The sequence below is a fragment of the Cnephaeus nilssonii genome (assembly GCF_951640355.1).
Source record: "Cnephaeus nilssonii genome assembly, chromosome: 12".
Taxonomy (NCBI): domain Eukaryota; kingdom Metazoa; phylum Chordata; class Mammalia; order Chiroptera; family Vespertilionidae; genus Cnephaeus; species Cnephaeus nilssonii.
Genome location: NC_137083.1, coordinates 86,315,615 through 86,459,793, shown reverse-complemented (window position 1 = coordinate 86,459,793; position 144,179 = coordinate 86,315,615).

Genomic DNA, 144,179 nt, shown 5'->3' with positions numbered 1-144,179 from the left:
GTGTCTTGTCTAGAAAGGATGTTGTACACTGCACAAATCCTTGAAATAGAGTTAGTTCACATGAAACCAGTGTTTGAAACGACCAGAATTCACTGAAAAGTAGTATTCAACTGTAAAACAGTTGAAAGACAAGTGTATATAGCTTCTCAAGTTCAGAAAAGAGTGTATAAAGTTGTTTCTACATGTGGTGATGTCCCACAAGTAGTAAAGAAGGCCCATTATGGGAAACGGCTAGAAATCCGTAGTCATTCAGAGCAAATACTAATGAATATCACAGAATAGTGAGAGAACAAGTGTAAAAGACATCAAAATGTAAGTCTCTAGTCTAGAAAGGATGTTGTACACTGCACAAATCCTTGAAATAGAGTTAGTTCACATAAAACCAGTGTTTGAAACCACCAGAATTCACTGAGGAGTAGTATTCAACTGTAAAACAGTTGAAAGACAAGTGTATATAGCTTCTCAAGTTCAGAGAAGAGTGTATAAAGTTGTTTCTACATGTGGTGAAGTCCCACAAGTAGAAAAGAAGGCCCATTATAGGAAACAGCTAGAAATTAGTAGTCATTCAGGGCAAATACTAATGAATATCACAGAATAGTGAGAGAACAAGTGTAAAAGACATCAAAATGTAAGTCTCTAGTCTAGAACGGTTGTTGTACACTGCAGAAATCCTTGAAATAGAGTTACTTCACAAGAAAACAGTGTTTCAACCCACTAGAATTCACTGAAAAGTAGTATTTAACTGTAATACTGTTGAAAGACAAGTGTATATAGCTTCTCAAGTTCAGAGAAGAGTGTATAAAGTTGTTTCTACATGTGGTGAAGTCCCACAAGTAGAAAAGAAGACCCATTATAGGAAACGGCTAGAAATCAGTAGTCATTCAGAGCAAATACTAATGAATATCACAGAATAGTGAGAGAACAAGTGTAAAAGACATTAAAATGAATGTGTCTTCTCTAGAAAGGATGTTGTACACTGCAGAAATCCTTGAAATAGAGTTAGTTCACAAGAAACCAGTGTTTGAAACTACCAGAATTCACTGAAAAGTAGTACTCAACTGTAAAACAGTTGAAAGACAAGTGTATATAGCTTCTCAAGTTCAGAGAAGAGTGTATAAAGTTGTTTCTACATGTGGTGAAGTCCCACAAGTAGAAAAGAAGGCCCATTATGGGAAAAAGCTAGAAAGCATTAGTAATTCAGAGCAAATACTAATGAATATCAGAGAATAATGAGAGAACAAGTGTAAAAGACATCAAAATGTAAGTCTCTAGTCTAGAAAGGTTGTTGTACACTGCTGAAATCATTGAAATAGAGTTACTTCACAAGAAAACAGTGTTTCAACCCACTAGAATTCACTGAAAAGTAGTACTCAACTGTAAAACAGTTGAAAGACAAGTGTATATAGCTTCTCAAGTTCAGAGAAGAGTGTATCAAGTTGTTTCTACATGTGGTGAAGTCCCACAAGTAGAAAAGAAGGCCCATTATAGGAAACAGCTAGAAATCAGTAGTCATTCATAGCAAATACTAATGACTATCACAGAATAGTGAGAGAATAAGTGTGAAAGACATAAAAATGAAAGTGTCTTGTCTAGAAAGGATGATGTACACTGCAGAAATCCTTGAAAAAGAGTTAGTTCACATGAAACCAGTGTTTCAAACTACCAGAATTCACTGAAAAGTAGTACTCAACTGTAAAACAGTTGAAAGACAAGTTTATATAGCTTCGCAATTCCAGAGAAGAGAGTATAAAGTTGTTTCTACATGTGGTGAAGTCCCACAAGTAGAAAAGAAGGCCCATTATGGGAAACAGCTAGAAATCAGTAGTCATTCAGAGCAAATACTAATGAATATCACAGAATAGTGAGAGAACAAGTGTAAAAGACATAAAAATGTAAGTTTCTAGTCTAGAAAGGATGCTATACACTACAGAAATCCTTGAAATAGAGTTACTTCACAAGAAAACAGTGTTTCAACCCACTAGAATTCACTGAAAAGTAGTATTCAACTGTAAAACAGTTGAAAGACAAGTGTATATAGCTTCTCAAGTTCAGAGAAGGGTGTATAAAGTTGTTTCTACATGTGGTGAAGTCCCACAAGTAGAAAAGAAGGCCCATTATGGGAAACGGCTAGAAATCAGTAGTCATTCAGAGCAAATACTAATGAATATCACAGAATAGTGAGAGAACAAGTGTAAAAGACATCAAAATGTAAGTCTCTAGTCTAGAAAGGATGTTGTACACTGCACAAATCCTTGAAATAGAGTTAGTTCACATGAAACCAGTGTTTGAAACGACCAGAATTCACTGAAAAGTAGTATTCAACTGTAAAACAGTTGAAAGACAAGTGTATATAGCTTCTCAAGTTCAGAAAAGAGTGTATAAAGTTGTTTCTACATGTGGTGATGTCCCACAAGTAGTAAAGAAGGCCCATTATGGGAAACGGCTATAAATCCGTAGTCATTCAGAGCAAATTCTAATGAATATCACAGAATAGTGAGAGAACAAGTGTAAAAGACATCAAAATGTAAGGTTCTAGTCTAGAAAGGATGCTATACACTACAGAAATCCTTGAAATAGAGTTACTTCACAAGAAAACAGTGTTTCAACCCACTAGAATTCACTGAAAAGTAGTATTCAACTGTAAAACAGTTGAAAGACAAGTGTATATAGCTTCTCAAGTTCAGAGAAGAGTGTATAAAGTTGTTTCTACATGTGGTGAACTCCCACAAGTAGAAAAGAAGGCCCATTATAGGAAACAGCTAGAAATCAGTAGTCATTCAAGGCAAATACTAATGAATATCACAGAATAGTGAGAGAACAAGTGTAAAAGACATCAAAATGAAAGTGTCTTGTCTAGAAAGGATGTTGTACACTGCACAAATCCTTGAAATAGAGTTAGTTCACATGAAACCAGTGTTTGAAACGACCAGAATTCACTGAAAAGTAGTATTCAACTGTAAAACAGTTGAAAGACAAGTGTATATAGCTACTCAAGTTCAGAAAAGAGTGTATAAAGTTGTTTCTACATGTGGTGATGTCCCACAAGTAGTAAAGAAGGCCCATTATGGGAAACGGCTAGAAATCCGTAGTCATTCAGAGCAAATACTAATGAATATCACAGAATAGTGAGAGAACAAGTGTAAAAGACATCAAAATGTAAGTCTCTAGTCTAGAAAGGATGTTGTACACTGCACAAATCCTTGAAATAGAGTTAGTTCACATGAAACCAGTGTTTGAAACCACCAGAATTCACTGAGGAGTATTATTCAACTGTAAATCAGTTGAAAGACAAGTGTATATAGCTTCTCAAGTTCAGAGAAGAGTGTATAAAGTTGTTTCTACATGTGGTGAAGTCCCACAAGTAGAAAAGAAGGCCCATTATAGGAAACGGCTAGAAATCAGTAGTCATTCAGAGCAAATACTAATGAATATCACAGAATAGTGAGAGAACAAGTGTAAAAGACATTAAAATGAATGTGTCTTCTCTAGAAAGGATGTTGTACACTGCAGAAATCCTTGAAATAGAGTTAGTTCACAAGAAACCAGTGTTTGAAACTACCAGAATTCACTGAAAAGTAGTACTCAACTGTAAAACAGTTGAAAGACAAGTGTATATAGCTTCTCAAGTTCAGAGAAGAGTGTATAAAGTTGTTTCTACATGTGGTGAAGTCCCACAAGTAGAAAAGAAGGCCAATTATGGGAAAAAGCTAGAAAGCATTACTAATTCAGAGCAAATACTAATGAATATCAGAGAATAATGAGAGAACAAGTGTAAAAGACATCAAAATGTAAGTCTCTAGTCTAGAAAGGTTGTTGTACACTGCTGAAATCATTGAAATAGAGTTACTTCACAAGAAAACAGTGTTTCAACCCACTAGAATTCACTGAAAAGTAGTACTCAACTGTAAAACAGTTGAAAGACAAGTGTATATAGCTTCTCAAGTTCAGAGAAGAGTGTATAAAGTTGTTTCTACATGTGGTGAAGTCCCACAAGTAGAAAAGAAGGCCCATTATAGGAAACAGCTAGAAATCAGTAGTCATTCATAGCAAATACTAATGACTATCACAGAATAGTGAGAGAACAAGTGTGAAAGACATAAAAATGAAAGTGTCTTGTCTAGAAAGGATGATGTACACTGCAGAAATCCTTGAAAAAGAGTTACTTCACAAGAAAACAGTGTTTCAACCCACTAGAATTCACTGAAAAGTAGTATTCAACTGTAAAACAGTTGAAAGACAAGTGTATATAGCTTCTCAAGTTCAGAGAGGGTGTATAAAGTTGTTTCTACATGTGGTGAAGTCCCACAAGTAGAAAAGAAGGCCCATTATGGGAAACGGCTAGAAATCAGTAGTCATTCAGAGCAAATACTAATGAATATCACAGAATAGTGAGAGAACAAGTGTAAAAGACATAAAAATGTAAGTCTCTAGTCTAGAAAGGATGTTGTACACTGCACAAATCCTTGAAATAGAGTTAGTTCACATGAAACCAGTGTTTGAAACGACCAGAATTCACTGAAAAGTAGTATTCAACTGTAAAACAGTTGAAAGACAAGTGTATATAGCTTCTCAAGTTCAGAAAAGAGTGTATAAAGTTGTTTCTACATGTGGTGATGTCCCACAAGTAGTAAAGAAGGCCCATTATGGGAAACGGCTATAAATCCGTAGTCATTCAGAGCAAATTCTAATGAATATCACAGAATAGTGAGAGAACAAGTGTAAAAGACATCAAAATGTAAGGTTCTAGTCTAGAAAGGATGTTGTACACTGCAGAAATCCTTGAAATAGAGTTAGTTCACATGAAACCAGTGTTTGAAACCACCAGAATTCATTGAGGAGTAGTATTCAACTGTAAAACAGTTGAAAGACAAGTGTATATAGCTTCTCAAGTTCAGAGAAGAGTGTATAAAGTTGTTTCTACATGTGGTGAAGTCCCACAAGTAGAAAAGAAGGCCCATTATAGGAAACAGCTAGAAATCAGTAGTCATTCATAGCAAATACTAATGACTATCACAGAATAGTGAGAGAACAAGTGTAAAAGACATGAAAATGAAAGTGTCTTGTCTAGAAAGGATGATGTACACTGCAGAAATCCTTGAAAAAGAGTTAGTTCACATGAAACCAGTGTTTCAAACCACCAGAATTCACTGAAAAGTAGTACGCAACTGTAAAACAGTTGAAAGACAAGTTTATATAGCTTCGCAATTCCAGAGAAGAGAGTATAAAGTTGTTTCTACATGTGGTGAAGTCCCACAAGTAGAAAAGAAGGCCCATTATAGGAAACAGCTAGAAATTAGTAGTCATTCAGGGCAAATACTAATGAATATCACAGAATAGTGAGAGAACAAGTGTAAAAGACATCAAAATGTAAGTCTCTAGTCTAGAACGGTTGTTGTACACTGCAGAAATCCTTGAAATAGAGTTACTTCACAAGAAAACAGTGTTTCAACCCACTAGAATTCACTGAAAAGTAGTATTCAACTGTAAAACAGTTGAAAGACAAATGTATATAGCTTCTCAAGTTCAGAGAAGGGTGTATAAAGTTGTTTCTACATGTGGTGAAGTCCCACAAGTAGAAAAGAAGGCCCATTATGGGAAACAGCTAGAAATCAGTAGTCATTCAGAGCAAATACTAATGAATATCACAGAATAGTGAGAGAACAAGTGTAAAAGACATCAAAATGTACGTTTCTAGTCTAGAAAGGATGCTATACACTACAGAAATCCTTGAAATAGAGTTACTTCACAAGAAAACAGTGTTTCAACCCACTAGAATTCACTGAAAAGTAGTATTCAACTGTAAAACAGTTGAAAGACAAGTGTATATAGCTTCTCAACTTCAGAGAAGAGTGTATAAAGTTGTTTCTACATGTGGTGAACTCCCACAAGTAGAAAAGAAGGCCCATTATAGGAAACAGCTAGAAATCAGTAGTCATTCAAGGCAAATACTAATGAATATCACAGAATAGTGAGAGAACAAGTGTAAAAGACATCAAAATGAAAGTGTCTTGTCTAGAAAGGATGTTGTACACTGCACAAATCCTTGAAATAGAGTTAGTTCACATGAAACCAGTGTTTGAAACGACCAGAATTCACTGAAAAGTAGTATTCAACTGTAAAACAGTTGAAAGACAAGTGTATATAGCTACTCAAGTTCAGAAAAGAGTGTATAAAGTTGTTTCTACATGTGGTGATGTCCCACAAGTAGTAAAGAAGGCCCATTATGGGAAACGGCTAGAAATCCGTAGTCATTCAGAGCAAATACTAATGAATATCACAGAATAGTGAGAGAACAAGTGTAAAAGACATCAAAATGTAAGTCTCTAGTCTAGAAAGGATGTTGTACACTGCACAAATCCTTGAAATAGAGTTAGTTCACATGAAACCAGTGTTTGAAACTACCAGAATTCACTGAAAAGTAGTACTCAACTGTAAAACAGTTGAAAGACAAGTGTATATAGCTTCTCAAGTTCAGAGAAGAGTGTATAAAGTTGTTTCTACATGTGGTGAAGTCCCACAAGTAGAAAAGAAGGCCCATTATGGGAAAAAGCTAGAAAGCATTAGTAATTCAGAGCAAATACTAATGAATATCAGAGAATAATGAGAGAACAAGTGTAAAAGACATCAAAATGTAAGTCTCTAGTCTAGAAAGGTTGTTGTACACTGCTGAAATCATTGAAATAGAGTTACTTCACAAGAAAACAGTGTTTCAACCCACTAGAATTCACTGAAAAGTAGTACTCAACTGTAAAACTGTTGAAAGACAAGTGTATATAGCTTCTCAAGTTCAGAGAAGAGTGTATAAAGTTGTTTCTACATGTGGTGAAGTCCCACAAGTAGAAAAGAAGGCCCATTATAGGAAACGGCTAGAAATCAGTAGTCATTCAGAGCAAATACTAATGAATATCACAGAATAGTGAGAGAACAAGTGTAAAAGACATCAAAATGAATGTGTCTTCTCTAGAAAGGATGTTGTACACTGCAGAAATCCTTGAAATAGAGTTAGTTCACATGAAACCAGTGTTTCAAACCACCAGAATTCACTGAAAAGTAGTATTTAACTGTAAAACAGTTGAAAGACAAGTTTATATAGCTTTGTAAGTCCAGAGAAGAGTGTATAAAGTTGTTTCTACATGTGGTGAAGTCCCACAAGTAGAAAAGAAGGCCCATTATGGGAAACAGCTAGAAATCAGTAGTCATTCAGAGCAAATACTAATGAATATCACAGAATAGTGAGAGAACAAGTGTAAAAGATATCAAAATGTAAGTTTCTAGTCTAGAAAGAATGCTGTACACTACAGAAATCCTTGAAATAGAGTTACTTCACAAGAAAACAGTGTTTCAACCCACTAGAATTCACTGAAAAGTAGTATTCAACTGTAGAACAGTTGAAAGACAAATGTATATAGCTTCTCAAGTTCAGAGAAGGGTGTATAAAGTTGTTTCTACATGTGGTGAAGTCCCACAAGTAGAAAAGAAGGCCCATTATGGGAAACAGCTAGAAATCAGTAGTCATTCAGAGCAAATAATAATGAATATCACAGAATAGTGAGAGAACAAGTGTAAAAGACATCAAAATGTACGTTTCTAGTCTAGAAAGGATGCTATACACTACAGAAATCCTTGAAATAGAGTTACTTCACAAGAAAACAGTGTTTCAACCCACTAGAATTCACTGAAAAGTAGTATTCAACTGTAAAACAGTTGAAAGACAAGTGTATATAGCTTCTCAAGTTCAGAGAAGAGTGTATAAAGTTGTTTCTACATGTGGTGAACTCCCACAAGTAGAAAAGAAGGCCCATTATAGGAAACAGCTAGAAATCAGTAGTCATTCAAGGCAAATACTAATGACTATCACAGAATAGTGAGAGAACAAGTGTAAAAGACATCAAAATGAAAGTGTCTTGTCTAGAAAGGATGTTGTACACTGCACAAATCCTTGAAATAGAGTTAGTTCACATGAAACCAGTGTTTGAAACGACCAGAATTCACTGAAAAGTAGTATTCAACTGTAAAACAGTTGAAAGACAAGTGTATATAGCTTCTCAAGTTCAGAAAAGAGTGTATAAAGTTGTTTCTACATGTGGTGATGTCCCACAAGTAGTAAAGAAGGCCCATTATGGGAAACGGCTAGAAATCCGTAGTCATTCAGAGCAAATACTAATGAATATCACAGAATAGTGAGAGAACAAGTGTAAAAGACATCAAAATGTAAGTCTCTAGTCTAGAAAGGATGTTGTACACTGCACAAATCCTTGAAATAGAGTTAGTTCACATGAAACCAGTGTTTGAAACCACCAGAATTCACTGAGGAGTAGTATTCAACTGTAAAACAGTTGAAAGACAAGTGTATATAGCTAATCAAGTTCAGAGAAGAGTGTATAAAGTTGTTTCTACATGTGGTGAAGTCCCACAAGTAGAAAAGAAGGCCCATTATAGGAAACAGCTAGAAATTAGTAGTCATTCAGGGCAAATACTAATGAATATCACAGAATAGTGAGAGAACAAGTGTAAAAGACATCAAAATGTAAGTCTCTAGTCTAGAACGGTTGTTGTACACTGCAGAAATCCTTGAAATAGAGTTACTTCACAAGAAAACAGTGTTTCAACCCACTAGAATTCACTGAAAAGTAGTATTTAACTGTAATACTGTTGAAAGACAAGTGTATATAGCTTCTCAAGTTCAGAGAAGAGTGTATAAAGTTGTTTCTACATGTGGTGAAGTCCCACAAGTAGAAAAGAAGACCCATTATAGGAAACGGCTAGAAATCAGTAGTCATTCAGAGCAAATACTAATGAATATCACAGAATAGTGAGAGAACAAGTGTAAAAGACATTAAAATGAATGTGTCTTCTCTAGAAAGGATGTTGTACACTGCAGAAATCCTTGAAATAGAGTTAGTTCACAAGAAACCAGTGTTTGAAACTACCAGAATTCACTGAAAAGTAGTACTCAACTGTAAAACAGTTGAAAGACAAGTGTATATAGCTTCTCAAGTTCAGAGAAGAGTGTATAAAGTTGTTTCTACATGTGGTGAAGTCCCACAAGTAGAAAAGAAGGCCCATTATGGGAAAAAGCTAGAAAGCATTAGTAATTCAGAGCAAATACTAATGAATATCAGAGAATAATGAGAGAACAAGTGTAAAAGACATCAAAATGTAAGTCTCTAGTCTAGAAAGGTTGTTGTACACTGCTGAAATCATTGAAATAGAGTTACTTCACAAGAAAACAGTGTTTCAACCCACTAGAATTCACTGAAAAGTAGTACTCAACTGTAAAACAGTTGAAAGACAAGTGTATATAGCTTCTCAAGTTCAGAGAAGAGTGTATCAAGTTGTTTCTACATGTGGTGAAGTCCCACAAGTAGAAAAGAAGGCCCATTATAGGAAACAGCTAGAAATCAGTAGTCATTCATAGCAAATACTAATGACTATCACAGAATAGTGAGAGAATAAGTGTGAAAGACATAAAAATGAAAGTGTCTTGTCTAGAAAGGATGATGTACACTGCAGAAATCCTTGAAAAAGAGTTAGTTCACATGAAACCAGTGTTTCAAACTACCAGAATTCACTGAAAAGTAGTACTCAACTGTAAAACAGTTGAAAGACAAGTTTATATAGCTTCGCAATTCCAGAGAAGAGAGTATAAAGTTGTTTCTACATGTGGTGAAGTCCCACAAGTAGAAAAGAAGGCCCATTATGGGAAACAGCTAGAAATCAGTAGTCATTCAGAGCAAATACTAATGAATATCACAGAATAGTGAGAGAACAAGTGTAAAAGACATAAAAATGTAAGTTTCTAGTCTAGAAAGGATGCTATACACTACAGAAATCCTTGAAATAGAGTTACTTCACAAGAAAACAGTGTTTCAACCCACTAGAATTCACTGAAAAGTAGTATTCAACTGTAAAACAGTTGAAAGACAAGTGTATATAGCTTCTCAAGTTCAGAGAAGGGTGTATAAAGTTGTTTCTACATGTGGTGAAGTCCCACAAGTAGAAAAGAAGGCCCATTATGGGAAACGGCTAGAAATCAGTAGTCATTCAGAGCAAATACTAATGAATATCACAGAATAGTGAGAGAACAAGTGTAAAAGACATCAAAATGTAAGTCTCTAGTCTAGAAAGGATGTTGTACACTGCACAAATCCTTGAAATAGAGTTAGTTCACATGAAACCAGTGTTTGAAACCACCAGAATTCACTGAAAAGTAGTATTCAACTGTAAAACAGTTGAAAGACAAGTGTATATAGCTTCTCAAGTTCAGAAAAGAGTGTATAAAGTTGTTTCTACATGTGGTGATGTCCCACAAGTAGTAAAGAAGGCCCATTATGGGAAACGGCTATAAATCCGTAGTCATTCAGAGCAAATTCTAATGAATATCACAGAATAGTGAGAGAACAAGTGTAAAAGACATCAAAATGTAAGGTTCTAGTCTAGAAAGGATGCTATACACTACAGAAATCCTTGAAATAGAGTTACTTCACAAGAAAACAGTGTTTCAACCCACTAGAATTCACTGAAAAGTAGTATTCAACTGTAAAACAGTTGAAAGACAAGTGTATATAGCTTCTCAAGTTCAGAGAAGAGTGTATAAAGTTGTTTCTACATGTGGTGAACTCCCACAAGTAGAAAAGAAGGCCCATTATAGGAAACAGCTAGAAATCAGTAGTCATTCAAGGCAAATACTAATGAATATCACAGAATAGTGAGAGAACAAGTGTAAAAGACATCAAAATGAAAGTGTCTTGTCTAGAAAGGATGTTGTACACTGCACAAATCCTTGAAATAGAGTTAGTTCACATGAAACCAGTGTTTGAAACGACCAGAATTCACTGAAAAGTAGTATTCAACTGTAAAACAGTTGAAAGACAAGTGTATATAGCTACTCAAGTTCAGAAAAGAGTGTATAAAGTTGTTTCTACATGTGGTGATGTCCCACAAGTAGTAAAGAAGGCCCATTATGGGAAACGGCTAGAAATCCGTAGTCATTCAGAGCAAATACTAATGAATATCACAGAATAGTGAGAGAACAAGTGTAAAAGACATCAAAATGTAAGTCTCTAGTCTAGAAAGGATGTTGTACACTGCACAAATCCTTGAAATAGAGTTAGTTCACATGAAACCAGTGTTTGAAACCACCAGAATTCACTGAGGAGTATTATTCAACTGTAAATCAGTTGAAAGACAAGTGTATATAGCTTCTCAAGTTCAGAGAAGAGTGTATAAAGTTGTTTCTACATGTGGTGAAGTCCCACAAGTAGAAAAGAAGGCCCATTATAGGAAACGGCTAGAAATCAGTAGTCATTCAGAGCAAATACTAATGAATATCACAGAATAGTGAGAGAACAAGTGTAAAAGACATTAAAATGAATGTGTCTTCTCTAGAAAGGATGTTGTACACTGCAGAAATCCTTGAAATAGAGTTAGTTCACAAGAAACCAGTGTTTGAAACTACCAGAATTCACTGAAAAGTAGTACTCAACTGTAAAACAGTTGAAAGACAAGTGTATATAGCTTCTCAAGTTCAGAGAAGAGTGTATAAAGTTGTTTCTACATGTGGTGAAGTCCCACAAGTAGAAAAGAAGGCCAATTATGGGAAAAAGCTAGAAAGCATTACTAATTCATAGCAAATACTAATGACTATCACAGAATAGTGAGAGAACAAGTGTGAAAGACATAAAAATGAAAGTGTCTTGTCTAGAAAGGATGATGTACACTGCAGAAATCCTTGAAAAAGAGTTACTTCACAAGAAAACAGTGTTTCAACCCACTAGAATTCACTGAAAAGTAGTATTCAACTGTAAAACAGTTGAAAGACAAGTGTATATAGCTTCTCAAGTTCAGAGAGGGTGTATAAAGTTGTTTCTACATGTGGTGAAGTCCCACAAGTAGAAAAGAAGGCCCATTATGGGAAACGGCTAGAAATCAGTAGTCATTCAGAGCAAATACTAATGAATATCACAGAATAGTGAGAGAACAAGTGTAAAAGACATAAAAATGTAAGTCTCTAGTCTAGAAAGGATGTTGTACACTGCACAAATCCTTGAAATAGAGTTAGTTCACATGAAACCAGTGTTTGAAACGACCAGAATTCACTGAAAAGTAGTATTCAACTGTAAAACAGTTGAAAGACAAGTGTATATAGCTTCTCAAGTTCAGAAAAGAGTGTATAAAGTTGTTTCTACATGTGGTGATGTCCCACAAGTAGTAAAGAAGGCCCATTATGGGAAACGGCTAGAAATCAGTAGTCATTCATAGCAAATACTAATGACTATCACAGAATAGTGAGAGAACAAGTGTAAAAGACATCAAAATGAAAGTGTCTTTTCTAGAAAGGATGATGTACACTGCAGAAATCCTTGAAAAAGAGTTAGTTCACATGAAACCAGTGTTTCAAACCACCAGAATTCACTGAAAAGTAGTACGCAACTGTAAAACAGTTGAAAGACAAGTGTATATAGCTTCTCAAGTCCAGAGAAGAGAGTATAAAGTTGTTTCTACATGTGGTGAAGTCCCACAAGTAGAAAAGAAGGCCCATTATAGGAAACAGCTAGAAATTAGTAGTCATTCAGGGCAAATACTAATGAATATCACAGAATAGTGAGAGAACAAGTGTAAAAGACATCAAAATGAATGTGTCTTCTCTAGAAAGTATGTTGTACACTGCAGAAATCCTTGAAATAGAGTTAGTTCACATGAAACCAGTGTTTCAAACCACCAGAATTCACTGAAAAGTAGTATTTAACTGTAAAACAGTTGAAAGACAAGTTTATATAGCTTTGTAAGTCCAGAGAAGAGTTTATAAAGTTGTTTCTACATGTGGTGAAGTCCCACAAGTAGAAAAGAAGGCCCATTATGGGAAACAGCTAGAAATCAGTAGTCATTCAGAGCAAATACTAATGAATATCACAGAATAGTGAGAGAACAAGTGTAAAAGATATCAAAATGTAAGTTTCTAGTCTAGAAAGGATGCTGTACACTACAGAAATCCTTGAAATAGAGTTACTTCACAAGAAAACAGTGTTTCAACCCACTAGAATTCACTGAAAAGTAGTATTCAACTGTAAAACAGTTGAAAGACAAATGTATATAGCTTCTCAAGTTCAGAGAAGGGTGTATAAAGTTGTTTCTACATGTGGTGAAGTCCCACAAGTAGAAAAGAAGGCCCATTATGGGAAACAGCTAGAAATCAGTAGTCATTCAGAGCAAATACTAATGAATATCACAGAATAGTGAGAGAACAAGTGTAAAAGACATCAAAATGTACGTTTCTAGTCTAGAAAGGATGCTATACACTACAGAAATCCTTGAAATAGAGTTACTTCACAAGAAAACAGTGTTTCAACCCACTAGAATTCACTGAAAAGTAGTATTCAACTGTAAAACAGTTGAAAGACAAGTGTATATAGCTTCTCAAGTTCAGAGAAGAGTGTATAAAGTTGTTTCTACATGTGGTGAACTCCCACAAGTAGAAAAGAAGGCCCATTATAGGAAACAGCTAGAAATCAGTAGTCATTCAAGGCAAATACTAATGACTATCACAGAATAGTGAGAGAACAAGTGTAAAAGACATCAAAATGAAAATGTCTTGTCTAGAAAGGATGTTGTACACTGCACAAATCCTTGAAATAGAGTTAGTTCACATGAAACCAGTGTTTGAAACGACCAGAATTCACTGAAAAGTAGTATTCAACTGTAAAACAGTTGAAAGACAAGTGTATATAGCTTCTCAAGTTCAGAAAAGAGTGTATAAAGTTGTTTCTACATGTGGTGATGTCCCACAAGTAGTAAAGAAGGCCCATTATGGGAAACGGCTAGAAATCCGTAGTCATTCAGAGCAAATACTAATGAATATCACAGAATAGTGAGAGAACAAGTGTAAAAGACATCAAAATGTAAGTCTCTAGTCTAGAAAGGATGTTGTACACTGCACAAATCCTTGAAATAGAGTTAGTTCACATGAAACCAGTGTTTGAAACCACCAGAATTCACTGAGGAGTAGTATTCAACTGTAAAACAGTTGAAAGACAAGTGTATATAGCTTCTCAAGTTCAGAGAAGAGTGTATAAAGTTGTTTCTACATGTGGTGAAGTCCCACAAGTAGAAAAGAAGGCCCATTATAGGAAACAGCTAGAAATTAGTAGTCATTCAGGGCAAATACTAATGAATATCACAGAATAGTGAGAGAACAAGTGTAAAAGACATCAAAATGTAAGTCTCTAGTCTAGAACGGTTGTTGTACACTGCAGAAATCCTTGAAATAGAGTTACTTCACAAGAAAACAGTGTTTCAACCCACTAGAATTCACTGAAAAGTAGTATTTAAATGTAATACTGTTGAAAGACAAGTGTATATAGCTTCTCAAGTTCAGAGAAGAGTGTATAAAGTTGTTTCTACATGTGGTGAAGTCCCACAAGTAGAAAAGAAGGCCCATTATAGGAAACAGCTAGAAATCAGTAGTCATTCATAGCAAATACTAATGACTATCACAGAATAGTGAGAGAACAAGTGTGAAAGACATAAAAATGAAAGTGTCTTGTCTAGAAAGGATGATGTACACTGCAGAAATCCTTGAAAAAGAGTTAGTTCACATGAAACCAGTGTTTCAAACTACCAGAATTCACTGAAAAGTAGTACTCAACTGTAAAACAGTTGAAAGACAAGTTTATATAGCTTCGCAATTCCAGAGAAGAGAGTATAAAGTTGTTTCTACATGTGGTGAAGTCCCACAAGTAGAAAAGAAGGCCCATTATGGGAAACAGCTAGAAATCAGTAGTCATTCAGAGCAAATACTAATGAATATCACAGAATAGTGAGAGAACAAGTGTAAAAGACATAAAAATGTAAGTTTCTAGTCTAGAAAGGATGCTATACACTACAGAAATCCTTGAAATAGAGTTACTTCACAAGAAAACAGTGTTTCAACCCACTAGAATTCACTGAAAAGTAGTATTCAACTGTAAAACAGTTGAAAGACAAGTGTATATAGCTTCTCAAGTTCAGAGAAGGGTGTATAAAGTTGTTTCTACATGTGGTGAAGTCCCACAAGTAGAAAAGAAGGCCCATTATGGGAAACGGCTAGAAATCAGTAGTCATTCAGAGCAAATACTAATGAATATCACAGAATAGTGAGAGAACAAGTGTAAAAGACATCAAAATGTAAGTCTCTAGTCTAGAAAGGATGTTGTACACTGCACAAATCCTTGAAATAGAGTTAGTTTACATGAAACCAGTGTTTGAAACGACCAGAATTCACTGAAAAGTAGTATTCAACTGTAAAACAGTTGAAAGACAAGTGTATATAGCTTCTCAAGTTCAGAAAAGAGTGTATAAAGTTGTTTCTACATGTGGTGATGTCCCACAAGTAGTAAAGAAGGCCCATTATGGGAAACGGCTATAAATCCGTAGTCATTCAGAGCAAATTCTAATGAATATCACAGAATAGTGAGAGAACAAGTGTAAAAGACATCAAAATGTAAGGTTCTAGTCTAGAAAGGATGTTGTACACTGCAGAAATCCTTGAAATAGAGTTAGTTCACATGAAACCAGTGTTTGAAACCACCAGAATTCATTGAGGAGTAGTATTCAACTGTAAAACAGTTGAAAGACAAGTGTATATAGCTTCTCAAGTTCAGAGAAGAGTGTATAAAGTTGTTTCTACATGTGGTGAAGTCCCACAAGTAGAAAAGAAGGCCCATTATAGGAAACAGCTAGAAATCAGTTGTCATTCATAGCAAATACTAATGACTATCACAGAATAGTGAGAGAACAAGTGTAAAAGACATCAAAATGAAAGTGTCTTGTCTAGAAAGGATGATGTACACTGCAGAAATCCTTGAAAAAGAGTTAGTTCACATGAAACCAGTGTTTCAAACCACCAGAATTCACTGAAAAGTAGTACGCAACTGTAAAACAGTTGAAAGACAAGTTTATATAGCTTCGCAATTCCAGAGAAGAGAGTATAAAGTTGTTTCTACATGTGGTGAAGTCCCACAAGTAGAAAAGAAGGCCCATTATAGGAAACAGCTAGAAATTAGTAGTCATTCAGGGCAAATACTAATGAATATCACAGAATAGTGAGAGAACAAGTGTAAAAGACATCAAAATGTAAGTCTCTAGTCTAGAAAGGTTGTTGTACACTGCAGAAATCCTTGAAATAGAGTTACTTCACAAGAAAACAGTGTTTCAACCCACTAGAATTCACTGAAAAGTAGTATTCAACTGTAAAACAGTTGAAAGACAAATGTATATAGCTTCTCAAGTTCAGAGAAGGGTGTATAAAGTTGTTTCTACATGTGGTGAAGTCCCACAAGTAGAAAAGAAGGCCCATTATGGGAAACAGCTAGAAATCAGTAGTCATTCAGAGCAAATACTAATGAATATCACAGAATAGTGAGAGAACAAGTGTAAAAGACATCAAAATGTACGTTTCTAGTCTAGAAAGGATGCTATACACTACAGAAATCCTTGAAATAGAGTTACTTCACAAGAAAACAGTGTTTCAACCCACTAGAATTCACTGAAAAGTAGTATTCAACTGTAAAACAGTTGAAAGACAAGTGTATATAGCTACTCAAGTTCAGAAAAGAGTGTATAAAGTTGTTTCTACATGTGGTGATGTCCCACAAGTAGTAAAGAAGGCCCATTATGGGAAACGGCTAGAAATCCGTAGTCATTCAGAGCAAATACTAATGAATATCACAGAATAGTGAGAGAACAAGTGTAAAAGACATCAAAATGTAAGTCTCTAGTCTAGAAAGGATGTTGTACACTGCACAAATCCTTGAAATAGAGTTAGTTCACATGAAACCAGTGTTTGAAACCACCAGAATTCACTGAGGAGTAGTATTCAACTGTAAAACAGTTGAAAGACAAGTGTATATAGCTTCTCAAGTTCAGAGAAGAGTGTATAAAGTTGTTTCTACATGTGGTGAAGTCCCACAAGTAGAAAAGAAGGCCCATTATAGGAAACAGCTAGAAATTAGTAGTCATTCAGGGCAAATACTAATGAATATCACAGAATAGTGAGAGAACAAGTGTAAAAGACATCAAAATGTAAGTCTCTAGTCTAGAACGGTTGTTGTACACTGCAGAAATCCTTGAAATAGAGTTACTTCACAAGAAAACAGTGTTTCAACCCACTAGAATTCACTGAAAAGTAGTATTTAACTGTAATACTGTTGAAAGACAAGTGTATATAGCTTCTCAAGTTCAGAGAAGAGTGTATAAAGTTGTTTCTACATGTGGTGAAGTCCCACAAGTAGAAAAGAAGACCCATTATAGGAAACGGCTAGAAATCAGTAGTCATTCAGAGCAAATACTAATGAATATCACAGAATAGTGAGAGAACAAGTGTAAAAGACATTAAAATGAATGTGTCTTCTCTAGAAAGGATGTTGTACACTGCAGAAATCCTTGAAATAGAGTTAGTTCACAAGAAACCAGTGTTTGAAACTACCAGAATTCACTGAAAAGTAGTACTCAACTGTAAAACAGTTGAAAGACAAGTGTATATAGCTTCTCAAGTTCAGAGAAGAGTGTATAAAGTTGTTTCTACATGTGGTGAAGTCCCACAAGTAGAAAAGAAGGCCCATTATGGGAAAAAGCTAGAAAGCATTAGTAATTCAGAGCAAATACTAATGAATATCAGAGAATAATGAGAGAACAAGTGTAAAAGACATCAAAATGTAAGTCTCTAGTCTAGAAAGGTTGTTGTACACTGCTGAAATCATTGAAATAGAGTTACTTCACAAGAAAACAGTGTTTCAACCCACTAGAATTCACTGAAAAGTAGTACTCAACTGTAAAACAGTTGAAAGACAAGTGTATATAGCTTCTCAAGTTCAGAGAAGAGTGTATCAAGTTGTTTCTACATGTGGTGAAGTCCCACAAGTAGAAAAGAAGGCCCATTATAGGAAACAGCTAGAAATCAGTAGTCATTCATAGCAAATACTAATGACTATCACAGAATAGTGAGAGAATAAGTGTGAAAGACATAAAAATGAAAGTGTCTTGTCTAGAAAGGATGATGTACACTGCAGAAATCCTTGAAAAAGAGTTAGTTCACATGAAACCAGTGTTTCAAACTACCAGAATTCACTGAAAAGTAGTACTCAACTGTAAAACAGTTGAAAGACAAGTTTATATAGCTTCGCAATTCCAGAGAAGAGAGTATAAAGTTGTTTCTACATGTGGTGAAGTCCCACAAGTAGAAAAGAAGGCCCATTATGGGAAACAGCTAGAAATCAGTAGTCATTCAGAGCAAATACTAATGAATATCACAGAATAGTGAGAGAACAAGTGTAAAAGACATAAAAATGTAAGTTTCTAGTCTAGAAAGGATGCTATACACTACAGAAATCCTTGAAATAGAGTTACTTCACAAGAAAACAGTGTTTCAACCCACTAGAATTCACTGAAAAGTAGTATTCAACTGTAAAACAGTTGAAAGACAAGTGTATATAGCTTCTCAAGTTCAGAGAAGGGTGTATAAAGTTGTTTCTACATGTGGTGAAGTCCCACAAGTAGAAAAGAAGGCCCATTATGGGAAACGGCTAGAAATCAGTAGTCATTCAGAGCAAATACTAATGAATATCACAGAATAGTGAGAGAACAAGTGTAAAAGACATCAAAATGTAAGTCTCTAGTCTAGAAAGGATGTTGTACACTGCACAAATCCTTGAAATAGAGTTAGTTCACATGAAACCAGTGTTTGAAACGACCAGAATTCACTGAAAAGTAGTATTCAACTGTAAAACAGTTGAAAGACAAGTGTATATAGCTTCTCAAGTTCAGAAAAGAGTGTATAAAGTTGTTTCTACATGTGGTGATGTCCCACAAGTAGTAAAGAAGGCCCATTATGGGAAACGGCTATAAATCCGTAGTCATTCAGAGCAAATTCTAATGAATATCACAGAATAGTGAGAGAACAAGTGTAAAAGACATCAAAATGTAAGGTTCTAGTCTAGAAAGGATGCTATACACTACAGAAATCCTTGAAATAGAGTTACTTCACAAGAAAACAGTGTTTCAACCCACTAGAATTCACTGAAAAGTAGTATTCAACTGTAAAACAGTTGAAAGACAAGTGTATATAGCTTCTCAAGTTCAGAGAAGAGTGTATAAAGTTGTTTCTACATGTGGTGAACTCCCACAAGTAGAAAAGAAGGCCCATTATAGGAAACAGCTAGAAATCAGTAGTCATTCAAGGCAAATACTAATGAATATCACAGAATAGTGAGAGAACAAGTGTAAAAGACATCAAAATGAAAGTGTCTTGTCTAGAAAGGATGTTGTACACTGCACAAATCCTTGAAATAGAGTTAGTTCACATGAAACCAGTGTTTGAAACGACCAGAATTCACTGAAAAGTAGTATTCAACTGTAAAACAGTTGAAAGACAAGTGTATATAGCTACTCAAGTTCAGAAAAGAGTGTATAAAGTTGTTTCTACATGTGGTGATGTCCCACAAGTAGTAAAGAAGGCCCATTATGGGAAACGGCTAGAAATCCGTAGTCATTCAGAGCAAATACTAATGAATATCACAGAATAGTGAGAGAACAAGTGTAAAAGACATCAAAATGTAAGTCTCTAGTCTAGAAAGGATGTTGTACACTGCACAAATCCTTGAAATAGAGTTAGTTCACATGAAACCAGTGTTTGAAACCACCAGAATTCACTGAGGAGTATTATTCAACTGTAAATCAGTTGAAAGACAAGTGTATATAGCTTCTCAAGTTCAGAGAAGAGTGTATAAAGTTGTTTCTACATGTGGTGAAGTCCCACAAGTAGAAAAGAAGGCCCATTATAGGAAACGGCTAGAAATCAGTAGTCATTCAGAGCAAATACTAATGAATATCACAGAATAGTGAGAGAACAAGTGTAAAAGACATTAAAATGAATGTGTCTTCTCTAGAAAGGATGTTGTACACTGCAGAAATCCTTGAAATAGAGTTAGTTCACAAGAAACCAGTGTTTGAAACTACCAGAATTCACTGAAAAGTAGTACTCAACTGTAAAACAGTTGAAAGACAAGTGTATATAGCTTCTCAAGTTCAGAGAAGAGTGTATAAAGTTGTTTCTACATGTGGTGAAGTCCCACAAGTAGAAAAGAAGGCCAATTATGGGAAAAAGCTAGAAAGCATTACTAATTCAGAGCAAATACTAATGAATATCAGAGAATAATGAGAGAACAAGTGTAAAAGACATCAAAATGTAAGTCTCTAGTCTAGAAAGGTTGTTGTACACTGCTGAAATCATTGAAATAGAGTTACTTCACAAGAAAACAGTGTTTCAACCCACTAGAATTCACTGAAAAGTAGTACTCAACTGTAAAACAGTTGAAAGACAAGTGTATATAGCTTCTCAAGTTCAGAGAAGAGTGTATAAAGTTGTTTCTACATGTGGTGAAGTCCCACAAGTAGAAAAGAAGGCCCATTATAGGAAACAGCTAGAAATCAGTAGTCATTCATAGCAAATACTAATGACTATCACAGAATAGTGAGAGAACAAGTGTGAAAGACATAAAAATGAAAGTGTCTTGTCTAGAAAGGATGATGTACACTGCAGAAATCCTTGAAAAAGAGTTACTTCACAAGAAAACAGTGTTTCAACCCACTAGAATTCACTGAAAAGTAGTATTCAACTGTAAAACAGTTGAAAGACAAGTGTATATAGCTTCTCAAGTTCAGAGAGGGTGTATAAAGTTGTTTCTACATGTGGTGAAGTCCCACAAGTAGAAAAGAAGGCCCATTATGGGAAACGGCTAGAAATCAGTAGTCATTCAGAGCAAATACTAATGAATATCACAGAATAGTGAGAGAACAAGTGTAAAAGACATAAAAATGTAAGTCTCTAGTCTAGAAAGGATGTTGTACACTGCACAAATCCTTGAAATAGAGTTAGTTCACATGAAACCAGTGTTTGAAACGACCAGAATTCACTGAAAAGTAGTATTCAACTGTAAAACAGTTGAAAGACAAGTGTATATAGCTTCTCAAGTTCAGAAAAGAGTGTATAAAGTTGTTTCTACATGTGGTGATGTCCCACAAGTAGTAAAGAAGGCCCATTATGGGAAACGGCTATAAATCCGTAGTCATTCAGAGCAAATTCTAATGAATATCACAGAATAGTGAGAGAACAAGTGTAAAAGACATCAAAATGTAAGGTTCTAGTCTAGAAAGGATGTTGTACACTGCAGAAATCCTTGAAATAGAGTTAGTTCACATGAAACCAGTGTTTGAAACCACCAGAATTCATTGAGGAGTAGTATTCAACTGTAAAACAGTTGAAAGACAAGTGTATATAGCTTCTCAAGTTCAGAGAAGAGTGTATAAAGTTGTTTCTACATGTGGTGAAGTCCCACAAGTAGAAAAGAAGGCCCATTATAGGAAACAGCTAGAAATCAGTAGTCATTCATAGCAAATACTAATGACTATCACAGAATAGTGAGAGAACAAGTGTAAAAGACATGAAAATGAAAGTGTCTTGTCTAGAAAGGATGATGTACACTGCAGAAATCCTTGAAAAAGAGTTAGTTCACATGAAACCAGTGTTTCAAACCACCAGAATTCACTGAAAAGTAGTACGCAACTGTAAAACAGTTGAAAGACAAGTTTATATAGCTTCGCAATTCCAGAGAAGAGAGTATAAAGTTGTTTCTACATGTGGTGAAGTCCCACAAGTAGAAAAGAAGGCCCATTATAGGAAACAGCTAGAAATTAGTAGTCATTCAGGGCAAATACTAATGAATATCACAGAATAGTGAGAGAACAAGTGTAAAAGACATCAAAATGTAAGTCTCTAGTCTAGAAAGGTTGTTGTACACTGCAGAAATCCTTGAAATAGAGTTACTTCACAAGAAAACAGTGTTTCAACCCACTAGAATTCACTGAAAAGTAGTATTCAACTGTAAAACAGTTGAAAGACAAATGTATATAGCTTCTCAAGTTCAGAGAAGGGTGTATAAAGTTGTTTCTACATGTGGTGAAGTCCCACAAGTAGAAAAGAAGGCCCATTATGGGAAACAGCTAGAAATCAGTAGTCATTCAGAGCAAATACTAATGAATATCACAGAATAGTGAGAGAACAAGTGTAAAAGACATCAAAATGTACGTTTCTAGTCTAGAAAGGATGCTATACACTACAGAAATCCTTGAAATAGAGTTACTTCACAAGAAAACAGTGTTTCAACCCACTAGAATTCACTGAAAAGTAGTATTCAACTGTAAAACAGTTGAAAGACAAGTGTATATAGCTTCTCAACTTCAGAGAAGAGTGTATAAAGTTGTTTCTACATGTGGTGAACTCCCACAAGTAGAAAAGAAGGCCCATTATAGGAAACAGCTAGAAATCAGTAGTCATTCAAGGCAAATACTAATGAATATCACAGAATAGTGAGAGAACAAGTGTAAAAGACATCAAAATGAAAGTGTCTTGTCTAGAAAGGATGTTGTACACTGCACAAATCCTTGAAATAGAGTTAGTTCACATGAAACCAGTGTTTGAAACGACCAGAATTCACTGAAAAGTAGTATTCAAGTGTAAAACAGTTGAAAGACAAGTGTATATAGCTACTCAAGTTCAGAAAAGAGTGTATAAAGTTGTTTCTACATGTGGTGATGTCCCACAAGTAGTAAAGAAGGCCCATTATGGGAAACGGCTAGAAATCCGTAGTCATTCAGAGCAAATACTAATGAATATCACAGAATAGTGAGAGAACAAGTGTAAAAGACATCAAAATGTAAGTCTCTAGTCTAGAAAGGATGTTGTACACTGCACAAATCCTTGAAATAGAGTTAGTTCACATGAAACCAGTGTTTGAAACTACCAGAATTCACTGAAAAGTAGTACTCAACTGTAAAACAGTTGAAAGACAAGTGTATATAGCTTCTCAAGTTCAGAGAAGAGTGTATAAAGTTGTTTCTACATGTGGTGAAGTCCCACAAGTAGAAAAGAAGGCCCATTATGGGAAAAAGCTAGAAAGCATTAGTAATTCAGAGCAAATACTAATGAATATCAGAGAATAATGAGAGAACAAGTGTAAAAGACATCAAAATGTAAGTCTCTAGTCTAGAAAGGTTGTTGTACACTGCTGAAATCATTGAAATAGAGTTACTTCACAAGAAAACAGTGTTTCAACCCACTAGAATTCACTGAAAAGTAGTACTCAACTGTAAAACTGTTGAAAGACAAGTGTATATAGCTTCTCAAGTTCAGAGAAGAGTGTATAAAGTTGTTTCTACATGTGGTGAAGTCCCACAAGTAGAAAAGAAGGCCCATTATAGGAAACGGCTAGAAATCAGTAGTCATTCAGAGCAAATACTAATGAATATCACAGAATAGTGAGAGAACAAGTGTAAAAGACATCAAAATGAATGTGTCTTCTCTAGAAAGGATGTTGTACACTGCAGAAATCCTTGAAATAGAGTTAGTTCACATGAAACCAGTGTTTCAAACCACCAGAATTCACTGAAAAGTAGTATTTAACTGTAAAACAGTTGAAAGACAAGTTTATATAGCTTTGTAAGTCCAGAGAAGAGTGTATAAAGTTGTTTCTACATGTGGTGAAGTCCCACAAGTAGAAAAGAAGGCCCATTATGGGAAACAGCTAGAAATCAGTAGTCATTCAGAGCAAATACTAATGAATATCACAGAATAGTGAGAGAACAAGTGTAAAAGATATCAAAATGTAAGTTTCTAGTCTAGAAAGAATGCTGTACACTACAGAAATCCTTGAAATAGAGTTACTTCACAAGAAAACAGTGTTTCAACCCACTAGAATTCACTGAAAAGTAGTATTCAACTGTAGAACAGTTGAAAGACAAATGTATATAGCTTCTCAAGTTCAGAGAAGGGTGTATAAAGTTGTTTCTACATGTGGTGAAGTCCCACAAGTAGAAAAGAAGGCCCATTATGGGAAACAGCTAGAAATCAGTAGTCATTCAGAGCAAATAATAATGAATATCACAGAATAGTGAGAGAACAAGTGTAAAAGACATCAAAATGTACGTTTCTAGTCTAGAAAGGATGCTATACACTACAGAAATCCTTGAAATAGAGTTACTTCACAAGAAAACAGTGTTTCAACCCACTAGAATTCACTGAAAAGTAGTATTCAACTGTAAAACAGTTGAAAGACAAGTGTATATAGCTTCTCAAGTTCAGAGAAGAGTGTATAAAGTTGTTTCTACATGTGGTGAACTCCCACAAGTAGAAAAGAAGGCCCATTATAGGAAACAGCTAGAAATCAGTAGTCATTCAAGGCAAATACTAATGACTATCACAGAATAGTGAGAGAACAAGTGTAAAAGACATCAAAATGAAAGTGTCTTGTCTAGAAAGGATGTTGTACACTGCACAAATCCTTGAAATAGAGTTAGTTCACATGAAACCAGTGTTTGAAACGACCAGAATTCACTGAAAAGTAGTATTCAACTGTAAAACAGTTGAAAGACAAGTGTATATAGCTTCTCAAGTTCAGAAAAGAGTGTATAAAGTTGTTTCTACATGTGGTGATGTCCCACAAGTAGTAAAGAAGGCCCATTATGGGAAACGGCTAGAAATCCGTAGTCATTCAGAGCAAATACTAATGAATATCACAGAATAGTGAGAGAACAAGTGTAAAAGACATCAAAATGTAAGTCTCTAGTCTAGAAAGGATGTTGTACACTGCACAAATCCTTGAAATAGAGTTAGTTCACATGAAACCAGTGTTTGAAACCACCAGAATTCACTGAGGAGTAGTATTCAACTGTAAAACAGTTGAAAGACAAGTGTATATAGCTAATCAAGTTCAGAGAAGAGTGTATAAAGTTGTTTCTACATGTGGTGAAGTCCCACAAGTAGAAAAGAAGGCCCATTATAGGAAACAGCTAGAAATTAGTAGTCATTCAGGGCAAATACTAATGAATATCACAGAATAGTGAGAGAACAAGTGTAAAAGACATCAAAATGTAAGTCTCTAGTCTAGAACGGTTGTTGTACACTGCAGAAATCCTTGAAATAGAGTTACTTCACAAGAAAACAGTGTTTCAACCCACTAGAATTCACTGAAAAGTAGTATTTAACTGTAATACTGTTGAAAGACAAGTGTATATAGCTTCTCAAGTTCAGAGAAGAGTGTATAAAGTTGTTTCTACATGTGGTGAAGTCCCACAAGTAGAAAAGAAGACCCATTATAGGAAACGGCTAGAAATCAGTAGTCATTCAGAGCAAATACTAATGAATATCACAGAATAGTGAGAGAACAAGTGTAAAAGACATTAAAATGAATGTGTCTTCTCTAGAAAGGATGTTGTACACTGCAGAAATCCTTGAAATAGAGTTAGTTCACAAGAAACCAGTGTTTGAAACTACCAGAATTCACTGAAAAGTAGTACTCAACTGTAAAACAGTTGAAAGACAAGTGTATATAGCTTCTCAAGTTCAGAGAAGAGTGTATAAAGTTGTTTCTACATGTGGTGAAGTCCCACAAGTAGAAAAGAAGGCCCATTATGGGAAAAAGCTAGAAAGCATTAGTAATTCAGAGCAAATACTAATGAATATCAGAGAATAATGAGAGAACAAGTGTAAAAGACATCAAAATGTAAGTCTCTAGTCTAGAAAGGTTGTTGTACACTGCTGAAATCATTGAAATAGAGTTACTTCACAAGAAAACAGTGTTTCAACCCACTAGAATTCACTGAAAAGTAGTACTCAACTGTAAAACAGTTGAAAGACAAGTGTATATAGCTTCTCAAGTTCAGAGAAGAGTGTATCAAGTTGTTTCTACATGTGGTGAAGTCCCACAAGTAGAAAAGAAGGCCCATTATAGGAAACAGCTAGAAATCAGTAGTCATTCATAGCAAATACTAATGACTATCACAGAATAGTGAGAGAATAAGTGTGAAAGACATAAAAATGAAAGTGTCTTGTCTAGAAAGGATGATGTACACTGCAGAAATCCTTGAAAAAGAGTTAGTTCACATGAAACCAGTGTTTCAAACTACCAGAATTCACTGAAAAGTAGTACTCAACTGTAAAACAGTTGAAAGACAAGTTTATATAGCTTCGCAATTCCAGAGAAGAGAGTATAAAGTTGTTTCTACATGTGGTGAAGTCCCACAAGTAGAAAAGAAGGCCCATTATGGGAAACAGCTAGAAATCAGTAGTCATTCAGAGCAAATACTAATGAATATCACAGAATAGTGAGAGAACAAGTGTAAAAGACATAAAAATGTAAGTTTCTAGTCTAGAAAGGATGCTATACACTACAGAAATCCTTGAAATAGAGTTACTTCACAAGAAAACAGTGTTTCAACCCACTAGAATTCACTGAAAAGTAGTATTCAACTGTAAAACAGTTGAAAGACAAGTGTATATAGCTTCTCAAGTTCAGAGAAGGGTGTATAAAGTTGTTTCTACATGTGGTGAAGTCCCACAAGTAGAAAAGAAGGCCCATTATGGGAAACGGCTAGAAATCAGTAGTCATTCAGAGCAAATACTAATGAATATCACAGAATAGTGAGAGAACAAGTGTAAAAGACATCAAAATGTAAGTCTCTAGTCTAGAAAGGATGTTGTACACTGCACAAATCCTTGAAATAGAGTTAGTTCACATGAAACCAGTGTTTGAAACGACCAGAATTCACTGAAAAGTAGTATTCAACTGTAAAACAGTTGAAAGACAAGTGTATATAGCTTCTCAAGTTCAGAAAAGAGTGTATAAAGTTGTTTCTACATGTGGTGATGTCCCACAAGTAGTAAAGAAGGCCCATTATGGGAAACGGCTATAAATCCGTAGTCATTCAGAGCAAATTCTAATGAATATCACAGAATAGTGAGAGAACAAGTGTAAAAGACATCAAAATGTAAGGTTCTAGTCTAGAAAGGATGCTATACACTACAGAAATCCTTGAAATAGAGTTACTTCACAAGAAAACAGTGTTTCAACCCACTAGAATTCACTGAAAAGTAGTATTCAACTGTAAAACAGTTGAAAGACAAGTGTATATAGCTTCTCAAGTTCAGAGAAGAGTGTATAAAGTTGTTTCTACATGTGGTGAACTCCCACAAGTAGAAAAGAAGGCCCATTATAGGAAACAGCTAGAAATCAGTAGTCATTCAAGGCAAATACTAATGAATATCACAGAATAGTGAGAGAACAAGTGTAAAAGACATCAAAATGAAAGTGTCTTGTCTAGAAAGGATGTTGTACACTGCACAAATCCTTGAAATAGAGTTAGTTCACATGAAACCAGTGTTTGAAACGACCAGAATTCACTGAAAAGTAGTATTCAACTGTAAAACAGTTGAAAGACAAGTGTATATAGCTACTCAAGTTCAGAAAAGAGTGTATAAAGTTGTTTCTACATGTGGTGATGTCCCACAAGTAGTAAAGAAGGCCCATTATGGGAAACGGCTAGAAATCCGTAGTCATTCAGAGCAAATACTAATGAATATCACAGAATAGTGAGAGAACAAGTGTAAAAGACATCAAAATGTAAGTCTCTAGTCTAGAAAGGATGTTGTACACTGCACAAATCCTTGAAATAGAGTTAGTTCACATGAAACCAGTGTTTGAAACCACCAGAATTCACTGAGGAGTATTATTCAACTGTAAATCAGTTGAAAGACAAGTGTATATAGCTTCTCAAGTTCAGAGAAGAGTGTATAAAGTTGTTTCTACATGTGGTGAAGTCCCACAAGTAGAAAAGAAGGCCCATTATAGGAAACGGCTAGAAATCAGTAGTCATTCAGAGCAAATACTAATGAATATCACAGAATAGTGAGAGAACAAGTGTAAAAGACATTAAAATGAATGTGTCTTCTCTAGAAAGGATGTTGTACACTGCAGAAATCCTTGAAATAGAGTTAGTTCACAAGAAACCAGTGTTTGAAACTACCAGAATTCACTGAAAAGTAGTACTCAACTGTAAAACAGTTGAAAGACAAGTGTATATAGCTTCTCAAGTTCAGAGAAGAGTGTATAAAGTTGTTTCTACATGTGGTGAAGTCCCACAAGTAGAAAAGAAGGCCAATTATGGGAAAAAGCTAGAAAGCATTACTAATTCATAGCAAATACTAATGACTATCACAGAATAGTGAGAGAACAAGTGTGAAAGACATAAAAATGAAAGTGTCTTGTCTAGAAAGGATGATGTACACTGCAGAAATCCTTGAAAAAGAGTTACTTCACAAGAAAACAGTGTTTCAACCCACTAGAATTCACTGAAAAGTAGTATTCAACTGTAAAACAGTTGAAAGACAAGTGTATATAGCTTCTCAAGTTCAGAGAGGGTGTATAAAGTTGTTTCTACATGTGGTGAAGTCCCACAAGTAGAAAAGAAGGCCCATTATGGGAAACGGCTAGAAATCAGTAGTCATTCAGAGCAAATACTAATGAATATCACAGAATAGTGAGAGAACAAGTGTAAAAGACATAAAAATGTAAGTCTCTAGTCTAGAAAGGATGTTGTACACTGCACAAATCCTTGAAATAGAGTTAGTTCACATGAAACCAGTGTTTGAAACGACCAGAATTCACTGAAAAGTAGTATTCAACTGTAAAACAGTTGAAAGACAAGTGTATATAGCTTCTCAAGTTCAGAAAAGAGTGTATAAAGTTGTTTCTACATGTGGTGATGTCCCACAAGTAGTAAAGAAGGCCCATTATGGGAAACGGCTAGAAATCAGTAGTCATTCATAGCAAATACTAATGACTATCACAGAATAGTGAGAGAACAAGTGTAAAAGACATCAAAATGAAAGTGTCTTGTCTAGAAAGGATGATGTACACTGCAGAAATCCTTGAAAAAGAGTTAGTTCACATGAAACCAGTGTTTCAAACCACCAGAATTCACTGAAAAGTAGTACGCAACTGTAAAACAGTTGAAAGACAAGTGTATATAGCTTCTCAAGTCCAGAGAAGAGAGTATAAAGTTGTTTCTACATGTGGTGAAGTCCCACAAGTAGAAAAGAAGGCCCATTATAGGAAACAGCTAGAAATTAGTAGTCATTCAGGGCAAATACTAATGAATATCACAGAATAGTGAGAGAACAAGTGTAAAAGACATCAAAATGAATGTGTCTTCTCTAGAAAGTATGTTGTACACTGCAGAAATCCTTGAAATAGAGTTAGTTCACATGAAACCAGTGTTTCAAACCACCAGAATTCACTGAAAAGTAGTATTTAACTGTAAAACAGTTGAAAGACAAGTTTATATAGCTTTGTAAGTCCAGAGAAGAGTGTATAAAGTTGTTTCTACATGTGGTGAAGTCCCACAAGTAGAAAAGAAGGCCCATTATGGGAAACAGCTAGAAATCAGTAGTCATTCAGAGCAAATACTAATGAATATCACAGAATAGTGAGAGAACAAGTGTAAAAGATATCAAAATGTAAGTTTCTAGTCTAGAAAGGATGCTGTACACTACAGAAATCCTTGAAATAGAGTTACTTCACAAGAAAACAGTGTTTCAACCCACTAGAATTCACTGAAAAGTAGTATTCAACTGTAAAACAGTTGAAAGACAAATGTATATAGCTTCTCAAGTTCAGAGAAGGGTGTATAAAGTTGTTTCTACATGTGGTGAAGTCCCACAAGTAGAAAAGAAGGCCCATTATGGGAAACAGCTAGAAATCAGTAGTCATTCAGAGCAAATACTAATGAATATCACAGAATAGTGAGAGAACAAGTGTAAAAGACATCAAAATGTACGTTTCTAGTCTAGAAAGGATGCTATACACTACAGAAATCCTTGAAATAGAGTTACTTCACAAGAAAACAGTGTTTCAACCCACTAGAATTCACTGAAAAGTAGTATTCAACTGTAAAACAGTTGAAAGACAAGTGTATATAGCTTCTCAAGTTCAGAGAAGAGTGTATAAAGTTGTTTCTACATGTGGTGAACTCCCACAAGTAGAAAAGAAGGCCCATTATAGGAAACAGCTAGAAATCAGTAGTCATTCAAGGCAAATACTAATGACTATCACAGAATAGTGAGAGAACAAGTGTAAAAGACATCAAAATGAAAATGTCTTGTCTAGAAAGGATGTTGTACACTGCACAAATCCTTGAAATAGAGTTAGTTCACATGAAACCAGTGTTTGAAACGACCAGAATTCACTGAAAAGTAGTATTCAACTGTAAAACAGTTGAAAGACAAGTGTATATAGCTTCTCAAGTTCAGAAAAGAGTGTATAAAGTTGTTTCTACATGTGGTGATGTCCCACAAGTAGTAAAGAAGGCCCATTATGGGAAACGGCTAGAAATCCGTAGTCATTCAGAGCAAATACTAATGAATATCACAGAATAGTGAGAGAACAAGTGTAAAAGACATCAAAATGTAAGTCTCTAGTCTAGAAAGGATGTTGTACACTGCACAAATCCTTGAAATAGAGTTAGTTCACATGAAACCAGTGTTTGAAACCACCAGAATTCACTGAGGAGTAGTATTCAACTGTAAAACAGTTGAAAGACAAGTGTATATAGCTTCTCAAGTTCAGAGAAGAGTGTATAAAGTTGTTTCTACATGTGGTGAAGTCCCACAAGTAGAAAAGAAGGCCCATTATAGGAAACAGCTAGAAATTAGTAGTCATTCAGGGCAAATACTAATGAATATCACAGAATAGTGAGAGAACAAGTGTAAAAGACATCAAAATGTAAGTCTCTAGTCTAGAACGGTTGTTGTACACTGCAGAAATCCTTGAAATAGAGTTACTTCACAAGAAAACAGTGTTTCAACCCACTAGAATTCACTGAAAAGTAGTATTTAAATGTAATACTGTTGAAAGACAAGTGTATATAGCTTCTCAAGTTCAGAGAAGAGTGTATAAAGTTGTTTCTACATGTGGTGAAGTCCCACAAGTAGAAAAGAAGGCCCATTATAGGAAACAGCTAGAAATCAGTAGTCATTCATAGCAAATACTAATGACTATCACAGAATAGTGAGAGAACAAGTGTGAAAGACATAAAAATGAAAGTGTCTTGTCTAGAAAGGATGATGTACACTGCAGAAATCCTTGAAAAAGAGTTAGTTCACATGAAACCAGTGTTTCAAACTACCAGAATTCACTGAAAAGTAGTACTCAACTGTAAAACAGTTGAAAGACAAGTTTATATAGCTTCGCAATTCCAGAGAAGAGAGTATAAAGTTGTTTCTACATGTGGTGAAGTCCCACAAGTAGAAAAGAAGGCCCATTATGGGAAACAGCTAGAAATCAGTAGTCATTCAGACCAAATACTAATGAATATCACAGAATAGTGAGAGAACAAGTGTAAAAGACATAAAAATGTAAGTTTCTAGTCTAGAAAGGATGCTATACACTACAGAAATCCTTGAAATAGAGTTACTTCACAAGAAAACAGTGTTTCAACCCACTAGAATTCACTGAAAAGTAGTATTCAACTGTAAAACAGTTGAAAGACAAGTGTATATAGCTTCTCAAGTTCAGAGAAGGGTGTATAAAGTTGTTTCTACATGTGGTGAAGTCCCACAAGTAGAAAAGAAGGCCCATTATGGGAAACGGCTAGAAATCAGTAGTCATTCAGAGCAAATACTAATGAATATCACAGAATAGTGAGAGAACAAGTGTAAAAGACATCAAAATGTAAGTCTCTAGTCTAGAAAGGATGTTGTACACTGCACAAATCCTTGAAATAGAGTTAGTTTACATGAAACCAGTGTTTGAAACGACCAGAATTCACTGAAAAGTAGTATTCAACTGTAAAACAGTTGAAAGACAAGTGTATATAGCTTCTCAAGTTCAGAAAAGAGTGTATAAAGTTGTTTCTACATGTGGTGATGTCCCACAAGTAGTAAAGAAGGCCCATTATGGGAAACGGCTATAAATCCGTAGTCATTCAGAGCAAATTCTAATGAATATCACAGAATAGTGAGAGAACAAGTGTAAAAGACATCAAAATGTAAGGTTCTAGTCTAGAAAGGATGTTGTACACTGCAGAAATCCTTGAAATAGAGTTAGTTCACATGAAACCAGTGTTTGAAACCACCAGAATTCATTGAGGAGTAGTATTCAACTGTAAAACAGTTGAAAGACAAGTGTATATAGCTTCTCAAGTTCAGAGAAGAGTGTATAAAGTTGTTTCTACATGTGGTGAAGTCCCACAAGTAGAAAAGAAGGCCCATTATAGGAAACAGCTAGAAATCAGTTGTCATTCATAGCAAATACTAATGACTATCACAGAATAGTGAGAGAACAAGTGTAAAAGACATCAAAATGAAAGTGTCTTGTCTAGAAAGGATGATGTACACTGCAGAAATCCTTGAAAAAGAGTTAGTTCACATGAAACCAGTGTTTCAAACCACCAGAATTCACTGAAAAGTAGTACGCAACTGTAAAACAGTTGAAAGACAAGTTTATATAGCTTCGCAATTCCAGAGAAGAGAGTATAAAGTTGTTTCTACATGTGGTGAAGTCCCACAAGTAGAAAAGAAGGCCCATTATAGGAAACAGCTAGAAATTAGTAGTCATTCAGGGCAAATACTAATGAATATCACAGAATAGTGAGAGAACAAGTGTAAAAGACATCAAAATGTAAGTCTCTAGTCTAGAAAGGTTGTTGTACACTGCAGAAATCCTTGAAATAGAGTTACTTCACAAGAAAACAGTGTTTCAACCCACTAGAATTCACTGAAAAGTAGTATTCAACTGTAAAACAGTTGAAAGACAAATGTATATAGCTTCTCAAGTTCAGAGAAGGGTGTATAAAGTTGTTTCTACATGTGGTGAAGTCCCACAAGTAGAAAAGAAGGCCCATTATGGGAAACAGCTAGAAATCAGTAGTCATTCAGAGCAAATACTAATGAATATCACAGAATAGTGAGAGAACAAGTGTAAAAGACATCAAAATGTACGTTTCTAGTCTAGAAAGGATGCTATACACTACAGAAATCCTTGAAATAGAGTTACTTCACAAGAAAACAGTGTTTCAACCCACTAGAATTCACTGAAAAGTAGTATTCAACTGTAAAACAGTTGAAAGACAAGTGTATATAGCTTCTCAAGTTCAGAGAAGAGTGTATAAAGTTGTTTCTACATGTGGTGAACTCCCAAAAGTAGAAAAGAAGGCCCATTATAGGAAACAGCTAGAAATCAGTAGTCATTCAAGGCAAATACTAATGACTATCACAGAATAGTGAGAGAACAAGTGTAAAAGACATCAAAATGAAAGTGTCTTGTCTAGAAAGGATGTTGTACACTGCACAGATCCTTGAAATAGAGTTAGTTCACATGAAACCAATGTTTGAAACGACCAGAATTCACTGAAAAGTAGTATTCAACTGTAAAACAGTTGAAAGACAAGTGTATATAGCTACTCAAGTTCAGAAAAGAGTGTATAAAGTTGTTTCTACATGTGGTGATGTCCCACAAGTAGTAAAGAAGGCCCATTATGGGAAACGGCTAGAAATCCGTAGTCATTCAGAGCAAATACTAATGAATATCACAGAATAGTGAGAGAACAAGTGTAAAAGACATCAAAATGTAAGTCTCTAGTCTAGAAAGGATGTTGTACACTGCACAAATCCTTGAAATAGAGTTAGTTCACATGAAACCAGTGTTTGAAACCACCAGAATTCACTGAGGAGTAGTATTCAACTGTAAAACAGTTGAAAGACAAGTGTATATAGCTTCTCAAGTTCAGAGAAGAGTGTATAAAGTTGTTTCTACATGTGGTGAAGTCCCACAAGTAGAAAAGAAGGCCCATTATAGGAAACAGCTAGAAATCAGTAGTCATTCATAGCAAATACTAATGACTATCACAAAATAGTGAGAGAACAAGTGTAAAAGACATCAAAATGAAAGTGTCTTGTCTAGAAAGGATGATGTACACTGCAGAAATCCTTGAAAAAGAGTTAGTTCACATGAAACCAGTGTTTCAAACCACCAGAATTCACTGAAAAGTAGTACGCAACTGTAAAACAGTTGAAAGAAAAGTTTATATACCTTCGCAATTCCAGAGAAGAGAGTATAAAGTTGTTTCTACATGTGGTGAAGTCCCACAAGTAGAAAAGTAGGCCCATTATAGGAAACAGCTAGAAATTAGTAGTCATTCAGGGCAAATACTAATGAATATCACAGAATAGTGAGAGAACAAGTGTAAAAGACATCAAAATGTAAGTCTCTAGTCTAGAACGGTTGTTGTACACTGCAGAAATCCTTGAAATAGAGTTACTTCACAAGAAAACAGTGTTTCAACCCACTAGAATTCACTGAAAAGTAGTACTTAACTGTAATACTGTTGAAAGACAAGTGTATATAGCTTCTCAAGTTCAGAGAAGAGTGTATAAAGTTGTTTCTACATGTGGTGAAGTCCCACAAGTAGAAAAGAAGGCCCATTATAGGAAACGGCTAGAAATCAGTAGTCATTCAGAGCAAATACTAATGAATATCACAGAATAGTGAGAGAACAAGTGTAAAAGACATTAAAATGAATGTGTCTTCTCTAGAAAGGATGTTGTACACTGCAGAAATCCTTGAAATAGAGTTAGTTCACAAGAAACCAGTGTTTGAAACTACCAGAATTCACTGAAAAGTAGTACTCAAATGTAAAACAGTTGAAAGACAAGTGTATATAGCTTCTCAAGTTCAGAGAAGAGTGTATAAAGTTGTTTCTACATGTGGTGAAGTCCCACAAGTAGAAAAGAAGGCCCATTATGGGAAAAAGCTAGAAAGCATTAGTAATTCAGAGCAAATACTAATGAATATCAGAGAATAATGAGAGAACAAGTGTAAAAGACATCAAAATGTAAGTCTCTAGTCTAGAAAGGTTGTTGTACACTGCTGAAATCATTGAAATAGAGTTACTTCACAAGAAAACAGTGTTTCAACCCACTAGAATTCACTGAAAAGTATTACTCAACTGTAAAACAGTTGAAAGACAAGTGTATATAGCTTCTCAAGTTCAGAGAAGAGTGTATAAAGTTGTTTCTACATGTGGTGAAGTCCCACAAGTAGAAAAGAAGGCCCATTATAGGAAACAGCTAGAAATCATTAGTCATTCATAGCAAATACTAATGACTATCACAGAATAGTGAGAGAACAAGTGTGAAAGACATAAAAATGAAAGTGTCTTGTCTAGAAAGGATGATGTACACTGCAGAAATCCTTGAAAAAGAGTTACTTCACAAGAAAACAGTGTTTCAACCCACTAGAATTCACTGAAAAGTAGTATTCAACTGTAAAACAGTTGAAAGACAAGTGTATATAGCTTCTCAAGTTCAGAGAAGGGTGTATAAAGTTGTTTCTACATGTGGTGAAGTCCCACAAGTAGAAAAGAAGGCCCATTATGGGAAACGGCTAGAAATCAGTAGTCATTCAGAGCAAATACTAATGAATATCACAGAATAGTGAGAGAACAAGTGTAAAAGACATAAAAATGTAAGTCTCTAGTCTAGAAAGGATGTTGTACACTGCACAAATCCTTGAAATAGAGTTAGTTCACATGAAACCAGTGTTTGAAACGACCAGAATTCACTGAAAAGTAGTATTCAACTGTAAAACAGTTGAAAGACAAGTGTATATAGCTTCTCACGTTCAGAAAAGAGTGTATAAAGTTGTTTCTACATGTGGTGATGTCCCACAAGTAGTAAAGAAGGCCCATTATGGGAAACGGCTAGAAATCAGTAGTCATTCATAGCAAATACTAATGACTATCACAGAATAGTGAGAGAACAAGTGTAAAAGACATCAAAATGAAAGTGTCTTGTCTAGAAAGGATGATGTACACTGCAGAAATCCTTGAAAAAGAGTTAGTTCACATGAAACCAGTGTTTCAAACCACCAGAATTCACTGAAAAGTAGTACGCAACTGTAAAACAGTTGAAAGACAAGTGTATATAGCTTCTCAAGTCCAGAGAAGAGAGTATAAAGTTGTTTCTACATGTGGTGAAGTCCCACAAGTAGAAAAGAAGGCCCATTATAGGAAACAGCTAGAAATTAGTAGTCATTCAGGGCAAATACTAATGAATATCACAGAATAGTGAGAGAACAAGTGTAAAAGACATCAAAATGAATGTGTCTTCTCTAGAAAGTATGTTGTACACTGCAGAAATCTTTGAAATAGAGTTAGTTCACATGAAACCAGTGTTTCAAACCACCAGAATTCACTGAAAAGTAGTATTTAACTGTAAAACAGTTGAAAGACAAGTTTATATAGCTTTGTAAGTCCAGAGAAGAGTGTATAAAGTTGTTTCTACATGTGGTGAAGTCCCACAAGTAGAAAAGAAGGCCCATTATGGGAAACAGCTAGAAATCAGTAGTCATTCAGAGCAAATACTAATGAATATCACAGAATAGTGAGAGAACAAGTGTAAAAGATATCAAAATGTAAGTTTCTAGTCTAGAAAGGATGCTGTACACTACAGAAATCCTTGAAATAGAGTTACTTCACAAGAAAACAGTGTTTCAACCCACTAGAATTCACTGAAAAGTAGTATTCAACTGTAAAACAGTTGAAAGACAAATGTATATAGCTTCTCAAGTTCAGAGAAGGGTGTATAAAGTTGTTTCTACATGTGGTGAACTCCCACAAGTAGAAAAGAAGGCCATTATGGGAAACAGCTAGAAATCAGTAGTCATTCAGAGCAAATACTAATGAATATCACAGAATAGTGAGAGAACAAGTGTAAAAGACATCAAAATGTACGTTTCTAGTCTAGAAAGGATGCTATACACTACAGAAATCATTGAAATAGAGTTACTTCACAAGAAAACAGTGTTTCAACCCACTAGAATTCACTGAAAAGTAGTATTTAACTGTAAAACAGTTGAAAGACAAATGTATATAGCTTCTCAAGTTCAGAGAAGGGTGTATAAAGTTGTTTCTACATGTGGTGAAGTCCCACAAGTAGAAAAGAAGGCCCATTATGGGAAACAGCTAGAAATCAGTAGTCATTCAGAGCAAATACTAATGAATATCACAGAATAGTGAGAGAACAAGTGTAAAAGATATCAAAATGTAAGTTTCTAGTCTAGAAAGAATGCTGTACACTACAGAAATCCTTGAAATAGAGTTACTTCACAAGAAAACAGTGTTTCAACCCACTAGAATTCACTGAAAAGTAGTATTCAACTGTAAAACAGTTGAAAGACAAATGTATATAGCTTCTCAAGTTCAGAGAAGGGTGTATAAAGTTGTTTCTACATGTGGTGAAGTCCCACAAGTAGAAAAGAAGGCCCATTATGGGAAACAGCTAGAAATCAGTAGTCATTCAGAGCAAATACTAATGACTATCACAGAATAGTGAGAGAACAAGTGTAAAAGACATCAAAATGAAAGTGTCTTGTCTAGAAAGGATGTTGTACACTGCACAAATCCTTGAAATAGAGTTAGTTCACATGAAACCAATGTTTGAAACGACCAGAATTCACTGAAAAGTAGTATTCAACTGTAAAACAGTTGAAAGACAAGTGTATATAGCTACTCAAGTTCAGAAAAGAGTGTATAAAGTTGTTTCTACATGTGGTGATGTCCCACAAGTAGTAAAGAAGGCCCATTATGGGAAACGGCTAGAAATCCGTAGTCATTCAGAGCAAATACTAATGAATATCACAGAATAGTGAGAGAACAAGTGTAAAAGACATCAAAATGTAAGTCTCTAGTCTAGAAAGGATGTTGTACACTGCACAAATCCTTGAAATAGAGTTAGTTCACATGAAACCAGTGTTTGAAACCACCAGAATTCACTGAGGAGTAGTATTCAACTGTAAAACAGTTGAAAGACAAGTGTATATAGCTTCTCAAGTTCAGAGAAGAGTGTATAAAGTTGTTTCTACATGTGGTGAAGTCCCACAAGTAGAAAAGAAGGCCCATTATAGGAAACAGCTAGAAATCAGTAGTCATTCATAGCAAATACTAATGACTATCACAAAATAGTGAGAGAACAAGTGTAAAAGACATCAAAATGAAAGTGTCTTGTCTAGAAAGGATGATGTACACTGCAGAAATCCTTGAAAAAGAGTTAGTTCACATGAAACCAGTGTTTCAAACCACCAGAATTCACTGAAAAGTAGTACGCAACTGTAAAACAGTTGAAAGAAAAGTTTATATACCTTCGCAATTCCAGAGAAGAGAGTATAAAGTTGTTTCTACATGTGGTGAAGTCCCACAAGTAGAAAAGTAGGCCCATTATAGGAAACAGCTAGAAATTAGTAGTCATTCAGGGCAAATACTAATGAATATCACAGAATAGTGAGAGAACAAGTGTAAAAGACATCAAAATGTAAGTCTCTAGTCTAGAACGGTTGTTGTACACTGCAGAAATCCTTGAAATAGAGTTACTTCACAAGAAAACAGTGTTTCAACCCACTAGAATTCACTGAAAAGTAGTATTTAACTGTAATACTGTTGAAAGACAAGTGTATATAGCTTCTCAAGTTCAGAGAAGAGTGTATAAAGTTGTTTCTACATGTGGTGAAGTCCCACAAGTAGAAAAGAAGGCCCATTATAGGAAACGGCTAGAAATCAGTAGTCATTCAGAGCAAATACTAATGAATATCACAGAATAGTGAGAGAACAAGTGTAAAAGACATTAAAATGAATGTGTCTTCTCTAGAAAGGATGTTGTACACTGCAGAAATCCTTGAAATAGAGTTAGTTCACAAGAAACCAGTGTTTGAAACTACCAGAATTCACTGAAAAGTAGTACTCAAATGTAAAACAGTTGAAAGACAAGTGTATATAGCTTCTCAAGTTCAGAGAAGAGTGTATAAAGTTGTTTCTACATGTGGTGAAGTCCCACAAGTAGAAAAGAAGGCCCATTATGGGAAAAAGCTAGAAAGCATTAGTAATTCAGAGCAAATACTAATGAATATCAGAGAATAATGAGAGAACAAGTGTAAAAGACATCAAAATGTAAGTCTCTAGTCTAGAAAGGTTGTTGTACACTGCTGAAATCATTGAAATAGAGTTACTTCACAAGAAAACAGTGTTTCAACCCACTAGAATTCACTGAAAAGTATTACTCAACTGTAAAACAGTTGAAAGACAAGTGTATATAGCTTCTCAAGTTCAGAGAAGAGTGTATAAAGTTGTTTCTACATGTGGTGAAGTCCCACAAGTAGAAAAGAAGGCCCATTATAGGAAACAGCTAGAAATCATTAGTCATTCATAGCAAATACTAATGACTATCACAGAATAGTGAGAGAACAAGTGTGAAAGACATAAAAATGAAAGTGTCTTGTCTAGAAAGGATGATGTACACTGCAGAAATCCTTGAAAAAGAGTTACTTCACAAGAAAACAGTGTTTCAACCCACTAGAATTCACTGAAAAGTAGTATTCAACTGTAAAACAGTTGAAAGACAAGTGTATATAGCTTCTCAAGTTCAGAGAAGGGTGTATAAAGTTGTTTCTACATGTGGTGAAGTCCCACAAGTAGAAAAGAAGGCCCATTATGGGAAACGGCTAGAAATCAGTAGTCATTCAGAGCAAATACTAATGAATATCACAGAATAGTGAGAGAACAAGTGTAAAAGACATAAAAATGTAAGTCTCTAGTCTAGAAAGGATGTTGTACACTGCACAAATCCTTGAAATAGAGTTAGTTCACATGAAACCAGTGTTTGAAACGACCAGAATTCACTGAAAAGTAGTATTCAACTGTAAAACAGTTGAAAGACAAGTGTATATAGCTTCTCACGTTCAGAAAAGAGTGTATAAAGTTGTTTCTACATGTGGTGATGTCCCACAAGTAGTAAAGAAGGCCCATTATGGGAAACAGCTAGAAATTAGTAGTCATTCAGGGCAAATACTAATGAATATCACAGAATAGTGAGAGAACAAGTGTAAAAGACATCAAAATGAATGTGTCTTCTCTAGAAAGTATGTTGTACACTGCAGAAATCTTTGAAATAGAGTTAGTTCACATGAAACCAGTGTTTCAAACCACCAGAATTCACTGAAAAGTAGTATTTAACTGTAAAACAGTTGAAAGACAAGTTTATATAGCTTTGTAAGTCCAGAGAAGAGTGTATAAAGTTGTTTCTACATGTGGTGAAGTCCCACAAGTAGAAAAGAAGGCCCATTATGGGAAACAGCTAGAAATCAGTAGTCATTCAGAGCAAATACTAATGAATATCACAGAATAGTGAGAGAACAAGTGTAAAAGATATCAAAATGTAAGTTTCTAGTCTAGAAAGGATGCTGTACACTACAGAAATCCTTGAAATAGAGTTACTTCACAAGAAAACAGTGTTTCAACCCACTAGAATTCACTGAAAAGTAGTATTCAACTGTAAAACAGTTGAAAGACAAATGTATATAGCTTCTCAAGTTCAGAGAAGGGTGTATAAAGTTGTTTCTACATGTGGTGAACTCCCACAAGTAGAAAAGAAGGCCATTATGGGAAACAGCTAGAAATCAGTAGTCATTCAGAGCAAATACTAATGAATATCACAGAATAGTGAGAGAACAAGTGTAAAAGACATCAAAATGTACGTTTCTAGTCTAGAAAGGATGTTGTACACTGCACAAATCCTTGAAATAGAGTTAGTTCACATGAAACCAGTGTTTGAAACCACCAGAATTCACTGAGGAGTAGTATTCAACTGTAAAACAGTTGAAAGACAAGTGTATATAGCTTCTCAAGTTCAGAGAAGAGTGTATAAAGTTGTTTCTACATGTGGTGAAGTCCCACAAGTAGAAAAGAATGCCCATTATAGGAAACAGCTAGAAATCAGTAGTCATTCATAGCAAATACTAATGACTATCACAGAATAGTGAGAGAACAAGTGTAAAAGACATCAAAATGAAAGTGTCTTGTCTAGAAAGGATGATGTACACTGTAGAAATCCTTGAAAAAGAGTTAGTTCACATGAAACCAGTGTTTCAAACCACCAGAATTCACTGAAAAGTAGTACTCAACTGTAAAACAGTTGAAGGACAAGTTTATATAGCTTCGCAATTCCAGAGAAGAGAGTATAAAGTTGTTTCTACATGTGGTGAAGTCCCACAAGTAGAAAAGAAGGCCCATTATAGGAAACAGCTAGAAATTAGTAGTCATTCAGGGCAAATACTAATGAATATCACAGAATAGTGAGAGAACAAGTGTAAAAGACATCAAAATGAAAGTGTCTTGTCTAGAAAGGATGATGTACACTGCAGAAATCCTTGAAATAGAGTTAGTTCACATGAAACGAGTGTTTCAAACCACGAGAATTCACTGAAAAGTAGTATTTAACTGTAAAACAGTTGAAAAACAAGTTTATATAGCTTCGCATGTCCACAGAAGAGTGTATAAAGTTGTTTCTACAAGAGTTGAAGTCACACAAGTAGAAAAGAAGGCCCATTATGGGAAACAGCTAGAAATCAGTAGTCATTCAGAGCCAATACTAATGAATATCACAGAATAGTGAGAGAACATGTGTAAAAGACATCAAAATGTAAGTATCAAGTCTAGAAAGGATGTTGTACACTGCACAAATCCTTGAAATAGAGGTAGTTCACATGAAACCAGTGTTTGAAACCACCAGAATTCACTGAAAAGTAGTATTCAAGTGTAAAACAGTTGAAAGACAAGTTTATATAGCTTTGTAAGTCCAGAGAAGAGTGTATAAAGTTGTTTCTACATGTGGTGAAGTCCCACAAGTAGAAAAGAAGGCCCATTATGGGAAACAGCTAGAAATCAGTAGTCATTCAGAGCAAATACTAATGAATATCAGAGAATAATGAGAGAACAAGTGTAAAAGACATCAAAATGTAAGTCTCTAGTCTAGAAAGGTTGTTGTACACTGCAGAAATCCTTGAAATAGAGTTACTTCACAAGAAAACAGTGTTTCAACCCACTAGAATTCACTGAAAAGTAGTATTCAACTGTAAAACAGATGAAAGACAAGTGTATATAGCTTCTCAAGTTCATAGAAGAGTGTATAAATTTGTTTCTACATGTGGTGAAGTCCCACAAGTAGAAAAGAAGGCCCATTATGGGAAACAGCTAGAAATCAGTAGTCATTCAGAGCAAATACTAATGAATATCACAGAAGAGTGAGAGAACAAGTGTAAAAGACATCAAAATGTAAGTCTCTAGTCTAGAAAGGATGTTGTACACTGCACAAATCCTTGAAATAGAGTTAGTTCACATGAAACCAGTGTTTGAAACGACCAGAATTCACTGAAAAGTAGTATTCAACTGTAAAATAGTTGAAAGACAAGTGTATATAGCTTCTCAAGTTCAGAGAAGAGTGTATAAAGTTGTTTCTACATGTGGTGATGTCCCACAAGTAGAAAAGAAGGCTCATTATGGGAAACGGCTAGAAATCAGTAGTCATTCAGAGCAAATACTAATGAATATCACAGAATAGTGAGAGAACCAGTGTAAAAGACATCAAAATGTAAGTCTCTAGACTAGAAAGGATGTTGTACACTGCAGAAATCCTTGAAATAGAGTTAGTTCACATGAAACCAGTGTTTGAAACCACCAGAATTCACTGAGGAGTAGTATTCAACTGTAAAACTGTTGAAAGACAAGTGTATATAGCTTCTCAAGTTCAGAGAAGAGCGTATAAAGTTGTTTCTACATGTGGTGAAGTCCCACAAGTAGAAAAGACGGCCCATTATAGGAAACAGGTAGAAATCAGTAGTCATTCATAGCAAATATAATGACTATCACAGAATAGTGAGAGAACAAGTGTGAAAGACATAAAAATGAAAGTGTCTTGTCTAGAAAGGTTGTTGTACACTGCAGAAATCCTTGAAATAGAGTTAGTTCACATGAAACCAGTGTTTCAAACCACCAGAATTCACTGAAAAGTAGTACTCAACTGTAAAACAGTTGAAAGACAAGTTTATATAGCTTTGTAAGTCCAGAGAAGAGTGTATAAAGTTGTTTCTACATGTGGTGAAATCCCACAAGTAGAAAAGAAGGCCCATTACGGGAAACAGCTAGAAATCAGTAGTCATTCAGAGCAAATACTAATGAATATCACAGAATAGTGAGAGAACAAGTGTAAAAGACATCAAAATGTAAGTTTCTAGTCTAGAAAGGATGCTATACACTACAGAAATCCTTGAAATAGAGTTACTTCACAGGAAAACAGTGTTTCAACCCACTAGAATTCACTGAAAAGTAGTATTCAACTGTAAAACAGTTGAAAGACAAGTGTATATAGCTTCTCAAGTTCAGAAAGAGTGTATAAAGTTGTTTCTACATGTGGTGAAGTCCCACAAGTAGAAAAGAAGGCGCATTATGGGAAACAGCTAGAAATCAGTAGTCATTCAGAGCAAATACTAATGAATATCACAGAATAGTGAGAGAACAAGTGTAAAAGACATCAAAATGTAAGTCTCTAGTCTAGAAAGGATGTTGTACACTGCACAAATCCTTGAAATAGAGTTAGTTCACATGAAACCAGTGTTTGAAACGACCAGAATTCACTGAAAAGTAGTATTCAAGTGTAAAACAGTTGAAAGACAAGTGTATATAGCTTCTCAAGTTCAGAAAAGAGTGTATAAAGTTGTTTCTACATGTGGTGATGTCCCACAAGTAGTAAAGAAGGCCCATTATGGGAAACGGCTAGAAATCCGTAGTCATTCAGAGCAAATACTAATGAATATCACAGAATAGTGAGAGAACAAGTGTAAAAGACATCAAAATGTAAGTCTCTAGTCTAGAAAGGATGTTGTACACTGCACAAATCCTTGAAATAGAGTTAGTTCACATGAAACCAGTGTTTGAAACCACCAGAATTCACTGAGGAGTAGTATTCAACTGTAAAACAGTTGAAAGACAAGTGTATATAGCTTCTCAAGTTCAGAGAATAGTGTATAAAGTTGTTTCTACATGTGGTGAAGTGCCACAAGTAGAAAAGAAGGCCCATTATAGGAAAAAGCTAGAAATCAGTAGTCATTCAGAGCAAATACTAATGAATATCACAGAATAGTGAGAGAACAAGTGTAAAAGACATCAAAATGAAAGTGACTTGTCTAGAAAGGATGATGTACACTGCAGAAATCCTAGAAAAAGAGTTAGTTCACATGAAACCAGTGTTTCAAACCACCAGAATTCACTGAAAAGTAGTATTTAATTGTAAAACAGTTGAAAGACAAGTTTATATAGCTTCGTAAGTCCAGAGAAGAGTGTATAAAGTTGTTTCTACATGTGGTGAAGTCACACAAGTAGAAAAGAAGGCCCATTATAGGAAACGGCTGGAAATCAGTAGTCATTCAGAGCAAATACTAATGAATATCACAGAATAGTGAGAGAACAAGTGTAAAAGACATCAAAATGAAAGTGTCTTGTCTAGAAAGGATGATGTACACTGCAGAAATCCTTGAAATAGAGTTAGTTCACATGAAACGAGTGTTTCAAACCACCAGAATTCACTGAAAAGTAGTATTTAACTGTAAAACAGTTGAAAAACAAGTTTATATAGCTTCGCATGTCCACAGAAGAGTGTATAAAGTTGTTTCTACAAGAGTTGAAGTCACACAAGTAGAAAAGAAGGCCCATTATGGGAAACAGCTAGAAATCAGTAGTCATTCAGAGCCAATACTAATGAATATCACAGAATAGTGAGAGAACATGTGTAAAAGACATCAAAATGTAAGTATCAAGTCTAGAAAGGATGTTGTACACTGCACAAATCCTTGAAATAGAGGTAGTTCACATGAAACCAGTGTTTGAAACCACCAGAATTCACTGAAAAGTAGTATTCAACTGTAAAACAGTTGAAAGACAAGTTTATATTGCTTTGTAAGTCCAGAGAAGAGTGTATAAAGTTGTTTCTACATGTGGTGAAGTCCCACAAGTAGAAAAGAAGGCCCATTATGGGAAACGGCTAGAAATCAGTAGTCATTCAGAGCAAATACTAATGAATATCACAGAATAGTGAGAGAACAAGTGTAAAAGACATCAAATGTAAGTCTTTAGTCTAGAAAGGATGTTGTACACTGCACAAATCCTTGAAATAGAGTTAGTTCACATGAAACAAGTGTTTGAAACGACCAGAATTCACTGAAAAGTAGTATTCAACTGTAAAACAGTTGAAAGACAAGTGTATATAGCTTCTCAAGATCAGAGAAGAGTGTATAAAGTTGTTTCTACAGTTGGTGATTTCCCACAAGTAGAAAAGAAGGCCCATTATGGGAAATGGCTAGAAATCAGTAGTCATTCAGAGCAAATACTAATGAATATCACAGAATATTGATAGAACAAGTGTAAAAGACATCAAAATGAATGTGTCTTCTCTAGAAAGGATGTTGTACGCTGCAGAAATCCTTGAAATAGAGTTAGTTCACATGAAAGCAGTGTTTGAAACCACCAGAATTCACTGAGGAGTAGTATTCAACTGTAAAACAGTTGAAAGACAAGTGTATATAGCTTCTCAAGTTCAGAGAAGAGCGTATAAAGTTGTTTCTACATGTGGTGAAGTCCCACAAGTAGAAAAGACGGCCCATTATAGGAAACAGGTAGAAATCAGTAGTCATTCATAGCAAATACTAATGACTATCACAGAATAGTGAGAGAACAAGTGTGAAAGACATAAAAATGAAAGTGTCTAGTCTAGAAAGGATGTTGTACACTGCAGAAATCCTTGAAATAGAGTTAGTTCACATGAAACGAGTGTTTCAAACCACCAGAATTCACTGAAAAGTAGTATTTAACTCTAAAACAGTTGAAAGACAAGTTTATTTAGCTTCGCATGTCCACAGAAGAGTGTATAAAGTTGTTTCTACATGTGGTGAAGTCCCACTAGTACAAAAGAAGGCCCATTATGGGAAACAGCTAGAAATCAGTAGTCATTCAGAGCTAATACTAATGAATATCACAGAATAGTGAGAGAACAAGTGTAAAAGACATCAAAATGTAAGTCTCTAGTCTAGGAAGGATGTTATACACTACAGAAATCCTTGAAATAGAGTTACTTCACAAGAAAACAGTGTTTCAACCCACCAGAATTCACTGAAAAGTAGTATTTAACTCTAAAACAGTTGAAAGACAAGTTTATATAGCTTCGCATGTCCACAGAAGAGTGTATAAAGTTGTTTCTACATGTGGTGATGTCCCACAAGTAGAAAAGAAGGCCCGTTATGGGAAACAGCTAGAAATCAGTAGTCATTTAGAGCAAATACTAATGAATATCACAGAATAGTGAGAGAACAAGTGTAAAAGACATCAAAATGAAAGTGTCTTGTCTAGAAAGGATGATGTACACTGCAGAAATCCTTGAAATAGAGTTAGTTCACATGAAACGAGTGTTTCAAACCACCAGAATTCACTGAAAAGTAGTATTTAACTGTAAAACAGTTGAAAAACAAGTTTATATAGCTTCGCATGTCCACAGAAGAGTGTATAAAGTTGTTTCTACAAGAGTTGAAGTCACACAAGTAGAAAAGAAGGCCCATTATGGGAAACAGCTAGAAATCAGTAGTCATTCAGAGCAAATACTAATGAATATCAGAGAATAATGAGAGAACAAGTGTAAAAGACATCAAAATGTAAGTCTCTAGTCTAGAAAGGTTGTTGTACATTGCAGAAATCCTTGAAATAGAGTTACTTCACAAGAAAACAGTGTTTCAACCCACTAGAATTCACTGAAAAGTAGTATTCAACTGTAAAACAGATGAAAGACAAGTGTATATAGCTTCTCAAGTTCATAGAAGAGTGTATAAATTTGTTTCTACATGTGGTGAAGTCCCACAAGTAGAAAAGAAGGCCCATTATGGGAAACAGCTAGAAATCAGTAGTCATTCAGAGCAAATACTAATGAATATTACAGAATAGTGAGAGGACAAGTGTAAAAGACATCAAAATGTAAGTCTCTAGTCTAGAAAGGATGTTGTACACTGCACAAATCCTTGAAATAGAGTTAGTTCACATGAAACCAGTGTTTGAAACGACCAGAATTCACTGAAAAGTAGTATTCAACAGTAAAATAGTTGAAAGACAAGTGTATATAGCTTCTCAAGTTCAGAAAAGAGTGTATAAAGTTGTTTCTACATGTGGTGATGTCCCACAAGTAGAAAAGAAGGCCCATTATGGGAAACGGCTAGAAATCAGTAGTCATTCAGAGCAAATACTAATGAATATCACAGAATAGTGAGAGAACAAGTGTAAAAGACATCAAAATGTAAGTTTCTAGTCCTAGAAAGGATGTTGTACACTGCAGAAATCCTTGAAATAGAGTTAGTTCACATGAAACCAGTGTTTGAAACCACCAGAATTCACTGAGGAGTAGTATTCAACTGTAAAACAGTTGAAAGACAAGTGTATATAGCTTCTCAAGTTCGGAGAAGAGCGTATACAGTTGTTTCTACATGTGGTGAAGTCCCACAAGTAGAAAAGACGGCCCATTATAGGAAACAGGTAGAAATCAGTAGTCATTCATAGCAAATACTAATGACTATCACAGAATAGTGAGAGAACAAGTGTGAAAGACATAAAAATGAAAGTGTCTTGTCTAGAAAGGTTGTTGTACACTGCAGAAATCCTTGAAAAAGAGTTAGTTCACATGAAACCAGTGTTTCAAACCACCAGAATTCACTGAAAAGTAGTACTCAACTGTAAAACAGTTGAAAGACAAGTTTATATAGCTTTGTAAGTCCAGAGAAGAGTGTATAAAGTTGTTTCTACATGTGGTGAAATCCCACAAGTAGAAAAGAAGGCCCATTACGGGAAACAGCTAGAAATCAGTAGTCATTCAGAGCAAATACTAATGAATATCACAGAATAGTGAGAGAACAAGTGTAAAAGACATCAAAATGTAAGTTTCTAGTCCTAGAAAGGATGCTATACACTACAGAAATATATGAAATAGAGTTACTTCACAAGAAAACAGTGTTTCAACCCACTAGAATTCACTGAAAAGTAGTATTCAACTGTAAAACAGTTGAAAGACAAGTGTATATAGCTTCTCAAGTTCAGAGAAGGGTGTATAAAGTTGTTTCTACATGTGGTGAAGTCCCACAAGTAGAAAAGAAGGCGTATTATGGGAAACAGCTAGAAATCAGTAGTCATTCAGAGCAAATACTAATGAATATCACAGAATAGTGAGAGAACAAGTGTAAAAGACATCAAAATGTAAGTTTCTAGTCTAGAAAGGATGCTATACACTACAGAAATCCTTGAAATAGAGTTACTTCACAGGAAAACAGTGTTTCAACCCACTAGAATTCACTGAAAAGTAGTATTCAACTGTAAAACAGTTGAAAGACAAGTGTATATAGCTTCTCAAGTTCAGAGAAGAGTGTATAAAGTTGTTTCTACATGTGGTGAAGTCCCACAAGTAGAAAAGAAGGCACATTATGGGAAACAGCTAGAAATCAGTAGTCATTCAGAGCAAATACTAATGAATATCACAGAATAGTGAGAGAACAAGTGTAAAAGACATCAAAATGAAAGTGTCTTGTCTAGAAAGGATGATGTACACTGCAGAAATCCTTGAAATAGAGTTAGTTCACATGAAACGAGTGTTTCAAACCACCAGAATTCACTGAAAAGTAGTATTTAACTGTAAAACAGTTGAAAAACAAGTTTATATAGCTTCACATGTCCACAGAAGAGTGTATAAAGTTGTTTCTACAAGAGTTGAAGTCCCACAAGTAGAAAAGAAGGCCCATTATGGGAAACAGCTAGAAATCAGTAGTCATTCAGAGCAAATGCTAATGAATATCACAGAATAGTGAGAGAACAAGTGTAAAATACATCAAAATGTAAGTATCAAGTCTAGAAAGGATGTTGTACACTGCACAAATCCTTGAAATAGAGTTAGTTCATATGAAACAAGTGTTTGAAACGACCAGAATTCACTGAAAAGTAGTATTCAACTGTAAAACAGTTGAAAGACAAGTGTATATAGCTTCTCAAGATCAGAGAAGAGTGTATAAAGTTGTTTCTACAGTTGGTGATGTCCCACAAGTAGAAAAGAAGGCCCATTATGGGAAATGGCTAGAAATCAGTAGTCATTCAGAGCAAATACTAATGAATATCACAGAATATTGAGAGAACAAGTGTAAAAGACATCAAAATGAATGTGTCTTATCTAGAAAGGATGTTGTACGCTGCAGAAATCCTTGAAATAGAGTTAGTTCACATGAAAGCAGTGTTTGAAACCACCAGAATTCACTGAAAAGTAGTACTCAACTGTAAAACAGTTGAAAGACAAGTTTATATAGCTTCTCCAGTTCAGAGAGGAGTGTATAAAGTTGTTTCTACATGTGGTGAAGTCCCACAAGTAGAAAAGAAGGCCCATTATGGGAAACAGCTAGAAATCAGTAGTCATTCAGAGCAAATACTAATGAATATCAGAGAATAATGAGAGAACAAGTGTAAAAGACATCAAAATGTAAGTCTCTAGTCTAGAAAGGTTGTTGTACACTGCAGAAATCCTTGAAATAGAGTTACTTCACAAGAAAACAGTGTTTCAACCCACTAGAATTCACTGAAAAGTAGTATTCAACTGTAAAACAGATGAAAGACAAGTGTATATAGCTTCTCAAGTTCATAGAAGAGTGTATAAATTTGTTTCTACATGTGGTGAAGTCCCACAAGTAGAAAAGAAGGCCCATTATGGGAAACAGCTAGAAATCAGTAGTCATTCAGAGCAAATACTAATGAATATCACAGAAGAGTGAGAGAACAAGTGTAAAAGACATCAAAATGTAAGTCTCTAGTCTAGAAAGGATGTTGTACACTGCACAAATCCTTGAAATAGAGTTAGTTCACATGAAACCAGTGTTTGAAACGACCAGAATTCACTGAAAAGTAGTATTCAACTGTAAAATAGTTGAAAGACAAGTGTATATAGCTTCTCAAGTTCATAGAAGAGTGTATAAAGTTGTTTCTACATGTGGTGATGTCCCACAAGTAGAAAAGAAGGCTCATTATGGGAAACGGCTAGAAATCAGTAGTCATTCAGAGCAAATACTAATGAATATCACAGAATAGTGAGAGAACCAGTGTAAAAGACATCAAAATGTAAGTCTCTAGACTAGAAAGGATGTTGTACACTGCAGAAATCCTTGAAATAGAGTTAGTTCACATGAAACCAGTGTTTGAAACCACCAGAATTCACTGAGGAGTAGTATTCAACTGTAAAACAGTTGAAAGACAAGTGTATATAGCTTCTCAAGTTCAGAGAAGAGCGTATAAAGTTGTTTCTACATGTGGTGAAGTCCCACAAGTAGAAAAGACGGCCCATTATAGGAAACAGGTAGAAATCAGTAGTCATTCATAGCAAATATAATGACTATCACAGAATAGTGAGAGAACGATTGTGAAAGACATAAAAATGAAAGTGTCTTGTCTAGAAAGGTTGTTGTACACTGCAGAAATCCTTGAAATAGAGTTAGTTCACATGAAACCAGTGTTTCAAACCACCAGAATTCACTGAAAAGTAGTACTCATCTGTAAAACAGTTGAAAGACAAGTTTATATAGCTTTGTAAGTCCAGAGAAGAGTGTATAAAGTTGTTTCTACATGTGGTGAAATCCCACAAGTAGAAAAGAAGGCCCATTACGGGAAACAGCTAGAAATCAGTAGTCATTCAGAGCAAATACTAATGAATATCACAGAATAGTGAGAGAACAAGTGTAAAAGACATCAAAATGTAAGTTTCTAGTCCTAGAAAGGATGCTATACACTACAGATATCCTTGAAATAGAGTTACTTCACAAGAAAACAGTGTTTCAACCCACTAGAATTCACTGAAAAGTAGTATTCAACTGTAAAACAGTTGAAAGACAAGTGTATATAGCTTCTCAAGTTCAGAGAAGGGTGTATAAAGTTGTTTCTACATGTGGTGAAGTCCCACAAGTAGAAAAGAAGGCGTATTATGGGAAACAGCTAGAAATCAGTAGTCATTCAGAGCAAATACTAATGAATATCACAGAATAGTGAGAGAACAGGTGTAAAAGACATCAAAATGTAAGTCTCTAGTCTAGAAAGGATGTTGTACACTGCACAAATCCTTGAAATAGAGTTAGTTCACATGAAACCAGTGTTTGAAACGACCAGAATTCACTGAAAAGTAGTATTCAACTGTAAAACAGTTGAAAGACAAGTGTATATAGCTTCTCAAGTTCAGAAAAGAGTGTATAAAGTTGTTTCTACATGTGGTGATGTCCTACAAGTAGTAAAGAAGGCCCATTATGGGAAACGGCTATAAATCCGTAGTCATTCAGAGCAAATTCTAATGAATATCACAGAATAGTGAGAGAACAAGTGTAAAAGACATCAAAATGTAAGGCTCTAGTCTAGAAAGGATGTTGTACACTGCACAAATCCTTGAAATAGAGTTAGTTCACATGAAACCAGTGTTTGAAACCACCAGAATTCATTGAGGAGTAGTATTCAACTGTAAAACAGTTGAAAGACAAGTGTATATAGCTTCTCAAGTTCAGAGAAGAGTGTATAAAGTTGTTTCTACATGTGGTGAAGTCCCACAAGTAGAAAAGAAGGCCCATTATAGGAAACAGCTAGAAATCAGTAGTCATTCATAGCAAATACTAATGACTATCACAGAATAGTGAGAGAACAAGTGTAAAAGACATCAAAATGAAAGTGTCTTGTCCAGAAAGGATGATGTACACTGCAGAAATCCTTGAAAAAGTGTTAGTTCACATGAAACCAGTGTTTCAAACCACCAGAATTCACTGAAAAGTAGTACTCAACTGTAAAACAGTTGAAAGACAAGTTTATATAGCTTCGCAATTCCAGAGAAGAGAGTATAAAGTTGTTTCTACATGTGGTGAAGTCCCACAAGTAGAAAAGAAGGCCCATTATAGGAAACAGCTAGAAATTAGTAGTCATTCAGGGGAAATACTAATGAATATCACAGAATAGTGAGAGAACAAGTGTAAAAGACATCAAAATGTAAGTCTCTAGTCTAGAAAGGTTGTTGTACACTGCAGAAATCCTTGAAATAGAGTTACTTCACAAGAAAACAGTGTTTCAACCCACTAGAATTCACTGAAAAGTAGTATTCAACTGTAAAACTGTTGAAAGACAAGTGTATATAGCTTCTCAAGTTCAGAGAAGAGTGTATAAAGTTGTTTCTACATGTGGTGAAGTCCCACAAGTAGAAAAGAAGGCCCATTATAGGAAACGGCTAGAAATCAGTAGTCATTCAGAGCAAATACTAATGAATATCACAGAATAGTGAGAGAACAAGTGTAAAAGACATCAAAATGAATGTGTCTTCTCTAGAAAGGATGTTGTACACTGCAGAAATCCTTGAAATAGAGTTAGATCACATGAAACCAGTGTTTCAAACCACCAGAATTCACTGAAAAGTAGTATTTAACTGTAAAACAGTTGAAAGACAAGTTTATATAGCTTTGTAAGTCCAGAGAAGAGTGTATAAAGTTGTTTCTACATGTGGTGAAGTCCCACAAGTAGAAAAGAAGGCCCATTATGGGAAACAGCTAGAAATCAGTAGTCATTCAGAGCAAATACTAATGAATATCACAGAATAGTGAGAGAACAAGTGTAAAAGACATCAAAATGTACGTTTCTAGTCTAGAAAGGATGCTATACACTACAGAAATCCTTGAAATAGAGTTACTTCACAAGAAAACAGTGTTTCAACCCACTAGAATTCACTGAAAAGTAGTACTCAACTGTAAAACAGTTGAAAGACAAGTGTATATAGCTTCTCAAGTTCAGAGAAGAGTGTATAAAGTTGTTTCTACATGTGGTGAAGTCCCACAAGTAGAAAAGAAGGCCCATTATAGGAAACAGGTAGAAATCAGTAGTCATTCATAGCAAATACTAATGACTATCACAGAATAGTGAGAGAACAAGTGTGAAAGACATAAAAATGAAAGTGTCTTGTCTAGAAAGGATGATGTACACTGCAGAAATCCTTGAAAAAGAGTTAGTTCACATGAAACCAGTGTTTCAAACTACCAGAATTCACTGAAAAGTAGTACTCAACTGTAAAACAGTTGAAAGACAAGTTTATATAGCTTCGCAATTCCAGAGAAGAGAGTATAAAGTTGTTTCTACATGTGGTGAAGTCCCACAAGTAGAAAAGAAGGCCCATTATGGGAAACAGCTAGAAATCAGTAGTCATTCAGAGCAAATACTAATGAATATCACAGAATAGTGAGAGAACAAGTGTAAAAGACATAAAAATGTAAGTTTCTAGTCTAGAAAGGATGCTATACACTACAGAAATCCTTGAAATAGAGTTACTTCACAAGAAAACAGTGTTTCAACCCACTAGAATTCACTGAAAAGTAGTATTCAACTGTAAAACAGTTGAAAGACAAGTGTATATAGCTTCTCAAGTTCAGAGAAGGGTGTATAAAGTTGTTTCTACATGTGGTGAAGTCCCACAAGTAGAAAAGAAGGCCCATTATGGGAAACGGCTAGAAATCAGTAGTCATTCAGAGCAAATACTAATGAATATCACAGAATAGTGAGAGAACAAGTGTAAAAGACATCAAAATGTAAGTCTCTAGTCTAGAAAGGATGTTGTACACTGCACAAATCCTTGAAATAGAGTTAGTTCACATGAAACCAGTGTTTGAAACGACCAGAATTCACTGAAAAGTAGTATTCAACTGTAAAACAGTTGAAAGACATGTGTATATAGCTTCTCAAGTTCAGAAAAGAGTGTATAAAGTTGTTTCTACATGTGGTGATGTCCCACAAGTAGTAAAGAAGGCCCATTATGGGAAACGGCTATAAATCCGTAGTCATTCAGAGCAAATTCTAATGAATATCACAGAATAGTGAGAGAACAAGTGTAAAAGACATCAAAATGTAAGGCTCTAGTCTAGAAAGGATGTTGTACACTGCACAAATCCTTGAAATAGAGTTAGTTCACATGAAACCAGTGTTTGAAACCACCAGAATTCATTGAGGAGTAGTATTCAACTGTAAAACAGTTGAAAGACAAGTGTATATAGCTTCTCAAGTTCAGAGAAGAGTGTATAAAGTTGTTTCTACATGTGGTGAAGTCCCACAAGTAGAAAAGAAGGCCCATTATAGGAAACAGCTAGAAATCAGTAGTCATTCATAGCAAATACTAATGACTATCACAGAATAATGAGAGAACAAGTGTAAAAGACATCAAAATGAAAGTGTCTTGTCCAGAAAGGATGATGTACACTGCAGAAATCCTTGAAAAAGAGTTAGTTCACATGAAACCAGTGTTTCAAACCACCAGAATTCACTGAAAAGTCGTACGCAACTGTAAAACAGTTGAAAGACAAGTGTATATAGCTTCTCAAGTTCAGAGAAGAGTGTATAAAGTTGTTTCTACATGTGGTGAAGTCCCACAAGTAGAAAAGAAGGCCCATTATGGGAAAAAGCTAGAAAGCATTAGTAATTCAGAGCAAATACTAATGAATATCAGAGAATAATGAGAGAACAAGTGTAAAAGACATCAAAATGTAAGTCTCTAGTCTAGAAAGGTTGTTGTACACTGCTGAAATCATTGAAATAGAGTTACTTCACAAGAAAACAGTGTTTCAACCCACTAGAATTCACTGAAAAGTAGTACTCAACTGTAAAACAGTTGAAAGACAAGTGTATATAGCTTCTCAAGTTCAGAGAAGAGTGTATAAAGTTGTTTCTACATGTGGTGAAGTCCCACAAGTAGAAAAGAAGGCCCATTATAGGAAACAGCTAGAAATCAGTAGTCATTCATAGCAAATACTAATGACTATCACAGAATAGTGAGAGAACAAGTGTGAAAGACATAAAAATGAAAGTGTCTTGTCTAGAAAGGATGATGTACACTGCAGAAATCCTTGAAAAAGAGTTAGTTCACATGAAACAAGTGTTTCAAACCACCAGAATTCACTGAAAAGTAGTACTCAACTGTAAAACAGTTGAAAGACAAGTTTATATAGCTTCGCAATTCCAGAGAAGAGAGTATAAAGTTGTTTCTACATGTGGTGAAGTCCCACAAGTAGAAAAGAAGGCCCATTATGGGAAACAGCTAGAAATCAGTAGTCATTCAGAGCAAATACTAATGAATATCACAGAATAGTGAGAGAACAAGTGTAAAAGACATAAAAATGTAAGTTTCTAGTCTAGAAAGGATGCTATACACTACAGAAATCCTTGAAATAGAGTTACTTCACAAGAAAACAGTGTTTCAACCCACTAGAATTCACTGAAAAGTAGTATTCAACTGTAAAACAGTTGAAAGACAAGTGTATATAGCTTCTCAAGTTCAGAAAAGAGTGTATAAAGTTGTTTCTACATGTGGTGATGTCCCACAAGTAGTAAAGAAGGCCCATTATGGGAAACGGCTATAAATCCGTAGTCATTCAGAGCAAATTCTAATGAATATCACAGAATAGTGAGAGAAGAAGTGTAAAAGACATCAAAATGTAAGGCTCTAGTCTAGAAAGGATGTTGTACACTGCACAAATCCTTGAAATAGAGTTAGTTCACATGAAACCAGTGTTTGAAACCACCAGAATTCATTGAGGAGTAGTATTCAACTGTAAAACAGTTGAAAGACAAGTGTATATAGCTTCTCAAGTTCAGAGAAGAGTGTATAAAGTTGTTTCTACATGTGGTGAAGTCCCACAAGTAGAAAAGAAGGCCCATTATAGGAAACAGCTAGAAATCAGTAGTCATTCATAGCAAATACTAATGACTATCACAGAATAGTGAGAGAACAAGTGTAAAAGACATCAAAATGAAAGTGTCTTGTCTAGAAAGGATGATGTACACTGCAGAAATCCTTGAAAAAGAGTTAGTTCACATGAAACCAGTGTTTCAAACCACCAGAATTCACTGAAAAGTAGTACGCAACTGTAAAACAGTTGAAAGACAAGTTTATATAGCTTCGCAATTCCAGAGAAGAGAGTATAAAGTTGTTTCTACATGTGGTGAAGTCCCACAAGTAGAAAAGAAGGCCCATTATGGGAAACAGCTAGAAATCAGTAGTCATTCAGAGCAAATACTAATGAATATCACAGAATAGTGAGAGAACAAGTGTAAAAGACATAAAAATGTAAGTTTCTAGTCTAGAAAGGATGCTATACACTACAGAAATCCTTGAAATAGAGTTACTTCACAAGAAAACAGTGTTTCAACCCACTAGAATTCACTGAAAAGTAGTATTCAACTGTAAAACAGTTGAAAGACAAGTGTATATAGCTTCTCAAGTTCAGAGAAGGGTGTATAAAGTTGTTTCTACATGTGGTAAAGTCCCACAAGTAGAAAAGAAGGCCCATTATGGGAAACGGCTAGAAATCAGTAGTCATTCAGAGCAAATACTAATGAATATCACAGAATAGTGAGAGAACAAGTGTAAAAGACATAAAAATGTAAGTCTCTAGTCTAGAAAGGATGTTGTACACTGCACAAATCCTTGAAATAGAGTTAGTTCACATGAAACCAGTGTTTGAAACGACCAGAATTCACTGAAAAGTAGTATTCAACTGTAAAACAGTTGAAAGACAAGTGTATATAGCTTCTCAAGTTCAGAAAAGAGTGTATAAAGTTGTTTCTACATGTGGTGATGTCCCACAAGTAGTAAAGAAGGCCCATTATGGGAAACGGCTAGAAATCAGTAGTCATTCATAGCAAATACTAATGACTATCACAGAATAGTGAGAGAACAAGTGTAAGAGACATCAAAATGAAAGTGTCTTGTCTAGAAAGGATGATGTACACTGCAGAAATCCTTGAAAAAGAGTTAGTTCACATGAAACCAGTGTTTCAAACCACCAGAATTCACTGAAAAGTAGTACGCAACTGTAAAACAGTTGAAAGACAAGTGTATATAGCTTCTCAAGTCCAGAGAAGAGAGTATAAAGTTGTTTCTACATGTGGTGAAGTCCCACAAGTAGAAAAGAAGGCCCATTATAGGAAACAGCTAGAAATTAGTAGTCATTCAGGGCAAATACTAATGAATATCACAGAATAGTGAGAGAACAAGTGTAAAAGACATCAAAATGAATGTGTCTTCTCTAGAAAGGATGTTGTACACTGCAGAAATCCTTGAAATAGAGTTAGTTCACATGAAACCAGTGTTTCAAACCACCAGAATTCACTGAAAAGTAGTATTTAACTGTAAAACAGTTGAAAGACAAGTTTATATAGCTTTGTAAGTCCAGAGAAGAGTGTATAAAGTTGTTTCTACATGTGGTGAAGTCCCACAAGTAGAAAAGAAGGCCCATTATGGGAAACAGCTAGAAATCAGTAGTCATTCAGAGCAAATACTAATGAATATCACAGAATAGTGAGAGAACAAGTGTAAAAGATATCAAAATGTAAGTTTCTAGTCTAGAAAGGATGCTGTACACTACAGAAATCCTTGAAATAGAGTTACTTCACAAGAAAACAGTGTTTCAACCCACTAGAATTCACTGAAAAGTAGTATTCAACTGTAAAACAGTTGAAAGACAAATGTATATAGCTTCTCAAGTTCAGAGAAGGGTGTATAAAGTTGTTTCTACGTGTGGTGAAGTCCCACAAGTAGAAAAGAAGGCCCATTATGGGAAACAGCTAGAAATCAGTAGTCATTCAGAGCAAATACTAATGAATATCACAGAATAGTGAGAGAACAAGTGTAAAAGACATCAAAATGTACGTTTCTAGTCTAGAAAGGATGCTATACACTACAGAAATCCTTGAAATAGAGTTACTTCACAAGAAAACAGTGTTTCAACCCACTAGAATTCACTGAAAAGTAGTATTCAACTGTAAAACAGTTGAAAGACAAGTGTATATAGCTTCTCAAGTTCAGAGAAGAGTGTATAAAGTTGTTTCTACATGTGGTGAACTCCCACAAGTAGAAAAGAAGGCCCATTATAGGAAACAGCTAGAAATCAGTAGTCATTCAAGGCAAATACTAATGACTATCACAGAATAGTGAGAGAACAAGTGTAAAAGACATCAAAATGTAAGTCTCTAGTCTAGAAAGGATGTTGTACACTGCACAAATCCTTGAAATAGAGTTAGTTCACATGAAACCAGTGTTTGAAACCACCAGAATTCACTGAGGAGTAGTATTCAACTGTAAAACAGTTGAAAGACAAGTGTATATAGCTTCTCAAGTTCAGAGAAGAGTGTATAAAGTTGTTTCTACATGTGGTGAAGTCCCACAAGTAGAAAAGAAGGCCCATTATGGGAAAAAGCTAGAAAGCATTAGTAATTCAGAGCAAATACTAATGAATATCAGAGAATAATGAGAGAACAAGTGTAAAAGACATCAAAATGTAAGTCTCTAGTCTAGAAAGGTTGTTGTACACTGCAGAAATCATTGAAATAGAGTTACTTCACAAGAAAACAGTGTTTCAACCCACTAGAATTCACTGAAAAGTAGTACTCAACTGTAAAACAGTTGAAAGACAAGTTTATATAGCTTCGCAATTCCAGAGAAGAGAGTATAAAGTTGTTTCTACATGTGGTGAAGTCCCACAAGTAGAAAAGAAGGCCCATTATGGGAAACAGCTAGAAATCAGTAGTCATTCAGAGCAAATACTAATGAATATCACAGAATAGTGAGAGAACAAGTGTAAAAGACATAAAAATGTACGTTTCTAGTCTAGAAAGGATGCTATACACTACAGAAATCCTTGAAATAGAGTTACTTCACAAGAAAACAGTGTTTCAACCCACTAGAATTCACTGAAAAGTAGTATTCAACTGTAAAACAGTTGAAAGACAAGTTTATATAGCTTCTCAAGTTCAGAGAAGGGTGTATAAAGTTGTTTCTACATGTGGTAAAGTCCCACAAGTAGAAAAGAAGGCCCATTATGGGAAACGGCTAGAAATCAGTAGTCATTCAGAGCAAATACTAATGAATATCACAGAATAGTGAGAGAACAAGTGTAAAAGACATAAAAATGTAAGTCTCTAGTCTAGAAAGGATGTTGTACACTGCACAAATCCTTGAAATAGAGTTAGTTCACATGAAACCAGTGTTTGAAACGACCAGAATTCACTGAAAAGTAGTATTCAACTGTAAAACAGTTGAAAGACAAGTGTATATAGCTTCTCAAGTTCAGAAAAGAGTGTATAAAGTTGTTTCTACATGTGGTGATGTCCCACAAGTAGTAAAGAAGGCCCATTATGGGAAACGGCTAGAAATCAGTAGTCATTCATAGCAAATACTAATGACTATCACAGAATAGTGAGAGAACAAGTGTAAAAGACATCAAAATGAAAGTGTCTTGTCTAGAAAGGATGATGTACACTGCAGAAATCCTTGAAAAAGAGTTAGTTCACATGAAACCAGTGTTTCAAACCACCAGAATTCACTGAATAGTAGTACGCAACTGTAAAACAGTTGAAAGACAAGTGTATATAGCTTCTCAAGTTCAGAGAAGAGTGTATAAAGTTGTTTCTACATGTGGTGAACTCCCACAAGTAGAAAAGAAGGCCCATTATAGGAAACAGCTAGAAATCAGTAGTCATTCAAGGCAAATACTAATGACTATCACAGAATAGTGAGAGAACAAGTGTAAAAGACATCAAAATGTAAGTCTCTAGTCTAGAAAGGATGTTGTACACTGCACAAATCCTTGAAATAGAGTTAGTTCACATGAAACCAGTGTTTGAAACCACCAGAATTCACTGAGGAGTAGTATTCAACTGTAAAACAGTTGAAAGACAAGTGTATATAGCTTCTCAAGTTCAGAGAAGAGTGTATAAAGTTGTTTCTACATGTGGTGAAGTCCCACAAGTAGAAAAGAAGGCCCATTATGGGAAAAAGCTAGAAAGCATTAGTAATTCAGAGCAAATACTAATGAATATCAGAGAATAATGAGAGAACAAGTGTAAAAGACATCAAAATGTAAGTCTCTAGTCTAGAAAGGTTGTTGTACACTGCAGAAATCATTGAAATAGAGTTACTTCACAAGAAAACAGTGTTTCAACCCACTAGAATTCACTGAAAAGTAGTACTCAACTGTAAAACAGTTGAAAGACAAGTTTATATAGCTTCGCAATTCCAGAGAAGAGAGTATAAAGTTGTTTCTACATGTGGTGAAGTCCCACAAGTAGAAAAGAAGGCCCATTATGGGAAACAGCTAGAAATCAGTAGTCATTCAGAGCAAATACTAATGAATATCACAGAATAGTGAGAGAACAAGTGTAAAAGACATAAAAATGTACGTTTCTAGTCTAGAAAGGATGCTATACACTACAGAAATCCTTGAAATAGAGTTACTTCACAAGAAAACAGTGTTTCAACCCACTAGAATTCACTGAAAAGTAGTATTCAACTGTAAAACAGTTGAAAGACAAGTTTATATAGCTTCTCAAGTTCAGAGAAGGGTGTATAAAGTTGTTTCTACATGTGGTAAAGTCCCACAAGTAGAAAAGAAGGCCCATTATGGGAAACGGCTAGAAATCAGTAGTCATTCAGAGCAAATACTAATGAATATCACAGAATAGTGAGAGAACAAGTGTAAAAGACATAAAAATGTAAGTCTCTAGTCTAGAAAGGATGTTGTACACTGCACAAATCCTTGAAATAGAGTTAGTTCACATGAAACCAGTGTTTGAAACGACCAGAATTCACTGAAAAGTAGTATTCAACTGTAAAACAGTTGAAAGACAAGTGTATATAGCTTCTCAAGTTCAGAAAAGAGTGTATAAAGTTGTTTCTACATGTGGTGATGTCCCACAAGTAGTAAAGAAGGCCCATTATGGGAAACGGCTAGAAATCAGTAGTCATTCATAGCAAATACTAATGACTATCACAGAATAGTGAGAGAACAAGTGTAAAAGACATCAAAATGAAAGTGTCTTGTCTAGAAAGGATGATGTACACTGCAGAAATCCTTGAAAAAGAGTTAGTTCACATGAAACCAGTGTTTCAAACCACCAGAATTCACTGAATAGTAGTACGCAACTGTAAAACAGTTGAAAGACAAGTGCATATAGCTTCTCAAGTCCAGAGAAGAGAGTATAAAGTTGTTTCTACATGTGGTGAAGTCCCACAAGTAGAAAAGAAGGCCCATTATAGGAAACAGCTAGAAATTAGTAGTCATTCAGGGCAAATACTAATGAATATCACAGAATAGTGAGAGAACAAGTGTAAAAGACATCAAAATGAATGTGTCTTCTCTAGAAAGGATGTTGTACACTGCAGAAATCCTTGAAATAGAGTTAGTTCACATGAAACCAGTGTTTCAAACCACCAGAATTCACTGAAAAGTAGTATTTAACTGTAAAACAGTTGAAAGACAAGTTTATATAGCTTTGTAAGTCCAGAGAAGAGTGTATAAAGTTGTTTCTACATGTGGTGAAGTCCCACAAGTAGAAAAGAAGGCCCATTATGGGAAACAGCTAGAAATCAGTAGTCATTCAGAGCAAATACTAATGAATATCACAGAATAGTGAGAGAACAAGTGTAAAAGATATCAAAATGTACGTTTCTAGTCTAGAAAGGATGCTATACACTACAGAAATCCTTGAAATAGAGTTACTTCACAAGAAAACAGTGTTTCAACCCACTAGAATTCACTGAAAAGTAGTATTTAACTGTAAAACAGTTGAAAGACAAGTTTATATAGCTTTGTAAGTCCAGAGAAGAGTGTATAAAGTTGTTTCTACATGTGGTGATGTCCCACAAGTAGTAAAGAAGGCCCATTATGGGAAACGGCTATAAATCCGTAGTCATTCAGAGCAAATTCTAATGAATATCACAGAATAGTGAGAGAACAAGTGTAAAAGACATCAAAATGTAAGGCTCTAGTCTAGAAAGGATGTTGTACACTGCACAAATCCTTGAAATAGAGTTAGTTCACATGAAACCAGTGTTTGAAACCACCAGAATTCATTGAGGAGTAGTATTCAACTGTAAAACAGTTGAAAGACAAGTGTATATAGCTTCTCAAGTTCAGAGAAGAGTGTATAAAGTTGTTTCTACATGTGGTGAAGTCCCACAAGTAGAAAAGAAGGCCCATTATAGGAAACAGCTAGAAATCAGTAGTCATTCATAGCAAATACTAATGACTATCACAGAATAGTGAGAGAACAAGTGTAAAAGACATCAAAATGAAAGTGTCTTGTCTAGAAAGGATGATGTACACTGCAGAAATCCTTGAAAAAGAGTTAGTTCACATGAAACCAGTGTTTCAAACCACCAGAATTCACTGAAAAGTAGTACGCAACTGTAAAACAGTTGAAAGACAAGTTTATATAGCTTCGCAATTCCAGAGAAGAGAGTATAAAGTTGTTTCTACATGTGGTGAAGTCCCACAAGTAGAAAAGAAGGCCCATTATGGGAAACAGCTAGAAATCAGTAGTCATTCAGAGCAAATACTAATGAATATCACAGAATAGTGAGAGAACAAGTGTAAAAGACATAAAAATGTAAGTTTCTAGTCTAGAAAGGATGCTATACACTACAGAAATCCTTGAAATAGAGTTACTTCACAAGAAAACAGTGTTTCAACCCACTAGAATTCACTGAAAAGTAGTATTCAACTGTAAAACAGTTGAAAGACAAGTGTATATAGCTTCTCAAGTTCAGAGAAGGGTGTATAAAGTTGTTTCTACATGTGGTGAAGTCCCACAAGTAGAAAAGAAGGCCCATTATGGGAAACAGCTAGAAATCAGTAGTCATTCAGAGCAAATACTAATGAATATCACAGAATAGTGAGAGAACAAGTGTAAAAGATATCAAAATGTAAGTTTCTAGTCTAGAAAGGATGCTGTACACTACAGAAATCCTTGAAATAGAGTTACTTCACAAGAAAACAGTGTTTCAACCCACTAGAATTCACTGAAAAGTAGTATTCAACTGTAAAACAGTTGAAAGACAAATGTATATAGCTTCTCAAGTTCAGAGAAGGGTGTATAAAGTTGTTTCCACATGTGGTGAACTCCCACAAGTAGAAAAGAAGGCCATTATGGGAAACAGCTAGAAATCAGTAGTCATTCAGAGCAAATACTAATGAATATCACAGAATAGTGAGAGAACAAGTGTAAAAGACATCAAAATGTACGTTTCTAGTCTAGAAAGGATGCTATACACTACAGAAATCCTTGAAATAGAGTTACTTCACAAGAAAACAGTGTTTCAACCCACTAGAATTCACTGAAAAGTAGTATTTAACTGTAAAACAGTTGAAAGACAAGTTTATATAGCTTTGTAAGTCCAGAGAAGAGTGTATAAAGTTTTTTCTACATGTGGTGATGTCCCACAAGTAGTAAAGAAGGCCCATTATGGGAAATGGCTATAAATCCGTAGTCATTCAGAGTAAATTCTAATGAATATCACAGAATAGTGAGAGAACAAGTGTAAAAGACATCAAAATGTAAGGCTCTAGTCTAGAAAGGATGTTGTACACTGCACAAATCCTTGAAATAGAGTTAGTTCACATGAAACCAGTGTTTGAAACCACCAGAATTCATTGAGGAGTAGTATTCAACTGTAAAACAGTTGAAAGACAAGTGTATATAGCTTCTCAAGTTCAGAGAAGAGTGTATAAAGTTGTTTCTACATGTGGTGAAGTCCCACAAGTAGAAAAGAAGGCCCATTATAGGAAACAGCTAGAAATCAGTAGTCATTCATAGCAAATACTAATGACTATCACAGAATAGTGAGAGAACAAGTGTAAAAGACATCAAAATGAAAGTGTCTTGTCTAGAAAGGATGATGTACACTGCAGAAATCCTTGAAAAAGAGTTAGTTCACATGAAACCAGTGTTTCAAACCACCAGAATTCACTGAAAAGTAGTACGCAACTGTAAAACAGTTGAAAGACAAGTTTATATAGCTTCGCAATTCCAGAGAAGAGAGTATAAAGTTGTTTCTACATGTGGTGAAGTCCCACAAGTAGAAAAGAAGGCCCATTATGGGAAACAGCTAGAAATCAGTAGTCATTCAGAGCAAATACTAATGAATATCACAGAATAGTGAGAGAACAAGTGTAAAAGACATAAAAATGTAAGTTTCTAGTCTAGAAAGGATGCTATACACTACAGAAATCCTTGAAATAGAGTTACTTCACAAGAAAACAGTGTTTCAACCCACTAGAATTCACTGAAAAGTAGTATTCAACTGTAAAACAGTTGAAAGACAAGTGTATATAGCTTCTCAAGTTCAGAGAAGGGTGTATAAAGTTGTTTCTACATGTGGTAAAGTCCCACAAGTAGAAAAGAAGGCCCATTATGGGAAACGGCTAGAAATCAGTAGTCATTCAGAGCAAATACTAATGAATATCACAGAATAGTGAGAGAACAAGTGTAAAAGACATAAAAATGTAAGTCTCTAGTCTAGAAAGGATGTTGTACACTGCACAAATCCTTGAAATAGAGTTAGTTCACATGAAACCAGTGTTTGAAACGACCAGAATTCACTGAAAAGTAGTATTCAACTGTAAAACAGTTGAAAGACAAGTGTATATAGCTTCTCAAGTTCAGAAAAGAGTGTATAAAGTTGTTTCTACATGTGGTGATGTCCCACAAGTAGTAAAGAAGGCCCATTATGGGAAACGGCTAGAAATCAGTAGTCATTCATAGCAAATACTAATGACTATCACAGAATAGTGAGAGAACAAGTGTAAAAGACATCAAAATGAAAGTGTCTTGTCTAGAAAGGATGATGTACACTGCAGAAATCCTTGAAAAAGAGTTAGTTCACATGAAACCAGTGTTTCAAACCACCAGAATTCACTGAAAAGTAGTACGCAACTGTAAAACAGTTGAAAGACAAGTGTATATAGCTTCTCAAGTCCAGAGAAGAGAGTATAAAGTTGTTTCTACATGTGGTGAAGTCCCACAAGTAGAAAAGAAGGCCCATTATAGGAAACAGCTAGAAATTAGTAGTCATTCAGGGCAAATACTAATGAATATCACAGAATAGTGAGAGAACAAGTGTAAAAGACATCAAAATGAATGTGTCTTCTCTAGAAAGGATGTTGTACACTGCAGAAATCCTTGAAATAGAGTTAGTTCACATGAATCCAGTGTTTCAAACCACCAGAATTCACTGAAAAGTAGTATTTAACTGTAAAACAGTTGAAAGACAAGTTTATATAGCTTTGTAAGTCCAGAGAAGAGTGTATAAAGTTGTTTCTACATGTGGTGAAGTCCCACAAGTAGAAAAGAAGGCCCATTATGGAAAACAGCTAGAAATCAGTAGTCATTCAGAGCAAATACTAATGAATATCACAGAATAGTGAGAGAACAAGTGTAAAAGATATCAAAATGTAAGTTTCTAGTCTAGAAAGGATGCTGTACACTACAGAAATCCTTGAAATAGAGTTACTTCACAAGAAAACAGTGTTTCAACCCACTAGAATTCACTGAAAAGTAGTATTCAACTGTAAAACAGTTGAAAGACAAATGTATATAGCTTCTCAAGTTCAGAGAAGGGTGTATAAAGTTGTTTCTACATGTGGTGAACTCCCACAAGTAGAAAAGAAGGCCATTATGGGAAACAGCTAGAAATCAGTAGTCATTCAGAGCAAATACTAATGAATATCACAGAATAGTGAGAGAACAAGTGTAAAAGACATCAAAATGTACGTTTCTAGTCTAGAAAGGATGCTATACACTACAGAAATCCTTGAAATAGAGTTACTTCACAAGAAAACAGTGTTTCAACCCACTAGAATTCACTGAAAAGTAGTATTTAACTGTAAAACAGTTGAAAGACAAGTTTATATAGCTTTGTAAGTCCAGAGAAGAGTGTATAAAGTTGTTTCTACATGTGGTGAAGTCCCACAAGTAGAAAAGAAGGCCCATTATGGGAAACAGCTAGAAATCAGTAGTCATTCAGAGCAAATACTAATGAATATCACAGAATAGTGAGAGAACAAGTGTAAAAGATATCAAAATGTAAGTTTCTAGTCTAGAAAGAATGCTGTACACTACAGAAATCCTTGAAATAGAGTTACTTCACAAGAAAACAGTGTTTCAACCCACTAGAATTCACTGAAAAGTAGTATTCAACTGTAAAACAGTTGAAAGACAAGTGTATATAGCTTCTCAAGTTCAGAGAAGGGTGTATAAAGTTGTTTCTACATGTGGTAAAGTCCCACAAGTAGAAAAGAAGGCCCATTATGGGAAACGGCTAGAAATCAGTAGTCATTCAGAGCAAATACTAATGAATATCACAGAATAGTGAGAGAACAAGTGTAAAAGACATAAAAATGTAAGTCTCTAGTCTAGAAAGGATGTTGTACACTGCACAAATCCTTGAAATAGAGTTAGTTCACATGAAACCAGTGTTTGAAACGACCAGAATTCACTGAAAAGTAGTATTCAACTGTAAAACAGTTGAAAGACAAGTGTATATAGCTTCTCAAGTTCAGAAAAGAGTGTATAAAGTTGTTTCTACATGTGGTGATGTCCCACAAGTAGTAAAGAAGGCCCATTATGGGAAACGGCTAGAAATCAGTAGTCATTCATAGCAAATACTAATGACTATCACAGAATAGTGAGAGAACAAGTGTAAAAGACATCAAAATGAAAGTGTCTTGTCTAGAAAGGATGATGTACACTGCAGAAATCCTTGAAAAAGAGTTAGTTCACATGAAACCAGTGTTTCAAACCACCAGAATTCACTGAAAAGTAGTACGCAACTGTAAAACAGTTGAAAGACAAGTGTATATAGCTTCTCAAGTCCAGAGAAGAGAGTATAAAGTTGTTTCTACATGTGGTGAAGTCCCACAAGTAGAAAAGAAGGCCCATTATAGGAAACAGCTAGAAATTAGTAGTCATTCAGGGCAAATACTAATGAATATCACAGAATAGTGAGAGAACAAGTGTAAAAGACATCAAAATGAATGTGTCTTCTCTAGAAAGGATGTTGTACACTGCAGAAATCCTTGAAATAGAGTTAGTTCACATGAAACCAGTGTTTCAAACCACCAGAATTCACTGAAAAGTAGTATTTAACTGTAAAACAGTTGAAAGACAAGTTTATATAGCTTTGTAAGTCCAGAGAAGAGTGTATAAAGTTGTTTCTACATGTGGTGAAGTCCCACAAGTAGAAAAGAAGGCCCATTATGGGAAACAGCTAGAAATCAGTAGTCATTCAGAGCAAATACTAATGAATATCACAGAATAGTGAGAGAACAAGTGTAAAAGATATCAAAATGTAAGTTTCTAGTCTAGAAAGGATGCTGTACACTACAGAAATCCTTGAAATAGAGTTACTTCACAAGAAAACAGTGTTTCAACCCACTAGAATTCACTGAAAAGTAGTATTCAACTGTAAAACAGTTGAAAGACAAATGTATATAGCTTCTCAAGTTCAGAGAAGGGTGTATAAAGTTGTTTCTACATGTGGTGAACTCCCACAAGTAGAAAAGAAGGCCATTATGGGAAACAGCTAGAAATCAGTAGTCATTCAGAGCAAATACTAATGAATATCACAGAATAGTGAGAGAACAAGTGTAAAAGACATCAAAATGTACGTTTCTAGTCTAGAAAGGATGCTATACACTACAGAAATCCTTGAAATAGAGTTACTTCACAAGAAAACAGTGTTTCAACCCACTAGAATTCACTGAAAAGTAGTATTTAACTGTAAAACAGTTGAAAGACAAGTTTATATAGCTTTGTAAGTCCAGAGAAGAGTGTATAAAGTTGTTTCTACATGTGGTGATGTCCCACAAGTAGTAAAGAAGGCCCATTATGGGAAACGGCTATAAATCCGTAGTCATTCAGAGCAAATTCTAATGAATATCACAGAATAGTGAGAGAACAAGTGTAAAAGACATCAAAATGTAAGGCTCTAGTCTAGAAAGGATGTTGTACACTGCACAAATCCTTGAAATAGAGTTAGTTCACATGAAACCAGTGTTTGAAACCACCAGAATTCATTGAGGAGTAGTATTCAACTGTAAAACAGTTGAAAGACAAGTGTATATAGCTTCTCAAGTTCAGAGAAGAGTGTATAAAGTTGTTTCTACATGTGGTGAAGTCCCACAAGTAGAAAAGAAGGCCCATTATAGGAAACAGCTAGAAATCAGTAGTCATTCATAGCAAATACTAATGACTATCACAGAATAGTGAGAGAACAAGTGTAAAAGACATCAAAATGAAAGTGTCTTGTCTAGAAAGGATGATGTACACTGCAGAAATCCTTGAAAAAGAGTTAGTTCACATGAAACCAGTGTTTCAAACCACCAGAATTCACTGAAAAGTAGTACGCAACTGTAAAACAGTTGAAAGACAAGTTTATATAGCTTCGCAATTCCAGAGAAGAGAGTATAAAGTTGTTTCTACATGTGGTGAAGTCCCACAAGTAGAAAAGAAGGCCCATTATGGGAAACAGCTAGAAATCAGTAGTCATTCAGAGCAAATACTAATGAATATCACAGAATAGTGAGAGAACAAGTGTAAAAGACATAAAAATGTAAGTTTCTAGTCTAGAAAGGATGCTATACACTACAGAAATCCTTGAAATAGAGTTACTTCACAAGAAAACAGTGTTTCAACCCACTAGAATTCACTGAAAAGTAGTATTCAACTGTAAAACAGTTGAAAGACAAGTGTATATAGCTTCTCAAGTTCAGAGAAGGGTGTATAAAGTTGTTTCTACATGTGGTGAAGTCCCACAAGTAGAAAAGAAGGCCCATTATGGGAAACAGCTAGAAATCAGTAGTCATTCAGAGCAAATACTAATGAATATCACAGAATAGTGAGAGAACAAGTGTAAAAGTTATCAAAATGTAAGTTTCTAGTCTAGAAAGGATGCTGTACACTACAGAAATCCTTGAAATAGAGTTACTTCACAAGAAAACAGTGTTTCAACCCACTAGAATTCACTGAAAAGTAGTATTCAACTGTAAAACAGTTGAAAGACAAATGTATATAGCTTCTCAAGTTCAGAGAAGGGTGTATAAAGTTGTTTCTACATGTGGTGAACTCCCACAAGTAGAAAAGAAGGCCATTATGGGAAACAGCTAGAAATCAGTAGTCATTCAGAGCAAATACTAATGAATATCACAGAATAGTGAGAGAACAAGTGTAAAAGACATCAAAATGTACGTTTCTAGTCTAGAAAGGATGCTATACACTACAGAAATCCTTGAAATAGAGTTACTTCACAAGAAAACAGTGTTTCAACCCACTAGAATTCACTGAAAAGTAGTATTTAACTGTAAAACAGTTGAAAGACAAGTTTATATAGCTTTGTAAGTCCAGAGAAGAGTGTATAAAGTTGTTTCTACATGTGGTGATGTCCCACAAGTAGTAAAGAAGGCCCATTATGGGAAACGGCTATAAATCCGTAGTCATTCAGAGCAAATTCTAATGAATATCACAGAATAGTGAGAGAACAAGTGTAAAAGACATCAAAATGTAAGGCTCTAGTCTAGAAAGGATGTTGTACACTGCACAAATCCTTGAAATAGAGTTAGTTCACATGAAACCAGTGTTTGAAACCACCAGAATTCATTGAGGAGTAGTATTCAACTGTAAAACAGTTGAAAGACAAGTGTATATAGCTTCTCAAGTTCAGAGAAGAGTGTATAAAGTTGTTTCTACATGTGGTGAAGTCCCACAAGTAGAAAAGAAGGCCCATTATAGGAAACAGCTAGAAATCAGTAGTCATTCATAGCAAATACTAATGACTATCACAGAATAGTGAGAGAACAAGTGTAAAAGACATCAAAATGAAAGTGTCTTGTCTAGAAAGGATGATGTACACTGCAGAAATCCTTGAAAAAGAGTTAGTTCACATGAAACCAGTGTTTCAAACCACCAGAATTCACTGAAAAGTAGTACGCAACTGTAAAACAGTTGAAAGACAAGTTTATATAGCTTCGCAATTCCAGAGAAGAGAGTATAAAGTTGTTTCTACATGTGGTGAAGTCCCACAAGTAGAAAAGAAGGCCCATTATGGGAAACAGCTAGAAATCAGTAGTCATTCAGAGCAAATACTAATGAATATCACAGAATAGTGAGAGAACAAGTGTAAAAGACATAAAAATGTAAGTTTCTAGTCTAGAAAGGATGCTATACACTACAGAAATCCTTGAAATAGAGTTACTTCACAAGAAAACAGTGTTTCAACCCACTAGAATTCACTGAAAAGTAGTATTCAACTGTAAAACAGTTGAAAGACAAGTGTATATAGCTTCTCAAGTTCAGAGAAGGGTGTATAAAGTTGTTTCTACATGTGGTAAAGTCCCACAAGTAGAAAAGAAGGCCCATTATGGGAAACGGCTAGAAATCAGTAGTCATTCAGAGCAAATACTAATGAATATCACAGAATAGTGAGAGAACAAGTGTAAAAGACATAAAAATGTAAGTCTCTAGTCTAGAAAGGATGTTGTACACTGCACAAATCCTTGAAATAGAGTTAGTTCACATGAAACCAGTGTGTGAAACGACCAGAATTCACTGAAAAGTAGTATTCAACTGTAAAACAGTTGAAAGACAAGTGTATATAGCTTCTCAAGTTCAGAAAAGAGTGTATAAAGTTGTTTCTACATGTGGTGATGTCCCACAAGTAGTAAAGAAGGCCCATTATGGGAAACGGCTAGAAATCAGTAGTCATTCATAGCAAATACTAATGACTATCACAGAATAGTGAGAGAACAAGTGTAAAAGACATCAAAATGAAAGTGTCTTGTCTAGAAAGGATGATGTACACTGCAGAAATCCTTGAAAAAGAGTTAGTTCACATGAAACCAGTGTTTCAAACCTCCAGAATTCACTGAAAAGTAGTACGCAACTGTAAAACAGTTGAAAGACAAGTGTATATAGCTTCTCAAGTCCAGAGAAGAGAGTATAAAGTTGTTTCTACATGTGGTGAAGTCCCACAAGTAGAAAAGAAGGCCCATTATAGGAAACAGCTAGAAATTAGTAGTCATTCAGGGCAAATACTAATGAATATCACAGAATAGTGAGAGAACAAGTGTAAAAGACATCAAAATGAATGTGTCTTCTCTAGAAAGGATGTTGTACACTGCAGAAATCCTTGAAATAGAGTTAGTTCACATGAAACCAGTGTTTCAAACCACCAGAATTCACTGAAAAGTAGTATTTAACTGTAAAACAGTTGAAAGACAAGTTTATATAGCTTTGTAAGTCCAGAGAAGAGTGTATAAAGTTGTTTCTACATGTGGTGAAGTCCCACAAGTAGAAAAGAAGGCCCATTATGGGAAACAGCTAGAAATCAGTAGTCATTCAGAGCAAATACTAATGAATATCACAGAATAGTGAGAGAACAAGTGTAAAAGATATCAAAATGTAAGTTTCTAGTCTAGAAAGGATGCTGTACACTACAGAAATCCTTGAAATAGAGTTACTTCACAAGAAAACAGTGTTTCAACCCACTAGAATTCACTGAAAAGTAGTATTCAACTGTAAAACAGTTGAAAGACAAATGTATATAGCTTCTCAAGTTCAGAGAAGGGTGTATAAAGTTGTTTCTACATGTGGTGAACTCCCACAAGTAGAAAAGAAGGCCATTATGGGAAACAGCTAGAAATCAGTAGTCATTCAGAGCAAATACTAATGAATATCACAGAATAGTGAGAGAACAAGTGTAAAAGACATCAAAATGTACGTTTCTAGTCTAGAAAGGATGCTATACACTACAGAAATCCTTGAAATAGAGTTACTTCACAAGAAAACAGTGTTTCAACCCACTAGAATTCACTGAAAAGTAGTATTTAACTGTAAAACAGTTGAAAGACAAGTTTATATAGCTTTGTAAGTCCAGAGAAGAGTGTATAAAGTTGTTTCTACATGTGGTGATGTCCCACAAGTAGTAAAGAAGGCCCATTATGGGAAACGGCTATAAATCCGTAGTCATTCAGAGCAAATTCTAATGAATATCACAGAATAGTGAGAGAACAAGTGTAAAAGACATCAAAATGTAAGGCTCTAGTCTAGAAAGGATGTTGTACACTGCACAAATCCTTGAAATAGAGTTAGTTCACATGAAACCAGTGTTTGAAACCACCAGAATTCATTGAGGAGTAGTATTCAACTGTAAAACAGTTGAAAGACAAGTGTATATAGCTTCTCAAGTTCAGAGAAGAGTGTATAAAGTTGTTTCTACATGTGGTGAAGTCCCACAAGTAGAAAAGAAGGCCCATTATAGGAAACAGCTAGAAATCAGTAGTCATTCATAGCAAATACTAATGACTATCACAGAATAGTGAGAGAACAAGTGTAAAAGACATCAAAATGAAAGTGTCTTGTCTAGAAAGGATGATGTACACTGCAGAAATCCTTGAAAAAGAGTTAGTTCACATGAAACCAGTGTTTCAAACCACCAGAATTCACTGAAAAGTAGTACGCAACTGTAAAACAGTTGAAAGACAAGTTTATATAGCTTCGCAATTCCAGAGAAGAGAGTATAAAGTTGTTTCTACATGTGGTGAAGTCCCACAAGTAGAAAAGAAGGCCCATTATGGGAAACAGCTAGAAATCAGTAGTCATTCAGAGCAAATACTAATGAATATCACAGAATAGTGAGAGAACAAGTGTAAAAGACATAAAAATGTAAGTTTCTAGTCTAGAAAGGATGCTATACACTACAGAAATCCTTGAAATAGAGTTACTTCACAAGAAAACAGTGTTTCAACCCACTAGAATTCACTGAAAAGTAGTATTCAACTGTAAAACAGTTGAAAGACAAGTGTATATAGCTTCTCAAGTTCAGAGAAGGGTGTATAAAGTTGTTTGTACATGTGGTAAAGTCCCACAAGTAGAAAAGAAGGCCCATTATGGGAAACGGCTAGAAATCAGTAGTCATTCAGAGCAAATACTAATGAATATCACAGAATAGTGAGAGAACAAGTGTAAAAGACATAAAAATGTAAGTCTCTAGTCTAGAAAGGATGTTGTACACTGCACAAATCCTTGAAATAGAGTTAGTTCACATGAAACCAGTGTTTGAAACGACCAGAATTCACTGAAAAGTAGTGTTCAACTGTAAAACAGTTGAAAGACAAGTGTATATAGCTTCTCAAGTTCAGAAAAGAGTGTATAAAGTTGTTTCTACATGTGGTGATGTCCCACAAGTAGTAAAGAAGGCCCATTATGGGAAACGGCTAGAAATCAGTAGTCATTCATAGCAAATACTAATGACTATCACAGAATAGTGAGAGAACAAGTGTAAGAGACATCAAAATGAAAGTGTCTTGTCTAGAAAGGATGATGTACACTGCAGAAATCCTTGAAAAAGAGTTAGTTCACATGAAACCAGTGTTTCAAACCACCAGAATTCACTGAAAAGTAGTACGCAACTGTAAAACAGTTGAAAGACAAGTGTATATAGCTTTGTAAGTCCAGAGAAGAGTGTATAAAGTTGTTTCTACATGTGGTGAAGTCCCACAAGTAGAAAAGAAGGCCCATTATGGGAAACAGCTAGAAATCAGTAGTCATTCAGAGCAAATACTAATGAATATCACAGAATAGTGAGAGAACAAGTGTAAAAGATATCAAAATGTAAGTTTCTAGTCTAGAAAGGATGCTGTACACTACAGAAATCCTTGAAATAGAGTTACTTCACAAGAAAACAGTGTTTCAACCCACTAGAATTCACTGAAAAGTAGTATTCAACTGTAAAACAGTTGAAAGACAAATGTATATAGCTTCTCAAGTTCAGAGAAGGGTGTATAAAGTTGTTTCTACATGTGGTGAACTCCCACAAGTAGAAAAGAAGGCCATTATGGGAAACAGCTAGAAATCAGTAGTCATTCAGAGCAAATACTAATGAATATCACAGAATAGTGAGAGAACAAGTGTAAAAGACATCAAAATGTACGTTTCTAGTCTAGAAAGGATGCTATACACTACAGAAATCCTTGAAATAGAGTTACTTCACAAGAAAACAGTGTTTCAACCCACTAGAATTCACTGAAAAGTAGTATTTAACTGTAAAACAGTTGAAAGACAAGTTTATATAGCTTTGTAAGTCCAGAGAAGAGTGTATAAAGTTGTTTCTACATGTGGTGAAGTCCCACAAGTAGAAAAGAAGGCCCATTATGGGAAACAGCTAGAAATCAGTAGTCATTCAGAGCAAATACTAATGAATATCACAGAATAGTGAGAGAACAAGTGTAAAAGATATCAAAATGTAAGTTTCTAGTCTAGAAAGAATGCTGTACACTACAGAAATCCTTGAAATAGAGTTACTTCACAAGAAAACAGTGTTTCAACCCACTAGAATTCACTGAAAAGTAGTATTCAACTGTAAAACAGTTGAAAGACAAGTGTATATAGCTTCTCAAGTTCAGAGAAGAGTGTATAAAGTTGTTTCTACATGTGGTGAACTCCCACAAGTAGAAAAGAAGGCCCATTATAGGAAACAGCTAGAAATCAGTAGTCATTCAAGGCAAATACTAATGACTATCACAGAATAGTGAGAGAACAAGTGTAAAAGACATCAAAATGTAAGTCTCTAGTCTAGAAAGGATGTTGTACACTGCACAAATCCTTGAAATAGAGTTAGTTCACATGAAACCAGTGTTTGAAACCACCAGAATTCACTGAGGAGTAGTATTCAACTGTAAAACAGTTGAAAGACAAGTGTATATAGCTTCTCAAGTTCAGAGAAGAGTGTATAAAGTTGTTTCTACATGTGGTGAAGTCCCACAAGTAGAAAAGAAGGCCCATTATGGGAAAAAGCTAGAAAGCATTAGTAATTCAGAGCAAATACTAATGAATATCAGAGAATAATGAGAGAACAAGTGTAAAAGACATCAAAATGTAAGTCTCTAGTCTAGAAAGGTTGTTGTACACTGCAGAAATCATTGAAATAGAGTTACTTCACAAGAAAACAGTGTTTCAACCCACTAGAATTCACTGAAAAGTAGTACTCAACTGTAAAACAGTTGAAAGACAAGTTTATATAGCTTCGCAATTCCAGAGAAGAGAGTATAAAGTTGTTTCTACATGTGGTGAAGTCCCACAAGTAGAAAAGAAGGCCCATTATGGCAAACAGCTAGAAATCAGTAGTCATTCAGAGCAAATACTAATGAATATCACAGAATAGTGAGAGAACAAGTGTAAAAGATATCAAAATGTAAGTTTCTAGTCTAGAAAGAATGCTGTACACTACAGAAATCCTTGAAATAGAGTTACTTCACAAGAAAACAGTGTTTCAACCCACTAGAATTCACTGAAAAGTAGTATTCAACTGTAAAACAGTTGAAAGACAAATGTATATAGCTTCTCAAGTTCAGAGAAGGGTGTATAAAGTTGTTTCTACATGTGGTGAAGTCCCACAAGTAGAAAAGAAGGCCCATTATGGGAAACAGCTAGAAATCAGTAGTCATTCAGAGCAAATACTAATGAATATCACAGAATAGTGAGAGAACAAGTGTAAAAGACATCAAAATGTACGTTTCTAGTCTAGAAAGGATGCTATACACTACAGAAATCCTTGAAATAGAGTTACTTCACAAGAAAACAGTGTTTCAACCCACTAGAATTCACTGAAAAGTAGTATTCAACTGTAAAACAGTTGAAAGACAAGTGTATATAGCTTCTCAAGTTCAGAGAAGAGTGTATAAAGTTGTTTCTACATGTGGTGAAGTCCCACAAGTAGAAAAGAAGGCCCATTATAGGAAACAGCTAGAAATCAGTAGTCATTCAAGGCAAATACTAATGACTATCACAGAATAGTGAGAGAACAAGTGTAAAAGACATCAAAATGAAAGTGTCTTGTCTAGAAAGGATGTTGTACACTGCACAAATCCTTGAAATAGAGTTAGTTCACATGAAACCAGTGTTTGAAACGACCAGAATTCACTGAAAAGTAGTATTCAACTGTAAAACAGTTGAAAGACAAGTGTATATAGCTTCTCAAGTTCAGAAAAGAGTGTATAAAGTTGTTTCTACATGTGGTGATGTCCCACAAGTAGTAAAGAAGGCCCATTATGGGAAACGGCTAGAAATCCGTAGTCATTCAGAGCAAATACTAATGAATATCACAGAATAGTGAGAGAACAAGTGTAAAAGACATCAAAATGTAAGTCTCTAGTCTAGAAAGGATGTTGTACACTGCACAAATCCTTGAAATAGAGTTAGTTCACATGAAACCAGTGTTTGAAACCACCAGAATTCACTGAGGAGTAGTATTCAACTGTAAAACAGTTGAAAGACAAGTGTATATAGCTTCTCAAGTTCAGAGAAGAGTGTATAAAGTTGTTTCTACATGTGGTGAAGTCCCACAAGTAGAAAAGAAGGCCCATTATGGGAAAAAGCTAGAAAGCATTAGTAATTCAGAGCAAATACTAATGAATATCAGAGAATAATGAGAGAACAAGTGTAAAAGACATCAAAATGTAAGTCTCTAGTCTAGAAAGGTTGTTGTACACTGCAGAAATCATTGAAATAGAGTTACTTCACAAGAAAACAGTGTTTCAACCCACTAGAATTCACTGAAAAGTAGTACTCAACTGTAAAACAGTTGAAAGACAAGTGTATATAGCTTCTCAAGTTCAGAGAAAAGTGTATAAAGTTGTTTCTACATGTGGTGAAGTCCCACAAGTAGAAAAGAAGGCCCATTATAGGAAACAGCTAGAAATCAGTAGTCATTCATAGCAAATACTAATGATTATCACAGAATAGTGAGAGAACAAGTGTGAAAGACATAAAAATGAAAGTGTCTTGTCTAGAAAGGATGATGTACACTGCAGAAATCCTTGAAAAAGAGTTAGTTCACATGAAACCAGTGTTTCAAACCACCAGAATTCACTGAAAAGTAGTACTCAACTGTAAAACAGTTGAAAGACAAGTTTATATAGCTTCGCAATTCCAGAGAAGAGAGTATAAAGTTGTTTCTACATGTGGTGAAGTCCCACAAGTAGAAAAGAAGGCCCATTATGGCAAACAGCTAGAAATCAGTAGTCATTCAGAGCCAATACTAATGAATATCACAGAATAGTGAGAGAACAAGTGTAAAAGACAGCAAAATGTACGTTTCTAGTCTAGAAAGGATGCTATACACTACAGAAATCCTTGAAATAGAGTTACTTCACAAGAAAACAGTGTTTCAACCCACTAGAATTCACTGAACAGTAGTATTCAACTGTAAAACAGTTGAAAGACAAGTGTATATAGCTTCTCAAGTTCAGAGAAGAGTGTATAAAGTTGTTTCTACATGTGGTGAAGTCCCACAAGTAGAAAAGAAGGCCCATTATAGGAAACAGCTAGAAATCAGTAGTCATTCAAGGCAAATACTAATGACTATCACAGAATAGTGAGAGAACAAGTGTAAAAGACATCAAAATGAAAGTGTCTTGTCTAGAAAGGATGTTGTACACTGCACAAATCCTTGAAATAGAGTTAGTTCACATGAAACCAGTGTTTGAAACGACCAGAATTCACTGAAAAGTAGTATTCAACTGTAAAACAGTTGAAAGACAAGTGTATATAGCTTCTCAAGTTCAGAAAAGAGTGTATAAAGTTGTTTCTACATGTGGTGATGTCCCACAAGTAGTAAAGAAGGCCCATTATGGGAAACGGCTAGAAATCCGTAGTCATTCAGAGCAAATACTAATGAATATCACAGAATAGTGAGAGAACAAGTGTAAAAGACATCAAAATGTAAGTCTCTAGTCTAGAAAGGATGTTGTACACTGCACAAATCCTTGAAATAGAGTTAGTTCACATGAAACCAGTGTTTGAAACCACCAGAATTCACTGAGGAGTAGTATTCAACTGTAAAACAGTTGAAAGACAAGTGTATATAGCTTCTCAAGTTCAGAGAAGAGTGTATAAAGTTGTTTCTACATGTGGTGAAGTCCCACAAGTAGAAAAGAAGGCCCATTATAGGAAACAGCTAGAAATCAGTAGTCATTCATAGCAAATACTAATGACTATCACAGAATAGTGAGAGAACAAGTGTAAAAGACATCAAAATGAAAGTGTCTTGTCTAGAAAGGATGATGTACACTGCAGAAATCCTTGAAAAAGAGTTAGTTCACATGAAACCAGTGTTTCAAACCACCAGAATTCACTGAAAAGTAGTACGCAACTGTAAAACAGTTGAAAGACAAGTGTATATAGCTTCTCAAGTTCAGAGAAGAGTGTATAAAGTTGTTTCTACATGTGGTGAAGTCCCACAAGTAGAAAAGAAGGCCCATTATGGGAAAAAGCTAGAAAGCATTAGTAATTCAGAGCAAATACTAATGAATATCAGAGAATAATGAGAGAACAAGTGTAAAAGACATCAAAATGTAAGTCTCTAGTCTAGAAAGGTTGTTGTACACTGCTGAAATCATTGAAATAGAGTTACTTCACAAGAAAACAGTGTTTCAACCCACTAGAATTCACTGAAAAGTAGTACTCAACTGTAAAACAGTTGAAAGACAAGTGTATATAGCTTCTCAAGTTCAGAGAAGAGTGTATAAAGTTGTTTCTACATGTGGTGAAGTCCCACAGGTAGAAACGAAGGCCCATTATGGGAAACGGCTAGAAATCCGTAGTCATTCAGAGCAAATACTAATGAATATCACAGAATAGTGAGAGAACAAGTGTAAAAGACATCAAATTGTAAGTCTCTTGTCTAGAAAGAAGGTTGTACTCTGCGGAAATCCTTGAAATAGAGTTAGTTCACATGAAACCAGTGTTTCAAACCACCGGAATTCACTGAAAAGTAGTATTTAACAGTAAAACAGTTGAAAGACAAGTTTATATAGCTTCGCAAGTCCAGAGAAGAGTGTATAAAGTAGTTTCTACATGTGGTGAAGTCCCACAAGTAGAAAAGAATGCACATTATAGGAAACAGCTAGAAATCAGTAGTCATTCAGAGCAAATACTAATGAATATCACAGAATAGTGAGAGAACAAGTGTAAAAGACATCAAAATGTAAGTCTCTAGTCTAGAAAGGATGTTGTACACTGCAAAAATCCTTGAAATAGAGTTAGTTCACATGAAACCAGTGTTTGAAACGACCAGAATTCACTGAAAAGTAGTATTCAACTGTAAAACAGTTGAAAGACAAGTGTATATAGCTTCTCAAGTTCAGAAAAGAGTGTATAAAGTTGTTTCTACATGTGGTGATGTCCCACAAGTAGTAAAGAAGGCCCATTATGGGAAACGGCTAGAAATCAGTAGTCATTCATAGCAAATACTAATGACTATCACAGAATAGTGAGAGAACAAGTGTAAAAGACATCAAAATGAAAGTGTCTTGTCTAGAAAGGATGATGTACACTGCAGAAATCCTTGAAAAAGAGTTAGTTCACATGAAACCAGTGTTTGAAACGACCAGAATTCACTGAAAAGTAGTACGCAACAGTAAAACAGTTGAAAGACAAGTGTATATAGCTTCTCAAGTCCAGAGAAGAGAGTATAAAGTTGTTTCTACATGTGGTGAAGTCCCACAAGTAGAAAAGAAGGCCCATTATAGGAAACAGCTAGAAATTAGTAGTCATTCAGGGCAAATACTAATGAATATCACAGAATAGTGAGAGAACAAGTGTAAAAGACATCAAAATGAATGTGTCTTCTCTAGAAAGGATGTTGTACACTGCAGAAATCCTTGAAATAGAGTTAGTTCACATGAAACCAGTGTTTCAAACCACCAGAATTCACTGAAAAGTAGTATTTAACTGTAAAACAGTTGAAAGACAAGTTTATATAGCTTTGTAAGTCCAGAGAAGAGTGTATAAAGTTGTTTCTACATGTGGTGAAGTCCCACAAGTAGAAAAGAAGGCCCATTATGGGAAACAGCTAGAAATCAGTAGTCATTCAGAGCAAATACTAATGAATATCACAGAATAGTGAGAGAACAAGTGTAAAAGATATCAAAATGTAAGTTTCTAGTCTAGAAAGGATGCTGTACACTACAGAAATCCTTGAAATAGAGTTACTTCACAAGAAAACAGTGTTTCAACCCACTAGAATTCACTGAAAAGTAGTATTCAACTGTAAAACAGTTGAAAGACAAATGTATATAGCTTCTCAAGTTCAGAGAAGGGTGTATAAAGTTGTTTCTACATGTGGTGAACTCCCACAAGTAGAAAAGAAGGCCATTATGGGAAACAGCTAGAAATCAGTAGTCATTCAGAGCAAATACTAATGAATATCACAGAATAGTGAGAGAACAAGTGTAAAAGACATCAAAATGTACGTTTCTAGTCTAGAAAGGATGCTATACACTACAGAAATCCTTGAAATAGAGTTACTTCACAAGAAAACAGTGTTTCAACCCACTAGAATTCACTGAAAAGTAGTATTTAACTGTAAAACAGTTGAAAGACAAGTTTATATAGCTTCTCAAGTCCAGAGAAGAGTGTATAAAGTTGTTTCTACATGTGGTGAAGTCCCACAAGTAGAAAAGAAGGCCCATTATGGGAAACAGCTAGAAATCAGTAGTCATTCAGAGCAAATACTAATGAATATCACAGAATAGTGAGAGAACAAGTGTAAAAGATATCAAAATGTAAGTTTCTAGTCTAGAAAGAATGCTGTACACTACAGAAATCCTTGAAATAGAGTTACTTCACAAGAAAACAGTGTTTCAACCCACTAGAATTCACTGAAAAGTAGTATTCAACTGTAAAACAGTTGAAAGACAAATGTATATAGCTTCTCAAGTTCAGAGAAGGGTGTATAAAGTTGTTTCTACATGTGGTGAAGTCCCACAAGTAGAAAAGAAGGCGTATTATGGGAAACAGCTAGAAATCAGTAGTCATTCAGAGCAAATACTAATGAATATCACAGAATAGTGAGAGAACAAGTGTGAAAGACATAAAAATGAAAGTGTCTTGTCTAGAAAGGATGATTTACACTGCAGAAATCCTTGAAAAAGAGTTAGTTCACATGAAACCAGTGTTTCAAACCACCAGAATTCACTGAAAAGTAGTACTCAACTGTAAAACAGTTGAAAGACAAGTTTATATAGCTTCGCAATTCCAGAGAAGAGAGTATAAAGTTGTTTCTACATGTGGTGAAGTCCCACAAGTAGAAAAGAAGGCCCATTATGGCAAACAGCTAGAAATCAGTAGTCATTCAGAGCCAATACTAATGAATATCACAGAATAGTGAGAGAACAAGTGTAAAAGACAGCAAAATGTACGTTTCTAGTCTAGAAAGGATGCTATACACTACAGAAATCCTTGAAATAGAGTTACTTCACAAGAAAACAGTGTTTCAACCCACTAGAATTCACTGAACAGTAGTATTCAACTGTAAAACAGTTGAAAGACAAGTGTATATAGCTTCTCAAGTTCAGAGAAGAGTGTATAAAGTTGTTTCTACATGTGGAGAAGTCCCACAAGTAGAAAAGAAGGCCCATTATAGGAAACAGCTAGAAATCAGTAGTCATTCAAGGCAAATACTAATGACTATCACAGAATAGTGAGAGAACAAGTGTAAAAGACATCAAAATGAAAGTGTCTTGTCTAGAAAGGATGTTGTACACTGCACAAATCCTTGAAATAGAGTTAGTTCACATGAAACCAGTGTTTGAAACGACCAGAATTCACTGAAAAGTAGTATTCAACTGTAAAACAGTTGAAAGACAAGTGTATATAGCTTCTCAAGTTCAGAAAAGAGTGTATAAAGTTGTTTCTACATGTGGTGATGTCCCACAAGTAGTAAAGAAGGCCCATTATGGGAAACGGCTAGAAATCCGTAGTCATTCAGAGCAAATACTAATGAATATCACAGAATAGTGAGAGAACAAGTGTAAAAGACATCAAAATGTAAGTCTCTAGTCTAGAAAGGATGTTGTACACTGCACAAATCCTTGAAATAGAGTTAGTTCACATGAAACCAGTGTTTGAAACCACCAGAATTCACTGAGGAGTAGTATTCAACTGTAAAACAGTTGAAAGACAAGTGTATATAGCTTCTCAAGTTCAGAGAAGAGTGTATAAAGTTGTTTCTACATGTGGTGAAGTCCCACAAGTAGAAAAGAAGGCCCATTATAGGAAACAGCTAGAAATCAGTAGTAATTCATAGCAAATACTAATGACTATCACAGAATAGTGAGAGAACAAGTGTAAAAGACATCAAAATGAAAGTGTCTTGTCTAGAAAGGATGATGTACACTGCAGAAATCCTTGAAAAAGAGTTAGTTCACATGAAACCAGTGTTTCAAACCACCAGAATTCACTGAAAAGTAGTACGCAACTGTAAAACAGTTGAAAGACAAGTGTATATAGCTTCTCAAGTTCAGAGAAGAGTGTATAAAGTTGTTTCTACATGTGGTGAAGTCCCACAAGTAGAAAAGAAGGCCCATTATGGGAAAAAGCTAGAAAGCATTAGTAATTCAGAGCAAATACTAATGAATATCAGAGAATAATGAGAGAACAAGTGTAAAAGACATCAAAATGTAAGTCTCTAGTCTAGAAAGGTTGTTGTACACTGCTGAAATCATTGAAATAGAGTTACTTCACAAGAAAACAGTGTTTCAACCCACTAGAATTCACTGAAAAGTAGTACTCAACTGTAAAACAGTTGAAAGACAAGTGTATATAGCTTCTCAAGTTCAGAGAAGAGTGTATAAAGTTGTTTCTACATGTGGTGAAGTCCCACAAGTAGAAAAGAAGGCCCATTATAGGAAACAGCTAGAAATCAGTAGTCATTCATAGCAAATACTAATGACTATCACAGAATAGTGAGAGAACAAGTGTGAAAGACATAAAAATGAAAGTGTCTTGTCTAGAAAGGATGATGTACACTGCAGAAATCCTTGAAAAAGAGTTAGTTCACATGAAACCAGTGTTTCAAACCACCAGAATTCACTGAAAAGTAGTACTCAACTGTAAAACAGTTGAAAGACAAGTTTATATAGCTTCGCAATTCCAGAGAAGAGAGTATAAAGTTGTTTCTACATGTGGTGAAGTCCCACAAGTAGAAAAGAAGGCCCATTATGGGAAACAGCTAGAAATCAGTAGTCATTCAGAGCAAATACTAATGAATATCACAGAATAGTGAGAGAACAAGTGTAAAAGACATAAAAATGTAAGTTTCTAGTCTAGAAAGGATGCTATACACTACAGAAATCCTTGAAATAGAGTTACTTCACAAGAAAACAGTGTTTCAACCCACTAGAATTCACTGAAAAGTAGTATTCAACTGTAAAACAGTTGAAAGACAAGTGTATATAGCTTCTCAAGTTCAGAAAAGAGTGTATAAAGTTGTTTCTACATGTGGTGATGTCCCACAAGTAGTAAAGAAGGCCCATTATGGGAAACGGCTAGAAATCCGTAGTCATTCAGAGCAAATACTAATGAATATCACAGAATAGTGAGAGAACAAGTGTAAAAGACATCAAAATGTAAGTCTCTAGTCTAGAAAGGATGTTGTACACTGCACAAATCCTTGAAATAGAGTTAGTTCACATGAAACCAGTGTTTGAAACCACCAGAATTCACTGAGGAGTAGTATTCAACTGTAAAACAGTTGAAAGACAAGTGTATATAGCTTCTCAAGTTCAGAGAAGAGTGTATAAAGTTGTTTCTACATGTGGTGAAGTCCCACAAGTAGAAAAGAAGGCCCATTATAGGAAACAGCTAGAAATCAGTAGTAATTCATAGCAAATACTAATGACTATCACAGAATAGTGAGAGAACAAGTGTAAAAGACATCAAAATGAAAGTGTCTTGTCTAGAAAGGATGATGTACACTGCAGAAATCCTTGAAAAAGAGTTAGTTCACATGAAACCAGTGTTTCAAACCACCAGAATTCACTGAAAAGTAGTACGCAACTGTAAAACAGTTGAAAGACAAGTGTATATAGCTTCTCAAGTTCAGAGAAGAGTGTATAAAGTTGTTTCTACATGTGGTGAAGTCCCACAAGTAGAAAAGAAGGCCCATTATGGGAAAAAGCTAGAAAGCATTAGTAATTCAGAGCAAATACTAATGAATATCAGAGAATAATGAGAGAACAAGTGTAAAAGACATCAAAATGTAAGTCTCTAGTCTAGAAAGGTTGTTGTACACTGCTGAAATCATTGAAATAGAGTTACTTCACAAGAAAACAGTGTTTCAACCCACTAGAATTCACTGAAAAGTAGTACTCAACTGTAAAACAGTTGAAAGACAAGTGTATATAGCTTCTCAAGTTCAGAGAAGAGTGTATAAAGTTGTTTCTACATGTGGTGAAGTCCCACAAGTAGAAAAGAAGGCCCATTATAGGAAACAGCTAGAAATCAGTAGTCATTCATAGCAAATACTAATGACTATCACAGAATAGTGAGAGAACAAGTGTGAAAGACATAAAAATGAAAGTGTCTTGTCTAGAAAGGATGATGTACACTGCAGAAATCCTTGAAAAAGAGTTAGTTCACATGAAACCAGTGTTTCAAACCACCAGAATTCACTGAAAAGTAGTACTCAACTGTAAAACAGTTGAAAGACAAGTTTATATAGCTTCGCAATTCCAGAGAAGAGAGTATAAAGTTGTTTCTACATGTGGTGAAGTCCCACAAGTAGAAAAGAAGGCCCATTATGGGAAACAGCTAGAAATCAGTAGTCATTCAGAGCAAATACTAATGAATATCACAGAATAGTGAGAGAACAAGTGTAAAAGACATAAAAATGTAAGTTTCTAGTCTAGAAAGGATGCTATACACTACAGAAATCCTTGAAATAGAGTTACTTCACAAGAAAACAGTGTTTCAACCCACTAGAATTCACTGAAAAGTAGTATTCAACTGTAAAACAGTTGAAAGACAAGTGTATATAGCTTCTCAAGTTCAGAGAAGGGTGTATAAAGTTGTTTCTACATGTGGTGAAGTCCCACAAGTAGAAAAGAAGGCCCATTATGGGAAACGGCTAGAAATCAGTAGTCATTCAGAGCAAATACTAATGAATATCACAGAATAGTGAGAGAACAAGTGTAAAAGACATAAAAATGTAAGTCTCTAGTCTAGAAAGGATGTTGTACACTGCACAAATCCTTGAAATAGAGTTAGTTCACATGAAACCAGTGTTTGAAACGACCAGAATTCACTGAAAAGTAGTATTCAACTGTAAAACAGTTGAAAGACAAGTGTATATAGCTTCTCAAGTTCAGAAAAGAGTGTATAAAGTTGTTTCTACATGTGGTGATGTCCCACAAGTAGTAAAGAAGGCCCATTATGGGAAACGGCTAGAAATCAGTAGTCATTCATAGCAAATACTAATGACTATCACAGAATAGTGAGAGAACAAGTGTAAAAGACATCAAAATGAAAGTGTCTTGTCTAGAAAGGATGATGTACACTGCAGAATTCCTTGAAAAAGAGTTAGTTCACATGAAACCAGTGTTTGAAACGACCAGAATTCACTGAAAAGTAGTACGCAACAGTAAAACAGTTGAAAGACAAGTGTATATAGCTTCTCAAGTCCAGAGAAGAGAGTATAAAGTTGTTTCTACATGTGGTGAAGTCCCACAAGTAGAAAAGAAGGCCCATTATAGGAAACAGCTAGAAATTAGTAGTCATTCAGGGCAAATACTAATGAATATCACAGAATAGTGAGAGAACAAGTGTAAAAGACATCAAAATGAATGTGTCTTCTCTAGAAAGGATGTTGTACACTGCAGAAATCCTTGAAATAGAGTTAGTTCACATGAAACCAGTGTTTCAAACCACCAGAATTCACTGAAAAGTAGTATTTAACTGTAAAACAGTTGAAAGACAAGTTTATATAGCTTTGTAAGTCCAGAGAAGAGTGTATAAAGTTGTTTCTACATGTGGTGAAGTCCCACAAGTAGAAAAGAAGGCCCATTATGGGAAACAGCTAGAAATCAGTAGTCATTCAGAGCAAATACTAATGAATATCACAGAATAGTGAGAGAACAAGTGTAAAAGATATCAAAATGTAAGTTTCTAGTCTAGAAAGGATGCTGTACACTACAGAAATCCTTGAAATAGAGTTACTTCACAAGAAAACAGTGTTTCAACCCACTAGAATTCACTGAAAAGTAGTATTCAACTGTAAAACAGTTGAAAGACAAATGTATATAGCTTCTCAAGTTCAGAGAAGGGTGTATAAAGTTGTTTCTACATGTGGTGAACTCCCACAAGTAGAAAAGAAGGCCATTATGGGAAACAGCTAGAAATCAGTAGTCATTCAGAGCAAATACTAATGAATATCACAGAATAGTGAGAGAACAAGTGTAAAAGACATCAAAATGTACGTTTCTAGTCTAGAAAGGATGCTATACACTACAGAAATCCTTGAAATAGAGTTACTTCACAAGAAAACAGTGTTTCAACCCACTAGAATTCACTGAAAAGTAGTATTTAACTGTAAAACAGTTGAAAGACAAGTTTATATAGCTTTGTAAGTCCAGAGAAGAGTGTATAAAGTTGTTTCTACATGTGGTGAAGTCCCACAAGTAGAAAAGAAGGCCCATTATGGGAAACAGCTAGAAATCAGTAGTCATTCAGAGCAAATACTAATGAATATCACAGAATAGTGAGAGAACAAGTGTAAAAGATATCAAAATGTAAGTTTCTAGTCTAGAAAGAATGCTGTACACTACAGAAATCCTTGAAATAGAGTTACTTCACAAGAAAACAGTGTTTCAACCCACTAGAATTCACTGAAAAGTAGTATTCAACTGTAAAACAGTTGAAAGACAAATGTATATAGCTTCTCAAGTTCAGAGAAGGGTGTATAAAGTTGTTTCTACATGTGGTGAAGTCCCACAAGTAGAAAAGAAGGCCCATTATGGGAAACAGCTAGAAATCAGTAGTCATTCAGAGCAAATACTAAAGAATATCACAGAATAGTGAGAGAACAAGTGTAAAAGACATCAAAATGTACGTTTCTAGTCTAGAAAGGATGCTATACACTACAGAAATCCTTGAAATAGAGTTACTTCACAAGAAAACAGTGTTTCAACCCACTAGAATTCACTGAACAGTAGTATTCAACTGTAAAACAGTTGAAAGACAAGTGTATATAGCTTCTCAAGTTCAGAGAAGAGTGTATAAAGTTGTTTCTACATGTGGTGAAGTCCCACAAGTAGAAAAGAAGGCCCATTATAGGAAACAGCTAGAAATCAGTAGTCATTCAAGGCAAATACTAATGACTATCACAGAATAGTGAGAGAACAAGTGTAAAAGACATCAAAATGAAAGTGTCTTGTCTAGAAAGGATGTTGTACACTGCACAAATCCTTGAAATAGAGTTAGTTCACATGAAACCAGTGTTTGAAACGACCAGAATTCACTGAAAAGTAGTATTCAACTGTAAAACAGTTGAAAGACAAGTGTATATAGCTTCTCAAGTTCAGAAAAGAGTGTATAAAGTTGTTTCTACATGTGGTGATGTCCCACAAGTAGTAAAGAAGGCCCATTATGGGAAACGGCTAGAAATTCGTAGTCATTCAGAGCAAATACTAATGAATATCACAGAATAGTGAGAGAACAAGTGTAAAAGACATCAAAATGTAAGTCTCTAGTCTAGAAAGGATGTTGTACACTGCACAAATCCTTGAAATAGAGTTAGTTCACATGAAACCAGTGTTTGAAACCACCAGAATTCACTGAGGAGTAGTATTCAACTGTAAAAGAGTTGAAAGACAAGTGTATATAGCTTCTCAAGTTCAGAGAAGAGTGTATAAAGTTGTTTCTACATGTGGTGAAGTCCCACAAGTAGAAAAGAAGGCCCATTATAGGAAACAGCTAGAAATCAGTAGTAATTCATAGCAAATACTAATGACTATCACAGAATAGTGAGAGAACAAGTGTAAAAGACATCAAAATGAAAGTGTCTTGTCTAGAAAGGATGATGTACACTGCAGAAATCCTTGAAAAAGAGTTAGTTCACATGAAACCAGTGTTTCAAACCACCAGAATTCACTGAAAAGTAGTACGCAACTGTAAAACAGTTGAAAGACAAGTGTATATAGCTTCTCAAGTTCAGAGAAGAGTGTATAAAGTTGTTTCTACATGTGGTGAAGTCCCACAAGTAGAAAAGAAGGCCCATTATGGGAAAAAGCTAGAAAGCATTAGTAATTCAGAGCAAATACTAATGAATATCAGAGAATAATGAGAGAACAAGTGTAAAAGACATCAAAATGTAAGTCTCTAGTCTAGAAAGGTTGTTGTACACTGCTGAAATCATTGAAATAGAGTTACTTCACAAGAAAACAGTGTTTCAACCCACTAGAATTCACTGAAAAGTAGTACTCAACTGTAAAACAGTTGAAAGACAAGTGTATATAGCTTCTCAAGTTCAGAGAAGAGTGTATAAAGTTGTTTCTACATGTGGTGAAGTCCCACAAGTAGAAAAGAAGGCCCATTATAGGAAACAGCTAGAAATCAGTAGTCATTCATAGCAAATACTAATGACTATCACAGAATAGTGAGAGAACAAGTGTGAAAGACATAAAAATGAAAGTGTCTTGTCTAGAAAGGATGATGTACACTGCAGAAATCCTTGAAAAAGAGTTAGTTCACATGAAACCAGTGTTTCAAACCACCAGAATTCACTGAAAAGTAGTACTCAACTGTAAAACAGTTGAAAGACAAGTTTATATAGCTTCGCAATTCCAGAGAAGAGAGTATAAAGTTGTTTCTACATGTGGTGAAGTCCCACAAGTAGAAAAGAAGGCCCATTATGGGAAACAGCTAGAAATCAGTAGTCATTCAGAGCAAATACTAATGAATATCACAGAATAGTGAGAGAACAAGTGTAAAAGACATCAAAATGTAAGTTTCTAGTCTAGAAAGGATGCTATACACTACAGAAATCCTTGAAATAGAGTTACTTCACAAGAAAACAGTGTTTCAACCCACTAGAATTCACTGAAAAGTAGTATTCAACTGTAAAACAGTTGAAAGACAAGTGTATATAGCTTCCCAAGTTCAGAGAAGGGTGTATAAAGTTGTTTCTACATGTGGTGAAGTCCCACAAGTAGAAAAGAAGGCCCATTATGGGAAACGGCTAGAAATCAGTAGTCATTCAGAGCAAATACTAATGAATATCACAGAATAGTGAGAGAACAAGTGTAAAAGACATAAAAATGTAAGTCTCTAGTCTAGAAAGGATGTTGTACACTGCACAAATCCTTGAAATAGAGTTAGTTCACATGAAACCAGTGTTTGAAACGACCAGAATTCACTGAAAAGTAGTATTCAACTGTAAAACAGTTGAAAGACAAGTGTATATAGCTTCTCAAGTTCAGAAAAGAGTGTATAAAGTTGTTTCTACATGTGGTGATGTCCCACAAGTAGTAAAGAAGGCCCATTATGGGAAACGGCTAGAAATCAGTAGTCATTCATAGCAAATACTAATGACTATCACAGAATAGTGAGAGAACAAGTGTAAAAGACATCAAAATGAAAGTGTCTTGTCTAGAAAGGATGATGTACACTGCAGAAATCCTTGAAAAAGAGTTAGTTCACATGAAACCAGTGTTTGAAACGACCAGAATTCACTGAAAAGTAGTACGCAACAGTAAAACAGTTGAAAGACAAGTGTATATAGCTTCTCAAGTCCAGAGAAGAGAGTATAAAGTTGTTTCTACATGTGGTGAAGTCCCACAAGTAGAAAAGAAGGCCCATTATAGGAAACAGCTAGAAATTAGTAGTCATTCAGGGCAAATACTAATGAATATCACAGAATAGTGAGAGAACAAGTGTAAAAGACATCAAAATGAATGTGTCTTCTCTAGAAAGGATGTTGTACACTGCAGAAATCCTTGAAATAGAGTTAGTTCACATGAAACCAGTGTTTCAAACCACCAGAATTCACTGAAAAGTAGTATTTAACTGTAAAACAGTTGAAAGACAAGTTTATATAGCTTTGTAAGTCCAGAGAAGAGTGTATAAAGTTGTTTCTACATGTGGTGAAGTCCCACAAGTAGAAAAGAAGGCCCATTATGGGAAACAGCTAGAAATCAGTAGTCATTCAGAGCAAATACTAATGAATATCACAGAATAGTGAGAGAACAAGTGTAAAAGATATCAAAATGTAAGTTTCTAGTCTAGAAAGGATGCTGTACACTACAGAAATCCTTGAAATAGAGTTACTTCACAAGAAAACAGTGTTTCAACCCACTAGAATTCACTGAAAAGTAGTATTCAACTGTAAAACAGTTGAAGGACAAATGTATATAGCTTCTCAAGTTCAGAGAAGGGTGTATAAAGTTGTTTCTACATGTGGTGAACTCCCACAAGTAGAAAAGAAGGCCATTATGGGAAACAGCTAGAAATCAGTAGTCATTCAGAGCAAATACTAATGAATATCACAGAATAGTGAGAGAACAAGTGTAAAAGACATGAAAATGTACGTTTCTAGTCTAGAAAGGATGCTATACACTACAGAAATCCTTGAAATAGAGTTACTTCACAAGAAAACAGTGTTTCAACCCACTAGAATTCACTGAACAGTAGTATTCAACTGTAAAACAGTTGAAAGACAAGTGTATATAGCTTCTCAAGTTCAGAGAAGAGTGTATAAAGTTGTTTCTACATGTGGTGAAGTCCCACAAGTAGAAAAGAAGGCCCATTATAGGAAACAGCTAGAAATCAGTAGTCATTCAAGGCAAATACTAATGACTATCACAGAATAGTGAGAGAACAAGTGTAAAAGACATCAAAATGAAAGTGTCTTGTCTAGAAAGGATGTTGTACACTGCACAAATCCTTGAAATAGAGTTAGTTCACATGAAACCAGTGTTTGAAACGACCAGAATTCACTGAAAAGTAGTATTCAACTGTAAAACAGTTGAAAGACAAGTGTATATAGCTTCTCAAGTTCAGAAAAGAGTGTATAAAGTTGTTTCTACATGTGGTGATGTCCCACAAGTAGTAAAGAAGGCCCATTATGGGAAACGGCTAGAAATTCGTAGTCATTCAGAGCAAATACTAATGAATATCACAGAATAGTGAGAGAACAAGTGTAAAAGACATCAAAATGTAAGTCTCTAGTCTAGAAAGGATGTTGTACACTGCACAAATCCTTGAAATAGAGTTAGTTCACATGAAACCAGTGTTTGAAACCACCAGAATTCACTGAGGAGTAGTATTCAACTGTAAAAGAGTTGAAAGACAAGTGTATATAGCTTCTCAAGTTCAGAGAAGAGTGTATAAAGTTGTTTCTACATGTGGTGAAGTCCCACAAGTAGAAAAGAAGGCCCATTATAGGAAACAGCTAGAAATCAGTAGTAATTCATAGCAAATACTAATGACTATCACAGAATAGTGAGAGAACAAGTGTAAAAGACATCAAAATGAAAGTGTCTTATCTAGAAAGGATGATGTACACTGCAGAAATCCTTGAAAAAGAGTTAGTTCACATGAAACCAGTGTTTCAAACCACCAGAATTCACTGAAAAGTAGTACGCAACTGTAAAACAGTTGAAAGACAAGTGTATATAGCTTCTCAAGTTCAGAGAAGAGTGTATAAAGTTGTTTCTACATGTGGTGAAGTCCCACAAGTAGAAAAGAAGGCCCATTATAGGAAACAGCTAGAAATCAGTAGTCATTCATAGCAAATACTAATGACTATCACAGAATAGTGAGAGAACAAGTGTGAAAGACATAAAAATGAAAGTGTCTTGTCTAGAAAGGATGATGTACACTGCAGAAATCCTTGAAAAAGAGTTAGTTCACATGAAACCAGTGTTTCAAACCACCAGAATTCACTGAAAAGTAGTACTCAACTGTAAAACAGTTGAAAGACAAGTTTATATAGCTTCGCAATTCCAGAGAAGAGAGTATAAAGTTGTTTCTACATGTGGTGAAGTCCCACAAGTAGAAAAGAAGGCCCATTATGGGAAACAGCTAGAAATCAGTATTCAGAGCAAATACTAATGAATATCACAGAATAGTGAGAGAACAAGTGTAAAAGACATCAAAATGTAAGTTTCTAGTCTAGAAAGGATGCTATACACTACAGAAATCCTTGAAATAGAGTTACTTCACAAGAAAACAGTGTTTCAACCCACTAGAATTCACTGAAAAGTAGTATTCAACTGTAAAACAGTTGAAAGACAAGTGTATATAGCTTCTCAAGTTCAGAGAAGGGTGTATAAAGTTGTTTCTACATGTGGTGAAGTCCCACAAGTAGAAAAGAAGGCCCATTATGGGAAACGGCTAGAAATCAGTAGTCATTCAGAGCAAATACTAATGAATATCACAGAATAGTGAGAGAACAAGTGTAAAAGATATCAAAATGTAAGTTTCTAGTCTAGAAAGAATGCTGTACACTACAGAAATCCTTGAAATAGAGTTACTTCACAAGAAAACAGTGTTTCAACCCACTAGAATTCACTGAAAAGTAGTATTCAACTGTAAAACAGTTGAAAGACAAATGTATATAGCTTCTCAAGTTCAGAGAAGGGTGTATAAAGTTGTTTCTACATGTGGTGAAGTCCCACAAGTAGAAAAGAAGGCCCATTATAGGAAACAGCAAGAAATCATAGTCATTCAGGGCAAATACTAATGAATATCACAGAATAGTGAGAGAACAAGTGTAAAAGACATCAAATGTAAGTCATTAGTCTAGAAAGGATGTTGTACACTGAACAAATCCTTGAAATAGAGTTATTTCACATAAAACCAGTGTTTGAAACGACCAGAATTCACTGAAAAGTAGTATTCAACTGTAAAACAGTTGAAAGACAAGTGTATATAGCTTCTCAAGTTCAGAGAAGAGTGTATAAAGTTGTTTCTACATGTGGTGATGTCCCACAAGTAGAAAAGAAGGCCCATTATGGGAAACGGCTAGAAATCAGTAGTCATTCAGAGCAAATACTAATGAATATCACCGAATAGTGAGAGAACAAGTGTAAAAGACATCAAAATGTAAGTCTCTGGTCTAGAAAGGATGTTGTACACTGCACAAATCCTTGAAAAAGAGTTAGTTCACATGAAACCAGTGTTTCAAACCACCAGAATTCACTGAAAAGTAGTACTCAACTGTAAAACAGTTGAAAGACAAATTTATATAGCTTCGCAATTCCAGAGAAGAGAGTATAAAGTTGTTTCTACATGTGGTGAAGTCCCACAAGTAGAAAAGAAGGCCCATTATAGGAAACAGCTAGAAATCAGTAGTCATTCAGAGCAAATACTAATGAATATCACCGAATAGTGAGAGAACAAGTGTAAAAGACATCAAAATGTACGTTTCTAGTCTAGAAAGGATGCTATACACTACAGAAATCCTTGAAATAGAGTTACTTCACAAGAAAACAGTGTTTCAACCCAATAGAATTCACTGAAAAGTAGTATTCAACTGTAAAACAGTTGAAAGACAAGTGTATATAGCTTCTCAAGTTCAGAGAAGAGTGTATAAAGTTGTTTCTACATGTGGTGAAGTCCCACAAGTAGAAAAGAAGGCCCATTATAGGAAACAGCTAGAAATCAGTAGTCATTCAGAGCAAATACTAATGAATATCAGCGAATAGTGAGAGAACAAGTGTAAAAGACATCAAAATGTAAGTCTCTAGTCTAGAAAGGTTGTTGTACACTGCAGAAACCCTTGAAATAGAGTTACTTCACAAGAAAACAGTGTTTCAACCCACTAGAATTCACTGAAAAGTAGTATTCAACTGTAAAACTGTTGAAAGACAAGTGTATATAGCTTCTCAAGTTCAGAGAAGAGTGTATAAAGTTGTTTCTACATGTGGTGAAGTCCCACAAGTAGAAAAGAAGGCCCATTATAGGAAACGGCTAGAAATCAGTAGTCATTCAGAGCAAATCCTAATGAATATCACAGAATAGTGAGAGAACAAGTGTAAAAGACATCAAAATGTAAGTCTCTAGTCTAGAAAGGTTGTTGTACACTGCAGAAACCCTTGAAATAGAGTTACTTCACAAGAAAACAGTGTTTCAACCCACTAGAATTCACTGAAAAGTAGTATTCAACTGTAAAACTGTTGAAAGACAAGTGTATATAGCTTCTCAAGTACAGAGAAGAGTGTATAAAGTTGTTTCTACATGTGGTGAAGTCCCACAAGTAGAAAAGAAGGCCCATTATAGGAAACGGCTAGAAATCAGTAGTCATTCAGAGCAAATACTAATGAATATCACAGAATAGTGAGAGAACAAGTGTAAAAGACATCAAAATGAAAGTGTCTTGTCTAGAAAGGATGATGTACACTGCAGAAATCCTTGAAAAAGAGTTAGTTCACATGAAACCAGTGTTTCAAACCACCAGAATTCACTGAAAAGTAGTACTCAACTGTAAAACAGTTGAAAGACAAATTTATATAGCTTCGCAATTCCAGAGAAGAGAGTATAAAGTTGTTTCTACATGTGGTGAAGTCCCACAAGTAGAAAAGAAGGCCCATTATAGGAAACAGCTAGAAATTAGTAGTCATTCAGGGCAAATACTAATGAATATCACAGAATAGTGAGAGAACAAGTGTAAAAGACATCAAAATGTAAGTCTCTAGTCTAGAAAGGTTGTTGTACACTGCAGAAACCCTTGAAATAGAGTTACTTCACAAGAAAACAGTGTTTCAACCCACTAGAATTCACTGAAAAGTAGTATTCAACTGTAAAACTGTTGAAAGACAAGTGTATATAGCTTCTCAAGTTCAGAGAAGAGTGTATAAAGTTGTTTCTACATGTGGTGAAGTCCCACAAGTAGAAAAGAAGGCCCATTATAGGAAACGGCTAGAAATCAGTAGTCATTCAGAGCAAATACTAATGAATGTCACAGAATAGTGAGAGAACAAGTGTAAAAGACATCAAAATGAATGTGTCTTCTCTAGAAAGGATGTTGTACACTGCAGAAATCCTTGAAATAGAGTTAGTTCACATGAAACCAGTGTTTCAAACCACCAGAATTCACTGAAAAGTAGTATTTAACTGTAAAACAGTTGAAAGACAAGTTTATATAGCTTTGTAAGTCCAGAGAAGAGTGTATAAAGTTGTTTCTACATGTGGTGAAGTCCCACAAGTAGAAAAGAAGGCCCATTATGGGAAACAGCTAGAAATCAGTAGTCATTCAGAGCAAATACTAATGAATATCACAGAATAGTGAGAGAACAAGTGTAAAAGATATCAAAATGTAAGTTTCTAGTCTAGAAAGGATGCTGTACACTACAGAAATCCTTGAAATAGAGTTACTTCACAAGAAAACAGTGTTTCAACCCACTAGAATTCACTGAAAAGTAGTATTCAACTGTACAACAGTTGAAAGAAAAGTGTATATAGCTTCTCAAGTTCAGAGAAGGGTGTATAAAGTTGTTTCTACATGTGGTGAAGTCCCACAAGTAGAAAAGAAGGCCCATTATGGGAAACAGCAAGAAATCAGTAGTCATTCAGAGCAAATACTAATGAATATCAGAGAATAGTGAGAGAACAAGTGTAAAAGACATCAAAATGTACGTTTCTAGTCTAGAAAGGATGCTATACACTACAGAAATCCTTGAAATAGAGTTACTTCACAAGAAAACAGTGTTTCAACCCACTAGAATTCACTGAAAAGTAGTATTCAACTGTAAAACAGTTGAAAGACAAGTGTATATAGCTTCTCAAGTTCAGAAAAGAGTGTATAAAGTTGTTTCTACATGTGGTGAAGTCCCACAAGTAGAAAAGAAGGCCCGTTATGGGAAACAGCTAGAAATCAGTAGTCATTCAGAGCAAATACTAATGAATATCACCGAATAGTGAGAGAACAAGTGTAAAAGACATCAAAATGTAAGTCTCTAGTCTAGAAAGGATGTTGTACACTGCACAAATCCTTGAAATAGAGTTAGTTCACATGAAACCAGTGTTTGAAACGACCAGAATTCACTGAAAAGTAGTATTCAAGTGTAAAACATTTGAAAGACAATTGTATATAGCTTCTCAAGTTCAGAGAAGAGTGTATAAAGTTGTTTCTACATGTGGTGAAGTCCCACAAGTAGAAAAGACGGCCCATTATAGGAAACAGCTAGAAATCAGTAGTCATTCATAGCAAATACTAATGACTATCACAGAATAGTGAGAGAACAAGTGTAAAAGACATCAAAATGAAAGTGTCTTGTCTAGAAAGGATGATGTACACTGCAGAAATCCTTGAAAAAGAGTTAGTTCACATGAAACCAGTGTTTCAAACCACCAGAATTCACTGAAAAGTAGTACTCAACTGTAAAATAGTTGAAAGACAAGTTTATATAGCTTCGCAATTCCAGAGAAGAGAGTATAAAGTTGTTTCTACATGTGGTGAAGTCCCACAAGTAGAAAAGAAGGCCCATTATAGGAAACAGCTAGAAATCAGTAGTCATTCAGGGCAAATACTAATGAATATCACAGAATAGTGAGTGAACAAGTGTAAAAGACATCAAAATGTAAGTCTCTAGTCTAGAAAGGATGTTGTACACTGCAGAAATCCTTGAAATAGAGTTACTTCACAAGAAAACAGTGTTTCAACCCACTAGAATTCACTGAAAAGTAGTATTCAACTGTAAAACTGTTGAAAGACAAGTGTATATAGCTTCTCAAGTTCAGAGAAGAGTGTATAAAGTTGTTTCTACATGTGGTGAAGTCCCACAAGTAGAAAAGAAGGCCCATTATGGGAAACGGCTAGAAATCAGTAGTCATTCAGAGCAAATACTAATGAATATCACAGAATAGTGAGAGAACAAGTGTAAAAGACATCAAAATGTAAGTTTCTAGTCTAGAAAGGATGCTATACACTATAGAAATGCTTGAAATAGAGTTACTTCACAAGAAAACAGTGTTTCAACCCACTAGAATTCACTGAAAAGTAGTATTCAACTGTAAAACAGTTGAAAGACAAGTGTATATAGCTTCTAAAGTTCAGAGAAGAGTGTATAAAGTTGTTTCTACATGTGGTGAAGTCCCACAAGTAGAAAAGAAGGCCCATTATAGGAAACAGCAAGAAATCATAGTCATTCAGGGCAAATACTAATGAATATCACAGAATAGTGAGAGAACAAGTGTAAAAGACATCAAATGTAAGTCATTAGTCTAGAAAGGATGTTGTACACTGAACAAATCCTTGAAATAGAGTTATTTCACATAAAACCAGTGTTTGAAACGACCAGAATTCACTGAAAAGTAGTATTCAACTGTAAAACAGTTGAAAGACAAGTGTATATAGCTTCTCAAGTTCAGAGAAGAGTGTATAAAGTTGTTTCTACATGTGGTGATGTCCCACAAGTAGAAAAGAAGGCCCATTATGGGAAACGGCTAGAAATCAGTAGTCATTCAGAGCAAATACTAATGAATATCACCGAATAGTGAGAGAACAAGTGTAAAAGACATCAAAATGTAAGTCTCTGGTCTAGAAAGGATGTTGTACACTGCACAAATCCTTGAAAAAGAGTTAGTTCACATGAAACCAGTGTTTCAAACCACCAGAATTCACTGAAAAGTAGTACTCAACTGTAAAACAGTTGAAAGACAAATTTATATAGCTTCGCAATTCCAGAGAAGAGAGTATAAAGTTGTTTCTACATGTGGTGAAGTCCCACAAGTAGAAAAGAAGGCCCATTATAGGAAACAGCTAGAAATCAGTAGTCATTCAGAGCAAATACTAATGAATATCACCGAATAGTGAGAGAACAAGTGTAAAAGACATCAAAATGTACGTTTCTAGTCTAGAAAGGATGCTATACACTACAGAAATCCTTGAAATAGAGTTACTTCACAAGAAAACAGTGTTTCAACCCAATAGAATTCACTGAAAAGTAGTATTCAACTGTAAAACAGTTGAAAGACAAGTGTATATAGCTTCTCAAGTTCAGAGAAGAGTGTATAAAGTTGTTTCTACATGTGGTGAAGTCCCACAAGTAGAAAAGAAGGCCCATTATAGGAAACAGCTAGAAATCAGTAGTCATTCAGAGCAAATACTAATGAATATCAGCGAATAGTGAGAGAACAAGTGTAAAAGACATCAAAATGTAAGTCTCTAGTCTAGAAAGGTTGTTGTACACTGCAGAAACCCTTGAAATAGAGTTACTTCACAAGAAAACAGTGTTTCAACCCACTAGAATTCACTGAAAAGTAGTATTCAACTGTAAAACTGTTGAAAGACAAGTGTATATAGCTTCTCAAGTTCAGAGAAGAGTGTATAAAGTTGTTTCTACATGTGGTGAAGTCCCACAAGTAGAAAAGAAGGCCCATTATAGGAAACGGCTAGAAATCAGTAGTCATTCAGAGCAAATAATAATGAATATCACAGAATAGTGAGAGAACAAGTGTAAAAGACATCAAAATGAATGTGTCTTCTCTAGAAAGGATGTTGTACACTGCAGAAATCCTTGAAATAGAGTTAGTTCACATGAAACCAGTGTTTCAAACCACTAGAATTCACTGAAAAGTAGTATTTAACTGTAAAACAGTTGAAAGACAAGTTTATATAGCTTTGTAAGTCCATAGAAGAGTGTATAAAGTTGTTTCTACATGTGGTGAAGTCCCACAAGTAGAAAAGAAGGCCCATTATAGGAAACAGCTAGAAATCAGTAGTCATTCAGAGCAAATACTAATGAATATCACCGAATAGTCAGAGAACAAGTGTAAAAGACATCAAAATGTAAGTCTCTAGTCTAGAAAGGTTGTTGTACACTGCAGAAACCCTTGAAATAGAGTTACTTCACAAGAAAACAGTGTTTCAACCCACTAGAATTCACTGAAAAGTAGTATTCAACTGTAAAACTGTTGAAAGACAAGTGTATATAGCTTCTCAAGTTCAGAGAAGAGTGTATAAAGTTGTTTCTACATGTGGTGAAGTCCCACAAGTAGAAAAGAAGGCCCATTATAGGAAACGGCTAGAAATCAGTAGTCATTCAGAGCAAATACTAATGAATATCACAGAATAGTGAGAGAACAAGTGTAAAAGACATCAAAATGAATGTGTCTTCTCTAGAAAGGATGTTGTACACTGCAGAAATCCTTGAAATAGAGTTAGTTCACATGAAACCAGTGTTTCAAACCACCAGAATTCACTGAAAAGTAGTATTTAACTGTAAAACAGTTGAAAGACAAGTTTATATAGCTTTGTAAGTCCAGAGAAGAGTGTATAAAGTTGTTTCTACATGTGGTGAAGTCCCACAAGTAGAAAAGAAGGCCCATTATGGGAAACAGCTAGAAATCAGTAGTCATTCAGAGCAAATACTAATGAATATCACAGAATAGTGAGAGAACAAGTGTAAAAGATATCAAAATGTAAGTTTCTAGTCTAGAAAGGATGCTGTACACTACAGAAATCCTTGAAATAGAGTTACTTCACAAGAAAACAGTGTTTCAACCCACTAGAATTCACTGAAAAGTAGTATTCAACTGTAAAACAGTTGAAAGACAAGTGTATATAGCTTCTCAAGTTCAGAGAAGGGTGTATAAAGTTGTTTCTACATGTGGTGAAGTCCCACAAGTAGAAAAGAAGGCCCATTATGGGAAACAGCTAGAAATCAGTAGTCATTCAGAGCAAATACTAATGAATATCACAGAATAGTGAGAGAACAAGTGTAAAAGACATCAAAATGTACGTTTCTAGTCTAGAAAGGATGCTATACACTACAGAAATCCTTGAAATAGAGTTACTTCACAAGAAAACAGTGTTTCAACCCACTAGAATTCACTGAAAAGTAGTATTCAACTGTAAAACAGTTGAAAGACAAGTGTATATAGCTTCTCAAGTTCAGAGAAGAGTGTAGAAAGTTGTTTCTACATGTGGTGAAGTCCCACAAGTAGAAAAGAAGGCCCATTATAGGAAACAGCTAGAAATCAGTAGTCATTCAGAGCAAATACTAATGAATATCACCGAATAGTGAGAGAACAAGTGTAAAAGACATCAAAATGTAAGTCTCTAGTCTAGAAAGGATGTTGTACACTGCACAAATCCTTGAAATAGAGTTAGTTCACATGAAACCAGTGTTTGAAACGACCAGAATTCACTGAAAAGTAGTATTGAAGTGTAAAACATTTGAAAGACAATTGTATATAGCTTCTCAAGTTCAGAGAAGAGTGTATAAAGTTGTTTCTACATGTGGTGAAGTCCCACAAGTAGAAAAGACGGCCCATTATAGGAAACAGCTAGAAATCAGTAGTCATTCATAGCAAATACTAATGACTATCACAGAATAGTGAGAGAACAAGTGTAAAAGACATCAAAATGTAAGTCTCTGGTCTAGAAAGGATGTTGTACACTGCACAAATCCTTGAAAAAGAGTTAGTTCACATGAAACCAGTGTTTCAAACCACCAGAATTCACTGAAAAGTAGTACTCAACTGTAAAACAGTTGAAAGACAAATTTATATAGCTTCGCAATTCCAGAGAAGAGAGTATAAAGTTGTTTCTACATGTGGTGAAGTCCCACAAGTAGAAAAGAAGGCCCATTATAGGAAACAGCTAGAAATTAGTAGTCATTCAGGGCAAATACTAATGAATATCACAGAATAGTGAGAGAACAAGTGTAAAAGACATCAAAATGTAAGTCTCTAGTCTAGAAAGGTTGTTGTACACTGCAGAAACCCTTGAAATAGAGTTACTTCACAAGAAAACAGTGTTTCAACCCACTAGAATTCACTGAAAAGTAGTATTCAACTGTAAAACTGTTGAAAGACAAGTGTATATAGCTTCTCAAGTTCAGAGAAGAGTGTATAAAGTTGTTTCTACATGTGGTGAAGTCCCACAAGTAGAAAAGAAGGCCCATTATAGGAAACGGCTAGAAATCAGTAGTCATTCAGAGCAAATACTAATGAATGTCACAGAATAGTGAGAGAACAAGTGTAAAAGACATCAAAATGAATGTGTCTTCTCTAGAAAGGATGTTGTACACTGCAGAAATCCTTGAAATAGAGTTAGTTCACATGAAACCAGTGTTTCAAACCACCAGAATTCACTGAAAAGTAGTATTTAACTGTAAAACAGTTGAAAGACAAGTTTATATAGCTTTGTAAGTCCAGAGAAGAGTGTATAAAGATGTTTCTACATGTGGTGAAGTCCCACAAGTAGAAAAGAAGGCCCATTATAGGAAACAGCTAGAAATTAGTAGTCATTCAGGGCAAATACTAATGAATATCACAGAATAGTGAGAGAACAAGTGTAAAAGACATCAAAATGTAAGTCTCTAGTCTAGAAAGGTTGTTGTACACTGCAGAAACCCTTGAAATAGAGTTACTTCACAAGAAAACAGTGTTTCAACCCACTAGAATTCACTGAAAAGTAGTATTCAACTGTAAAACTGTTGAAAGACAAGTGTATATAGCTTCTCAAGTTCAGAGAAGAGTGTATAAAGTTGTTTCTACATGTGGTGAAGTCCCACAAGTAGAAAAGAAGGCCCATTATAGGAAACGGCTAGAAATCAGTAGTCATTCAGAGCAAATCCTAATGAATATCACAGAATAGTGAGAGAACAAGTGTAAAAGACATCAAAATGTAAGTCTCTAGTCTAGAAAGGTTGTTGTACACTGCAGAAACCCTTGAAATAGAGTTACTTCACAAGAAAACAGTGTTTCAACCCACTAGAATTCACTGAAAAGTAGTATTCAACTGTAAAACTGTTGAAAGACAAGTGTATATAGCTTCTCAAGTACAGAGAAGAGTGTATAAAGTTGTTTCTACATGTGGTGAAGTCCCACAAGTAGAAAAGAAGGCCCATTATAGGAAACGGCTAGAAATCAGTAGTCATTCAGAGCAAATACTAATGAATATCACAGAATAGTGAGAGAACAAGTGTAAAAGACATCAAAATGAAAGTGTCTTGTCTAGAAAGGATGATGTACACTGCAGAAATCCTTGAAAAAGAGTTAGTTCACATGAAACCAGTGTTTCAAACCACCAGAATTCACTGAAAAGTAGTACTCAACTGTAAAACAGTTGAAAGACAAATTTATATAGCTTCGCAATTCCAGAGAAGAGAGTATAAAGTTGTTTCTACATGTGGTGAAGTCCCACAAGTAGAAAAGAAGGCCCATTATAGGAAACAGCTAGAAATTAGTAGTCATTCAGGGCAAATACTAATGAATATCACAGAATAGTGAGAGAACAAGTGTAAAAGACATCAAAATGTAAGTCTCTAGTCTAGAAAGGTTGTTGTACACTGCAGAAACCCTTGAAATAGAGTTACTTCACAAGAAAACAGTGTTTCAACCCACTAGAATTCACTGAAAAGTAGTATTCAACTGTAAAACTGTTGAAAGACAAGTGTATATAGCTTCTCAAGTTCAGAGAAGAGTGTATAAAGTTGTTTCTACATGTGGTGAAGTCCCACAAGTAGAAAAGAAGGCCCATTATAGGAAACGGCTAGAAATCAGTAGTCATTCAGAGCAAATACTAATGAATGTCACAGAATAGTGAGAGAACAAGTGTAAAAGACATCAAAATGAATGTGTCTTCTCTAGAAAGGATGTTGTACACTGCAGAAATCCTTGAAATAGAGTTAGTTCACATGAAACCAGTGTTTCAAACCACCAGAATTCACTGAAAAGTAGTATTTAACTGTAAAACAGTTGAAAGACAAGTTTATATAGCTTTGTAAGTCCAGAGAAGAGTGTATAAAGTTGTTTCTACATGTGGTGAAGTCCCACAAGTAGAAAAGAAGGCCCATTATGGGAAACAGCTAGAAATCAGTAGTCATTCAGAGCAAACACTAATGAATATCACAGAATAGTGAGAGAACAAGTGTAAAAGATATCAAAATGTAAGTTTCTAGTCTAGAAAGGATGCTGTACACTACAGAAATCCTTGAAATAGAGTTACTTCACAAGAAAACAGTGTTTCAACCCACTAGAATTCACTGAAAAGTAGTATTCAACTGTACAACAGTTGAAAGAAAAGTGTATATAGCTTCTCAAGTTCAGAGAAGGGTGTATAAAGTTGTTTCTACATGTGGTGAAGTCCCACAAGTAGAAAAGAAGGCCCATTATGGGAAACAGCAAGAAATCAGTAGTCATTCAGAGCAAATACTAATGAATATCAGAGAATAGTGAGAGAACAAGTGTAAAAGACATCAAAATGTACGTTTCTAGTCTAGAAAGGATGCTATACACTACAGAAATCCTTGAAATAGAGTTACTTCACAAGAAAACAGTGTTTCAACCCACTAGAATTCACTGAAAAGTAGTATTCAACTGTAAAACAGTTGAAAGACAAGTGTATATAGCTTCTCAAGTTCAGAAAAGAGTGTATAAAGTTGTTTCTACATGTGGTGAAGTCCCACAAGTAGAAAAGAAGGCCCGTTATGGGAAACAGCTAGAAATCAGTAGTCATTCAGAGCAAATACTAATGAATATCACCGAATAGTGAGAGAACAAGTGTAAAAGACATCAAAATGTAAGTCTCTAGTCTAGAAAGGATGTTGTACACTGCACAAATCCTTGAAATAGAGTTAGTTCACATGAAACCAGTGTTTGAAACGACCAGAATTCACTGAAAAGTAGTATTCAAGTGTAAAACATTTGAAAGACAATTGTATATAGCTTCTCAAGTTCAGAGAAGAGTGTATAAAGTTGTTTCTACATGTGGTGAAGTCCCACAAGTAGAAAAGACGGCCCATTATAGGAAACAGCTAGAAATCAGTAGTCATTCATAGCAAATACTAATGACTATCACAGAATAGTGAGAGAACAAGTGTAAAAGACATCAAAATGAAAGTGTCTTGTCTAGAAAGGATGATGTACACTGCAGAAATCCTTGAAAAAGAGTTAGTTCACATGAAACCAGTGTTTCAAACCACCAGAATTCACTGAAAAGTAGTACTCAACTGTAAAATAGTTGAAAGACAAGTTTATATAGCTTCGCAATTCCAGAGAAGAGAGTATAAAGTTGTTTCTACATGTGGTGAAGTCCCACAAGTAGAAAAGAAGGCCCATTATAGGAAACAGCTAGAAATCAGTAGTCATTCAGGGCAAATACTAATGAATATCACAGAATAGTGAGTGAACAAGTGTAAAAGACATCAAAATGTAAGTCTCTAGTCTAGAAAGGATGTTGTACACTGCAGAAATCCTTGAAATAGAGTTACTTCACAAGAAAACAGTGTTTCAACCCACTAGAATTCACTGAAAAGTAGTATTCAACTGTAAAACTGTTGAAAGACAAGTGTATATAGCTTCTCAAGTTCAGAGAAGAGTGTATAAAGTTGTTTCTACATGTGGTGAAGTCCCACAAGTAGAAAAGAAGGCCCATTATGGGAAACGGCTAGAAATCAGTAGTCATTCAGAGCAAATACTAATGAATATCACAGAATAGTGAGAGAACAAGTGTAAAAGACATCAAAATGTAAGTTTCTAGTCTAGAAAGGATGCTATACACTATAGAAATGCTTGAAATAGAGTTACTTCACAAGAAAACAGTGTTTCAACCCACTAGAATTCACTGAAAAGTAGTATTCAACTGTAAAACAGTTGAAAGACAAGTGTATATAGCTTCTCAAGTTCAGAGAAGAGTGTATAAAGTTGTTTCTACATGTGGTGAAGTCCCACAAGTAGAAAAGAAGGCCCATTATAGGAAACAGCTAGAAATCAGTAGTCATTCAGAGCAAATACTAATGAATATCAGCGAATAGTGAGAGAACAAGTGTAAAAGACATCAAAATGTAAGTCTCTAGTCTAGAAAGGTTGTTGTACACTGCAGAAACCCTTGAAATAGAGTTACTTCACAAGAAAACAGTGTTTCAACCCACTAGAATTCACTGAAAAGTAGTATTCAACTGTAAAACTGTTGAAAGACAAGTGTATATAGCTTCTCAAGTTCAGAGAAGAGTGTATAAAGTTGTTTCTACATGTGGTGAAGTCCCACAAGTAGAAAAGAAGGCCCATTATAGGAAACGGCTAGAAATCAGTAGTCATTCAGAGCAAATACTAATGAATATCACAGAATAGTGAGAGAACAAGTGTAAAAGACATCAAAATGAATGTGTCTTCTCTAGAAAGGATGTTGTACACTGCAGAAATCCTTGAAATAGAGTTAGTTCACATGAAACCAGTGTTTCAAACCACCAGAATTCACTGAAAAGTAGTATTTAACTGTAAAACAGTTGAAAGACAAGTTTATATAGCTTTGTAAGTCCAGAGAAGAGTGTATAAAGTTGTTTCTACATGTGGTGAAGTCCCACAAGTAGAAAAGAAGGCCCATTATGGGAAACAGCTAGAAATCAGTAGTCATTCAGAGCAAATACTAATGAATATCACAGAATAGTGAGAGAACAAGTGTAAAAGATATCAAAATGTAAGTTTCTAGTCTAGAAAGGATGCTGTACACTACAGAAATCCTTGAAATAGAGTTACTTCACAAGAAAACAGTGTTTCAACCCACTAGAATTCACTGAAAAGTAGTATTCAACTGTAAAACAGTTGAAAGACAAGTGTATATAGCTTCTCAAGTTCAGAGAAGGGTGTATAAAGTTGTTTCTACATGTGGTGAAGTCCCACAAGTAGAAAAGAAGGCCCATTATGGGAAACAGCTAGAAATCAGTAGTCATTCAGAGCAAATACTAATGAATATCACAGAATAGTGAGAGAACAAGTGTAAAAGACATCAAAATGTACGTTTCTAGTCTAGAAAGGATGCTATACACTACAGAAATCCTTGAAATAGAGTTACTTCACAAGAAAACAGTGTTTCAACCCACTAGAATTCACTGAAAAGTAGTATTCAACTGTAAAACAGTTGAAAGACAAGTGTATATAGCTTCTCAAGTTCAGAGAAGAGTGTAGAAAGTTGTTTCTACATGTGGTGAAGTCCCACAAGTAGAAAAGAAGGCCCATTATAGGAAACAGCTAGAAATCAGTAGTCATTCAGAGCAAATACTAATGAATATCACCGAATAGTGAGAGAACAAGTGTAAAAGACATCAAAATGTAAGTCTCTAGTCTAGAAAGGATGTTGTACACTGCACAAATCCTTGAAATAGAGTTAGTTCACATGAAACCAGTGTTTGAAACGACCAGAATTCACTGAAAAGTAGTATTGAAGTGTAAAACATTTGAAAGACAATTGTATATAGCTTCTCAAGTTCAGAGAAGAGTGTATAAAGTTGTTTCTACATGTGGTGAAGTCCCACAAGTAGAAAAGACGGCCCATTATAGGAAACAGCTAGAAATCAGTAGTCATTCATAGCAAATACTAATGACTATCACAGAATAGTGAGAGAACAAGTGTAAAAGACATCAAAATGTAAGTCTCTGGTCTAGAAAGGATGTTGTACACTGCACAAATCCTTGAAAAAGAGTTAGTTCACATGAAACCAGTGTTTCAAACCACCAGAATTCACTGAAAAGTAGTACTCAACTGTAAAACAGTTGAAAGACAAATTTATATAGCTTCGCAATTCCAGAGAAGAGAGTATAAAGTTGTTTCTACATGTGGTGAAGTCCCACAAGTAGAAAAGAAGGCCCATTATAGGAAACAGCTAGAAATTAGTAGTCATTCAGGGCAAATACTAATGAATATCACCGAATAGTGAGAGAACAAGTGTAAAAGACATCAAAATGTAAGTCTCTAGTCTAGAAAGGTTGTTGTACACTGCAGAAACCCTTGAAATAGAGTTACTTCACAAGAAAACAGTGTTTCAACCCACTAGAATTCACTGAAAAGTAGTATTCAACTGTAAAACAGTTGAAAGACAAGTGTATATAGCTTCTCAAGTTCAGAGAAGGGTGTATAAAGTTGTTTCTACATGTGGTGAAGTCCCACAAGTAGAAAAGAAGGCCCATTATGGGAAACAGCTAGAAATCAGTAGTCATTCAGAGCCAATACTAATGAATATCACAGAATAGTGAGAGAACAAGTGTAAAAGACATCAAAATGTACGTTTCTAGTCTAGAAAGGATGCTATACACTACAGAAATCCTTGAAATAGAGTTACTTCACAAGAAAACAGTGTTTCAACCCAATAGAATTCACTGAAAAGTAGTATTCAACTGTAAAACAGTTGAAAGACAAGTGTATATAGCTTCTCAAGTTCAGAGAAGAGTGTATAAAGTTGTTTCTACATGTGGTGAAGTCCCACAAGTAGAAAAGAAGGCCCATTATAGGAAACAGCTAGAAATCAGTAGTCATTCAGAGCAAATACTAATGAATATCACCGAATAGTGAGAGAACAAGTGTAAAAGACATCAAAATGTAAGTCTCTAGTCTAGAAAGGTTGTTGTACACTGCAGAAACCCTTGAAATAGAGTTACTTCACAAGAAAACAGTGTTTCAACCCACTAGAATTCACTGAAAAGTAGTATTCAACTGTAAAACTGTTGAAAGACAAGTGTATATAGCTTCTCAAGTTCAGAGAAGAGTGTATAAAGTTGTTTCTACATGTGGTGAAGTCCCACAAGTAGAAAAGAAGGCCCATTATAGGAAACGGCTAGAAATCAGTAGTCATTCAGAGCAAATACTAATGAATATCACAGAATAGTGAGAGAACAAGTGTAAAAGACATCAAAATGAATGTGTCTTCTCTCGAAAGGATGTTGTACACTGCAGAAATCCTTGAAATAGAGTTAGTTCACATGAAACCAGTGTTTCAAACCACCAGAATTCACTGAAAAGTAGTATTTAACTGTAAAACAGTTGAAAGACAAGTTTATATAGCTTTGTAAGTCCATAGAAGAGTGTATAAAGTTGTTTCTACATGTGGTGAAGTCCCACAAGTAGAAAAGAAGGCCCATTATAGGAAACAGCTAGAAATCAGAAGTCATTCAGAGCAAATACTAATGAATATCACCGAATAGTCAGAGAACAAGTGTAAAAGACATCAAAATGTAAGTCTCTAGTCTAGAAAGGTTGTTGTACACTGCAGAAACCCTTGAAATAGAGTTACTTCACAAGAAAACAGTGTTTCAACCCACTAGAATTCACTGAAAAGTAGTATTCAACTGTAAAACTGTTGAAAGACAAGTGTATATAGCTTCTCAAGTTCAGAGAAGAGTGTATAAAGTTGTTTCTACATGTGGTGAAGTCCCACAAGTAGAAAAGAAGGCCCATTATAGGAAACGGCTAGAAATCAGTAGTCATTCAGAGCAAATACTAATGAATATCACAGAATAGTGAGAGAACAAGTGTAAAAGACATCAAAATGAATGTGTCTTCTCTAGAAAGGAGGTTGTACACTGCAGAAATCCTTGAAATAGAGTTAGTTCACATGAAACCAGTGTTTCAAACCACCAGAATTCACTGAAAAGTAGTATTTAACTGTAAAACAGTTGAAAGACAAGTTTATATAGCTTTGTAAGTCCAGAGAAGAGTGTATAAAGTTGTTTCTACATGTGGTGAAGTCCCACAAGTAGAAAAGAAGGCCCATTATGGGAAACAGCTAGAAATCAGTAGTCATTCAGAGCAAATACTAATGAATATCACAGAATAGTGAGAGAACAAGTGTAAAAGATATCAAAATGTAAGTTTCTAGTCTAGAAAGGATGCTGTACACTACAGAAATCCTTGAAATAGAGTTACTTCACAAGAAAACAGTGTTTCAACCCACTAGAATTCACTGAAAAGTAGTATTCAACTGTAAAACAGTTGAAAGACAAGTGTATATAGCTTCTCAAGTTCAGAGAAGGGTGTATAAAGTTGTTTCTACATGTGGTGAAGTCCCACAAGTAGAAAAGAAGGCCCATTATGGGAAACAGCTAGAAATCAGTAGTCATTCAGAGCAAATACTAATGAATATCACAGAATAGTGAGAGAACAAGTGTAAAAGACATCAAAATGTACGTTTCTAGTCTAGAAAGGATGCTATACACTACAGAAATCCTTGAAATAGAGTTACTTCACAAGAAAACAGTGTTTCAACCCACTAGAATTCACTGAAAAGTAGTATTCAACTGTAAAACAGTTGAAAGACAAGTGTATATAGCTTCTCAAGTTCAGAGAAGAGTGTATAAAGTTGTTTCTACATGTGGTGAAGTCCCACAAGTAGAAAAGAAGGCCCATTATAGGAAACAGCTAGAAATCAGTAGTCATTCAGAGCAAATACTAATGAATATCACCGAATAGTGAGAGAACAAGTGTAAAAGACATCAAAATGTAAGTCTCTAGTCTAGAAAGGATGTTGTACACTGCACAAATCCTTGAAATAGAGTTAGTTCACATGAAACCAGTGTTTGAAACGACCAGAATTCACTGAAAAGTAGTATTGAAGTGTAAAACATTTGAAAGACAATTGTATATAGCTTCTCAAGTTCAGAGAAGAGTGTATAAAGTTGTTTCTACATGTGGTGAAGTCCCACAAGTAGAAAAGACGGCCCATTATAGGAAACAGCTAGAAATCAGTAGTCATTCATAGCAAATACTAATGACTATCACAGAATAGTGAGAGAACAAGTGTAAAAGACATCAAAATGTAAGTCTCTGGTCTAGAAAGGATGTTGTACACTGCACAAATCCTTGAAAAAGAGTTAGTTCACATGAAACCAGTGTTTCAAACCACCAGAATTCACTGAAAAGTAGTACTCAACTGTAAAACAGTTGAAAGACAAATTTATATAGCTTCGCAATTCCAGAGAAGAGAGTATAAAGTTGTTTCTACATGTGGTGAAGTCCCACAAGTAGAAAAGAAGGCCCATTATAGGAAACAGCTAGAAATTAGTAGTCATTCAGGGCAAATACTAATGAATATCACCGAATAGTGAGAGAACAAGTGTAAAAGACATCAAAATGTAAGTCTCTAGTCTAGAAAGGTTGTTGTACACTGCAGAAACCCTTGAAATAGAGTTACTTCACAAGAAAACAGTGTTTCAACCCACTAGAATTCACTGAAAAGTAGTATTCAACTGTAAAACAGTTGAAAGACAAGTGTATATAGCTTCTCAAGTTCAGAGAAGAGTGTATAAAGTTGTTTCTACATGTGGTGAAGTCCCACAAGTAGAAAAGAAGGCCCATTATAGGAAACGGCTAGAAATCAGTAGTCATTCAGAGCAAATACTAATGAATGTCACAGAATAGTGAGAGAACAAGTGTAAAAGACATCAAAATGAATGTGTCTTCTCTAGAAAGGATGTTGTACACTGCAGAAATCCTTGAAAAAGAGTTAGTTCACATGAAACCAGTGTTTCAAACCACCAGAATTCACTGAAAAGTAGTATTCAACTGTAAAACTGTTGAAAGACAAGTGTATATAGCTTCTCAAGTTCAGAGAAGAGTGTATAAAGTTGTTTCTACATGTGGTGAAGTCCCACAAGTAGAAAAGAAGGCCCATTATGGGAAACGGCTAGAAATCAGTAGTCATTCAGAGCAAATACTAATGAATATCACAGAATAGTGAGAGAACAAGTGTAAAAGACATCAAAATGTAAGTTTCTAGTCTAGAAAGGATGCTATACACTACAGAAATCCTTGAAATAGAGTTACTTCACAAGAAAACAGTGTTTCAACCCACTAGAATTCACTGAAAAGTAGTATTCAACTGTAAAACAGTTGAAAGACAAATGTATATAGCTTCTAAAGTTCAGAGAAGAGTGTATAAAGTTGTTTCTACATGTGGTGAAGTCCCACAAGTAGAAAAGAAGGCCCATTATAGGAAACAGCAAGAAATCATAGTCATTCAGGGCAAATACTAATGAATATCACAGAATAGTGAGAGAACAAGTGTAAAAGACATCAAATGTAAGTCTTTAGTCTAGAAAGGATGTTGTACACTGAACAAATCCTTGAAATAGAGTTAGTTCACATAAAACCAGTGTTTGAAACGACCAGAATTCACTGAAAAGTAGTATTCAACTGTAAAACAGTTGAAAGACAAGTGTATATAGCTTCTCAAGTTCAGAGAAGAGTGTATAAAGTTGTTTCTACATGTGGTGATGTCCCACAAATAGAAAAGAAGGCCCATTATGGGAAAAGGCTAGAAATCAGTAGTCATTCAGAGCAAATACTAATGAATATCACCGAATAGTGAGAGAACAAGTGTAAAAGACATCAAAATGTAAGTCTCTAGTCTGGAAAGGATGTTGTACACTGCACAAATCCTTGAAATAGAGTTAGTTCACATGAAACCAGTGTTTGAAACGACCAGAATTCACTGAAAAGTAGTATTCAACTGTAAAACATTTGAAAGACAAGTGTATATAGCTTCTCAAGTTCAGAGAAGAGTGTATAAAGTTGTTTCTACATGTGGTGAAGTCCCACAAGTAGAAAAGACGGCCCATTATAGGAAACAGCTAGAAATCAGTAGTCATTCATAGCAAATACTAATGACTATCACAGAATAGTGAGAGAACAAGTGTAAAAGACATCAAAATGAAAGTGTCTTGTCTAGAAAGGATGATGTACACTGCAGAAATCCTTGAAAAAGAGTTAGTTCACATGAAACCAGTGTTTCAAACCACAAGAATTCACTGAAAAGTAGTACTCTACTGTAAAACAGTTGAAAGACAATTTATATAGCTTCGCAATTCCAGAGAAGAGAGTATAAAGTTGTTTCTACATGTGGTGAAGTCCCACAAGTAGAAAAGAAGGCCCATTATAGGAAACGGCTAGAAATCAGTAGTCATTCAGAGCAAATACTAATGAATATCACAGAATAGTGAGAGAACAAGTGTAAAAGACATCAAAATGTAAGTCTCTAGTCTAGAAAGGTTGTTGTACACTGCAGAAACCCTTGAAATAGAGTTACTTCACAAGAAAACAGTGTTTCAACCCACTAGAATTCACTGAAAAGTAGTATTCAACTGTAAAACTGTTGAAAGACAAGTGTATATAGCTTCTCAAGTTCAGAGAAGAGTGTATAAAGTTGTTTCTACATGTGGTGAAGTCCCACAAGTAGAAAAGAAGGCCCATTATAGTTAACGGCTAGAAATCAGTAGTCATTCAGAGCAAATACTAATGAATATCACAGAATAGTGAGAGAACAAGTGTAAAAGACATCAAAATGAATGTGTCTTCTCTAGAAAGGATGTTGTACACTGCAGAAATCCTTGAAATAGAGTTAGTTCACATGAAACCTGTGTTTCAAACCACCAGAATTCACTGAAAAGTAGTATTTAACTGTAAAACAGTTGAAAGACAAGTTTATATAGCTTTGTAAGTCCAGAGAAGAGTGTATAAAGTTGTTTCTACATGTGGTGAAGTCCCACAAGTAGAAAAGAAGGCCCATTATAGGAAACAGCTAGAAATCAGTAGTCATTCAGAGCAAATACTAATGAATATCACCGAATAGTGAGAGAACAAGTGTAAAAGATATCAAAATGTAAGTTTCTAGTCTAGAAAGGATGCTGTACACTACAGAAATCCTTGAAATAGAGTTACTTCACAAGAAAACAGTGTTTCAACCCACTAGAATTCACTGAATAGTAGTATTCAACTGTAAAACAGTTGAAAGACAAGTGTATATAGCTTCTCAAGTTCAGAGAAGAGTGTATAAAGTTGTTTCTACATGTGGTGAAGTCCCACAAGTAGAAAAGACGGCCCATTATACGAAACAGCTAGAAATCAGTAGTCATTCATAGCAAATACTAATGACTATCACAGAATAGTGAGAGAACAAGTGTAAAAGACATGAAAATGAAAGTGTCTTGTCTAGAAAGGATGATGTACACCGCAGAAATCCTTGAAAAAGAGTTAGTTCACATGAAACCAGTGTTTCAAACCACCAGAATTCACTGAAAAGTAGTACTCAACTGTAAAATAGTTGAAAGACAAGTTTATATAGCTTCGCAATTCCAGAGAAGAGAGTATAAAGTTGTTTCTACATGTGGTGAAGTCCCACAAGTAGAAAAGAAGGCCCATTATAGGAAACAGCTAGAAATCAGTAGTCATTCAGGGCAAATACTAATGAATATCACAGAATAGTGAGAGAACAAGTGTAAAAGACATCAAAATGTAAGTCTCTAGTCTAGAAAGGATGTTGTACACTGCAGAAATCCTTGAAATAGAGTTACTTCACAAGAAAACAGTGTTTCAACCCACTAGAATTCACTGAAAAGTAGTATTCAACTGTAAAACTGTTGAAAGACAAGTGTATATAGCTTCTCAAGTTCAGAGAAGAGTGTATAAAGTTGTTTCTACATGTGGTGAAGTCCCACAAGTAGAAAAGAAGGCCCATTATGGGAAACGGCTAGAAATCAGTAGTCATTCAGAGCAAATACTAATGAATATCACAGAATAGTGAGAGAACAAGTGTAAAAGACATCAAAATGTAAGTTTCTAGTCTAGAAAGGATGCTATACACTATAGAAATGCTTGAAATAGAGTTACTTCACAAGAAAACAGTGTTTCAACCCACTAGAATTCACTGAAAAGTAGTATTCAACTGTAAAACAGTTGAAAGACAAGTGTATATAGCTTCTAAAGTTCAGAGAAGAGTGTATAAAGTTGTTTCTACATGTGGTGAAGTCCCACAAGTAGAAAAGAAGGCCCATTATAGGAAACAGCAAGAAATCATAGTCATTCAGGGCAAATACTAATGAATATCACAGAATAGTGAGAGAACAAGTGTAAAAGACATCAAATGTAAGTCTTTAGTCTAGAAAGGATGTTGTACACTGAACAAATCCTTGAAATAGAGTTAGTTCACATAAAACCAGTGTTTGAAACGACCAGAATTCACTGAAAAGTAGTATTCAACTGTAAAACATTTGAAAGACAAGTGTATATAGCTTCTCAAGTTCAGAGAAGAGTGTATAAAGTTGTTTCTACATGTGGTGAAGTCCCACAAGTAGAAAAGACGGCCCATTATAGGAAACAGCTAGAAATCTGTAGTCATTCATAGCAAATACTAATGACTATTACAGAATAGTGAGAGAACAAGTGTAAAAGACATCAAAATGAAAGTGTCTTGTCTAGAAAGGATGATGTACACTGCAGAAATCCTTGAAAAAGAGTTAGTTCACATGAAACCAGTGTTTCAAACCACAAGAATTCACTGAAAAGTAGTACTCAACTGTAAAACAGTTGAAAGACAAGTTTATATAGCTTCGCAATTCCAGAGAAGATAGTATAAAGTTGTTTCTACATGTGGTGAAGTACCACAAGTAGAAAAGAAGGCCCATTACAGGAAACAGCTAGAAATCAGTAGTCATTCAGGGCAAATACTAATGAATATCACAGAATAGTGAGAGAACAAGTGTAAAAGACATCAAAATGTAAGTCTCTAGTCTAGAAAGGATGTTGTACACTGCAGAAATCCTTGAAATAGAGGTACTTCACAAGAAAACAGTGTTTCAACCCACTAGAATTCACTGAAAAGTAGTATTCAACTGTAAAACTGTTGAAAGACAAGTGTATATAGCTTCTCAAGTTCAGAGAAGAGTGTATAAAGTTGTTTCTACATGTGGTGAAGTCCCACAAGTAGAAAAGAAGGCCCATTATAGGAAACGGCTAGAAATCAGTAGTCATTCAGAGCAAATACTAATGAATATCACAGAATAGTGAGAGAACAAGTGTAAAAGACATCAAATGTAAGTCTTTAGTCTAGAAAGGATGTTGTACACTGCACAAATCCTTGAAATAGAGTTAGTTCACATGAATCCAGTGTTTGAAACGACCAGAATTCACTGAAAAGTAGTATTCAACTGTAAAACAGTTGAAAGACAAGTGTATATAGCTTCTCAAGTTCAGAGAAGAGTGTATAAAGTTGTTTCTACATGTGGTGATGTCCCACAAGTAGAAAAGAAGGCCCATTATGGGAAACGGCTAGAAATCAGTAGTCATTCAGAGCAAATACTAATGAATATCACCGAATAGTGAGAGAACAAGTGTAAAAGACATCAAAATGTAAGTCTCTGGTCTAGAAAGGATGTTGTACACTGCACAAATCCTTGAAATAGAGTTAGTTCACATGAAACCAGTGTTTGAAACGACCAGAATTCACTGAAAAGTAGTATTCAACTGTAAAACATTTGAAAGACAAGTGTATATAGCTTCTCAAGTTCAGAGAAGAGTGTATAAAGTTGTTTCTACATGTGGTGAAGTCCCACAAGTAGAAAAGACGGCCCATTATAGGAAACAGCTAGAAATCAGTAGTCATTCAGGGCAAATACTAATGAATATCACAGAATAGTGAGAGAACAAGTGTAAAAGACATCAAAATGTAAGTCTCTAGTCTAGAAAGGATGTTGTACACTGCAGAAATCCTTGAAATAGAGTTACTTCACAAGAAAACAGTGTTTCAACCCACTAGAATTCACTGAAAAGTAGTATTCAACTGTAAAACTGTTGAAAGACAAGTGTATATAGCTTCTCAAGTTCAGAGAAGAGTGTATAAAGTTGTTTCTACATGTGGTGAAGTCCCACAAGTAGAAAAGAAGGCCCATTATGGGAAACGGCTAGAAATCAGTAGTCATTCAGAGCAAATACTAATGAATATCACAGAATAGTGAGAGAACAAGTGTAAAAGACATCAAATGTAAGTCTTTAGTCTAGAAAGGATGTTGTACACTGCACAAATCCTTGAAATAGAGTTAGTTCACATGAATCCAGTGTTTGAAACGACCAGAATTCACTGAAAAGTAGTATTCAACTGTAAAACAGTTGAAAGACAAGTGTATATAGCTTCTCAAGTTCAGAGAAGAGTGTATAAAGTTGTTTCTACATGTGGTGATGTCCCACAAGTAGAAAAGAAGGCCCATTATGGGAAACGGCTAGAAATCAGTAGTCATTCAGAGCAAATACTAATGAATATCACCGAATAGTGAGAGAACAAGTGTAAAAGACATCAAAATGTAAGTCTCTGGTCTAGAAAGGATGTTGTACACTGCACAAATCCTTGAAATAGAGTTAGTTCACATGAAACCAGTGTTTGAAACGACCAGAATTCACTGAAAAGTAGTATTCAACTGTAAAACATTTGAAAGACAAGTGTATATAGCTTCTCAAGTTCAGAGAAGAGTGTATAAAGTTGTTTCTACATGTGGTGAAGTCCCACAAGTAGAAAAGACGGCCCATTATAGGAAACAGCTAGAAATCAGTAGTCATTCAGGGCAAATACTAATGAATATCACAGAATAGTGAGAGAACAAGTGTAAAAGACATCAAAATGTAAGTCTCTAGTCTAGAAAGGATGTTGTACACTGCAGAAATCCTTGAAATAGAGTTACTTCACAAGAAAACAGTGTTTCAACCCACTAGAATTCACTGAAAAGTAGTATTCAACTGTAAAACTGTTGAAAGACAAGTGTATATAGCTTCTCAAGTTCAGAGAAGAGTGTATAAAGTTGTTTCTACATGTGGTGAAGTCCCACAAGTAGAAAAGAAGGCCCATTATGGGAAACGGCTAGAAATCAGTAGTCATTCAGAGCAAATACTAATGAATATCACAGAATAGTGAGAGAACAAGTGTAAAAGACATCAAAATGTAAGTTTCTAGTCTAGAAAGGATGCTATACACTATAGAAATGCTTGAAATAGAGTTACTTCACAAGAAAACAGTGTTTCAACCCACTAGAATTCACTGAAAAGTAGTATTCAACTGTAAAACAGTTGAAAGACAAGTGTATATAGCTTCTAAAGTTCAGAGAAGAGTGTATAAAGTTGTTTCTACATGTGGTGAAGTCCCACAAGTAGAAAAGAAGGCCCATTATAGGAAACAGCAAGAAATCATAGTCATTCAGGGCAAATACTAATGAATATCACAGAATAGTGAGAGAACAAGTGTAAAAGACATCAAATGTAAGTCTTTAGTCTAGAAAGGATGTTGTACACTGAACAAATCCTTGAAATAGAGTTAGTTCACATAAAACCAGTGTTTGAAACGACCAGAATTCACTGAAAAGTAGTATTCAACTGTAAAACATTTGAAAGACAAGTGTATATAGCTTCTCAAGTTCAGAGAAGAGTGTATAAAGTTGTTTCTACATGTGGTGAAGTCCCACAAGTAGAAAAGACGGCCCATTATAGGAAACAGCTAGAAATCTGTAGTCATTCATAGCAAATACTAATGACTATCACAGAATAGTGAGAGAACAAGTGTAAAAGACATCAAAATGAAAGTGTCTTGTCTAGAAAGGATGATGTACACTGCAGAAATCCTTGAAAAAGAGTTAGTTCACATGAAACCAGTGTTTCAAACCACAAGAATTCACTGAAAAGTAGTACTCAACTGTAAAACAGTTGAAAGACAAGTTTATATAGCTTCGCAATTCCAGAGAAGAGAGTATAAAGTTGTTTCTACATGTGGTGAAGTACCACAAGTAGAAAAGAAGGCCCATTACAGGAAACAGCTAGAAATCAGTAGTCATTCAGGGCAAATACTAATGAATATCACAGAATAGTGAGAGAACAAGTGTAAAAGACATCAAAATGTAAGTCTCTAGTCTAGAAAGGATGTTGTACACTGCAGAAATCCTTGAAATAGAGTTACTTCACAAGAAAACAGTGTTTCAACCCACTAGAATTCACTGAAAAGTAGTATTCAACTGTAAAACTGTTGAAAGACAAGTGTATATAGCTTCTCAAGTTCAGAGAAGAGTGTATAAAGTTGTTTCTACATGTGGTGAAGTCCCACAAGTAGAAAAGAAGGCCCATTATAGGAAACGGCTAGAAATCAGTAGTCATTCAGAGCAAATACTAATGAATATCACAGAATAGTGAGAGAACAAGTGTAAAAGACATCAAATGTAAGTCTTTAGTCTAGAAAGGATGTTGTACACTGCACAAATCCTTGAAATAGAGTTAGTTCACATGAATCCAGTGTTTGAAACGACCAGAATTCACTGAAAAGTAGTATTCAACTGTAAAACAGTTGAAAGACAAGTGTATATAGCTTCTCAAGTTCAGAGAAGAGTGTATAAAGTTGTTTCTACATGTGGTGATGTCCCACAAGTAGAAAAGAAGGCCCATTATGGGAAACGGCTAGAAATCAGTAGTCATTCAGAGCAAATACTAATGAATATCACAGAATAGTGAGAGAACAAGTGTAAAAAACATCAAAATGAATGTGTCTTCTCTAGAAAGGATGTTGTACACTGCAGAAATCCTTGAATAGAGTTAGATCACATGAAACCAGTGTTTGAAACCACCAGAATTCACTGAAAAGTAGTACTCAACTGTAAAACAGTTGAAAGACAAGTTTATATAGCTTCGCAATTCCAGAGAAGAGAGTATAAAGTTGTTTCTACATGTGGTGAAGTCCCACAAATAGAAAAGAAGGCCCATTATAGGAAACAGCTAGAAATTAGTTGTCATTCAGGGCAAATACTAATGAATATCACAGAATAGTGAGAGAACAAGTGTAAAAGAAATCAAAATGTAAGTCTCTAGTCTAGAAAGGTTGTTGTACACTGCAGAAATCCTTGAAATAGAGGTACTTCACAAGAAAACAGTGTTTCAACCCACTAGAATTCACTGAAAAGTAGTATTCAACTGTAAAACAGATGAAAGACAAGTGTATATAGCTTCTCAAGTTCAGAGAAGAGTGTATAAATTTGTTTCTACATGTGGTGAAGTCCCACAAGTAGAAAAGAAGGCCCATTATGGGAAACGGCTAGAAATCAGTAGTCATTCAGAGCAAATACTAATGAATATCACAGAATAGTGAGAGAACAAGTGTAAAAGACATCAAAATGTAAGTTTCTAGTCTAGAAAGGATGCTATACACTATAGAAATGCTTGAAATAGAGTTACTTCACAAGAAAACAGTGTTTCAACCCACTAGAATTCACTGAAAAGTAGTATTCAACTGTAAAACAGTTGAAAGACAAGTGTATATAGCTTCTAAAGTTCAGAGAAGAGTGTATAAAGTTGTTTCTACATGTGGTGAAGTCCCACAAGTAGAAAAGAAGGCCCATTATAGGAAACAGCAAGAAATCATAGTCATTCAGGGCAAATACTAATGAATATCACAGAATAGTGAGAGAACAAGTGTAAAAGACATCAAATGTAAGTCTTTAGTCTAGAAAGGATGTTGTACACTGAACAAATCCTTGAAATAGAGTTAGTTCACATAAAACCAGTGTTTGAAACGACCAGAATTCACTGAAAAGTAGTATTCAACTGTAAAACAGTTGAAAGACAAGTGTATATAGCTTCTCAAGTTCAGAGAAGAGTGTATAAAGTTGTTTCTACATGTGGTGATGTCCCACAAGTAGAAAAGAAGGCCCATTATGGGAAACGGCTAGAAATCAGTAGTCATTCAGAGCAAATACTAATGAATATCACCGAATAGTGAGAGAACAAGTGTAAAAGACATCAAAATGTAAGTCTCTGGTCTAGAAAGGATGTTGTACACTGCACAAGTCCTTGAAATAGAGTTAGTTCACATGAAACCAGTGTTTGAAACGACCAGAATTCACTGAAAAGTAGTATTCAACTGTAAAACATTTGAAAGACAAGTGTATATAGCTTCTCAAGTTCAGAGAAGAGTGTATAAAGTTGTTTCTACATGTGGTGAAGTCCCACAAATAGAAAAGACGGCCCATTATAGGAAACAGCTAGAAATCAGTAGTCATTCATAGCAAATACTAATGACTATCACAGAATAGTGAGAGAACAAGTGTAAAAGACATCAAAATGAAAGTGTCTTGTCTAGAAAGGATGATGTACACTGCAGAAATCCTTGAAAAAGAGTTAGTTCACATGAAACCAGTGTTTCAAACCACAAGAATTCACTGAAAAGTAGTACTCAACTGTAAAACAGTTGAAAGACAAGTTTATATAGCTTCGCAATTCCAGAGAAGAGAGTATAAAGTTGTTTCTACATGTGGTGAAGTCCCACAAGTAGAAAAGAAGGCCCATTACAGGAAACAGCTAGAAATCAGTAGTCATTCAGGGCAAATACTAATGAATATCACAGAATAGTGAGAGAACAAGTGTAAAAGACATCAAAATGTAAGTCTCTAGTCTAGAAAGGATGTTGTACACTGCAGAAATCCTTGAAATAGAGTTACTTCACAAGATAACAGTGTTTCAACCCACTAGAATTCACTGAAAAGTAGTATTCAACTGTAAAACTGTTGAAAGACAAGTGTATATAGCTTCTCAAGTTCAGAGAAGAGTGTATAAAGTTGTTTCTACATGTGGTGAAGTCCCACAAGTAGAAAAGAAGGCCCATTATAGGAAACGGCTAGAAATCAGTAGTCATTCAGAGCAAATACTAATGAATATCACAGAATAGTGAGAGAACAAGTGTAAAAGACATCAAATATAAGTCTTTAGTCTAGAAAGGATGTTGTACACTGCACAAATCCTTGAAATAGAGTTAGTTCACATGAATCCAGTGTTTGAAACCACCAGAATTCACTGAAAAGTAGTATTCAACTGTAAAACAGTTGAAAGACAAGTGTATATAGCTTCTCAAGTTCAGAGAAGAGTGTATAAAGTTGTTTGTACATGTGGTGAAGTCCCACAAGTAGAAAAGAAGGCCCATTATGGGAAACAGCTAGAAATCAGTAGTCATTCAGAGCAAATACTAATGAATATCACAGAATAGTGAGAGAACAAGTGTAAAAGACATCAAAATGTAAGTTTCTAGTCTAGAAAGGATGCTATACACTACAGAAATCCTTGAAATAGAGTTACTTCACAAGAAAACAGTGTTTCAACCCACTAGAATTCACTGAAAAGTAGTATTCAACTGTAAAACAGTTGAAAGACAAGTGTATATAGCTTCTCAAGTTCAGAGAAGGGTGTATAAAGTTGTTTCTACATGTGGTGAAGTCCCACAAGTAGAAAAGAAGGCCCATTATGGGAAACGGCTAGAAATCAGTAGTCATTCAGAGCAAATACTAATGAATATCACAGAATAGTGAGAGACCAAGTGTAAAAGACATCAAAATGTAAGTCTCTAGTCTAGAAAGGATGTTGTACACTATAGAAATGCTTGAAATAGAGTTACTTCACATGAAACCAGTGTTTGAAACGACCAGAATTCACTGAAAAGTAGTATTCAACTGTAAAACAGTTGAAAGACAAGTGTATATAGCTTCTCAAGTTCAGAAAAGAGTGTATAAAGTTGTTTCTATATGTGGTGAAGTCCCACAAGTAGTAAAGAAGGCCCATTATGGGAAACGGCTAGAAATCCGTAGTCATTCAGAGCAAATACTAATGAATATCACAGAATAGTGAGACAACAAGTGTAAAAGACATCAAAATGTACGTTTTTAGTCTAGAAAGGATGCTATACACTACAGAAATCCTTGAAATAGAGTTACTTCACAAGAAAACATTGTTTCAACCCACTAGAATTCACTGAAAAGTAGTATTCAACTGTAAAACAGTTGAAAGACAAGTGTATATAGCTTCTCAAGTTCAGAGAAGAGTGTATAAAGTTGTTTCTACATGTGGTGAAGTCCCACAAGTAGAAAAGAAGGCCCATTATGGGAAACAGCTAGAAATCAGTAGTCATTCAGAGCAAATACTAATGAATATCACCGAATAGTGAGAGAACAAGTGTAAAAGACATCAAAATGTAAGTCTCTAGTCTAGAAAGGATGTTGTACACTGCACAAATCCTTGAAATAGAGTTAGTTCACATGAAACCAGTGTTTGAAACGACCAGAATTCACTGAAAAGTAGTATTCAAGTGTAAAACATTTGAAAGACAATTGTATATAGCTTCTCAAGTTCAGAGAAGAGTGTATAAAGTTGTTTCTACATGTGGTGAAGTCCCACAAGTAGAAAAGACGGCCCATTATAGGAAACAGCTAGAAATCAGTAGTCATTCATAGCAAATACTAATGACTATCACAGAATAGTGAGAGAACAAGTGTAAAAGACATCAAAATGAAAGTGTCTTGTCTAGAAAGGATGATGTACACTGCAGAAATCCTTGAAAAAGAGTTAGTTCACATGAAACCAGTGTTTCAAACCACCAGAATTCACTGAAAAGTAGTACTCAACTGTAAAATAGTTGAAAGACAAGTTTATATAGCTTCGCAATTCCAGAGAAGAGAGTATAAAGTTGTTTCTACATGTGGTGAAGTCCCACAAGTAGAAAAGAAGGCCCATTATGGGAAACGGCTAGAAATCAGTAGTCATTCAGAGCAAATACTAATGAATATCACAGAATAGTGAGAGAACAAGTGTAAAAGACATCAAAATGAAAGTGTCTTGTCTAGAAAGGATGATGTACACTGCAGAAATCCTTGAAAAAGAGTTAGTTCACATGAAACCAGTGTTTCAAACCACAAGAATTCACTGAAAAGTAGTACTCAACTGTAAAACAGTTGAAAGACAAGTTTATATAGCTTCGCAATTCCAGAGAAGAGAGTATAAAGTTGTTTCTACATGTGGTGAAGTCCCACAAGTAGAAAAGAAGGCCCATTATGGGAAACGGCTAGAAATCAGTAGTCATTCAGGGCAAATACTAATGAATATCACAGAATAGTGAGAGAACAAGTGTAAAAGACATCAAAATGTAAGTCTCTAGTCTAGAAAGGATGCTATACACTATAGAAATGCTTGAAATAGAGTTACTTCACAAGAAAACAGTGTTTCAACCCACTAGAATTCACTGAAAAGTAGTATTCAACTGTAAAACAGTTGAAAGACAAGTGTATATAGCTTCTAAAGTTCAGAGAAGAGTGTATAAAGTTGTTTCTACATGTGGTGAAGTCCCACAAGTAGAAAAGAAGGCCCATTATAGGAAACAGCAAGAAATCATAGTCATTCAGGGCAAATACTAATGAATATCACAGAATAGTGAGAGAACAAGTGTAAAAGACATCAAATGTAAGTCTTTAGTCTAGAAAGGATGTTGTACACTGAACAAATCCTTGAAATAGAGTTAGTTCACATAAAACCAGTGTTTGAAACGACCAGAATTCACTGAAAAGTAGTATTCAACTGTAAAACAGTTGAAAGACAAGTGTATATAGCTTCTCAAGTTCAGAGAAGAGTGTATAAAGTTGTTTCTACATGTGGTGATGTCCCACAAGTAGAAAAGAAGGCCCATTATGGGAAACGGCTAGAAATCAGTAGTCATTCAGAGCAAATACTAATGAATATCACCGAATAGTGAGAGAACAAGTGTAAAAGACATCAAAATGTAAGTCTCTGGTCTAGAAAGGATGTTGTACACTGCACAAATCCTTGAAATAGAGTTAGTTCACATGAAACCAGTGTTTGAAACGACCAGAATTCACTGAAAAGTAGTATTCAACTGTAAAACATTTGAAAGACAAGTGTATATAGCTTCTCAAGTTCAGAGAAGAGTGTATAAAGTTGTTTCTACATGTGGTGAAGTCCCACAAATAGAAAAGACGGCCCATTATAGGAAACAGCTAGAAATCAGTAGTCATTCATAGCAAATACTAATGACTATCACAGAATAGTGAGAGACCAAGTGTAAAAGACATCAAAATGTAAGTCTCTAGTCTAGAAAGGATGTTGTACACTATAGAAATGCTTGAAATAGAGTTACTTCACATGAAACCAGTGTTTGAAACGACCAGAATTCACTGAAAAGTAGTATTCAACTGTAAAACAGTTGAAAGACAAGTGTATATAGCTTCTCAAGTTCAGAAAAGAGTGTATAAAGTTGTTTCTATATGTGGTGAAGTCCCACAAGTAGTAAAGAAGGCCCATTATGGGAAACGGCTAGAAATCCGTAGTCATTCAGAGCAAATACTAATGAATATCACAGAATAGTGAGAGAACAAGTGTAAAAGACATCAAAATGTACGTTTCTAGTCTAGAAAGGATGCTATACACTACAGAAATCCTTGAAATAGAGTTACTTCACAAGAAAACATTGTTTCAACCCACTAGAATTCACTGAAAAGTAGTATTCAACTGTAAAACAGTTGAAAGACAAGTGTATATAGCTTCTCAAGTTCAGAGAAGAGTGTATAAAGTTGTTTCTACATGTGGTGAAGTCCCACAAGTAGAAAAGAAGGCCCATTATGGGAAACAGCTAGAAATCAGTAGTCATTCAGAGCAAATACTAATGAATATCACCGAATAGTGAGAGAACAAGTGTAAAAGACATCAAAATGTAAGTCTCTAGTCTAGAAAGGATGTTGTACACTGCACAAATCCTTGAAATAGAGTTAGTTCACATGAAACCAGTGTTTGAAACGACCAGAATTCACTGAAAAGTAGTATTCAAGTGTAAAACATTTGAAAGACAATTGTATATAGCTTCTCAAGTTCAGAGAAGAGTGTATAAAGTTGTTTCTACATGTGGTGAAGTCCCACAAGTAGAAAAGACGGCCCATTATAGGAAACAGCTAGAAATCAGTAGTCATTCATAGCAAATACTAATGACTATCACAGAATAGTGAGAGAACAAGTGTAAAAGACATCAAAATGAAAGTGTCTTGTCTAGAAAGGATGATGTACACTGCAGAAATCCTTGAAAAAGAGTTAGTTCACATGAAACCAGTGTTTCAAACCACCAGAATTCACTGAAAAGTAGTACTCAACTGTAAAATAGTTGAAAGACAAGTTTATATAGCTTCGCAATTCCAGAGAAGAGAGTATAAAGTTGTTTCTACATGTGGTGAAGTCCCACAAGTAGAAAAGAAGGCCCATTATGGGAAACGGCTAGAAATCAGTAGTCATTCAGAGCAAATACTAATGAATATCACAGAATAGTGAGAGAACAAGTGTAAAAGACATCAAAATGTAAGTCTCTAGTCTAGAACGGATGTTGTACACTGCACAAATCCTTGAAATAGAGTTAGTTCACATGAATCCAGTGTTTGAAACGACCAGAATTCACTGAAAAGTAGTATTCAACTGTAAAACAGTTGAAAGACAAGTGTATATAGCTTCTCAAGTTCAGAGAAGAGTGTATAAAGTTGTTTCTACATGTGGTGATGTCCCACAAGTAGAAAAGAAGGCCCATTATGGGAAACGGCTAGAAATCAGTAGTCATTCAGAGCAAATACTAATGAATATCACAGAATAGTGAGAGAACAAGTGTAAAAGACATCAAAATGAATGTGTCTTCTCTAGAAAGGATGTTGTACACTGCAGAAATCCTTGAAATAGAGTTAGTTCACATGAAAGCAGTGTTTGAAACCACCAGAATTCACTGAAAAGTAGTACTCAACTGTAAAACAGTTGAAAGACAAGTTTATATAGCTTCACAATTCCAGAGAAGAGAGTATAAAGTTGTTTCTACATGTGGTGAAGTCCCACAAATAGAAAAGAAGGCCCATTATAGGAAACAGCTAGAAATTAGTTGTCATTCAGGGCAAATACTAATGAATATCACAGAATAGTGAGAGAACAAGTGTAAAAGAAATCAAAATGTAAGTCTCTAGTCTAGAAAGGTTGTTGTACACTGCAGAAATCCTTGAAATAGAGTTACTTCACAAGAAAACAGTGTTTCAACCCACTAGAATTCACTGAAAAGTAGTATTCAACTGTAAAACAGATGAAAGAAAAGTGTATATAGCTTCTCAAGTTCAGAGAAGAGTGTATAAAGTTGTTTCTACATGTGGTGAAGTCCCACAAGTAGAAAAGACGGCCCATTATAGGAAACAGCTAGAAATCAGTAGTCATTCATAGCAAATACTAATGACTATCACAGAATAGTGAGAGAACAAGTGTAAAAGACATCAAAATGAAAGTGTCTTGTCTAGAAAGGATGATGTACACTGCAGAAATCCTTGAAAAAGAGTTAGTTCACATGAAACCAGTGTTTCAAACCACCAGAATTCACTGAAAAGTAGTACTCAACTGTAAAATAGTTGAAAGACAAGTTTATATAGCTTCGCAATTCCAGAGAAGAGAGTATAAAGTTGTTTCTACATGTGGTGAAGTCCCACAAGTAGAAAAGAAGGCCCATTATGGGAAACGGCTAGAAATCAGTAGTCATTCAGAGCAAATACTAATGAATATCACAGAATAGTGAGAGAACAAGTGTAAAAGACATCAAAATGAAAGTGTCTTGTCTAGAAAGGATGATGTACACTGCAGAAATCCTTGAAAAAGAGTTAGTTCACATGAAACCAGTGTTTCAAACCACAAGAATTCACTGAAAAGTAGTACTCAACTGTAAAACAGTTGAAAGACAAGTTTATATAGCTTCGCAATTCCAGAGAAGAGAGTATAAAGTTGTTTCTACATGTGGTGAAGTCCCACAAGTAGAAAAGAAGGCCCATTATGGGAAACGGCTAGAAATCAGTAGTCATTCAGGGCAAATACTAATGAATATCACAGAATAGTGAGAGAACAAGTGTAAAAGACATCAAAATGTAAGTCTCTAGTCTAGAAAGGATGCTATACACTATAGAAATGCTTGAAATAGAGTTACTTCACAAGAAAACAGTGTTTCAACCCACTAGAATTCACTGAAAAGTAGTATTCAACTGTAAAACAGTTGAAAGACAAGTGTATATAGCTTCTAAAGTTCAGAGAAGAGTGTATAAAGTTGTTTCTACATGTGGTGAAGTCCCACAAGTAGAAAAGAAGGCCCATTATAGGAAACAGCAAGAAATCATAGTCATTCAGGGCAAATACTAATGAATATCACAGAATAGTGAGAGAACAAGTGTAAAAGACATCAAATGTAAGTCTTTAGTCTAGAAAGGATGTTGTACACTGAACAAATCCTTGAAATAGAGTTAGTTCACATAAAACCAGTGTTTGAAACGACCAGAATTCACTGAAAAGTAGTATTCAACTGTAAAACAGTTGAAAGACAAGTGTATATAGCTTCTCAAGTTCAGAGAAGAGTGTATAAAGTTGTTTCTACATGTGGTGATGTCCCACAAGTAGAAAAGAAGGCCCATTATGGGAAACGGCTAGAAATCAGTAGTCATTCAGAGCAAATACTAATGAATATCACCGAATAGTGAGAGAACAAGTGTAAAAGACATCAAAATGTAAGTCTCTGGTCTAGAAAGGATGTTGTACACTGCACAAATCCTTGAAATAGAGTTAGTTCACATGAAACCAGTGTTTGAAACGACCAGAATTCACTGAAAAGTAGTATTCAACTGTAAAACATTTGAAAGACAAGTGTATATAGCTTCTCAAGTTCAGAGAAGAGTGTATAAAGTTGTTTCTACATGTGGTGAAGTCCCACAAATAGAAAAGACGGCCCATTATAGGAAACAGCTAGAAATCAGTAGTCATTCATAGCAAATACTAATGACTATCACAGAATAGTGAGAGACCAAGTGTAAAAGACATCAAAATGTAAGTCTCTAGTCTAGAAAGGATGTTGTACACTATAGAAATGCTTGAAATAGAGTTACTTCACATGAAACCAGTGTTTGAAACGACCAGAATTCACTGAAAAGTAGTATTCAACTGTAAAACAGTTGAAAGACAAGTGTATATAGCTTCTCAAGTTCAGAAAAGAGTGTATAAAGTTGTTTCTATATGTGGTGAAGTCCCACAAGTAGTAAAGAAGGCCCATTATGGGAAACGGCTAGAAATCCGTAGTCATTCAGAGCAAATACTAATGAATATCACAGAATAGTGAGAGAACAAGTGTAAAAGACATCAAAATGTACGTTTCTAGTCTAGAAAGGATGCTATACACTACAGAAATCCTTGAAATAGAGTTACTTCACAAGAAAACATTGTTTCAACCCACTAGAATTCACTGAAAAGTAGTATTCAACTGTAAAACAGTTGAAAGACAAGTGTATATAGCTTCTCAAGTTCAGAGAAGAGTGTATAAAGTTGTTTCTACATGTGGTGAAGTCCCACAAGTAGAAAAGAAGGCCCATTATGGGAAACAGCTAGAAATCAGTAGTCATTCAGAGCAAATACTAATGAATATCACCGAATAGTGAGAGAACAAGTGTAAAAGACATCAAAATGTAAGTCTCTAGTCTAGAAAGGATGTTGTACACTGCACAAATCCTTGAAATAGAGTTAGTTCACATGAAACCAGTGTTTGAAACGACCAGAATTCACTGAAAAGTAGTATTCAAGTGTAAAACATTTGAAAGACAATTGTATATAGCTTCTCAAGTTCAGAGAAGAGTGTATAAAGTTGTTTCTACATGTGGTGAAGTCCCACAAGTAGAAAAGACGGCCCATTATAGGAAACAGCTAGAAATCAGTAGTCATTCATAGCAAATACTAATGACTATCACAGAATAGTGAGAGAACAAGTGTAAAAGACATCAAAATGAAAGTGTCTTGTCTAGAAAGGATGATGTACACTGCAGAAATCCTTGAAAAAGAGTTAGTTCACATGAAACCAGTGTTTCAAACCACCAGAATTCACTGAAAAGTAGTACTCAACTGTAAAATAGTTGAAAGACAAGTTTATATAGCTTCGCAATTCCAGAGAAGAGAGTATAAAGTTGTTTCTACATGTGGTGAAGTCCCACAAGTAGAAAAGAAGGCCCATTATGGGAAACGGCTAGAAATCAGTAGTCATTCAGAGCAAATACTAATGAATATCACAGAATAGTGAGAGAACAAGTGTAAAAGACATCAAAATGTAAGTCTCTAGTCTAGAACGGATGTTGTACACTGCACAAATCCTTGAAATAGAGTTAGTTCACATGAATCCAGTGTTTGAAACGACCAGAATTCACTGAAAAGTAGTATTCAACTGTAAAACAGTTGAAAGACAAGTGTATATAGCTTCTCAAGTTCAGAGAAGAGTGTATAAAGTTGTTTCTACATGTGGTGATGTCCCACAAGTAGAAAAGAAGGCCCATTATGGGAAACGGCTAGAAATCAGTAGTCATTCAGAGCAAATACTAATGAATATCACAGAATAGTGAGAGAACAAGTGTAAAAGACATCAAAATGAATGTGTCTTCTCTAGAAAGGATGTTGTACACTGCAGAAATCCTTGAAATAGAGTTAGTTCACATGAAAGCAGTGTTTGAAACCACCAGAATTCACTGAAAAGTAGTACTCAACTGTAAAACAGTTGAAAGACAAGTTTATATAGCTTCGCAATTCCAGAGAAGAGAGTATAAAGTTGTTTCTACATGTGGTGAAGTCCCACAAATAGAAAAGAAGGCCCATTATAGGAAACAGCTAGAAATTAGTTGTCATTCAGGGCAAATACTAATGAATATCACAGAATAGTGAGAGAACAAGTGTAAAAGAAATCAAAATGTAAGTCTCTAGTCTAGAAAGGTTGTTGTACACTGCAGAAATCCTTGAAATAGAGTTACTTCACAAGAAAACAGTGTTTCAACCCACTAGAATTCACTGAAAAGTAGTATTCAACTGTAAAACAGATGAAAGAAAAGTGTATATAGCTTCTCAAGTTCAGAGAAGAGTGTATAAATTTGTTTCTACATGTGGTGAAGTCCCACAAGTAGAAAAGAAGGCCCATTATGGGAAACAGCTAGAAATCAGTAGTCATTCAGAGCAAATACTAATGAATATCACAGAATAGTGAGAGAACAAGTGTAAAAGACATGAAAATGTAAGTCTCTAGTCTAGAAAGGATGTTGTACACTGCACAAATCCTTGAAATAGAGTTAGTTCACATGAAACCAGTGTTTGAAACGACCAGAATTCACTGAAAAGTAGTACTCAACTGTAAAACAGTTGAAAGACAAGTTTATATAGCTTTGTAAGTCCAGAGAAGAGTGTATAAAGTTGTTTGTACATGTGGTGAAGTCCCACAAGTAGAAAAGAAGGCCCATTATGGGAAACAGCTAGAAATCAGTAGTCATTCAGAGCAAATACTAATGAATATCACAGAATAGTGAGAGAACAAGTGTAAAAGACATCAAAATGTAAGTTTCTAGTCTAGAAAGGATGCTATACACTACAGAAATCCTTGAAATAGAGTTACTTCACAAGAAAACAGTGTTTCAACCCACTAGAATTCACTGAAAAGTAGTATTCAACTGTAAAACAGTTGAAAGACAAGTGTATATAGCTTCTCAAGTTCAGAGAAGGGTGTATAAAGTTGTTTCTACATGTGGTGAAGTCCCACAAGTAGAAAAGAAGGCCCATTATGGGAAACGGCTAGAAATCAGTAGTCATTCAGAGCAAATACTAATGAATATCACAGAATAGTGAGAGAACAAGTGTAAAAGACATCAAAATGTAAGTCTCTAGTCTAGAAAGGATGTTGTACACTGCACAAATCCTTGAAATAGAGTTAGTTCACATGAAACCAGTGTTTGAAACGACCAGAATTCACTGAAAAGTAGTATTCAAGTGTAAAACATTTGAAAGACAATTGTATATAGCTTCTCAAGTTCAGAGAAGAGTGTATAAAGTTGTTTCTACATGTGGTGAAGTCCCACAAGTAGAAAAGACGGCCCATTATAGGAAACAGCTAGAAATCAGTAGTCATTCATAGCAAATACTAATGACTATCACAGAATAGTGAGAGAACAAGTGTAAAAGACATCAAAATGAAAGTGTCTTGTCTAGAAAGGATGATGTACACTGCAGAAATCCTTGAAAAAGAGTTAGTTCACATGAAACCAGTGTTTCAAACCACCAGAATTCACTGAAAAGTAGTACTCAACTGTAAAATAGTTGAAAGACAAGTTTATATAGCTTCGCAATTCCAGAGAAGAGAGTATAAAGTTGTTTCTACATGTGGTGAAGTCCCACAAGTAGAAAAGAAGGCCCATTATGGGAAACGGCTAGAAATCAGTAGTCATTCAGAGCAAATACTAATGAATATCACAGAATAGTGAGAGAACAAGTGTAAAAGACATCAAAATGTAAGTCTCTAGTCTAGAACGGATGTTGTACACTGCACAAATCCTTGAAATAGAGTTAGTTCACATGAATCCAGTGTTTGAAACGACCAGAATTCACTGAAAAGTAGTATTCAACTGTAAAACAGTTGAAAGACAAGTGTATATAGCTTCTCAAGTTCAGAGAAGAGTGTATAAAGTTGTTTCTACATGTGGTGATGTCCCACAAGTAGAAAAGAAGGCCCATTATGGGAAACGGCTAGAAATCAGTAGTCATTCAGAGCAAATACTAATGAATATCACAGAATAGTGAGAGAACAAGTGTAAAAGACATCAAAATGAATGTGTCTTCTCTAGAAAGGATGTTGTACACTGCAGAAATCCTTGAAATAGAGTTAGTTCACATGAAAGCAGTGTTTGAAACCACCAGAATTCACTGAAAAGTAGTACTCAACTGTAAAACAGTTGAAAGACAAGTTTATATAGCTTCGCAATTCCAGAGAAGAGAGTATAAAGTTGTTTCTACATGTGGTGAAGTCCCACAAATAGAAAAGAAGGCCCATTATAGGAAACAGCTAGAAATTAGTTGTCATTCAGGGCAAATACTAATGAATATCACAGAATAGTGAGAGAACAAGTGTAAAAGAAATCAAAATGTAAGTCTCTAGTCTAGAAAGGTTGTTGTACACTGCAGAAATCCTTGAAATAGAGTTACTTCACAAGAAAACAGTGTTTCAACCCACTAGAATTCACTGAAAAGTAGTATTCAACTGTAAAACAGATGAAAGAAAAGTGTATATAGCTTCTCAAGTTCAGAGAAGAGTGTATAAATTTGTTTCTACATGTGGTGAAGTCCCACAAGTAGAAAAGAAGGCCCATTATGGGAAACGGCTAGAAATCAGTAGTCATTCAGAGCAAATACTAATGAATATCACAGAATAGTGAGAGAACAAGTGTAAAAGACATCAAAATGAAAGTGTCTTGTCTAGAAAGGATGATGTACACTGCAGAAATCCTTGAAAAAGAGTTAGTTCACATGAAACCAGTGTTTCAAACCACAAGAATTCACTGAAAAGTAGTACTCAACTGTAAAACAGTTGAAAGACAAGTTTATATAGCTTCGCAATTCCAGAGAAGAGAGTATAAAGTTGTTTCTACATGTGGTGAAGTCCCACAAGTAGAAAAGAAGGCCCATTATGGGAAACGGCTAGAAATCAGTAGTCATTCAGGGCAAATACTAATGAATATCACAGAATAGTGAGAGAACAAGTGTAAAAGACATCAAAATGTAAGTCTCTAGTCTAGAAAGGATGCTATACACTATAGAAATGCTTGAAATAGAGTTACTTCACAAGAAAACAGTGTTTCAACCCACTAGAATTCACTGAAAAGTAGTATTCAACTGTAAAACAGTTGAAAGACAAGTGTATATAGCTTCTAAAGTTCAGAGAAGAGTGTATAAAGTTGTTTCTACATGTGGTGAAGTCCCACAAGTAGAAAAGAAGGCCCATTATAGGAAACAGCAAGAAATCATAGTCATTCAGGGCAAATACTAATGAATATCACAGAATAGTGAGAGAACAAGTGTAAAAGACATCAAATGTAAGTCTTTAGTCTAGAAAGGATGTTGTACACTGAACAAATCCTTGAAATAGAGTTAGTTCACATAAAACCAGTGTTTGAAACGACCAGAATTCACTGAAAAGTAGTATTCAACTGTAAAACAGTTGAAAGACAAGTGTATATAGCTTCTCAAGTTCAGAGAAGAGTGTATAAAGTTGTTTCTACATGTGGTGATGTCCCACAAGTAGAAAAGAAGGCCCATTATGGGAAACGGCTAGAAATCAGTAGTCATTCAGAGCAAATACTAATGAATATCACCGAATAGTGAGAGAACAAGTGTAAAAGACATCAAAATGTAAGTCTCTGGTCTAGAAAGGATGTTGTACACTGCACAAATCCTTGAAATAGAGTTAGTTCACATGAAACCAGTGTTTGAAACGACCAGAATTCACTGAAAAGTAGTATTCAACTGTAAAACATTTGAAAGACAAGTGTATATAGCTTCTCAAGTTCAGAGAAGAGTGTATAAAGTTGTTTCTACATGTGGTGAAGTCCCACAAATAGAAAAGACGGCCCATTATAGGAAACAGCTAGAAATCAGTAGTCATTCATAGCAAATACTAATGACTATCACAGAATAGTGAGAGACCAAGTGTAAAAGACATCAAAATGTAAGTCTCTAGTCTAGAAAGGATGTTGTACACTATAGAAATGCTTGAAATAGAGTTACTTCACATGAAACCAGTGTTTGAAACGACCAGAATTCACTGAAAAGTAGTATTCAACTGTAAAACAGTTGAAAGACAAGTGTATATAGCTTCTCAAGTTCAGAAAAGAGTGTATAAAGTTGTTTCTATATGTGGTGAAGTCCCACAAGTAGTAAAGAAGGCCCATTATGGGAAACGGCTAGAAATCCGTAGTCATTCAGAGCAAATACTAATGAATATCACAGAATAGTGAGAGAACAAGTGTAAAAGACATCAAAATGTACGTTTCTAGTCTAGAAAGGATGCTATACACTACAGAAATCCTTGAAATAGAGTTACTTCACAAGAAAACATTGTTTCAACCCACTAGAATTCACTGAAAAGTAGTATTCAACTGTAAAACAGTTGAAAGACAAGTGTATATAGCTTCTCAAGTTCAGAGAAGAGTGTATAAAGTTGTTTCTACATGTGGTGAAGTCCCACAAGTAGAAAAGAAGGCCCATTATGGGAAACAGCTAGAAATCAGTAGTCATTCAGAGCAAATACTAATGAATATCACCGAATAGTGAGAGAACAAGTGTAAAAGACATCAAAATGTAAGTCTCTAGTCTAGAAAGGATGTTGTACACTGCACAAATCCTTGAAATAGAGTTAGTTCACATGAAACCAGTGTTTGAAACGACCAGAATTCACTGAAAAGTAGTATTCAAGTGTAAAACATTTGAAAGACAATTGTATATAGCTTCTCAAGTTCAGAGAAGAGTGTATAAAGTTGTTTCTACATGTGGTGAAGTCCCACAAGTAGAAAAGACGGCCCATTATAGGAAACAGCTAGAAATCAGTAGTCATTCATAGCAAATACTAATGACTATCACAGAATAGTGAGAGAACAAGTGTAAAAGACATCAAAATGAAAGTGTCTTGTCTAGAAAGGATGATGTACACTGCAGAAATCCTTGAAAAAGAGTTAGTTCACATGAAACCAGTGTTTCAAACCACCAGAATTCACTGAAAAGTAGTACTCAACTGTAAAATAGTTGAAAGACAAGTTTATATAGCTTCGCAATTCCAGAGAAGAGAGTATAAAGTTGTTTCTACATGTGGTGAAGTCCCACAAGTAGAAAAGAAGGCCCATTATGGGAAACGGCTAGAAATCAGTAGTCATTCAGAGCAAATACTAATGAATATCACAGAATAGTGAGAGAACAAGTGTAAAAGACATCAAAATGTAAGTCTCTAGTCTAGAACGGATGTTGTACACTGCACAAATCCTTGAAATAGAGTTAGTTCACATGAATCCAGTGTTTGAAACGACCAGAATTCACTGAAAAGTAGTATTCAACTGTAAAACAGTTGAAAGACAAGTGTATATAGCTTCTCAAGTTCAGAGAAGAGTGTATAAAGTTGTTTCTACATGTGGTGATGTCCCACAAGTAGAAAAGAAGGCCCATTATGGGAAACGGCTAGAAATCAGTAGTCATTCAGAGCAAATACTAATGAATATCACAGAATAGTGAGAGAACAAGTGTAAAAGACATCAAAATGAATGTGTCTTCTCTAGAAAGGATGTTGTACACTGCAGAAATCCTTGAAATAGAGTTAGTTCACATGAAAGCAGTGTTTGAAACCACCAGAATTCACTGAAAAGTAGTACTCAACTGTAAAACAGTTGAAAGACAAGTTTATATAGCTTCGCAATTCCAGAGAAGAGAGTATAAAGTTGTTTCTACATGTGGTGAAGTCCCACAAATAGAAAAGAAGGCCCATTATAGGAAACAGCTAGAAATTAGTTGTCATTCAGGGCAAATACTAATGAATATCACAGAATAGTGAGAGAACAAGTGTAAAAGAAATCAAAATGTAAGTCTCTAGTCTAGAAAGGTTGTTGTACACTGCAGAAATCCTTGAAATAGAGTTACTTCACAAGAAAACAGTGTTTCAACCCACTAGAATTCACTGAAAAGTAGTATTCAACTGTAAAACAGATGAAAGAAAAGTGTATATAGCTTCTCAAGTTCAGAGAAGAGTGTATAAATTTGTTTCTACATGTGGTGAAGTCCCACAAGTAGAAAAGAAGGCCCATTATGGGAAACAGCTAGAAATCAGTAGTCATTCAGAGCAAATACTAATGAATATCACAGAATAGTGAGAGAACAAGTGTAAAAGACATGAAAATGTAAGTCTCTAGTCTAGAAAGGATGTTGTACACTGCACAAATCCTTGAAATAGAGTTAGTTCACATGAAACCAGTGTTTGAAACGACCAGAATTCACTGAAAAGTAGTACTCAACTGTAAAACAGTTGAAAGACAAGTTTATATAGCTTTGTAAGTCCAGAGAAGAGTGTATAAAGTTGTTTGTACATGTGGTGAAGTCCCACAAGTAGAAAAGAAGGCCCATTATGGGAAACAGCTAGAAATCAGTAGTCATTCAGAGCAAATACTAATGAATATCACAGAATAGTGAGAGAACAAGTGTAAAAGACATCAAAATGTAAGTTTCTAGTCTAGAAAGGATGCTATACACTACAGAAATCCTTGAAATAGAGTTACTTCACAAGAAAACAGTGTTTCAACCCACTAGAATTCACTGAAAAGTAGTATTCAACTGTAAAACAGTTGAAAGACAAGTGTATATAGCTTCTCAAGTTCAGAGAAGGGTGTATAAAGTTGTTTCTATATGTGGTGAAGTCCCACAAGTAGTAAAGAAGGCCCATTATGGGAAACGGCTAGAAATCCGTAGTCATTCAGAGCAAATACTAATGAATATCACAGAATAGTGAGAGAACAAGTGTAAAAGACATCAAAATGTACGTTTCTAGTCTAGAAAGGATGCTATACACTACAGAAATCCTTGAAATAGAGTTACTTCACAAGAAAACATTGTTTCAACCCACTAGAATTCACTGAAAAGTAGTATTCAACTGTAAAACAGTTGAAAGACAAGTGTATATAGCTTCTCAAGTTCAGAGAAGAGTGTATAAAGTTGTTTCTACATGTGGTGAAGTCCCACAAGTAGAAAAGAAGGCCCATTATGGGAAACAGCTAGAAATCAGTAGTCATTCAGAGCAAATACTAATGAATATCACCGAATAGTGAGAGAACAAGTGTAAAAGACATCAAAATGTAAGTCTCTAGTCTAGAAAGGATGTTGTACACTGCACAAATCCTTGAAATAGAGTTAGTTCACATGAAACCAGTGTTTGAAACGACCAGAATTCACTGAAAAGTAGTATTCAAGTGTAAAACATTTGAAAGACAATTGTATATAGCTTCTCAAGTTCAGAGAAGAGTGTATAAAGTTGTTTCTACATGTGGTGAAGTCCCACAAGTAGAAAAGACGGCCCATTATAGGAAACAGCTAGAAATCAGTAGTCATTCATAGCAAATACTAATGACTATCACAGAATAGTGAGAGAACAAGTGTAAAAGACATCAAAATGAAAGTGTCTTGTCTAGAAAGGATGATGTACACTGCAGAAATCCTTGAAAAAGAGTTAGTTCACATGAAACCAGTGTTTCAAACCACCAGAATTCACTGAAAAGTAGTACTCAACTGTAAAATAGTTGAAAGACAAGTTTATATAGCTTCGCAATTCCAGAGAAGAGAGTATAAAGTTGTTTCTACATGTGGTGAAGTCCCACAAGTAGAAAAGAAGGCCCATTATGGGAAACGGCTAGAAATCAGTAGTCATTCAGAGCAAATACTAATGAATATCACAGAATAGTGAGAGAACAAGTGTAAAAGACATCAAAATGTAAGTCTCTAGTCTAGAACGGATGTTGTACACTGCACAAATCCTTGAAATAGAGTTAGTTCACATGAATCCAGTGTTTGAAACGACCAGAATTCACTGAAAAGTAGTATTCAACTGTAAAACAGTTGAAAGACAAGTGTATATAGCTTCTCAAGTTCAGAGAAGAGTGTATAAAGTTGTTTCTACATGTGGTGATGTCCCACAAGTAGAAAAGAAGGCCCATTATGGGAAACGGCTAGAAATCAGTAGTCATTCAGAGCAAATACTAATGAATATCACAGAATAGTGAGAGAACAAGTGTAAAAGACATCAAAATGAATGTGTCTTCTCTAGAAAGGATGTTGTACACTGCAGAAATCCTTGAAATAGAGTTAGTTCACATGAAAGCAGTGTTTGAAACCACCAGAATTCACTGAAAAGTAGTACTCAACTGTAAAACAGTTGAAAGACAAGTTTATATAGCTTCGCAATTCCAGAGAAGAGAGTATAAAGTTGTTTCTACATGTGGTGAAGTCCCACAAATAGAAAAGAAGGCCCATTATAGGAAACAGCTAGAAATTAGTTGTCATTCAGGGCAAATACTAATGAATATCACAGAATAGTGAGAGAACAAGTGTAAAAGAAATCAAAATGTAAGTCTCTAGTCTAGAAAGGTTGTTGTACACTGCAGAAATCCTTGAAATAGAGTTACTTCACAAGAAAACAGTGTTTCAACCCACTAGAATTCACTGAAAAGTAGTATTCAACTGTAAAACAGATGAAAGAAAAGTGTATATAGCTTCTCAAGTTCAGAGAAGAGTGTATAAATTTGTTTCTACATGTGGTGAAGTCCCACAAGTAGAAAAGAAGGCCCATTATGGGAAACAGCTAGAAATCAGTAGTCATTCAGAGCAAATACTAATGAATATCACAGAATAGTGAGAGAACAAGTGTAAAAGACATGAAAATGTAAGTCTCTAGTCTAGAAAGGATGTTGTACACTGCACAAATCCTTGAAATAGAGTTAGTTCACATGAAACCAGTGTTTGAAACGACCAGAATTCACTGAAAAGTAGTACTCAACTGTAAAACAGTTGAAAGACAAGTTTATATAGCTTTGTAAGTCCAGAGAAGAGTGTATAAAGTTGTTTGTACATGTGGTGAAGTCCCACAAGTAGAAAAGAAGGCCCATTATGGGAAACAGCTAGAAATCAGTAGTCATTCAGAGCAAATACTAATGAATATCACAGAATAGTGAGAGAACAAGTGTAAAAGACATCAAAATGTAAGTTTCTAGTCTAGAAAGGATGCTATACACTACAGAAATCCTTGAAATAGAGTTACTTCACAAGAAAACAGTGTTTCAACCCACTAGAATTCACTGAAAAGTAGTATTCAACTGTAAAACAGTTGAAAGACAAGTGTATATAGCTTCTCAAGTTCAGAGAAGGGTGTATAAAGTTGTTTCTACATGTGGTGAAGTCCCACAAGTAGAAAAGAAGGCCCATTATGGGAAACGGCTAGAAATCAGTAGTCATTCAGAGCAAATACTAATGAATATCACAGAATAGTGAGAGAACAAGTGTAAAAGACATCAAAATGTAAGTCTCTAGTCTAGAAAGGATGTTGTACACTATAGAAATGCTTGAAATAGAGTTACTTCACATGAAACCAGTTTTGAAACGACCAGAATTCACTGAAAAGTAGTATTCAACTGTAAAACAGTTGAAAGACAAGTGTATATAGCTTCTCAAGTTCAGAGAAGAGTGTATAAAGTTGTTTCTACATGTGGTGAAGTCCCACAAGTAGAAAAGAAGGCCCATTATAGGAAACAGCAAGAAATCATAGTCATTCAGGGCAAATACAAATGAATATCACAGAATAGTGAGAGAACAAGTGTAAAAGACATCAAATGTAAGTCTTTAGTCTAGAAAGGATGTTGTACACTGAACAAATCCTTGAAATAGAGTTAGTTCACATAAAACCAGTGTTTGAAACGACCAGAATTCACTGAAAAGTAGTATTCAACTGTAAAACAGTTGAAAGACAAGTGTATATAGCTTCTCAAGTTCAGAGAAGAGTGTATAAAGTTGTTTCTACATGTGGTGATGTCCCACAAGTAGAAAAGAAGGCCCATTATGGGAAACGGCTAGAAATCAGTAGTCATTCAGAGCAAATACTAATGAATATCACCGAATAGTGAGAGAACAAGTGTAAAAGACATCAAAATGTAAGTCTCTGGTCTAGAAAGGATGTTGTACACTGCACAAATCCTTGAAATAGAGTTAGTTCACATGAAACCAGTGTTTGAAACGACCAGAATTCACTGAAAAGTAGTATTCAACTGTAAAACATTTGAAAGACAAGTGTATATAGCTTCTCAAGTTTAGAGAAGAGTGTATAAAGTTGTTTCTACATGTGGTGAAGTCCCACAAGTAGAAAAGACGGCCCATTATAGGAAACAGCTAGAAATCAGTAGTCATTCACAGCAAATAGTAATGACTATCACAGAATAGTGAGAGAACAAGTGTAAAAGACATCAAAATGAAAGTGTCTTGTCTAGAAAGGATGATGTACACTGCAGAAATCCTTGAAAAAGAGTTAGTTCACATGAAACCAGTGTTTCAAACCACAAGAATTCACTGAAAAGTAGTACTCAACTGTAAAACAGTTGAAAGACAAGTTTATATAGCTTCGCAATTCCAGAGAAGAGAGTATAAAGTTGTTTCTACATGTGGTGAAGTCCCACAAGTAGAAAAGAAGGCCCATTACAGGAAACAGCTAGAAATCAGTAGTCATTCAGGGCAAATACTAATGAATATCACAGAATAGTGAGAGAACAAGTGTAAAAGACATCAAAATGTAAGTCTCTAGTCTAGAAAGGATGTTGTACACTGCAGAAATCCTTGAAATAGAGTTACTTCACAAGAAAACAGTGTTTCAACCCACTAGAATTCACTGAAAAGTAGTATTCAACTGTAAAACTGTTGAAAGACAAGTGTATATAGCTTCTCAAGTTCAGAGAAGAGTGTATAAAGTTGTTTCTACATGTGGTGAAGTCCCACAAGTAGAAAAGAAGGCCCATTATAGGAAACGGCTAGAAATCAGTAGTCATTCAGAGCAAATACTAATGAATATCACAGAATAGTGAGAGAACAAGTGTAAAAGACATCAAATGTAAGTCTTTAGTCTAGAAAGGATGTTGTACACTGCACAAATCCTTGAAATAGAGTTAGTTCACATGAATCCAGTGTTTGAAACGACCAGAATTCACTGAAAAGTAGTATTCAACTGTAAAACAGTTGAAAGACAAGTGTATATAGCTTCTCAAGTTCAGAGAAGAGTGTATAAAGTTGTTTCTACATGTGGTGATGTCCCACAAGTAGAAAAGAAGGCCCATTATGGGAAACGGCTAGAAATCAGTAGTCATTCAGAGCAAATACTAATGAATATCACAGAATAGTGAGAGAACAAGTGTAAAAGACATCAAAATGAATGTGTCTTCTCTAGAAAGGATGTTGTACACTGCAGAAATCCTTGAAATAGAGTTAGTTCACATGAAACCAGTGTTTGAAACCACCAGAATTCACTGAAAAGTAGTACTCAACTGTAAAACAGTTGAAAGACAAGTTTATATAGCTTCGCAATTCCAGAGAAGAGAGTATAAAGTTGTTTCTACATGTGGTGAAGTCCCACAAATAGAAAAGAAGGCCCATTATAGGAAACAGCTAGAAATTAGTTGTCATTCAGGGCAAATACTAATGAATATCACAGAATAGTGAGAGAACAAGTGTAAAAGAAATCAAAATGTAAGTCTCTAGTCTAGAAAGGATGTTGTACACTGCAGAAATCCTTGAAATAGAGTTACTTCACAAGAAAACAGTTTCAACCCACTAGAATTCACTGAAAAGTAGTATTCAACTGTAAAACTGTTGAAAGACAAGTGTATATAGCTTCTCAAGTTCAGAGAAGAGTGTATAAAGTTGTTTCTACATGTGGTGAAGTCCCACAAGTAGAAAAGAAGGCCCATTATGGGAAACAGCTAGAAATCAGTAGTCATTCAGAGCAAATACTAATGAATATCACAGAATAGTGAGAGAACAAGTGTAAAAGACATCAAAATGTAAGTCTCTAGTCTAGAAAGGTTGTTGTACACTGCAGAAATCCTTGAAATAGAGTTACTTCACAAGAAAACAGTGTTTCAACCCACTAGAATTCACTGAAAAGAAGTATTCAACTGTAAAACAGATGAAAGACAAGTGTATATAGCTTCTCAAGTTCAGAGAAGAGTGTATAAATTTGTTTCTACATGTGGTGAAGTCCCACAAGTAGAAAAGAAGGCCCATTATGGGAAACAGCTAGAAATCAGTAGTCATTCAGCGCAAATACTAATGAATATCACAGAATAGTGAGAGAACAAGTTTAAAAGACATCAAAATGTAAGTCTCTAGTCTAGAAAGGATGTTGTACACTGCACAAATCCTTGAAATAGAGTTAGTTCACATGAAACCAGTGTTTGAAACGACCAGAATTCACTGAAAAGTAGTATTCAACTGTAAAACAGTTGAAAGACAAGTGTATATAGCTTCTCAAGTTCAGAGAAGAGTGTATAAAGTTGTTTCTACATGTGGTGAAGTCCCACAAGTAGAAAAGACGGCCCATTATAGGAAACAGCTAGAAATCAGTAGTCATTCACAGCAAATAGTAATGACTATCACAGAATAGTGAGAGAACAAGTGTAAAAGACATCAAATGTAAGTCTTTAGTCTAGAAAGGATGTTGTACACTGAACAAATCCTTGAAATAGAGTTAGTTCACATAAAACCAGTGTTTGAAACGACCAGAATTCACTGAAAAGTAGTATTCAACTGTAAAACAGTTGAAAGACAAGTGTATATAGCTTCTCAAGTTCAGAGAAGAGTGTATAAAGTTGTTTCTACATGTGGTGATGTCCCACAAGTAGAAAAGAAGGCCCATTATGGGAAACGGCTAGAAATCAGTAGTCATTCAGAGCAAATACTAATGAATATCACCGAATAGTGAGAGAACAAGTGTAAAAGACATCAAAATGTAAGTCTCTGGTCTAGAAAGGATGTTGTACACTGCACAAAACCTTGAAATAGAGTTAGTTCACATGAAACCAGTGTTTGAAACGACCAGAATTCACTGAAAAGTAGTATTCAACTGTAAAACATTTGAAAGACAAGTGTATATAGCTTCTCAAGTTTAGAGAAGAGTGTATAAAGTTGTTTCTACATGTGGTGAAGTCCCACAAGTAGAAAAGACGGCCCATTATAGGAAACAGCTAGAAATCAGTAGTCATTCAGAGCAAATACTAATGAATATCACAGAATAGTGAGAGAACAAGTGTAAAAGACATCAAAATGAATGTGTCTTCTCTAGAAAGGATGTTGTACACTGCAGAAATCCTTGAAATAGAGTTAGTTCACATGAAACCAGTGTTTGAAACCACCAGAATTCACTGAAAAGTAGTACTCAACTGTAAAACAGTTGAAAGACAAGTTTATATAGCTTCGCAATTCCAGAGAAGAGAGTATAAAGTTGTTTCTACATGTGGTGAAGTCCCACAAATAGAAAAGAAGGCCCATTATAGGAAACAGCTAGAAATTAGTTGTCATTCAGGGCAAATACTAATGAATATCACAGAATAGTGAGAGAACAAGTGTAAAAGAAATCAAAATGTAAGTCTCTAGTCTAGAAAGGTTGTTGTACACTGCAGAAATCCTTGAAATAGAGTTACTTCACAAGAAAACAGTGTTTCAACCCACTAGAATTCACTGAAAAGTAGTATTCAAGTGTAAAACAGATGAAAGACAAGTGTATATAGCTTCTAAAGTTCAGAGAAGAGTGTATAAAGTTGTTTCTACATGTGGTGAAGTCCCACAAGAAGAAAAGAAGGCCCATTATAGGAAACAGCAAGAAATCATAGTCATTCAGGGCAAATACTAATGAATATCACAGAATAGTGAGAGAACAAGTGTAAAAGACATCAAATGTAAGTCTTTAGTCTAGAAAGGATGTTGTACACTGCACAAATCCTTGAAATAGAGTTAGTTCACATGAATCCAGTGTTTGAAACGACCAGAATTCACTGAAAAGTAGTATTCAACTGTAAAACAGTTGAAAGACAAGTGTATATAGCTTCTCAAGTTCAGAGAAGAGTGTATAAAGTTGTTTCTACATGTGCTGATGTCCCACAAGTAGAAAAGAAGGCCCATTATGGGAAACGGCTAGAAATCAGTAGTCATTCAGAGCAAATACTAATGAATATCACAGAATAGTGAGAGAACAAGTGTAAAAGACATCAAAATGAATGTGTCTTCTCTAGAAAGGATGTTGTACACTGCAGAAATCCTTGAAATAGAGTTAGTTCACCTGAAACCAGTGTTTGAAACCACCAGAATTCACTGAAAAGTAGTACTCAACTGTAAAACAGTTGAAAGACAAGTGTATATAGCTTCGCAATTCCAGAGAAGAGAGTATAAAGTTGTTTCTACATGTGGTGAAGTCCCACAAATAGAAAAGAAGGCCCATTATAGGAAACAGCTAGAAATTAGTTGTCATTCAGGGCAAATACTAATGAATATCACAGAATAGTGAGAGAACAAGTGTAAAAGACATCAAAATGTAAGTCTCTAGTCTAGAAAGGTTGTTGTACACTGCAGAAATCCTTGAAATAGAGTTACTTCACAAGAAAAGAGTGTTTCAACCCACTAGAATTCACTGAAAAGTAGTATTCAACTGTAAAACAGATGAAAGACAAGTGTATATAGCTTCTCAAGTTCAGAGAAGAGTGTATAAATTTGTTTCTACATGTGGTGAAGTCCCACAAGTAGAAAAGAAGGCCCATTATGGGAAACAGCTAGAAATCAGTAGTCATTCAGAGCAAATACTAATGAATATCACAGAATAGTGAGAGAACAAGTGTAAAAGACATCAAAATGAATGTGTCTTCTCTAGAAAGGATGTTGTACACTGCAGAAATCCTTGAAATAGAGTTAGTTCACATGAAACCAGTGTTTCAAACCACCAGAATTCACTGAAAAGTAGTATTTAACTGTAAAACAGTTGAAAGACAAGTTTATATAGCTTTGTAAGTCCAGAGAAGAGTGTATAAAGTTGTTTCTACATGTGGTGAAGTCCCACAAGTAGAAAAGAAGGCCCATTATGGGAAACAGCTAGAAATCAGTAGTCATTCAGCGCAAATACTAATGAATATCACAGAATAGTGAGAGAACAAGTTTAAAAGACATCAAAATGTAAGTCTCTAGTCTAGAAAGGATGTTGTACACTGCACAAATCCTTGAAATAGAGTTAGTTCACATGAAACCAGTGTTTGAAACGACCAGAATTCACTGAAAAGTAGTATTCAACTGTAAAACAGTTGAAAGACAAGTGTATATAGCTTCTCAAGTTCAGAGAAGAGTGTATAAAGTTGTTTCTACATGTGGTGATGTCCCACAAGTAGAAAAGAAGGGCCATTTTGGGAAACGGCTAGAAATCAGTAGTCATTCAGAGCAAATACTAATGAATATCACAGAATAGTGAGAGAACCAGTGTAAAAGACATAAAAATGTAAGTCTCTAGTCTAGAAAGGATGTTGTACACTGCAGAAATCCTTGAAATAGAGTTAGTTCACATGAAACCAGTGTTTGAAACCACCAGAATTCACTGAGGAGTAGTATTCAACTGTAAAACAGTTGAAAGACTAGTGTATATAGTTTCTCAAGTTCAGAGAAGAGCGTATAAAGTTGTTTCTACATGTATTGAAGTCCCACAAGTAGAAAAGACGGCCCATTATAGGAAACAGCTAGAAATCAGTAGTCATTCATAGCAAATACTAATGACTATCACAGAATAGTGAGAGAACAAGTGTAAAAGACATCAAAATGAAAGTGTCTTGTCTAGAAAGGATGATGTACACTGCAGAAATCCTTGAAATAGAGTTAGTTCACCTGAAACCAGTGTTTGAAACCACCAGAATTCACTGAAAAGTAGTACTCAACTGTAAAACAGTTGAAAGACAAGTGT